The following is a 144,179-nucleotide window of genomic DNA, read 5'->3' as shown; positions in this document are numbered from 1 at the left end:
ACGTGGGCCTCCTCAACATGACCCTTTGCTTCATCAGTGCCAGCAAGATGGGCATTTGTGGGGGGCTGGTTGCAGGGAGAAGTGGGGATGGTTATTGAGTACAAAAAATTGGAAAGAATGAATAGGACCCAGTATTCAATAGCTCAACAGGGTGACTATACTCAGTAATAATTTAATTGTACATTTAAAAATAACTAAAAGGGTATAATTGGATTGCTTGTAAGACAAAAGATAAATGCTTGAGCAGATAGATACCCAATTTTCCATGACGTGATTATTACTCATTGCCTGCCTACACCAAAATATCTCATGTACCCCATAAATACATACAACTACTATGTATTCACAAAAACCTTTTCTAAAAGATGGGCATTGTACCTTAATAACGTAATTGCAGAAGTGAAATGCTGTATGCTATCACCTTTGTAGTATTCTGTTGGTTAGAAACAAGTCACAGATTCCATTCACAATAAAGGGGAAGGGATTACACAAGGGCATGATACCAGAAGATGGGAATCTTCAGGGGCCATCTTAAAGTCTGTCCACAACAGGAAGCAGAGAATGTTAGGCCTCCATACTCTAGCTTGCCTCTCTGTAAGCCTAAAAGAAATCCCCAAAACTCAAATTTTATTCCCATTTTGTCACCTGCCAGATGCATAATCATCCTTCAAAATGCAGATCATCTATTCGTTTAACCATTAAATTGTTTTTAAATTTTTGTCTCTTATCTCCACATTCCATTATTCCCTCCTCTGTTGTACCGTGGTGTTCTGTTCAAACTTCTAATAGAGATAGCACTTAACGCTTGGTATTATTATCTGTTTATGTGCCCCTTTCATACTATCAGCTTTTGAGGGCATAGCCTGTCTTATTTATTGAAATATTCACAGAATGTATGCAAATGTCTGGCACATATTATGGATTGTTCATAGGTGTTCACTGATGAACTACTATATTAAATATCTCAAGATAAGGGATAATAAGTCCCAGAAAAATGACATAGATAGTAAGTCCTATAAGCAATCAGAGGAGTGAGAAATTACATTTATTTCATATGACTCCAGAGATAGCAATTGGACTGATAGGTAAATGTTATAAGGAAAGCAAGGTTAGGCTCACTATAAGGAGGAGTATGAATAATCAAAGTATCCCAAGAGCTGATCTGTTTCCCCAAACTCACTAGAGTTTCTTATCATTACAGGCCAGTGGTCTGGGATTCCTGTATTTGTTAAAGTATGAGACCAAGGACCCCTAATATCTTTTCCTAACTTCTAATCTATGATTTCATGAAGTTATTGAGTGTTTGTTTCCATTAGGCATCTCATCTGTATTTTATTCTTGAGTTTGATATTTAAGAGGAATTCTTCTTGGAGGACATGATGAAGGAATTGGAAATAGAGTGAGCTCAGAGCTTTTTTCAACAAACCAAAACTTAGGCTGCATTCAGGTGATGGATTTACCCTGCATCATGCATCCTGTCTATTGGGATGAAGAAGAGATACCGGAATAAGAATTCTGGTTCACAGGTGGGGTAACTATGTGCTTAGGTTTGCAGTAACCATTTGGTGCAGAGAAGCAAAGAAGCAAGGAAGAGAAAGGCAAGACACCAAATATTTTGGCCTGTGTCACATGGAAGAAGACCAAAAAGAGAAAAAGAGTCTTTTCAGTGGAAAGAAAATGGAAATAATTTGATTCTAGGTAGTAAGAACCCATTAAATGTCTTTCCGTGGCAAAAGCCTAAGAGATAATGACAGTAAAGACAGCAATGAACCTTTTTCAACAAACCCCACCGGCTTCTTTTCTTGTATGACCTGTCTAAGCTTCCTGTCTCCCCAAGAGCTTTTCTCTTTGCCCACCAAGAAATCCAAACTCCTCTTCCTCTCTGTTTCCCCTCCAAAGCTATTTTTCTCTTCTTCCTCAGCCACCCAAACTTTTTCTTGACTGATCACCTAAATTGTGTTCATTTTCTCAGGGTATTTATTCCAAGTTTGATCTCTGTTGCTGGGTTCTCAAGACTGGGGCACCCAAAACACCATTGACCTTATCTGCCCCAAGTGTCTCAAGGTTTTGAGAGCAGCCCAGGGAAGAACAGAAAAGATGTCTTCTTTCAAGATTTCTCTGCATGCTGTTCTTAGTGCTTTCCACTTGTGTGAAAGTGGATGTTTGATGGAGCTGGTAGTTTTGTATTCTGTAGTATTCGTAGTGTATCTCTACCATGTCACCTCCCACAGTCCATTTTATTGCTCACTGTTTTAAAATATGCTTTGCACATAGCACAGACTCCAGTAGCATGGGATGAAATGAATTGAATGTGCTTTCATAGTAATCTGCTTTGGTGGACTCGGCAGACACTACAAAGCATTAATGAATCAATCTTTTGTTTCTACAAGAAAATAATTAGGTTACAGGTAAGTTAAAATCAGTGCCAATGTCTATGAAAGGGATATTGGGGCTATCTTTAAAAATTAAAAAGTCACTTAACATTTGACCCAAAAACTTTATTTCTAGGAATTTGTCCTATAGATTTATTCACACATGAGTAAATGAGGTAGGTTTAAGATTACTACATGGCATGCTGTTAGTAATAGCAAACCAAAAGAAACAACCTGAGGTTTAAAGAATAGGGTTCAAATTAATTATATCACAGCACATGATCACAATGAATTAAAAGGCAGCCCTTCAGAGAAATGAGGCAGATATTTCCATACTGATATGAAACTCTATACAATATATGTTAAGAAAAGTAAGGTGCAAAAGGGTATGTATATGCTCTGTTCATAGCTACCATTTCACAACATTTGTGTGAAAATATATATTCATGTATACATTTGTGCGTATATACATATATAAGTAATTTAAATACCATAAAATTTCAAGGAAAATCAGCGCAAGGCTTTATCCATAGCTACCATTATCTAAATATTTGTTACACTGGGTGCAGTGGCATTAGCTTCTGAAATCCAAGCCTAAACTTGAAGATGGCTGGAAACAATCCAGTCTCTGTTAGCTAAGCATGTAATGAAATAGCTAGCCTGCACCTGTGGGAACAAAAACAGTAGGGTTTTGCCTCACTTACATCAGTAGACCAAGAGGACATTAACTTTCTTCTCTAAGCAGGTACCTCTAAATCAATTTAATTCAGTACTTAGAGTCCTAACAGGCCAGGAGCCCTTCAGATTTCCTCATGTTTATTCCTCTTTCTTTTAAAGTTCTGAATCTAAATACTTCTTTTCAGGCCCTGCTCAAGCTTTCCCCCACAAAACATCTCAACTGTGAGAGCCCCTAGTAATGGCACCCTTTCCTGGCCCTATAGAGGTTTTGGCCCAGGTCTTTTCTGGGTACTTGACATATTAGTTATATTATCTTCATGTACATGTTCTGAATTCCTAAGTAGACCATGAACACCTGCAGAGCAATGTCACTCATTGGAGGCAGACAGATGTGGATTCAAATCAACTAGCTGGAAACCACATGTTACTATGTAACCTTACACTAAAGCTCTCTAAGCCTCATCTATAAAATAAAAATGATAAAACCTACTTTAGGGTTTTGATGTGATGATTAAATCAAGCAACACATGAGAAACTGCCTGTCCCAGCATCTGATACATGTGAGTATCAGAGGGGAGTCATGTTGCCCCCAAGGCTCTAACAAAGTAATTTGTAGAAAGGAAGTCATTGGTGCATATTTATTTATTATAACATGGGTTTTTTTTAAAAGAAAAGAAACCAAACATAAACATAATTTTCAAATATAAACAGTGCAGTAGTCAAATATCGTGCAGGGCAGAATTTTATATTAATATCCCTTCCATCCGTTCTATATGACAGAATTGTTTTCAGTAAAACTGGAAAAAGAAATGATGAATAATGGCCAGAAAAGAAAAGCAGATGGAGAAATTTTCTTTAACTTCAAATATATAATCATTTTGGAGCAAATAATAATAAATTAAACATTTCAGTAAAATAAAGGAAAATAAAACATTGATCCTTTTTAACCATGTTAATAGTTTTTATACAAAGGAAAATACCTATATATTGGTCTATGGCAGAAATAAATAACATTACATTTTCTCTTTTTAAGTGTTAACTTAGAAAATTTTATAATGACTTCATCAAATTTGACCTTCGCATTTTCACATTCAATGAACAGTCTAGCTGGATTTACCTACCAATCTATCTTGAAAGAAAACAATATGTTATAATAATTTTAATTTGGAAGTTTCTTTCACATGAGGCAACAGACATACATTTAAACATGAGGATAATTTTGGCAGACTCATAAAAATTGGATTCAACAAGAAATTTTGGAAATTGTAATATCCTTATATCTTTGTCTTTAGGAACAATTCTAAGGGCTTTCAAAGGTCTCCCAAAAAATTTCTACTAAAATGCTATCTTCACCAGAAATATTTGTCAGAAATTTCTATAATTTAGTAAAAACTTCCTGGTTTTCATCTTATACATGAATCTGAGAAAAATGACTGAATAACAGTAAATATTAGCTTTTTGTGGTTTTTTTAATCCATTGCTTTAAAATGGGTATCCAGTGCTTGGTATTCAGACACTGACTTTTGCTTTCTTCTAGCAATGAAATACCAACCTTTTCATTGTTTCTCTTGGCATTCTTTGAACTTTTATTCTTTTTTAAATGTAAATATCCAAGTTTCTTACATTTTGTTGTTGTAGAGCCTTCTCTACAATATCTATGCACAGATCTTCAAGGAATAATTTTAAAGCTTTGTGTTTCACTGTATATTATTCAAGTCTAATTGTGGCTATTTGCAAACATTTTTATATCTGATTAACCTCATCTAAAAATTTTATGCCATTAAAAAAATTCAAAAAATATTACTTACATCTATCATTGTTTGTTCTGAATCCACTGTTTAAATGAAGAAATATGTAAGTGGTAGAGTTGGTTGTCCAGAAAATTCAAACAATTATCGTCTGTTATGAGCTTACTTTAAAAACAAATGCGTATAGTTTAATTCCATGAGTCAGAGGCTAACAGTATAACTGGAAATTCTCCAAATTAACTTCCATGTAGTAGTATGCAAAGCTATTAAAGGATTAGTAATGTAAATGTACTAATTAGAAACTTATGTAAGTGTTACTCAACAGGTGACAAAATATTCTAAATTTAGATTACGATGATGGCTACACAACTCTGTGGATATACTACAAATCGTTTAATTGTATACTTTATATAGATCAATTTTATGGTATGTGAATTAAGGTTAAAAAAAAACTTAAGAGAAACTGCAGTGATTATTTAGAACTTAAATCAGTAATATATTTTGGGGCATAGGAGTATCTCATCACTGGCATTCTGTCGAATTACTGAAAGATTTATACTATTCTTAAATTCCCTACAATAAGCCCGCTATGGTCTGCACCCAGGGCGAACAGCACCTGTATCCTTACAACTTTGGCACACCGCTGGATCGATTAGTGTATTCATAACTCTATGTAACATAATTACTATTAAATTCTACTCCATTAGGCTTAAACTCAGGGCAAGGATCCAAATATATGCCGTGTCTGTTATGACTGCCCAAATGCTAACCCACAGTAATCCAGGGGATTGTGGAATCCAGCACTAAATGACATATTCAGGAATGACCTTGCAGTATCCCTGCTTCTGATACTGAATTTTCTGTCTTGCGGTTTCTTATCTGTTTCTGTCTCTCTCCCTGTCACTCTTTCTCTCCTTCTTCCTTTCCCCTCTTCAGCGTTCTGTGTTAGAAATATCTGAAAATTATTCTGAGAGGCTTAATGTTCTTAAACCTGCCAGTTAACTGCGACTTTTTAACACCAGCTGAATAAGGTGATCTTTCTTTGCTAAGGTGCGAAGGTTACAGCAGCTGTGTAGCTAAAACACCTATATTTATACTAGTTCCACCTCCTTTTCCTGCAAAGGCAGGAGAAATGTTAATCCACATACCAAAAGTTTGCTTTGTTTTGAGGTGGGCCGAATGTTAATGTTAAGACATGACTCTGTTTTTCCCATTCCCTGCCAGGGTCGTGGGCTGGGGAGAGTTCAGAAATTAAAAACAGAGCAATCACTTGTGTAAGCACACCCTTTATGGGATGTTTCTGTCAAAACCCAGAAATTGTGGCTCTCCTTTCCATTTCTCATCAGTTGCCCTCTCCCCACTCCCTATTCCAAACAGCACAGTTCTCCTTATAGCAAGCAAAAGGGCCTCACCCGAAGTCTTAAGCCTTTTCTCCCAGTCAAATATGCTTTCTGTCCACTGTTTCCCAGGAAGCTGTATTATTTTTATTTTTATTTTTATTTATTTATTTTTTTTTTTGAGAGATGGAGTCTCACACTGTCACCCCGGCAGGAATGCACTGGTGCCTCCCAGTTCAAGCGATTCTCCTGCCTCAGCCTCCCGAGTAGCTGGGATTACAGGCGCATGCCACAATGCCTGGCTAATTTTTTGTATTTTTAGTAGAGATGGGGTTTCACTGTGTTGGCCAGGCTGGTCTAGAATGCCTGACCTCATGATCCACCCACCTTGGCCTCCCAAAGTGTTGGGATTACAGGCCTGAGCCACCGAGCCCGGCCGGAAGCTGTATTCACTGTGTGTTGACACTCTCATTTTCTTTGTTTGTTTTTTTTAAATTTTATTTTAAGTCCTGAGATACATGTGCAAGATGTGCAGGTTTGTTACATAGGTAAACGTGTGCCATGGTGGTTTACTGCACCTATCGACCCTCTCATTTTCAATCTCTTCTCACTTTTTCCATTTCCTGATCTCCTGATAGAGTATGTCCCTCTTCCCTAGGACACCAATGGATGCAGCCCTTGGGCAAATAAAAGCCCAGGAGACAGGAACACAACATGGACAGGCTCACCAAGTTGAAGGTTACTCATCTGTTCTCCATACAATAAAGGAATAAGCAATGTTTCTTGGCCTGACTATCTAGGGCTTACCAGGGTAGACAGTGAATGCCAAATCCCACCCTCTGAGAGATCAACGATCCTCAAAATAGGATTTGGGTGTGTGTAGGAGGGGAGGGTGTGTGCGTGTGTGTGTGTGTGTGTGTGTGTGTGTGTGTGTGTGTGTAGGGAGCATATATATATTGAAAAAGCATATAATAGTGCAGTGGAAGGCAGTACAGTGCCCTGGCTAATAGCATGGCCATTAGTGTGGTCACTGACAGGCTATGGGATCTCATAACATTATTTTTTCTCTTTAAACTTCAGTTTCTGTATATGTAAAATGAGGCTAATAAAATATCTCCTTCATTGAAAGACAGACTTTTTTTTTTTTTTTTTTGGTATTTCAATGTTTATGTATTGTCTTCATTTTCTGTTGCTATTTCAATGTTTATGTATTGTCTTCATTTTCTGTTGCTTTTAACAGAAAACCTCAAATGAAGTAATTTATAAAGACAAGGAATTTATTTCTTACAATTATGGAGCCTGGGAAGTCCCAGGTTGAGAGGCCACATCTGGTGAGAGCCTTCTTGTTGGTGGGGACACTCTGAAAACTCCCAAGAGAGTGTAGTATATCACGTGGTAAGAAGGCTGAGACTGCTAAGATGCTCAGGCCCTCTTCTTATAAAGTCACCAGTCTCACTCCCATGATAACCCATTTAATCCATGAATGAATCAATCCATTCATGAAGGAAAAGCCCTCATGATCCAATCATTTCTTAAAGCCCAACTTCTCAATACTGCCCCATTGGGGATCAAATTTCAACATGAGTTTTGGAGGGGACAAATATTCAAACCATAGCAATGAAATTGGAATTATCTTACAATCTGAGCTGTTTTATATTATTTGTATACTAGTGTGATGGCTAATATTAAGTGTCAACTTGATTTGATAGAAGGATGCAAAGTATAGTTTCTGGGTGTGTCTGTGAAGGTGTTGCCAGAGGAGATTAACATTTGAGTCAGTGGACTGGGAGAGGAAGATCCACCCTCAATGTGGGTGGGCACCATCCAATCTGCTGCCAGTGCGACTAGGAAAAGCAGGTGGAAGAAGGTGGAATACACTGTCTTGCTGAGTCTTCCAGCAGTCATCTTTCTCCCGTGCTGGATGCTTTCTGCCTTTGAACATCAGTCTCCAGGTTCTTCGGCCTTTGAACTCTTGTACTTACACCACTGGTTTGCCCGGGGCTCTCCAGTCTTCAGCCACAGATTGAAGGCTGCACTGTTGGTTTCCCTACTTTTGAGGCTTTGGGACTCAAACTGAGCCACTTCTGGCTTCCTTGCTCCTCAGCTTGCCGATGGCTTATCATGGAACTTCACCTTGTGATGGTGTGAGTCAATTCTCCTTAATAAACTCTCTTTTATATATACATATATCCTATCAGTTCTGTCCTTCTGGAGAACTCTAATACTACTAGTAACTACCTGCTAGGGTTTTTTGAGGCTTCCAGGTGATAGTGCCTGTAAAATGAACTTCACTGTTACAGATTCTCCAGTGACAGATGTTTTCTCTTCAAGAAAGTAAGAGAAATATGTTAGAATCTGTGAGAAGATGAAATTTTATTTATATTACTAGGCCATTGGTTTGTGTATGTGTGTGTATTTCTTTTGCCCACAAATCTTCAACTTGGGCGGAGCTCAGCTGAGATCGCTGACCTCTGCTCCAAGAGGTAACAGCCTGGGAAGCTTGAGTGGGACTGGAGGATCTGCTTCCAAGAAGGCTTACCCATGTGCTGGGTGTGGTGTTTTCTACATGTTTAAATTGTAATATTTATTTTATTGAGGTATAGTTTATATACCATAAGTCCACCAACTTAAAATGTGCATTTCAATGATTTTTTAGTAAATTTATCCAGTACAACCATTACCACCATCCAGTTCTGAAACATCTATACCACCCCAAAAAGTTATTTTGTGCTTTTTTGTAGTTAATCCCCACTTTTATTCCCAAGCCTAGGCAAACACTGATCTGCTTTATTTGGGTCTTTATAAATTTGCCTTTGTTGGACATTTCATATAAATGAAATCATACAATATGTAGGTCTTTTGCATATGGCTTTTTTTTTCACTTGGTGTAATGTTTTTGATGTTCATCCATGTTTTAGCATGTGTCAGTAATTTGTCCCTTTTATGGCTTAATAATATCCCATTGTGTAGATATACCACATTAGATTTATCTATTCACCAGTTAATTGACATTTGGGTTATGTTCAATTTTTATCTATTGATAAAATAATCTGCTATGAATATTCATGTACATAGTATTTGAAATTAGAAATATGTTTTATTTCTCATCGATAGATTCCTAAGTGTGAAATTGCTGAGTCATATGGTTACGTTTTGGTTTAGCTTTTGTATATGTGTGTTTTGTTTCTTTTTGAGACAAGGTACTTGGTATGTGGCTCAGACTGGTCTCAAATTCCTGGCCTCAAGCGATCCTTCTGCCTCAGCCTCCCAAGTAGCTGTGATTACAGGAGCACAACACCACACCCAGCTTATGTTTAACTTTTAAAGAAGCTGCCAAAGTGTTTTTCCAAAGTCGTTGTACTTACATTTTGTATTCCCACCAGCAGTGGATAAGGGTTCCAGTTTTTCCACATCCTCTCCAACATTTGTTTGTCTTTTTAATAAGACATTTTTTAAAATTGTGACAAAAAAGCACATAACAAAATATACCACCTAAACCATTTGTAAGTGCACAGCTCAGTTGTGGTAAGTATAGTCATATTGTTATGCAACCAGTCTCCAGAACTTTTTCATCTTGCAAAACTGAAACTCTATACTGATTAAACAACTCCCCATGCGTGACCCTTAGACCCTGGAAACCACCATTGTACTTTCTGTTTCTGTGAATTTGACTACTCCAGAAACCTCATATAAGTGGAATAATACAGAATAAGTCATTTTGTGGCCAGTTTATTTCACTTAGCGTAATGTCCTCAAAGTTCATCCACGGTGCATCCTGTGTCAGAATTTCCTTCCTGTTTAAGGCTAAAGACATAAATTTTTAAAGGATAGGGAATGCTGTATTTATCATCCTTAGGGTTAAGCAAAGTCTCTCACTCCTGGCTGCAGGGGAATGGGAAAGTAATGGGAAGGAAGGAGAAGGATTTGGGAGAAAGTTTCCAAAAAACAGAAAGGCATACAGGAAGGAATTAGGAATACACATTGTATCCCTAGGGTGAGCCCAAACTTCCTTTGTCAGTAAAGTGTAAATATCTTTCTGCCTTTTCACAAGATTGTATTATATAGTATATATAAAGGTCTTCCTAGGCCAACTGGCTTTTGGAGTCCCCATCACTCTTAATTGATTACAAAGTTGGCTTTGCATTTAGTCCCTGTAATTAGATTCTGTTAGGCATTGCAGAAAAGTGCAACCAACCATGATTCTGAGCATCTGGAAATAGGTTTGTTTGTTAAAGAGCTGTGTCATGTAGACTTGTTTAACAATGTTTATAGCATTAACATGTTTATTACTGTTTAATCTCAGGAGTAAAATTACAAGCATCAGTCTCAGTAAATGACAATATATTTTTCTGGATTACTTAAAAAATTAAGAGAGTGAGGTGCTCATTTATTGCTCTAAAGAATAGTCTTGCCAGGAGCTGTGGCTCATGCCTGTAATCCCAGCACTTTGGAAGGCCGAGGCAGGCGGATCACGAGGTCAGAAGATCAAGACCATCCTGGCTAACATGGTGAAACCTCATCTCTACTAAAAATACAAAAAATTAGCCAGGTATTGTGGCATGCGCCTGTAGTCCCAGCTACTTGGGAGGCTGAGGCAGGAGAATTGCTTGAACCTGGTAGGCGGAGCTCGCAGTGAGCTGAGATCATGCCACTGCACTCCAGCCTGGGCTATAGAGCGATACTTTATCTCAAAAAAAAAAAAAAAAAAGAAAAAAAGAAAAAGAAAAAAAAGAATAATCTTTACTTTTAGATGGCAATATCAGCTGCAAAATGTGCAATTGTTATAATATAGTACAAAAATGATCAGAGCAATACAGTCGAAAGACTCCATCCAGAATATTTATATCATAGCCTAAAATGACAATTCATATCAGAGAAGAAAGGAACAAAATTTCTAAAAATGCTTGTGGAGGGTCACAAGATAGGAGAAAGCTGTTTTGTTGTTGTTGTTCGTTTGTTTGTTTTGTTTTGTTTGAGATGAAGTCTCGCTCTGTCACCCAGGCTGGAGTGCAATGGCACACCCTCACTCTCGGCTCACAGTAACCTCTGTCTCCCGGGTTCAAGTGATTCTCCCACCTCAGCCTCTGGAGTACCTGGATCTGCAGGCACGCGCCACCACGCCCAGCTCATATTTTGTATTTTTAGTAAAGATGGTGTTTCACCATATTGGCCATATTGAACTCCTGACCTCAAGTGATCTGCCCGCCTCAGCCTCCCAAAGTGCTGGGATTACAGGTGTGTGCCACCTCGCCTGGCCAGAGAAAACTGTTAAATGGAATTGTAAAAAAGAAAAAAAAAAAAGATCTGAGAAGAAGGAACCCTGCAAAAGAGTAGAACACATCTACTATGGGAATAAAATTCTCTCTACATGTAACTTTCTGCTCTAGGATTATGACTGCCTTAATCTTTTTTATATCAAAACTTTGAACTGAGTTTATTAGGGATATTTTCCCATGAAACATTTTTCATTTTAGATAATAAATCATGGGATAAAACTGCTATGTTTTCATCATTTTAAAAAATTTTATATAAATTAAATAATAGACCTTCCTTTCTTCCTTCCTTTCTTCCTCCCTCACTCTCTTTTCCTTTCCCTCCCTCCCTTCCTTCCTTCCTTCTTCCTTCCTTCCTTCTTTCCTTTTTTCTTTCTTTCTTTTTTTTATTTTTTGACAGAATCTTGCTCTGTCACCCAGGCTGGAGTGCAGTGGCATGATTTAGGCTCACTGCAACCTCTACCTCCTGGGTTCAAGTAATTCTCGTGCCTCAACCTCCCAAGTAACTGGGATTACAGGCATGCACCACCACACTTGGCTAATATATATATATGTGTGTGTGTAGAGATAGGGTTTTGCCATGTTGCCCAGGCTGATCTTGATTTCCTGGCCTCAAGAGATCTGCCCACCTCGGACCCCCAAAGTGCTGGGATTACAGGTCAGACTTCCCATATAATTTATCAAAACATGTTTTTTTCTTTGTGTTAACAAAGGCCATGGGTGAAATCAGTGATTTCCAAACTTTTTTTTCAAGTGTTGGAAGCCATTCTTTCAATAATTTCTAATGTGGAATTCAAGAACAATAATAGCTACCATTTTTCTGAACAAGCTCCATGTTTCCCATACTGTGCTAAGTGCATTACACATTACCCTCTGTTTGCATTGATCATACATGGTAGGTGCTATTAAACTAATTTTTATATGAGAAAGCTTACCCAAGTCCGTTCAGATAGTTTAGAAAAACAGACACATACTGAACTGCTCCAATTACAGCTAGGGATGAGAGGGAATGGGCCACATCCACATTTCTGCCCTCACCATCGCCTTGTTCCAGCTCCCGCAACCCGTTCCTAACTTCCGGGGTCTTTGTTGAAATCCCCCTCTGCCTCAGAGTGGCCCATCAAAAGCCTTTCCACTGGGCACTTTGCTGAAGAATGGGGGATGCAGTTGCCCTGTTTAAGAAGGGATCTAGCCAGGGCCCCTCAGAACGTTATGAAAATAAACTATGACTAAGTAAAACCACAGAGGGATTTTTTTCTCATACTTCATCAATCAAAAAAAGAAACAAAAAATGTTTAAACACTCTTCTGCTTGCTGTTTGGTGCTCAAAATTGGTTTTATTGTTAATGAAGAAAAATAGGCTACAGAATGGACAGGATCAGTGTTGAAAGAAATGCAGGTCTTAGAAAGATACACATAACAGAAGCAGCCTTGAAGGAAGCACAGGTCACTCCTGAGAAGTTCATGGTTGGCTCCACCGCTGTTGAGGCTGTCTGCTCTTTGCCCTTCCCAAATGGTGGTTCTAATCTAATTTCAGAGACTCATTTCAACACTGGGTTCCAACCCTGTGGAGATTCATGGGGGACAAGGAAGTTCATGTATCAACCACAGGTCCCACCCTGGGAATGGTCCCCCTGAAATCTTATGGCCTGTAGCAGGACAGAATTGGGGATGTGGGGGACAGATAATGCCAAAACCTGTGAGACAACAATCTAGACAGCTGTTCAGAAAATATATCACAATTAAGAATGCTTGTCCTACATGTGTTCCAAACACCCGTTCTGAGCCATTCATTCCCAGCTCTCCTGATTGGGCTCTACCTCCTGAGGATTCTGGTTTTACAATTGGTGGGACTACCTAACCACAAAAGGAAAAGGCCCTGTTGTATATGAAGACCTCAGTGGCCTGTAAGCTCAGAACTGCCCCCAGCACAAATGAGAGCTCTCATCACCCCCAAATAAAGCACCCACAGGTCAAAAAAGGCGGGGACATTCGATGGGGTGGCCCTCCCTAGAAACCACTCTAGCGGACAGCACAGCCTCAAAGGCACAAGGAGAAGACAAAAAAGAGCGCTTCCCCTATTTGCAAAGACAAACACTTCTTCATTGAGTGGAGGAGACGCAAAATTGGCAACTGGCCGGCAGTCCCCAGCAGTACCTGAGAAATGAGGTCACCTTTGTTCCAGAGAGGGCAGACTGGTCGTGGCATCCCCTGCAGCGGAGCCAGGCTGCACTATATGGACTATAGCCCCGGGACTCCTGGTAGATGTCCTGCTCCACTATGTCACCTCCACCAGGAATGCCTGAATCTTTTCACCAAACCCTTCATTTCACTCTACTCTCTTTGAAATTTCTGACTAAATCCGTGTGTCAACTCCTTCCTTCGACGTCTTCATAAATTGCCCGATTGCCGACTGTTGCTTTGACTCTTCCTCCAGATCTACCTTGGTCAGCAGCACGCCCAGGGAGCTCTTCATCCGCCTCTTCGACTTGGCCAGTGATCCCCTCCAAAGACTTCTCCAAATCTGCCCCTCTCCTTAATTCATCCTCTTTCTCTGGACCATCCCCGCTCTCCCCGCATCATGACTCGGTAACCTCTCTGTATTCCGTGCGCTGACAACGCCTACAGCCTGCTCGATATCCTGCAGAGACTTCTTAAATCTGAGCTTCTGAAGGCTGCGGGACCCTGTGGCCTCTTCCACAAGCTGGGTCGGGTGTGGGAGAACTGGGTTGCTGCAGCTGTGCTGGGGGTGACAGGAAGCCCAGGCTTCGTATTGCTGTGGGTGACGGTCACATGGAGCCCGGCTCCTGTGGCATCCTCGCTCCTTCCCTGGCTGCCTGGAGCGCGGGAGCTGGCGGGGCAGGTGACGAGTCAGCCACGGCTAACCGAGGCTGGGAGGAGTCGAACAGGCCTGGGCGGGGTCTCCCCAGACGCGGTCCTGGTCTGGCCGTTGGATGAACTGCTTGAGCCGGCGCTCCCTGTGCCTCCAGCCAATCGGGATTTCTAAAAAGTAACTCAGGCTATCCTGAGGTACAGCCAGGGTGGAGAATTTCTACTTTACAGATGCTGGGGTTGGGGGATTTTGAGATCGTCTTTCCTTTCTTACTTGGTGGGATGCAAAGACGGAAACAGCATTCCTGAGTTGGAAGCTACATACAGATAGGGCTGTCCTCATAAAGAATCCGCAAGAAAGAGAGTGACGGTGATGAGGCCTGAGGGTTCAAATCCCAATGAGGACAGAACTGACTTTAACAAAAGTTTTATTGAGATATAATTACATACCTTAAAGTTTAATAAGTGTACAAGTCAATGGTTTTAAGTGTGTTTAAAGAATTCTGCAATCGTCATCATAATCTAATTTTTGAGCAATTTTATCATCCCCCAAAGAAACCTTGTACTCATGAGCAATCAGTCATTCATTCTCCCCCAGACCTCCCTGCCCCCAGCCCTTAGCAAATACAAATTTACTTATCAGCTCTATAGGTTTGCCTGTTCTGGATGTTTTATACAAGTGAGATCATACAATATGTAATCTTTTGTGACTGGCTGCTTTCACTTAGCATAATGGTTTGGGCTTTGTTTTGTTTTGTTTTTGGAGTCAGTGTGGCTATGTTGCTCAGCAATCCTCCTGCCTCAGTCTCTGGAGTAACTGGACTAGGAGCATGTGCCACTTCTCCCAGCAGCAATTTTTAGGTTTTTAGGTTCATCCATGTTGTAGCACAGCAGTCTCCAACCTTTTCACCACAGGTACCAGTTTCGTGGAAGACAATTTTTCCACGGATGATGGGGTGGTGGTTTCAGGATGACTCAAGTGCATTACATTTATTGGGCACTTTATTTCTATTATTATTACATTGGACTATATAATGAAATAATTATACAACTCACCACATTGTAGAATCAGCGGGAGCCTTGAGCTCATTTGCCTGCTACTAGATGACCCTATCTGGGGGTGATAGGAAACACTGACAGATCATCAGGCATTAGATTCTCATAAAAAGCATGCAACCAAGATCCCTCAGATGTACAGTTCACACTAGGGCTCATGCTCATGTGAGAATCTACTGCCGTGGCAGATCTGACAGGAAGCAGAGCTCAGATGGTAATGAGAGCCATGGGGAGTGACTGTGAATACAGATGAACATTCACTCACTTGCCTGCCACTCACCTCCTGCTGTGTGTCCCAGTTCCTAACAGGCCATAGACTGGTTGGGGATCCCTGTTGTAGCATATTTCAGTACTTTATGCCTTTTATTGCTGAATAATATTCAATAGTTTAGATATACCATGTTTTGTTTTTCCATTCACCAGTTGATGGACATTTGGGTTGTTTCCACTATTTGGTTATTATGAATAATGTTGCTAGGAATATTCATGTACAAGCATTTGCGTGGATATATATTCTCATTTCTCTTGGGTGGATACCTAGAAGTAGAACTGCTAGGTCTTATGGAAACTTTATTTTTAACATTTTGAGGAACTGCCAAACTGTTTTCCAAAGTTACTACACCATTTTTCATTCTCACCAACAATGTATGAGGGATCCAATGCCTCCACATCCTTTCCAACACTTGCTATTGTCTATCTTTTTGAGTATAGCCATCCAATGAGTGTGAAGTTTTATCTCATTGATTTGCATTTCTTTATTGACTAATGATGAGCATGTTTTCATGTGCTTATCATCCATCTGTATATCTTCTCTGAAGAAATATCTATTTGAATTTATTGCCTATTTTTAAATTGGGTTATTTATCTTTATTTTATTGAGTTATAAGAGATCTTTACATATTCTAGATAGAAGTCCCTTATCAGATATGTGATTTGCAAATGTTTTCTACAAGTTTGTGGGTTATCTTTTTCCTTCCTTCCCTTCCTTCTTCCCTTCTCTTTCTTCCCTTCTCTTTCTTTCTCTCTTTCTTTCTCTTTCTTTCTTTCTTTCTTTCTCTCTTTCTCTCTTTCCCTCTCTCCTTCCTTCCTTCCTTCCTTTCTCTTTCTTTCTTTCTTTCTTTCTTTCTTTCTTTCTTTCTTTCCTTCCTTCCTTCCTTCCTTCCTTCCTTCCTTCCTTCCTTCCTTCCTTCCTTCCTTCCTTCCTTCCTTCTTTCTTTCTTTCTTTCTTTCTTTCTTTCTTTCTTTCTTTCTTTCTTTCTTTCTTTCTTTCTTTCTTTCTTTCTTTGTCTCACTCTGTCACCCAGGCTGGAGTACAGTGGCACAATCATGGCTCACTGCATCCTTGATCTCCCAAGTTCAAGCAATCCTCCCACCTCAGCCTCCTGAGTAGATAGCTGAGACTACAGGCACACACTGCCATACCTGGCTGTTTTTAAATTTTTAGTAGAGACAAGGTCTTGCTATGTTGCCCAGGCTTGTCTTGAACTCCTCAGCTCAAGCAATCCTCCTGCCTAGGCCTCCCAAAGTGTTGGGATTATAGGCATAAGCCACTACATTTGGTCCTTTTCACTTTCTTGATGAGAACCAGTCTTTAATAGTTTTGTTGTATGTTTATTCTAAATAATTCTTATAAATTTGTCATGCCGCTGTAGTTCATTATATATGTTGATGTTCTCAGTTTCCTTGTTGTTACTTATATTAATTGCCTTCTAAAGAGTCTCAAAGTAAAGGTGTCTGTGAATTTAGAGAAAGGATGTGAGAAGAAGAAATAGGAAACCTGTTATAGGTTTCCAAGAGGGTCCAGGAGAAAAATGGGGGAACCTGGGGTCTTGGTGTTGGGGGAGAAGCAGACAATGGAGATGCAGAGCCAATACTAGGCATAGGGTGAGGAAAGGGATATTCATAATCTTAGGTAGGGTCAACACTAGTCATAATCCCTACCTCTCTTGTGCAATTGGCCTGTATTTTTTGGCTAGTACTACATGCTCAATATAACACCTTTTATTCCATCAACTCTGATGAAATGAGAGATGATTTAGGGGTTTCCAAAATATCTGTGGTTTCTCAGATACGTGCTTGCAAATGTAATGTGCTGTCTCTAATAAAATCATGAAGATTGAGACAGAAAATCAAGAAAATTAAACATAAATATTCCTACAGGTAGCAACCATGATTAGAAGGGTAAAAGATAGGACTTAATAGAGAGTTTAAAGCACTGGAAGACAAGGAGGAAAGGAAAAATAACATTATTAAGTACTTATTCTGAACTCATTGCTTTATATAGTCTGCTTTTTTCATCCTCTACTCCACTTTATAAAATTGGTATTATTGCCATCATATTATTTAAGAAAAAATTAAGAACTGGAGTGGTTAAGAAACTTGCCCAAAGACATACAGCTAACTAGCAGTAGAATCAGGATACAAATCTATGTTTTTATTCCAAGATTATACTCTTTCCACTGCATTAAATTAGCTATTAAAAAACAGGATTATTTTCATTAAGTTGTCTAATTTTGTTGTATGTTGCCTTAACTGCTAACTCTGTGTGGTAAGCAGTCAATTTGTAGGCACTCTTATTTACTCTGCTTCACTTCTGTCACAAGACTCACTTCTGCTCTTCCTTCCTCCTGCGTAGGCTACAATTTCCTTCTCTAAAGAGGATCCTTTCTGTACCCTGGATCAATGATTCTCAAAATGTAATATGCATATGAGTCACCTGGAGATCTTTTAAAAATGCAAATTCTGATTTGGTAGTTCTGAGGTAGAGCCTGAGATTCTACAATTCTAACAATTTCACAAGTGATGCCACTCCGTGGACCATACTTTGAGTATCAAGGGCTTATGCCTTTCCCTTAACACTTGCATTGACTTTTCCTTTCCCTCTGTGGTGGCCAGCCTCCAAGATGGCCCCTCAGTGAGTCCCACATCCTGGTGCCCACATCTTTGTGTAGTTTCCTTCCACATTGGGTAAAGTTGACAGTGTGTGACTTCCAAGACATTGTGACTTCCAACTTGCTCTTTCCTTGGAAGAAGGAATAAGGGGGAAGTCAATTGTCATATTGTGAGGACACACAAACAGCCCTATGAAAAAGTCCAGATGGCCAGAAACAAAGGCCATTCTGCTGTCCATGTAAGCGAAGTGTTTTAGAAGTGGATCCTCTATCTCTAAACAAGACTTCAGATGACTGTAACCCTGGCCGACATTTTGACTGCAACTTTATGAAAGACCAGAAGACAGAACCACCCAGCTAAGATGCTCCCAAATTCCGGACCCACAGAAACTATGTGAGATGATAAATGTTGATTGTTGATTTAAGCTGCTATGGGTTGGGGTAATTGACTTTGAAGTAAAAATAATAGACCCACTAACTCTTTCACATCTACCTTCAAGCATGCAGAGATCATATTTGGAAAAATCACAGGCCCTCTTTTAGTTCCTATCTCATGCCCCTTCCTCACCAGCATTTTCCAAAGTGTGATAACACTGCTTGACTCCATTTAATTTACCCGTTTATCCTTCACAATGTCTTCTTTACCCATCACCCTTCTGAAACACTATCCTTGATGGTAGCACCTCACTAATTCTGATATCATTTTCCTGTTCCTTATTCCCTTAGATCCCTGTTGCAAAATACATCTTTTTGAAGCTATTTTCCTACCTAAAGCTCTCACTTTTCTTGGCTCCCACTACACAGAACACTCTTGGTGTTCCACTTACTTTCCCACCCATGACCCATCTTTTTCCTCACAGGTCTTCACTGTCGCTACTCTCCGAAGCCCATTTTCTAGTGTCTTCTCTTTTCTCTGTCTTCCCCTTACCTCTTTGGGAAGCAATTTGTATCTTACGGTTTCAAAATCATTCTCTCACATGATTGATCTCAAATCCATATTCTCAGCCCCATATCTCTACCTACCATTAGGGAAGTTCCACTGGAATACCACATACATTTCATATATGTGTATGTCTTAAGCTCAGTTTACCATTCTCCCCTCCAAAAGCTTATCAATGTTAACACCTTTAATCCAATCAACCACACATAAATTTCGAGTTAATATTTACTCTTCTATTTTTCTATTTTTGTATGTAATTGCAACCAAGTTCCATGCTTCCCCCCGCCAAAAGGTTATTCTTTGGGTTTCTAGTGCTGTCGACCTTGTACAGGCAGGCCCTTATTATCTTGGTCCTAAATACTGCAATAGCTATTGAACTTATTTCCCTTTCTCAATTCTCTACTCATTCTATGTCCCTCTACTAGACTAATTGTCTATTTAATGCATCACTGTCACAATAATACTCTCCTGATACACAACCTCTTGTTGCATTTAAGCTCAATTTCATGTTTCTAAGACTAACAGTCAATGTCTTTCACTATCTGATCTCAACCATTGGACTTAGTTGTATTTCCTCACTAGTCTCCAACAGGAACTTTGGCCTCCATGTGGAGCATTTCATACTTAATGTCCATTCCACATGCATTTCCTTATGATAGGAAGTTCTTTACCTATTCTTTTGCTTATCCAAATGCGTCCTGCATTCAAGTTCTATTGTCTCTACAAGGCTTCCCTTACTCTCCATCCATGGCAATGCCCTTTTGAACATCTTTAACCCTTATCCTCTGTACCATTTGTTTTGCTTTAAGGGAATTTTCCTGAAATTTGTTGTTGCTGTTGTCTGCATGAATGAACGAATGAATGAATGAATGAATATCTTGCATTGCTACTTATTTGTTTTATGCATTTATCTTCTTACCATGAAGATTTTAAGTTTATGGAAGGTAGGAGCAAATATAATCTTTCCTTTGCATATATTTTACCACCTAGTGCAGTATAATATCCCAAACAGAGATAATTCAGAGGGCAAGGATTATTTATTTACAGTGTGGCCTGATGCCTAGAAATCTGCATTTTTAACAAGCCTTGTACCCTCCTCCCCACCCCATAGGATTTTGATGTACTGCTTGTGAGTAGGGATCTTGTCTATTTTCTTTATCATGTGTCTTCAGTGCCTGGCATATAGTAAGCATTAAGTAATATTTTTGAATGAGTTATGCAGTTGACCACAAGCTATGTTTTGAAACTACACCCTGGGAGAAAGAGGAGGAGATTAAATAACACGCTGAACTACTAGATGTTGCACATGTATTTGCATGTTGCAAAAATGTGTGTGAAATGTTTTGAAAAGTTTAAAGCAATTTTTTTTTTTTTTTGAGATGGAGTATCACTCTGTCACCCAGACTGGAGTGGAATGGCTCCATCTCGGCTCAGTGAAACCTCTGCCTCCCAGTTTCTAGCGATTCTCCTGCCTCAGCCTCCCAAGTAGCTGGGATTACAGGCATGTGCCAACACATCTGGCTAATTTTTGAATTTTTAGTAGGGAAGGGGTTTCACCATGTTGACCAGGCTGATCTCGAACTCCTGACCTCAGGTGATCCACCGGTCTCGGCCTCCAAAAGTGCTGGAATTACAGGTGTGAGCCACCACACCCAGCCTGTTTAAAGCAATCTTAAAGTGTAAACTATTAATGCAAGATGCCAAAGTAGATTTTTTTTATAAGTGTTAATTTCTTTTTTGTTGGGGGGTAAACTGCCCTAGGAAAGACAAAAATAATCTTGTAAGCTTACTTTTTAGGTTTCTTTCTATTTATAAAGGAGAGAAAAAAAAATCACCTTTTTTTGTGTGTGTGCAAATCATAGACCTTTGAGTTAGAAGGGCACCAAAAGTTTCAGCTCTATTCACCTTTAAACAAATACAACATTTATTGCCTTAGTTATGGGTGAGGAAATTGAGGCTTAGAAGGATTTGAAGATTTGCCCAAGGTGGAGATTCTCAAAAGTGTCCTCAGATACCTGCATCATAACTTCCTGGGAAGTTTGTTCTAAAGTTTAGACTCAGAGCTTCACCCAAAACTTACTGCTAAATTAAATCCTTTAAAGGAAATCTGCATTTTTAGGAGCTCCTCTTATGCCTTCCAGTGTAGTACTTCTCAAACCCTAATGTTCATCTGAATCACCTAGGAATCTTATTAAACTGCAAAGCCTGATGTAGCATGTCTAGAGTGGGGCCCAAGATTCTTTGTTTGTTTGTTTGTTTTTTTTTTTTCAACTTTTATTTTAGATTTAGAGGGTACATATGCAAGTTTGTTACCTGGGTATGCTGTGTGATGGGGAGATTCGTGGTATGAGTGATTTTATCACCCGGGTACTGAAAATAGTACCCAAAAGTTTTTCAACCCTTGCCCCCTCCCTCCCCTCTCTAGTAGTCCACAGTGTCTATTTATTGCCATCTTTATGTCCCTGAGTGATAGAGTTTGACTGTGTCCCTATCCAAATCTCATCTTGAATTGAATCTCCCATAGTTCCCATTGTTGTGGGAGGGACCTGGTGGGAGATAACAGAATCATGGCAGTGGTTTCCCCCATACTGTTCTTCTGGTAGTGAATAAGTTTCGTGAGATCTGATTTTATTTTTCTTTTTTCTTTCTTTTTACATGGAGTCTCACTCTGTCGCCAGGCTGGAGTGCAGTGGCATAATCTCAGCTCACTACAACCTCTGCCTCTGGGGTTCAAGCAATTCTCCTGCCTCAGCCTCCCAAGTAGCGGGGACTACAGGCACGTGCACCACCACCCTGGCTAATTTTTATAGTTTTAGTAAAGACGGGGTTTCACCATGTTGGCCAGGCTGGTGTCAAACTCCTGACCTCAGGTGATGCCCCTGCTTTGGTCTCCCAAAGTTCTGGGATTATAGGCATGAGCCACTATGTCTAGCCTAGATCTGATGATTTTGTAAGGAGAAACCCTTTTTTGTTTGGTTCTCATTTCTTTCTTTGCCTGCCGCCATCCATGTAAGGTGTGACTTGCTCCTCCTTGCCTTCTGCCACAATTGTGAGGCTTCCCCAGCCACGTGGAACTGTCCAATTAAACCCCTTTCTTTTGTAAATTGCCCAGTCTCGGCTATGTCTTTATCAGCAGCATGAAAACGGACTAATACAATGCATATCTGATGTTTAGCTCCCACTTATAAGTAAGAATATGTGGTATTTCATTTTCTGTTCCTGCATTAATTCACTTAGGATAATGGCCTCCAGCTGTATCTATGTTGCTGCAAAGGATATTATTTCATTCTTTTTTATGGCTGCATAGTATTCCACAGTGTATGCCCCATTTTCTTTATCCAATCCACCATTAATGAGCACCTAGGTTGACTCCATGTCTTTGCTATTGTGAATAGTACTGATGAACATGTGAGAACATATATCTTTTTGGTGGAATAATTTGTTTTCAGTTGCATATATAACCAGTAATGGGATTGCTGGGTCAAATGGTAGTTTTGTTGTAAGTTCTTTGAGAAATCTCCAAACTGTTTTCCACGATGGCTGAACTAATTTACATTCCCACTAACAGCATATAAATGTTACCTTTTCTCCTCAGCGTCACCAACATCTGTTGATGTTTTCACTTTTTTTTTTTTTCCTTTTTGAGACAGAGTCTTACTCTGTCGCCCAGGCTGGAGAGCAGTGACTCCAACTCAGCTCACTGCAACCTCCGCCTCCCGGGATTAAGCGGTTCTCCTGCCTCAGTCTCCTGAGTAGCTGGGATTACAGGCGCCCACCACCATGCCCAGGTAATTTTTGTATTTTTAGTAGAGATGGGATTTCACCATGTTGGCCAGTCTGGTCTCGAACTCCCAACCTCAGGTAATCTGCCCGCCTCAGCCTCCCAAAGCCCTAGGATTACAGGCGTGAGCCACTGTGCCCGGCCAAGAAGCCAAGTTTTAATGGGTACACAAGTGCCCAGGAATTGGAGAGTGGGGAGTGTGCGTTGACTATTAGTCAGAGACTGTCAATGGAAGGGAAGGAGTCAACGATGGGAGTGAGAGCTCTGAACTCGGTGTTCGAAGCGGGTAATTTATGGGAGGGGCATACCTATGAGCAGACGATGCACTCAGACACGGAAGATCTGTGCATTGGACAGAAGAGACACCTTTTTCCTCTGCAGTAAGAACCAAGGAGGTAAGTAAGGGGTCTGATAGATATGAGTTTGTGCATGTGTGCTGGGTGAGTAATTGAGATAATTCATATATTTGAGAAAAGACAGTGAAATATTTAAAGGTAAATATAATAAAACCAGCTGTGGCACCTATTGGATAAGGAATTACTAACTGATGATTTAGAAATTCCTTTATGTGCGTTAGGAGCTCATTTGTTATCCCCATTTTACAGATGCGCAGCCCCAGGTTCAGTAACTTGCTCTAAATGAGACTGTAGAGACTAACTCCAGCACCCGGCAGCTCTCACCTTAAGCTGCCTGGCTAAGGTCAGCAGCAAGTAACCTGGCAGCGTCTGGGGGCCTGCGGCCGAGGACAGGGCTGGAACTACACTTCCCAGTATGCCAGGCGGGGCGGGGCGCGGCGGGGAGGGCGCAGGCTCCTTCCCAGAAGCAAAAGCGGAAACAAAAGAGTCTCGCCGGCCTCCCCGCCCGCACACTCGCGCACACTCGCGCTCGGGCGCAGACGGAGCAGGGACCGGCGCCCGGAGCGAGCCAGGGAGCGGCGAACCGGGGACCCACCGCGCGGAGCCAGCTGAGCTGCCAGCGAGCCCAACTCGCGAAGACTCACGCCCCCGAGCCCCGCAGCCGACCCCTGCCGGCCGGTGTCCCCACCGCGATCCCTGATCCATGGCGCTGAAGCGGATTCAGAAAGTGAGTGCCGGGGCCGGGCCTGGGGCTGCGGGGCAGCAGGGCAGCGGCGCCTGCCCACGCTGACTCGGCCAGTGGTCCCGAGAGATATGCAGGGAAAGCACGGGATGGAAGGGTGGGCCGGGGTGCGGGCAGGGAGCTGGAGGCTCGGGCCCGGCCAGCGGGCACCGGACAGGTTAGGTGGGAGCGGGGGCAGATCCCAGGCGGCCGGGGGAGCTTGAAGGCTGGGGGCCCGTGGCGCGCTCGCGCCGGGGCCGCTCCCGGAGCCCCAGGGTAGAGAGCCTCCTCCGCGTCCAGACCGCCCCGAAATCTGTGCTTCACGGTCACGGCTGGGTTTTGCCCTCCATGAGGCTAGTTTTGACCCCTGTCATGCTGTGTTTTCTCCAGGCTGTTTCTTAAGCCTGTCTCTTTTATGTTCTTGCTTACCCGGGCTCCCCGGGAGGGCACGGAAGGTGGGGTGGGCCTGCAGCCTTTCTCCGCGGAGCTGTCGGGTTGGTTCTTTCTCCTCTGCGGTTGGCTCTTGCTCAGTTGCCCGAATGGGCTGGAAAGCCCATTTGCGGCCAAGAAGCCAAGAGAAGGCTCCTGCCCCTTCTATTTTGGTGCCTCTGCTGCTGCCACTTCAGGTCACATAGCTGTAGCGAAAACATAGTTGCTGATACACAACAAGATGACCTCCTGGCTGTGATTCACGGTGAGTCAAGCCAAACAGGTTTTTTTTGCCCCTCATGGTAAACTTAGATGTAAAGTTCGAGACACAACATAAACTGTCGCAAATAGATTGTTTTGATGCTTTGACACATGGGTATAAAATGAGGAAGAAATATGTATCTTCATCCAACAACTGTTCACCCATCTCAACCCTGTGTGTGGAATTGTCTTTTTTTCACAGTATTTATTGCCACCATTTCAGAAGCGAACATCCTTCAGAATTGATATTCGGGCATTTCTTTCTGTTCATTTTTATTTCTTGTTGGTCTGTGTACTGACCCAAGTTTTAGGTTTTACAGTTACAGTTCACACTGGGAACATTGAGAATGTGTTTGTTAAATAGGGAGTGCTTTTCACTAAGTTAAGCAACAATGGTCAGTGTATTTTGTAGTTGTTTCAGAAGAAATTAATGCCCACATTTTTATCTACTTTTTTGACCAGTAGTCCATTATAGCAATAGTAAATGTTAGAGCAGTGATAGTGACGTACACATTGTATTCTGACTAGCCACTAGTGGCATCTTTAGGTACAGAGGACAGCAACTTTTAGAGCCTGCCAGTTTTTTATTTTCAAATTCTAAATCTGTTGATCACCTGTTATTTTTTGTCCCATTTAAAGGTCGTCTCATTGTAAAACATACAGTTAACAATCAGCATCAGCATTTATTAAGTTATAATGTTTTCTTGTTTGAAGATAGTTCAGTTACACGTTGTTTTATATAAATATCCTAATTTTGAAGCCTCAGTCGGCCTCTTTACCATAACTTGCATACTTATTAATGACGACGTAATATTGGTTCACATTTGGATCAGAAAATGCACATCTTCCAAGGAAGTTTTCAAATTCTATTTCCTTCTTTCCTAGTTGTGAGAATTTTTCACATGATTTTGCACATACAAGAGCTTTTTAAATTATCACTGTGTTTTTTTAAGAGATGGGGATCTCAGTATGTTGCCCATGCTGGTCTTGAACTCCTGTCCTCCAGAGAGTCTGGGATTACAGGCACAAGTCACCATACCCAACTATAACAATAGCGTTTAAATGCTGTGCAATTTGTCCACAGTAAGTGGATATTCAAAGAAATATGAACATTGTTTGTAAATACCATACTTGGCAGTTCTCGTCAATCACCATGCTGAACTGGTGTATTTGATTTGTATTTATAATGTGTGTGTCCAAATCTTTTCTTTTTAGTATTTATTGGTTATTAGTTTATAGAGTTGTTCAGAAAAAAAAAATTACTTACATGGAATTGATATCAAACATGTGACAAATCGATATTTTGGAGAAGAAATTGGGATCATATACCATCACATCTCTGTGCGTTCATCTTTGGCTTCCCTTTCTGATATCAGGCAAGTTAACTTACACAAGTCTTTCCATTAATCACACATTCAGACCGTTTCCTCAAACCTTAGGGGTGATTATTTTGATTGATTCCCTATTTTTCCTCCTCCTTTATCTACCTCCTTGATTAGAAGCCAATTCTAGGTCAGTTGTGCCGCCTGCCATATGAACAGTTATACCATCTTCTTCTTTGATGTCATCAGTATAGACATTCTTATTTGAATCTTTCATGTTCCAACAAATGAAGATGTATACTAACTTTTGGCCTTTCTTCCTAAGCTCCTATTGAAGTGTTACTATAGTTTTCCTGTACCTAAAGTTGCAGACTGTAGAGCTGTGTGGAACCTCAGATAAGTCTGCCGTAGTGTACTAGAGGGTACCAGCACGGGAACAGCTTCTAGGGTAGTGTCTTAGAATCACCTGAGGGACGTTTTCAGACTGTCGTCACTTCTATAAATGGAGAGGTGTTGAATCCCTCAGATGGGTTGGGGTGGAAAGAAGACTGAGAACCACTGATGTTCTGGCCTGTCCTTATTCAAGGAGGGATCCAGAGGCCTGGAATAGAGGAGTGCATTGTCCTAGGATAATCTTTTTTTGTTTGTTTGTTTGAGATGGAGTCTCGCTTTGTTTCCCAGACTGGAGTGCAGTGGCGTGCTCTCGGCTCACTGCAACCTCTGCCTCCTGGGTTCAAGCAATTCTCCTGCCTCAGCCTCCTGAGTAGCTGGGACTATACAGGCACACGCTGCCAGGCCTGGCTAATTTTTTGTATTTTAGTAGAGATGGGGTTTCACTGTGTTGCCCAGGCTGGTCTCGAACTCCTGAGCTTAGGCAGTCCACCTGCCTCGGCCTCCCAAGGTGCTAGGATTACAGGTGTGAGCCGTCACACCCGGCCAATAATCTCTTAATTGGCTTGGCATATTTGAGAACGTTAAGAAGTTCATGATTTCACATTTCTTCACTATGAAAAAGAATAAAGATGATTGGATTAAAACTGTATGTGAAGACAGAGCATGGAGATATCAATGCTTAAAATACATTTTTATACTAGAATATACTAAATGTACTAGAATATACTAAATGATTTAATGCTCTGATTTAGTGTGCCAGTTTTGCATTCCAGCTCATACATTTACGCACCCATGCCCTATTTTTAAATACAGTGAAAGATGTTATCACAGTCACCTAAATCATTAAAAGAAAAAAGTTTGAACAAAGTCTAAGGAAAGATACCTAAAACATGTCTGAAAAAAGAGGACAGTTTTTCAGCTAAGTATCTGTTTTCTAGAATTAATTTCTAAGTTGTTTCTTCTATCAATACTGTTTTCATTCTTTGATACACTTTTTTGGGAGGGATTGTTTTTTAAATTACAGATGTTAATATCCCAATACTGAATGTTTTGAAAACTAAAGGGGGAAAAAAGGAAATCCTAAAACAGTCATTATCATCATCATAGATCTTATTTGATAAAGAATTTGAAGTAATGAACATCATACTAGCATTATGTGATGTGATGTGATAAGTTTGTTTCCATTTTTGTCTGTCTTTTGAAAAGTGAGGCAATAGAGTTTTGTTTTACAAATATAGCAACCCAGAGAACTATTCCTTGGTGTGTAGTTCTGCCCCCCAAATGGAACATTAGTTGTTTTTGTTTTTTAATAATCAGTGTAATCTGAAACATATGTAGAGACATATAGATTAAAATCGAATTTGATTAATGTTTTGAGCTGCTGAATTTTTTTTTGATTTGTAAAATTTTATGTTAAACTGTTTATGTTAGTCTAGAAAACCTTAACCCAGCCCTCTATGGATGGAGCATCAAATGGAAGAAGAAGGTCTGAGGTTTTTTTGTTTTGTTTTTTGTTTTTAGACAGGATCTCACTTTGTCACCCAGGGTGGAATGCAGTGGCACAATCTCGGTTTTCTGTAACCTCCACCTCCGAGGCTCAAGTGATCCTCCCACCTCAGCCTCCTGAGTAGCTGGGACTACAGGCCTATACCACCATGCCCAGCCAATTTTTGTAGTTTTGGTAGAGACAGGGTTTCACCATGTTGGCCAGGCTAGTCTCGAACTCCTGACCTCAGGTGATCCGCCCACCTCAGCCTCCCAAAGTGCTGGAATTACAGCCACCTCACGCAGCCAAAGGTCTGGTTTTTATTCCTGGCTGTGTGGCTTACTAGCTTCGTATAATGAGGTTAGTACATAGTTTCCCATACATTTCCATACAATGGATATGTATGGATATCCATACATATGAGGCTACTGATCTCAAAAACCACGGTGTATATAATGGTTACTCTGCCTTATAAGTACTTGACATATATTAATTGACTTAATTCTTAGTATGCCCAAGAGGTGGAAAGAGTGTTATTTCCATTTTACAGATGATGACACTAAGGCAGGGAAATATTGAGTAGTTTACTCATGATCGTGTTATCTAAGTGACATTGCTGCAAGTCCAAAACAAACAGTTGACTTCAATTCCATATTCTTTTTTTTTTTTTTTTTTTTTTTTAGTTCTAGAATCTTGTATTTAATACCTTCTCATGCCCAGTTAACACAAAAATAGTTGCAGTTACATATCGCTAATGAAAGCCACCAAACTGCCTATCTGAAGGGAGAGTCTAGGATCTTTCTCTTCCACCTCTGTCCTTAGGAGAGAATGATAGTTTTTGGATATTGAAGAGAGCATTCACTGAGCTTACTGAACTCATCAGATATTCTATAAAGCTTTCTGTCTAATGTAGCCACTAGCCACATGGAAACAAATTGGCTATGAAAATTTAGTTTTCAACCTTGAGCTTTATGAACTCTAAATATAGATCAAATATTGCTGATGAAAATTTAGTATCTAAATTGAGATGTGCTGAAGTGTAAAATATATCCTGGAATTTGAAGACCTAGTATAAAAGTCTAAATAATTGTTACTAAATGAGATATTTATAAACAGATATTTTTATACTGATTACATTTTGAAATGATGACATTTTGGATAAGCCACCTAGTCAGGCTAAGACTCATTTTCTTTCTCTGTAAAATGAAGGAGTAAATGATATCAGAGTAGATGGTGAAACCCCCTTGTAGACTTACTTGCCTTATTCTGTCTTTGCGTTCAGGTTCTAGCAAGAGGAGGGCAGAACATTTTCCTCCTTGTTCAGGCAGAGCAAATTTGTGGACTTTTAAAGAGGGTAACATTGTTTCTTAAATCACTTTCCGTAATTTAATGTCAGTAATCTATTTATAGAAGAGAACAGCCACATTCCATAAGAAAGTTTTGTATGACTTTACCTTTTATTTTGCTTTTAAGCTTGGCTGCAATATTATTACTGAACCTGTGACACTTCACTTAAAATGTCAAGTCCTTTAGTGGAGAGGGTGTTATTTCCTTTTCTTAATCTTTTTATACGTCAATGATTGTGCCCCCTAGGCTAGCAAATAAAATCTGTCAATAAACTGACTGAACAATGCTATCCAATAGAAATACAATGTGAGCCACATTTTAATTTTAAATTTTCTAGTAGCCACATTCTAAAAAAGGGAAATAGAAGCAAGCAAAAGTAAATTTAATACATCTTATGTAATTCCATATTCTTAACCACTTCAGTACATAGCTTCTCTTATCCACGTGAACTCATATCTATTATATTTAAACTGGAAGACACAGAGTCAAATGGGTTTATGGGATATAAGTGCTTTGCAAACTGGAATGTTCTATACAAATGTAAAGTGGTGTTATAATTAAGACCTTGGCATATTTAATCACTTTCACTGACACATTGCTCAAATGTATTGATTGTGCTGTGTAAATCTCTGCTCCAAAGTAATGCATGCTGAGATCGTTTAATGTTGTAAATCAGTAATATAACTTTGGTCATCTTTATTTCATCACTTTGAATTTCTCTCCTCCAAAAGGATTTTGAAACATTGGTTGTAGTTCATAAATGCTCTGTCAAAAGTATCATTGCATTGTGAAGTTTTTATTTGAGATAACTGTTTTTGAATTGATAGAGTCATTTAGTTCCTATAGTGGTTTTGAGTAGTAAACTGTTCATATTACGAGATTAAATCCAAGACTCCAGTTCTTTCTAGAAAGAATGATATAACTTAAAGAAGCATAGTATTTATGCGTTTTGGGATAAATGGTTTTCCTTGAGATGAGAGGGACATAGTGTTTTTTCTCTAATAAGCCACTATGTAAATGTTTCTTTTAAATCTTTGTAATTAAGCTCAGTCTTTCTTTTGCCCTGATACGGTATTTTTCTTTCTTCATCACAATAAAGGTGTAAAAAAATGAGGTAACCTATGACAGTTAAAAAGTTCTGAGATTTTTTCTCTGTGGAAATGAATAGCCTAGAACTAAATAAGACTGTTTATGCCTATTTTAAGAAGCCGGGCGCATATGAAAACCAAACCTAGCAGGATGTGGGATTGGCTCCAGGAAAGCAGAATAGCGTCCTTACTCACTTTAGTTCCCTGAAATACGCATAGAAAACATATGGGCCCTTTATTTTCATTTAATGAGTGCTACTAATAGAAATGATAAACCTAATATTTAGCCATAAAACTAAGTTAATGGTCGTCTACTAATGTAATAGCCCCCGCCTTTTTACTAGTGAATAAACTAATTACATTGAATTAACAACAGGAATTGAGATACTTATCCTCTCTCCTCTCCTGTGAAATGCTGGAATAAATGATACTAGAATATATAATATGACCCACATTTGCAGAGTTTGGAGATTGGAGGGGTGGGTCCTCAGGCTACCTTAGCACATATGTCTGAAGGCAGGACAGGTTTTATTTCTGGCCCATCTTGGTCTTGATGATCTCTGAGAAGCTAAAGTGTTTCTGTGCTTAGTTTGGTTCTGAGATGAATCTGTGAAGGTTCAGTTTCACACGTTAGACAATAGCAGGCTGTTGTGTTCCAGGAGTTGCCCTTAGTATGGGGAGGAAGCTGCTATCTAGAAGCATACAGTCTAGTGCTGTCCATTCCACCATCATGTTCTGCATCCTCTTGTCTTGCCTCTTTCTGGATTTATTTCTCACTGCCCTCTATTCATATGGTCCCGTTTGTATGGCTCATCTCCTTTAGTGACACCACAATGCTTATTTCGATTCCTGGTCTTTTTTTAGACTTAAGAAACCTCTCCAATGGGGGTGAGCTGAGGAGCTGGTTCCTTCACCTTAAGCTTCCTCAAATAATAATCTGATTGTTCTCATTGTAGGTGGCCACTCTCCTTATGTGAGCAGGGTTTGGGAGTAGTATGGTTGGATTGCTCTAGAGAAAACTAAGTGGACCTAATGAATGGTCTGGGCTCGTTGTTCTTCTCTTAAACCAGAAAATCTCCGGCTTGTGTTTTTACTTCTCCCAAATTTTGCTGTATTTTGTTTTCACTTAAAGATAATTTCTAATTTTCCTTTTTATCTCTTCTTTGACCCTTGGATTATTTAGAAGTACATTATTTATTTGCCATATGTTTGGGGATTTTACAGATAGCTTTCTGTTACTGATTTCTAATTCCGTTATGGTCAGAGAACAAATTCCATTATTATATGACTCCTTTTAAATTGTGGGGACTTGTTTTTCCCCCCCCCACCCCCTCCGAGACAGAGTTTGCTCTTGTCGCCCAGGCTAGAGTACAGTGGCGCAATCTCAGCTCACTGCAACCTCCGCCTCCTGGGTTCAAGTGATTCTCCTGCCTCAGCCTCCCAAGTAGCTGGGATTACAGGCACCCACTACCACGTCCAACTAACTTTTTGTATTTTTAGTAAAGGCTAGATTTCACCATGTTGATCAGGCTGGTCTTGAACTTCTGACCTCAGGTGTTCGGCCTGCCTTGGCCTCCCAAGTAGGGACTTGTTTTATGACCCAGCCTTTCAGGTGCTCAATAGCACTTTTGAATGAATGATGTTTAATAGTTTGTAGACTTCATTTTGGTATTTTCTGGTTGGTATCTATTGATGGTAGATTATTTCTAAGAAATGGATGCCAAACTAAGGTATACACCTTCTCAGCATCTTTTTTTTTTCTCTTTTATGAGTTTCCAAACAGTTTAGTGAATAATAAACATCCACTTTTTAAAATGGAATGGAAAATATTAGTGCTTTGCATATAGTAAGGGTGGTGTTTCATGAAACTTTTGTTTTGGTTGTGTATGTGTGTCCCTGTGTGTGTGTGTGTGTACTAGGTTGTAATGTAAAATCTTTTTCGCATTATGAATTGCTGTAAGGAAAGCTGGAAAATCACTGTTCCATAACATAAGATCCTTAGGTAAAATTAACATCAAAAATACATGCCATACAAACATATATATACATGCATACATATATAGGGAGAGCAAATGAATACATATACACATACACAGAGACACACAAATATATTGATACATATATACACATAATGTAAACTGTTCTAGCCTTGGAAACATTTCCATTTGATACAGACTGTATGCATTGTTTCCTTCTACAAGTAGCAACATTTTAGTGACTGATGTACAACCATAATATTCAAGAATAATACTGGATGATACTAATACAGAGTAGAGAATTTATTATGAAACACTTTAAGTGCCCACTATATGCCAGTTACGAACTATAGAGCTGTAAGAAGCAATATGTAATAACAAATATTTGGTAGGTATTGGTAGGCATGTTCATGTTTTACATGCGTTTTAACAAATAGGCAGCTAGGTTTTCTTTTTTTTCTTCCACCTTTTTTTGGTTACTGTAAAGTAAATAGTAAGTTTTGATAATGGAGCACTCAGAATGCTCCATTTGCATATTTTATGTCAAAATTCTATGTAAGTTGTGTATACTTTCCTATCAAGTTTTTCTTGTCTCTCAGAGTGTCTTTAAACACAACTCTCCTGAAAGCTTATGAAGTAGTATTCATTTCTAACCTTTTATATGATATAAGCTCCTGAGAAAATATAAGAATTCCTTCTCATTCCTTCACTCATCACACTTTGTTTCTCTGGTGCATAGCTAAAAATGTGCAAATGGCCTTAATACAGTACTGGAGCATTGTTTGCTTCAGTGTTGGTTGAAAATAATGTGCTGTAGCCGTTATAGTGTTGAGTATTGAACTGGGGTGGGAAGAGTGCTGGAGTAGAAGTCAGATGGTCTGAACCTTCGTCCTAGTTTGGCTTTGTGACCTTGGCCAAGAGACTCATAGTCTTTATATTCTTCACCTGGAAATTTAATGGATTGAACTTGGTGCTTTATATCATCCCTTCTGAATCATAATTTTAGGCAAACCTAAATAATGTTATTTGCTGTTTTTGTTTTGTTTTGTTTTGTTTTGCAGCAAACAGTAGTGATCACAAAAACAAACACTGAGCTTTGGCACTGTGCTCTGCAGCTATATTAGACTTGACTTAAAATTCCATTTACTTTGAAATATCAGATTTGAAATAAATGTTGACATCTCTTAATGTATAATATAAGGTCAATAAATCTTATTCTCTAAAGAGCAATTATTTATGATGCAAATAAAATGTATTTCTATTATTGCACTGGTAACATAATGTGCTTCTCTAATTCAATTTAGCTTCTCTGTATGTCATGGATAGCTTTTGTACTTAAAAGAGTGTTTTATCCACATATTTAGACAACTGCCATACACAGCTGCACAACTGCCTTATAGGTAATAGTTTTTTTTTTTTTTTTTGAGGTGAAGTCTTGCACTGTCGCCCAGGCTGGAGTGCAGTGGCATGATCTTGGCTCACTGCAATCTCCACCTCCTGGGTTTAAGGGATTCTCATGCCTCAGCCTCCTGAGTAGCTGGGACTACAGGTGTGCACTACCATGCCTGGCTAATTTTTGTATTTTTAGTGGAGACAGGATTTTGCCATGTTGTTCAGGCTGGTCTCGAACTCCTGACCTCAAGTAATCCACCCACCTTAGCCTCCCAAAGTGCTGGGATTACAGGTGAGACCCTGGTGCCCAGCCTGTGTAATAGATTTTTAAGATTCAGTGCTGGGCACGGTGGCTCACACCTGTAATCCCAGCACTTTGAGAGACCTAGGCAGAAGAAACACTTGAGCCCAGGAGTTTGAGACCACCCTGGGCAACATAGTGAGATCCCATTTATAAAAAAAGAAAAATTTAAAAAATAGCTCAGTGTGGTGGCACGTGCCTGTAGTCTCAGCTACTTAGGAGGCTGAGGTGGGAGGATCACTTGAGCCCAGGAATTCAAGGTTACAGTTGATTGTAACCTTGTTACAATCTGTGATTGTGCTGCTGCACTTCAGCTTGTACGACAGCAACACCCTGTCTCAAAAGATTCAAGTTAATGCATTTATGGAACACCTTCTGATATAAGGCATATACTAAATGCAGTAAGGAGATGCTAGTTATATAGAAAAACAGCTATCACCATTATCTAAGAAATTTAGAATTAATAAGCGTAAGAAAAATCCTGTGACAACTAGATGGATTTAGGAAAGTACCAAACAGAAAATACAATGTATTTAAACAGGAAGGGAGTCAAAGATGGGAGAGGCCAAATTTATTTGGGAAAATCAGGAAAGACTGTGGAGAAGATGGAATTTGATATAGGTTGGGAAGAGTGGATAGCATTTTGAAAGACTTAGGGGAGCCAGGCTCGTAGAGGAAGCTACAGAAATGACACTAGAATATGCTTGGCTTATTTGGGAAGGAGTAGATAATCCTGCTTTTTGGGAATCATTCAGAAACAGTAGACCATAAAGCTTCATATTGTAGACAACCTTGAAGGCCCGTGCTGAGAAATACATACTTAATGCAGAAGATTGGGGAAGCCACTGAAGGTTTTTGAGTAATAGGAACTAATGCTTTTTTTTTTTAGATGGAGTCTCACTCTGTCACCCAGACTGGAGTGCAGTGGTATGATCTTTGCTCATGGCAACCTCTGCCTCCCAGGTTCAAACAATTTTCCTTCCTCAGCCTCCCCAGTAACTGGGACTACAGGCGTGCACCACCACACCCGGCTAATTTTTGTGTTTTTTAGTAGAGACTGGGTTTCACCATGTTGGCCAGGCTGGTCTGGAACCCCTGACCTCAAATGATCCACCCACCTCAGCCTCCCAAAGTGCTGGGATTACAGGTGTGAGTCACCACACCAGCTGGAATGAACGGTCTTAATCATAGTGCATCCTTGCCCTCATCAAACTCAAGATTGTTTACTGTTTGTCATTATAATTTTGATTAATGTCATGAAAAGGGATGCACAGAGTATTCTAGGAATATAGCAGGGACCCATTGAAGGGTTCAGGGAAAACCTCCTGAAGGCAGTAATGTTTAAGATGAGACATGAAAGTAAAAGTAAAGTAGATAAAATGAATGACTGAGGGAGAGAGTGTGTTTTGGGGAAGGGAGGTGATTAAGTATCTTCTGCCTAAAAGGAAGCCATGTTTGCAACTAGAGGCAAGATAGCATTTGGAGGAATTAAAAGTCATGGCTGATGCAGAGAGCACTGGGGAAAAGTATTGCAGATATGAGGCTAGAGAGAATTCAGATCTTGGAAGGTCTGGTAAGTCGTTTTAAGGACTTAGTCTTACTTGAAGGTGAATGGAAAACATCGAAGAGGTTTCACATGGCTCTTCAAGAAGATGATTTTGGCAGCAGTGTATAGGTAGAGAAATAGGAGGCTAGTAGGTAAGTTACGATATTGCACTTAAGTGAGATCCAAAGAGGGTCTAAGCTACGATGTCAGCAGAGGACGTTGAAAAGAGGGGTATATGACAAAAATTACAGGGTGTTTTTACCACCTGGCCCTTTTGAGTTGGTGTGATCCATCTATGCCTACACCTTCTTGACCTTTCGAGTCAAGTATCACAGGCTCCCTGGTCTAGGCAATCTCTTCAGATTCCTCTTCTGTTATCCAGTCTGGTCCCAGATATTAATATTGTCTGCCTGGCTGGAACCTTTGGGTTCTTATCCTAAACTACCTCTCCTCTGGCTCATATCAGACTCTTCTGCACGTTAGACCTCAGCTGTCCTATTTGATGGGCCTTCTGGGACCCTTTCAGAGGGAAGGATCTAGACAGAAGGAGAATCTGAACAATTTGGTACTTTTCAAATTGTGAGGGAGTGGGTTGTGAAGAGAGGAGTTAGATGGTAACTCCAAGGTTTAAGAGTTTGAATTACTGAAACGAATCAATGCATTTTTACTGTAAGACTTCATAAAACAGATTCAAATACAGCTTTTACTCGGCTACTTTGGATTTGTCTAAAATAGATTTTTATTTATATAATTCCTCTGATGGAAATATTATATGTAGAGAGTGTGGTCAAGAGTCTACCATCTAAATAGGAAGCCATGTTTGAAAGTAGAGGCAAGATAGCATTTTGGGAAATTGAGTCATTATGCCTGGTACAGAGAAAACTGGGGGAAAGTGGTTGAGATGTGAGGCACTGAGTAAATAATGTCTGTAATTCTGACCTCAAGCTTTTATTCTAAATTACACTCTTCCCCCCCGCCCTCCGCCCCCCAAGATGGAGTTTTGCTCTTTTTGCCCAGGCTGGAGTGCAATGGCACGATCTCGGCTCCCTGCAACCAACCTCTGCCTCCTGGGCAGAGTAGTCTCTCAAGTAGCTGGGATTACAGATACGCACCATCAAACCTGGCTAATTTTTTATATTTTTAGTAGAGGTGAGGTTTCACCATGTTGGCCAGGCTGGTCTCAAACTCCTGACCTCAGGTGGTCTGCCTGCCTTAGCCTCCCAAAGTGCTGGGATTATAGGCATGAGCCACCATGCCCGGCCCTAAATTGCACTCTTTATAGTTCACTTTCAATATATATGACTGATGAGACAAAGTCACATATTATTGCTTTCTTCATCTTCCTTTTTTGTGGCATTTGGCTGCATTATTATTTTTAAATAAACAGTTTTTGCCAGAGAAACTTGATCCAAGGAGACAGCAAAGCAGATAGGACCAGTTTGTTGAAGTGAATTTGGTTCCTATAACTTAGTTAATTGGATGTTGTCAGCGTTTTGAAGTCTTCGGGAAGAATCTACATGGTTTAAAATCCAGATGTACTTTAATTCAGAGGCTTAAAGATGTTCTGTATTTGGAGACGTTTCTGATGATCATTTGACATCTTTCTATTGAAATAGCTCTAGTCAACTGGATAAGGAGATCAGGGCCTGAACTGTAAGCCCATGAAATGTTTATTTACAGACAAACCAAATATAGCTCATATATCCTTTTAGAGGCAACATGAAAAATGCAGTCCAGTAAGAATCACTGTCTTGTTTTAGGAATTTTGAGGTAAAGATGGTTGTGTCATGTTAATTAATTGCCGGTTGAGCCAGGAGTTTTGAAATAATGCTTTCATAGGCTTTGGATTTAGTAATTTAAATTTTGGGCTATAAATCAGTCCCTTGCATGGACTGTTTAATGTCTTTTACTCACACCCAGTGGGGTATGTATTATATCTATTATGGAGATTTAGATCTTCTGACTGTTGAATCTAGAAAACAACAAAGCATTTTCAGTCTGGTCAGCATAATTTTTTAGGAAATATTTACTGCATTGTGTCATATTAAGTTTTATGGTAAATAAGGCAGTTCTCACTTGTTTGCTTTTATTCCCCTCTGTTCAGATTGGCCAGTTACCCTTCTGGGAGCCAGGAGATTAATGCAGGCCCCTTCTCTTACATTCCGTTCTTTGTTTCCTTTTATTTGTTTACTTTGTTTGAATTAGGCTGCCTCATCTACTTTTAGATTTTAAGTCCCCTAGAGGCAGGGATTGTGTCTAGGTTGGTTTTATGGAGAACACTCGGCATATTGTGGGGGTGTTATAAACATGCCATCTGTGGCAATTTAAAATTCAGTTTCAGACCTCTCAGTACTTTTCTTTGTGTCTAGTTGTTTATAGAAATCTGAACTAGAATAGAGGTGCTTAGCCATGTAAGACTATATAAATCCATTAAATACACATTTTTGTGGCTTTGTTATAAGTGCTTTTATAGTTCTGGTCATGATATAAAGACACTGTCCTTTAATCTACTGATCATTAATATCTTATATTTTTATTTTAAAATTTAGATACTCCTAGCTGGTTTTTTTATTTGAATATTAATCACATTCGAATGGAAAATTGCTTCATTGGCACAGACTACTTTTTTCTGGAACATACTTTCACCAGTTTGATGATATGTATTGCTTGATCTGTTTAGGTATAGAGTTGACTTGTTCTAAGCTTATTTTTGTCTCAAAGGGGAAGAAGGAAATAGAATCAACAATGCATTTCAATTTTAGATTAAAAGTCACTGGAAATGAAACCGAAATACCCACACAAAATATATGTATACTCACACAGTGTTCTTCTATAATGAGTTCTTTTCATATACAGATTTGTAAGTAGTCTCATTATTTGATAGCCATCTTTTCCATTATATGAATTCTATATATCCTTGCTCGTCTTTTTTGTTATCATTATGTTATTCATTGTGGCAAAATACATTTTAAAAGTTATAATGTAAACTTTTTGTTTCAGTTATACAGACATAAACTATACAGCTTGACCAATTTTTACAAAGTGAACAAACCTGTGAAACCAGCACCCAGCTCAAGAAATAGTATTACAGGGACCCTAGAAACCCTTTCTTCTCCCTTCTTTTTTTTTTTTTTTTTTTTTTTTTGAGACGGAGTCTTGCTCTGTCACCCAGGCTGGAGTGCAGTGGCCGGATCTCAGCTCACTGCAAGCTCCTCCTCTCGGGTTCACACCATTCTCCTGCCTCAGCCTCCCGAGTAGCTGGGACTACAGGCACCCGCCACTTCACCCGGCTAGTTTTTTGTATTTTTTAGTAGAGACGGGGTTTCACCGTATTAGCCAGGATGGTCTCGATCTCCTGACCTCATGATCCGCCCGTCTCGGCCTCCCAAAGTGCTGGGATTACAGGCTTGAGCCACCGCGCCCGGCCTCTTCTCCCTTCTTAGCTTTACCTCTGTCCTCAAGGTAAATCACTATTCTAATCTCTATCACTGTACATTACTGTAGCCTGTTTTTGAACATTATTTAAGGGGAATCATACAGTATGTATCTTTTTGTCTCTGGTTGCTTTTGCTCACCATATTTGTAAGGTTCATCTATATTGTTGCCTGGAGCTGTAGTTCATTCTTATTGCATGAATATGCTTCGAGTTGTTCGTTCTACTTTGGTGGACATTGGGTTGCTTCTGGTTCGTTCTACTGTTGATGGACATTGAGTTGCTTCTGGTTTGGGGCTATTACAAATAATGGCATGCATATTCACTTTTCTGTTGGGTATATACCTAGCAGTAGAAATGCTAGGTCGTAGAGTATTTCTATGTTTACCAGTAGTGGTTACTATCAGTTTTCCTCTTCCACCAGGAGTTCCAGAGTTCCAGTTGTTTCAAATCTTTGCCAACACTTGTACTCTCTTCTATTTCATTTAAATCATTTTGTTGGATATGTAGTGGCATAGCATTTTGGTTTAAATTTGCATATCCTTAATGACTAATGAAGCTGAACCCCTTCTGATATATATATGTATTGGTCATTTGGATAGCTTCTTTTGTAAAGTGCCTGTTTAAGCTGCTTTTTAGAAAGTTGATCTGTAGGATCTGTATCTTTTACGTATTCTGGATGAGACTTTGGTCAGATATATGTAATATTGCAAATATTTTCTCCCACTTGGTGGCTCGTCTCTTCACACTTTTTAATGTGTCTTTTGGTGAACAGATGTTCTTAATTTTAATCAAGTCCAACTTTTTCATTTTTTTCTTTTATTGTTAGTACTCTGTGTCCTGTTAAAAAATCTCTGCCTTTATGGGGTTTTAAAAATCTTTATTATTTTACTTTTCACACTTAAACCTATAGTCTATTTAGGATTGATTTTTGTATAGTCATGCATTGTGTAATGACAGGGATAATTTCTGAGAAATGCATCGTTAGGCAGTTTTGTCATTGTGCAAACATCATCGAGTGTACTTTCACAAACCTAGATGGTACAGCCTACTATACACCTAGGCTATATAGTATAGTCTGATCCTCCTAGGCTAGAAACCTATACAGCATGTGACTGTGCTGATACTATAGGCAGTTGTAACACAGTGGGAAATATTTGTACATTTAAATATAGCTACTCATTAAAAAGGTACAGTAAAAATATAGTATAAAAGAGAAAAAAATGGTATACCTGTATAGGGCACTTACCATGAATGGAGTTTGCAAGACTGGAAGTTGTTCTGGGTAAGTCAGCGAGTGAGTGGTGAGTGAATGTGAAGGCCTTGGGCATTACTGTACACTGCTGTAGACTTTATAAACACTGTACATACACTTAGTGTATACATATTTATGTGAAAAATATTTTTCTTCAATAATAAACTTAGCTTACTGTAACTCAGTTTATAAACTTTAATTTTTTTTTAACTTTTGGACTCTTTCTTGATAGTACTTAGCTTAAAACACAAAACACATTATGTAGTGATATAAAAATATTTCCTTTTTTATATCCTTGTTCTGTAAGCTTCTATTTTTATTCTTTTCACATTTTTTTACTTTTTAAGCTTTTTTGTTAAAAACTAAGATACAAACACACACATTAGCCTAGGCTTACACAGGGTCAGGATACTCATTATCACTATCTTCCAGCTCTACACCTCGCCATTTTGTCCCACTGGAAGGTCTTCAGGTACAGCATGGAATTGTTGTCCCCTCTGATAACAGTCCCTTCTTCTGGAATATCTACTGAAGAACCTGCCTGAGGCTATTTTGCAGTTCTTTTTTTATAAGTAGAAAGAGTACACATCAACGTAATGATTAAAAGTATAATGTAGTAAATACATGAACCAGTAACATAGTTGTGGATTATCACTGTCAATTATTATGCACCATACACAGTTGTATGTGCTATACTTTTATAGGACTGGTAACACAGTAGATTTGTTTACACCAGCATCACTAAAGCATATGAGGAAGACATTGCAGTGCGATGTTAGGATGGCTACAAGGTCATTAGGTGATAGGAATTTTTCATCTCCATTATAATTTTATGTGACCACTATATATGCAATCAGTTGCTTGAGACGTTATGTGGCACTTAACTGTATATTATTTGAGGTAGGGGGATCAAGGTTGTGATTTCCTCATATGGATACCTAATTGACCCAGCACCATCTATTGAACAAAACCTTTCCCTCTACTAGAAATGTCATTATTTTCGCTTTTTAATTTTTGAGTTCTGGGTTTGACATTGGTTTTTTTTTCTTTTTATTTCCATTTTCAACACATTGTCACAGTAGCTAAAGGTAAAATAAGTACTCTTGGTCCCATTCAGATGCCAAACACCAAAACTTTTGCTTCTACATCAAAAGTACTATTTGTTTGCCTGAGACGGTGATAATATGCTAAGTTAGGTTTAAAGGATATGTTCATTTCCTATGTGCAACTTTCTGTATTAAGGCTTTGCAGAGCTCCCAGGGAGCAACACTCACTTTGGGGCCTGTGTGAATGGTGTCCTTTATTGTCGGTGGCACACGGTCTGTGTGGCAAGATGATAGCAGCCCTGAGTCCTACTTGTAATAACTGGAATATTAAAAAAACAATCATGGGTGTGGCGATATGCACCTGGAATCCCAACCATTTGCGGAGGGTAGGGCGGGAGGATTGCTTGAGTGTAGGAGTTTGAGTCCAGCCTGGCAGCATAAGGAGACCCCCATCTCTTAAACCGAAAAAAAAAAAAAAATCACTAACTTTTTCTATGCCCCCAGCAATCTACCATTTCACAAATAAGGGTACAAAAGTGTACCCCAAGTTTAAAGAGAAGGATAGGAAGTAAACTGTGAGGCAATCCTTGTGACTTTTCAGAATTTACCACTTCTTATCACCTTACTTTGTAATGTTTTATATATCAGTTTCTGTTTTTGACTTAGAAGGTAGTTTACATCAGTTATTTTTACTAGTTCCTTACTAGATCACTCTTCTGTCCTAGGATAAACTTTCTTTCCAGGGTCCCCTAGAGTATTCTAAACTTTAGTGACACATTCAGAAGGGGACCCCTGAGGCTTATAACTACTCTTACATGTGTTTCCTTGGAGGTACAACTTCTGTAGCTACTTTTAAGCTTCTAAGAACCTAGAGGACCTCTTTCCTATATCTTTTAAGCTACATCTTGTAAAAATATTTTTTCCACAAATGAGTAAGTTCTCCTTTAATTTCATGCCCCAGTTTAATCATCAACAATGTTCCTGAGCAGTGATTTGTGAGGATTTTTATTAGCATCATAATCTGATACTATTGCATTAAATCTTTAATGCCTTGGAAGGGTATAGTTGGGATGAAAGTATAAAATCTGAATAATGCCTGTTAGGAAGGATGTAGAAATACTTAATAAATTTCTATATTTAGCACATCTGGTTAAGTGAACCATGGAATAAACAAACAAACGAAATTTCTGGCCATGCTACAGACTGCAGCCCTGTCTGTGGGCAGCTCTGTCACGAAGGATTGCCAGTGGTTAGAAGACGACTTACTTTGAGATGAGGTCAGCTCAGCACAAACCCCTAACTCCCTTGGAAAGCAACCCAAAGCTGTGTCCTGAAAGTCGGTCAATACCATCCTAAATAAACAATAAGGAATGTTTAGAGCTTTGAGATCTTCTAAACCAGAGAAATGGAAACAAAAATTTAACAGGAATTTTGTGTGGCTTTGGATACTTTGCTAGAATATATAATACGTTCTATAAATTGAAAATACTTATGATAATGGCATAATATCTTAATAATTAATATTTTGATATTCATTTTTGTGTTTCACATGTTATTTAAAAGTTAACCATAGTGTTTTCAAGTGACCTGCACTATTGTAATACCTGTTATACTCTTTACCATATGCAATCTGCATGTCTATATAAAAGAATAATTTATTTGGATTCGATTATCAGATCTAATCACTTGCATTTGTAAAATATTGAAATTTGAGATATTCATGTTCTACTGATGACATTTTTCTTTAAATTTTATTGCTGATTCAAATAATACCAAACACCTTATGTGAAAGGCATTGTGCTAAGTATCATGGAGGGATCCATAAATAAAGTGCATAAAATTCTTAGTTTTAAAAAACATTCCGGTAGATGGGGGAAAGTTAGCATTTATTAAGCATCTATTATACATGTAGGGTATTAAGCTAGGTGCTTTACCTATGTATTTTTATACATAGGTATGAAATTTTAATTCTCAGTACAGTTCTTAAAGGTAACCAGAGATGTCCCCATATTACATATGACACACTTGAGACTCAAAGAAGTTAAGCAAATTGCCCAAGGTCACACAGCTAGTAATTGGACTTTGAAAAGATAGCATTAAGGAAAGCAGGTAAAATTTGAGCATGGGAGATGGAAGGAAGGTTATTTTAGAAGAAGGAAAATTATAAGGGCCAGAAAACTTAACTGTGTCTAGGAAACAGCCAGGTAGTCAGGTTGTACCTGCAGTTCTTTAAACTTTTTGGTCTCAGGACCCCTTTAATTTTTTTTTTTTTTTTTGGTTGTCACAGAACAAATTAACCTTTAATATTATTAAGTATTGTAGAATCCAAAGAATTTTTTATTTCTGTGGGTTTATATGTATTATTATTTACCATATGAGAGATTAGAACATTTTAAATATTTGGCCGGGCGCAGTGGCTCACACCTATAATCCCAGCACTTTGGGAGGCTGAGGCGGGAGTTCGAGACCAGCTTGGCCAATATATAGTGAAACCCCGTCTCTACTAAAAGATAACAAAAATTAGCTGGGTGTGATGGTGCATGCCTGTAGTCCCAGCTACTTGGGAAACTGAGACAGGAGAATCACTTGAACCTGGGAGGCAGAGGTTGCAGTGAGCTGAGACTGCACCACCGTACTCCAGCCTGGGCGTGGAGTAAGAGCAAGACTCTGTCTCTCAATTAAATAAATAAATATATATATAATAGAAAATAAAACATTTTAAATATTTAATAAATAATTTAAGAATAACAAACCCACTGCATTAACATAAATAACATTTTTATGAAAAATAACTATATTTTCCAAACATAAAAGTAGAGTGGCATTGTTTTGTGTTTTCATATGTCGTTATAGTCAAGCTTACCGATGACAGCTGGATTCTCACATATGCTTATGCATTAATCTGTTAAAATACCACATGTCATTAAGCCTCTGGAAAACTCTACTGTATACTCATGAGATATTGAGAATGAAAAGACAGATAACATCTGAGTTTTATTATTAAATTAATTTTGATCTCATAGACTTCCTGAAAGTGTTTTAGAAAACCCAAGGGGGTTCTTTGGAGAATCACTGAGCAAGTTTGTAAAGGGGAACCCAAAAGAGATTGTAGGTTTGGGACTAGATAATGAAAAGATGTTCACTGAGGGAATTTGGTCTTTACTAAGCAATGGGGAGCCACTGAAGTAAAGTAGAAGAGTGAAATAAAAAGAGCTGTGCTTTTAGAAGATTTTTTTTATTGCAAGTAATGCCTAGAGTATTGGAAGCAGTTACAATTGAACTGTAATTGATGTTCGAGGTAACTGTGGTAAGCAACGTAATGGGTTTTGAGGAAGAATAAATAAATAAATATATATATATATATAGTACATCTGATTAAAAACGAAGGACAGACAAAGAGGGAAGTCAAAACAGATTTTGAGCCTCATGACTGGTTGGCTTATGTCCCATTAACAGGCATGGGGAGTACAGGAAAATAATTAAGCTTGGGAAAGAGAGTAGGGAATTAAGTTTTGGATTGTATATAAGAAGTTTTACTTCTAACATTTTGAAATAATTTTGTCTTACAAAAAGTTGTGAAAATAATAAGGTTCATATATATCCTTAGCCTAATTTCCCCTAATACAACTTACATAACCACTGTGCAGTTACCAAAACAAGGAAAGCAACCTTGGTATCATGCTGTTAACTACACACATAATTCAAATCTCACCAGTTTTTTTTTTCACTAATGCCTTTTTCCTGTTACAGAATCAATCTGGGATCTCACACTGGATTTAATTGCTGGGTCTTCTTAGTAACTATCCTCCTATCTGTGACTGTACCTCAATCTTTCTTTCATTGTCTTATGAAGCATTTTTAATGAAAAGAGAAGATGCTTAATATATATGTAGAGGAAAAAAATGCCATTTTATCTTTTTTTATATTTATGTATTTATTTATTACCTCCATTCTCTCAGAGTGTGGGGTATTTTATCTTTTAAAACGCCTGAGAACCTGAATGAAAATCTTTATTTTTCTTTAAAAAGTTACAAAAGTATTATAAAAAATTAAATGGTGTAGAATACATAAAGAAGTAACAACCCAGTCATATCTCCCAGAGATAACTCCATTAACAGTTTGTTGTGTATCCTTTTATTTATTGATTTTTGCATCTAGAGTTTATATATATGAGATCATAATGGGCATACTGTCCTGTAACTTGTGTTTTTCATTTAATCACTATATTCACTTAACATGTTTCAATGTCAACATATGTAGATCTGTTTCACTTTTAAATGGCTACTCAGCATTTCATAATATGGCTGTATCATTTCATGAAGCCATTCTTATTGATGGACCTTTAGGTTATTTCAGTTTTTCTTTTTTTTTTTTTTTTTTTTTTTGAGACGGAGTCTCACGCTGTTGCCCGGGCTGGAGTGCAGTGGCGCGATCTCGGCTCACTGCAAGCTCCGCCTCCCAGGTTCCCGCCATTCTCCTGCCTCAGCCTCCTGAGTAGCTGGGACTACAGGCGCCCGCCACCGCGCCCGGCTAATTTTTTGTATTTTTAGTAGAGACGGGGTTTCACTGTGGTCTCGATCTCCTGACCTTGTGATCCACCCGTCTCGGCCTCCCAAAGTGCTGGGATTACAGGCTTGAGCCACCGCGCCCGGCCTATTTCAGTTTTTCATACTTATACAGGCTGCTGCAGTAAATATCCTTATATATGTATCTTTAGCTACCTGGGCAGTAATTTCTATGAGGTGAAATTGCTGGGTCAGAGACCATATGCATTTTCTACTTTTGCAGTTATTACCAAATTTCCCTCCAGAACACTGTGTCAGCTTACCCTCCCTCCAACAGTGAGTGACATACTTATTTCCCAACAAAGCTGTGAATGGATGTATTGTAATTGACAATGGTTTGGTCCAGGTATGGTCTTGTGGGTGCTTAACTATACATTGCTCTCTCTATTTTTTCCTACAAATCATTGCTTTGCTTTTGTAATACACATATGTAAATAAAATACTTAATGAAAATATTGAATGCTTTTTAAATCCTTCGTCTTTGAGATCTTTTAATCCAGCATATGATAAAGACAAAAGCATGGCCATGAAGAGTTCTTGGCAGGAGGCCTGGGAGGCTTACGAAATCGTTATTGGGAGGCTATTTATAGGGTTCATCTTAGATTTCTAGGTAGTGGTGGAATAGGAAGAAATGTTCAAGAAATGTGACTCTGGGGTATATAAATTGTTCTCAAGAGGAACTTCTATTAGAGTGAAGAATGTGGAATTAAGCCCTGGCTCTTGTGAGGTTCCTATGGTCTTGAGCAAGTTGTCTAATTCAGTGTTAATTCTTATATGGTGAGTAGGGGAGAAGGGCAAGGAATTAGAGTACTAATCCTAACATATCCTTTTGGAATAATATAAAAATCATTAAATTATCTTTAATACCCCATATGTAGCAGTGGTGCTAAAACTAGATAGATAACTAAGAATGGCAGTTATAGCAGAGAAAGTGTAAATCAGACAGTAAGGCATTTCCAGAAAAACTTATCAAAAGAAAGAATTCAACAAATAAAAGTGATCCTTGATTTTGTCTGTCATCTAAAAGTACACTGGCTGCTGCATAGACTAAGCAAAAAGAGTGGGGTTTTCATTTGTCTAGTTGTAGTTTCTGTTTGTTTTATATTTTCACCTCATTAACACATCTCAAAATTTTCCAACATATCTTCATTTATCTTTTTTCAAATTTAAGGTCTGTATTTTTGTGGGCCAGAGTGAGAATGTGTTGTACCTTTTGTTTTCTGTAGGTCATTCTATCTGCACATATGCATCCTAGTTTCAGTTACGTGTTTCCGAAAAAATAACAGGACATATTTCCAGACACATGGATTGACAAAGAGATAGAATATTAGGAATCTAGACCCTCCTAAAAAGTCTAGGTTATGTAAGTCTCCTCCCCAAAGCATTACTGTAATTATTTATAACAAATAATGATCCATGTCAATATTAAGGATGTTTGATACACTATCAGCTGCCTCTTTCCTATGTGGATGAGCTGTAATGAAGTGACAGTTTAAGAACTCGGCCTTTTCAGGTGTGTATTAGATTTTCTCTCTCTTCCTTAGCCCTAACTTCTAACAGAGGAGGTAGAATTAGTACATCAAAAATAATAATAATAACAAGAACAAGATAATCTTTGTTTTTATATATAATACAATATTTTAAAGGGTTTTGAAGAACAGCCTGACATGTGAAATTTGAATATGGTTCAAGCCTGTTCCAACTAAAATAAGGTTTTGATTTTTCTTGTTAATGAAGAAAATCAATATGTATTTGTGCATATGTATGCTTTATTCACATACACATTATCTCTGTCAAATATATACATGCAAGTCATTAACAGTTTTTTAAAACTACAGAGACTGTCATTTTCTGATTAACTAGTTTTCTAGTTAAAATGAGGGCAAAGAAGCCCCATTTACACTAGTGTTTAGAAAATTCAACATGATGAATAATTACAGAGGCAATTTCCTAAAGCCCAAATTAGAAAACTGTTATAAGGCACAGCCCTTCTAAAATGGGGCTGTGATTTGGGAACTGTTCCTCCCTCAGTCATTTAAACTATTTTAATAATTGTATTCTGCTCCTAGAGAATTGGAAGGTTGTCAGTTCCCTTTATTTGAATGCTTACTATGTGCCAGAGACTGTGCTGTACACTTGACACGTATCACTTCACTTGGTTGTCATAGAAACTATGGATGGAGGTAGTGCCACTTGAAAACTGAGCTTTGGAGAGGAAAAAAAGATTTTTCCCAAGATTTTGTGTGAAGTGAGTGGTGGCACCCAGACTTGAACTTCAAAGCCTTGCTGCTTTTAACCAGTATAGTTAAGTCAAAGTCTGAAATCCATTTCCTTATTGCTTTTTCTTTTTCTTTTCTTTTCTTTTTCTTCTTTTTTTTTTTTTTTTTTAAGGAGGTCTTGCTCTGTCACCCAGGCTGGAGTGCAGAGGCCCGATCATAGTTTACTGCAACCTCGAACTCCTGGGTTCAAGCAACCCTCCCGCCTCAGCCCCCCAAATAGCTGAAATTACAGGCATGAGTCAGCCTGGTCAGTGCCTTATTACTTAACTCTAACATTGACCAAAGAAGCAGCTAACCCTGTTAGTTAATTCTTATTAGGAAGAGAAACACCGTACCAGCTATTAAAAAAAAAACCAGCAAAACAAAAATGAAAGTACCAAGGTATACTGGAAAAGAACATAGAGCTTGGAAGGAGACCTGAGTTTGTACTTGGCTCAGTTACTCAGCTCATGTATCACTTTCTTAGGAAGGCCTTTCCCTGTCACGCCCTGCTTCTTGTTTGTCTCTATTAGAGCACTGAACTCATTGCCATAATTACCCTATTGCAGTGATTCTAAGGTGCACGTCTTTCACATTTTAACATTTCTAAAGTGTGGATGCATTTTATCATTGACAGTGTTTTAAAATAAATTGGCAGCATTTTTTCTTAATTATTGGTACTTAAAATAAGGATGTGATGTACAGCTGATGACATCTTAGATTTGATTAAGTGCATATTTATTTTTGTGTGTTCCCACAAAAATGTCATATCATTCTCATGGTTTTAAATATCTGGTATATGCAATGATTCTCCAATTTCTAGCTTTTTTTAAGGTCCACCCCTGTATGTTGAACCACATGGTTTCTTCATATCACAGGGATTACAGATTCAACATATCTACTCTCCAAATCAGTTTGTCTTCTGTTCTCCATCTCAGTGAATGGCATCCATATTCGTACATTTGTGGAACTAAAATGTGAGATAATCGCCTACCTGGGTTTGAATCCCAGTTCCACCCTATGGTAATTACTCAAGCATGCAGTGAAGTATGTCACCTTAACTCTTCACTTGTAAAATGGGGAACATAATAACACCTATCTCTGAGGATTGTTAGAATGACTGAGACATTGAATAAATGTTAGCTGTCCCTAATCTTCGTCATACATATCTATGACTTCTCTCCTTCCTCTGCACATGTAATTCATCAACTCCTGTGATAGATAGGCCCTTTGGAATATCTCATATCTACCACTTCTTTCTTGTTGCCACTTCTCCAATCTAAGCCCCCATTTTTCTTGCCTATGTAGCAACTAATCTTGTAGCTTCTCCTCTTTCCCCTGTCTAATCCAGTCAGAACCGTCCATTAAATCAGAGCATGCCACTTCTTAAGACCTCCCTCACCCCCCACCCGATGCATTTGGTATAAAACACCACATCGTTAATGTGGTCTATATGGTACTGTATTTCCTGCCTGGCTTCTGCCTACCTTTCCAGCCTCATCCTCTGCCACTCTGCCTCCCAGTATCACCCTTTTCCTCCAAAAGTAACTCCTACTCATCCTTTAGATTTCAGCTTAAATGTCACTTCCTCAGAGATTGTTATTGATCTTCCAAACTAAATTAAGTCTTCAGTTATAGTCCTTTATATTGAATGTATACCTTTCTTATTTGGGATGATCAGTTTTTTCCAAACTGTGGCTAAAGAAGTGAAGTAACTTCCACAAGGTCAAAGGGTGAGATATGTTAGAACTGGAATTATATCTGTTAGAGAAAAAGAAAAAAAAAATCCAAAAAAGAGAAAAGAAGAAAAATCAAAAGAACTGAGATTACAACCCAGGGGTGGGGCGAACTCTAAAGCTGTGTCTTTTCTGTGATCTTTGCTGCCTTGAGGGCAGGAAAGAGGGTATGAGTCAATGTTCTGAGTTTCAAAACATGGCCTGACTGCTGCTCATTTATTTCCCATTTCAAGTTGTCCTTAAATGAGCTGGGTGCAGTGGCTCATGCCTGTAATTCAATACTTTGGGAGGCTGAGGCAGGTGGATCACTTGAGCCCAGGAGTTGGAGACCAACCTGGTCAACATGGCAAGACCCCATCTCTACAAATAAAATTAGCTGGGTGTGCTGACGCATGCCTGTAGTGCCAGCTACTTGGGGTGGGGGTAGGGGTGGGGGCCCGAGGTGGGAGGATCGCTTGGGCCCAGGAGGTTGAGGCTGCAGTGAGCTCTTGTGCCACGGCACTGCATCCTGGGCGACAAAGTGAGATCCTGTCTCAAAAAGAAAAAAAAAAGGTGTCCTGAAGTATTATTCTTTCTGAGCCTTCTTGCTCCCTCAATAGATTGTAACCTGTTAAAGTAGTACCTGTGTTCTGATATATTATCAACCTAGCACTTACATAAATTACCTTGCATACAGTAGGTACTCATTAAATAGTTTTTCTCTTAGGGATGTTAAAGAAAAACAGTATTCTATTCCATTTAATCTTTTCAAGGTTTGAAGCTGTCTTACATACCTTATTCTTTCTACCAGTCAATGACAAAGTAAAATTTATGTTTTTATATTTTGAATAGAACCGCTTTAAATGTTTTTAAAGCTAAGCTAATAGTTTGTATCTTAATGGATCATTACCCTTGTTTCATTGGGAAAAGAAGGAATTAACCTTACATATTTTTGCTTTCCTTCAGGAATTAAGTGATCTACAGCGCGATCCACCTGCTCACTGTTCAGCTGGACCTGTGGGAGATGACTGTAAGCTTTGCTCTATTTCTGGGATTATGCTACCATTGAAAATATAGGTTTGGACATTTGTTAATGACTCCAAAACTCCTTTGTTTGTTTCAGTGTTCCACTGGCAAGCCACTATTATGGGGCCTGTAAGTATGATTCATATCTATGAAATTAACCCCCTCAGCCATACTTCATTCTTGCCATTTCACCTTTGATCAGATGTTTGTGACGAAGGTTGAATATTGTACTTTGAATCACCTAGGAAGCAAAATATTATTAAGGATTTACAATGATTTTCTAAAGCATTGGTGGCAAATATTTCCTGGATCACTATTATGTTTTCCTTTGTGGAATCCTAGATCATTGCACATAATGGATTGCCACAGCTCGAAACCAGGCTGTGTGTTTATCTTTTTTTTTTTAAGTCACTGAGACTTAGTTGTAATTAAGCATAATCGTTCTCACATCTGCAGTTTTGGTACATTAGAAATTAGATTAATGAAGCCAATAATTGAATTCCTACAAGTAACAAGTGTCAGTTTGCCATAGGTCTCATCACTATTCTTTTTTGTGAAAGAGAATAAATAAAATATTACAATGGGTCTGTCTTTGCCACCTTATAAATTTGCTGCTTTTAATTTTGTTGCATTGTCCTAAACACAGAATTATCTACTGTTTGATAATTGGCTACTCTCAGTAGTTATTACTTTTGTTAAAATTATTTCTTTCAGTACTTTAGAGGCAGTTTTAAGACTTCAAACAGGCTTTTTCCTTCTATGAGCAAAAATCTGATTGCATAAGAATGAGCACTGGCAGCTCAAATCTACTTTCTGGGTGAGAGTACATTAGTAACATATTTTCATGAACACCATTCTCTTCTCCCTCCCCTGAAAGAGCTTTATCTAGTGAGTTAAAGAGTTTTTAATCATATGGCCTTGTGTTTAACTTTAAAAAACACCGAAACTACTGAATTTCAAAGCGGGACTCTGGGCAGTTGTCTCAAATTATTGTTTTATTAAGTTTGTTTTTTAAAAAGGTAAAATACAATGTATTTATATAACAACTTTCAATAAGAATCCATGTATTTCTGTTTGTTTTTAATTAGTTACTAAGAACCTTCAAAATACTCTCATTTAAAGGCCCACCCTTACCTTTTGAATTATGGCCTTTCACAAATATTTTTTAGGTGAATCACATGTAACGAATGGTTATAATTATGTTATTCATAACTCCCTTACTTTGGTAATGTAAATATTTACTCTACAGTACACTGGACCATATCTATCATTGTAATTTATCTTCGTTTTCTATATTTCTTACAATTTTTGAGAAACTAGAATTAAACATATATAGTAAGAATTATTATACAGTAAAATCCTATAGCATATATGTGGAAACTTAAGGAAGTAATGAGTCTTGGTGTTATTACCAGAATGCTGATATAACATGATATATTTAATGAAATATGAAAGAATAAAATAGAATTTTAGGTATATTTTGCTAGCATTTTTCTTTTTTTACCTTTTTTTTTGTTTGTAATGTTATATTTTCTAATGGCCATAAAGAAACATGATCAAATCTAAATTTCTCTAGTAAAGTTGATTCCCAATTTGATAGTAGCATGAATATATAATTTTGTTTTGGACTTTTTGGGTTTCTCTACATTATTTTATAAATAATTACTACACGAAGATTTGGCAGATAAATTGTGTAGCAGGGTCCTTAGCATTTTCTTTTCATGACAGCCTCTTCCGTTCATCTCCATTCTTGGTCATTAAGTGAACATCAGAACTTAAGTTTTACTAGCTTCAAGCCTTTTTCAAAAAAATACTGCTTACAGCTGCAGACAATGATCTTTTCCCGCGGCAGTCTTGTATGTACACTGATCTTTAACAACTTGTACTCATAACCAGATTTGTTTGGACAAGTCACACCACTGTGTGTGTCCTGTTTTTGTTTTGTTTTAAATTTTATGATGTCGGCCTAATTGTTGGAAAATCCTCCTTCGTACCTGCAAAGAGAAACCTGTTCTCAAGGTAAATGATTTGAACTTATGACAAAATGGTTGCATTTTTTTCAAACTGGTAATATTTAATGAAATTATTTTAAACATGATGGCATTTTTTTCAAACTGATAATATTTGGGGGAAATAACTGTCGTTACAAATAAATACAGTAATCAAATGCTGATGCAAATCTTTTGTAATTTCAGCCTGATAGCGCATATCAAGGTGGAGTCTTCTTTCTCACTGTACATTTCCCGACAGATTATCCTTTTAAACCACCAAAGGTATTTTTATTTTTATGATTGATGTGACTCCCATGTAAGGGATTTTACTCTTTTATCTAGAGCTCATTTTGTATGTCAAAGACTGTGGGGGAGATTAGCATTTTCTGTTTTATAAAAACTACTGAATCTAAAATCTGATTTCTTATTGAAATACTTTATTAAGTCTATAAAACAAAAGTCAGTATCTGTCATGCTATAAATTTAATTCCTTGCTTTTCTTTCTCTTCTTATTGGATACGTGTAGTTTGGGAAATTTTTATGATTAAGAGTCAGACTTTTCATGGGATTATCTTTCCAAAGTTGATCCTTCTTTCTCGTTTTTTTTTTTTTTTTTTTTTTTTAAGTATTCAATAAACATTCACTGAGTACCTACCATGTTCTTCTACACCAAGGAATCCAAAAGTAAATATGAAACAGTCCCTTAATTTAGTATGGTAGGAGAGAGAAACACATGTTAAATTTAGATTTGCTCTAAAGAGGAAGCAAATGATAGGGATTTCAGGGAGGGGAAAAATGAGCAGATTCTGTCACTCAGGAAATAATTATTTTAAATAGTTAAAAGCAGATTAACATTGTATTTATGAAATGATATGACAACGCTTGTGGAAAATTAGGGTTCTTGATGGATTTCTTAGCTGAGACCCCTCAACTTTGCCCTGAAACAGCGCCAGCACCCTGTTTTTACATCCAAGTGTTACTTCTAGGTATCACCAATAATCAAATCAAGAAAAGGATTACTTCTGTGTATGATGAAAGCCATGGTTAATTACTTTAGATGCTACTCAACCAGTCATACCAGCTACTAGAGACTTATTTATTACACTGTCCAAAATACTTTTCAGTTCCTTGGAGGGAGAAAGAAGGAAGCTGACTTATTTGTGTTCACATTCTCACTAGCTAGAACTATGTGTAGCACAAAGTAGATAATTATTTGATTTGTGCCGAAGACTTTTCTCCTCTAGCGTTATGTAAACTTGAACATATTTTACCCTAGAGCAAATTGGTTCTGTTTTATTCATAGTTGATTCAAAGGTGATTGTCATATTTTGTTGTTTTGTTTTATGTTTAGATCGCTTTCACAACAAAAATTTACCATCCAAACATAAACAGTAATGGAAGTATTTGTCTCGATATTCTGAGGTCACAATGGTCACCAGCTCTGACTGTATCAAAAGGTAATTTCATCGATCAGATTTAAAACAATTGATAACAGTAAGACAGGAAAAATACAACAGAATTACCTATGGACTAAAGTTTTAAAACAACAATCAACTGTGCTTTCTCCTGTTTTGATTTTGTTTTGCTCTCTCCGCTCTTATGTTACTCTGGCTTTTGGCAGTTAGCTTTGGTTGAGGGGAGTGTAGACATTTTATCCTTTTAGCTTGGGTGTTATCTTTTAAAAAAGAGACAGTGCCCAGGCACTGTGGCTCATGCCTGTTACTCTAACACTTTGGAAGGCTGAAGTAGGAGGATTGCTTGAGCCCAAGAGTTCAGGACTGACCTGGGCAACATAGGAGACCCTGTCTCTGCAAAAAAAGAGAGAGAATAAGAGATAGTAAAAGGAAGATTTTGGGACTAGTTGTCCCATTCATTAAATGGAAATGTTGACAGTAATAAAGCTTTACAGCTGTTTTACTTCATCCAAGAAAAAAATAACAGATTTGATTGATAAATGATTTAAAATGGAAGACATTTCACACTAGGATAATGCAATACATATAGCATGTTAGTCTAAACTTTGCATAATCAGGAGTGTCATTATAGTGACTGACACAAGATCTGTGCTGATTCTCAACTTTTACAGGTGTATAGGTGTTCTTTGCTGGATTATCAGGTGTATACATAGGCCATCTGAAGCCATTTTATTTCATTAGCCAATACTACTTACTGTGCTAGCACTCTTAATTTATATATTGTTTCTCTAAAAGAAGAGAACCTGACAGTTGGAAAATATTGTTTAGGTTAGAAGCAGCCGCACTGAAGTAACCATCAAGTTTTCCGTTTTTATAAAATTGAAGAAAATGTTTCCCTTGAAGGGATTTATGGAAGCAATCTGTACTCATTTTTTATTTTTAATAATTGCTACTTGAATATACAACATGTTTTTAAAAGTAATAAGGTTTATAGGAAGCAGGATCCACAGCCATAGCTCTTTCAAATATTGGATAAATAATGGCTCTTTCAGTTCCATTATTTATGAATGGTAGTTTTTCTGACCTCAGATGCTCATCTACAGTATTCATATAGATTCTCATATTTTAAGAATCTTTCAGTTACACAGTGTAACTGTCATGCATTAGATATATGAAAAATTCTGTGTTGAAGGGTAATTCAAGTTCAAATGCTGTTTCCTGGAATGGTGTCACAAAATGAATCTCACTTGGCATAAACCGCTAAGTCCTTATACATATAAAAGAAATGGCAAACTGCCAGATACTGAGTACTTATATTCTGACATTGGTAGCTTTTAATAAAGAATCAGTAGTGTTAGATTCTGGAAACCATCCTGTGAGAAATGAAACAGCCTCAGTTTCTTATAAGTAAAAATGGGGATTCTTATAGTGTTACCATATACGGTTGCTATGTACCTAGTACATAGTAGGCACTTACGTGAATGTTAACTGTTACCCTTTTCCTTACCTTAAAGGATAGACATTGTTTGTGTGCATGATAGTGAAATTGGGGCAAATGGCTCCTGGCAGTAGGGGTGAGCAGAGGAGGAACTTCCTTCTTGCTTACTTTTTTATAAGATAGATCATACCTTGCTCGTTTGTTTGTATATTTTTTACTTTTCTATATATATATTTTAAAATTTTTAATTTGTTTATCTTAAAAGATTTTTTTTTAAATTAAATATAGACAGAGTCTTGCTGTGTTGCCCAGCCTGGTCTCAAACTCCTGGCCTCAAGTGATCCTCCTGCCTTGGTCTCCTAAAGTGCTGGTATTATAGGTGTGAGCCACATTGCCCAGCTTATTATTATTATTATTTTTTTTTTTTTTTTGAGATGGGGTTGCTGTGTTGCCCGGGCTGGTCTCGAATTCCTAAGCTCAAGGATCCTTCCGCCTCAGCCTCCCAAGTAGTTGGCATTATAGACACATGCCACCATGCCTGGAGCTTTTCCATATTTTAAACGTCTTCTTTTGCTTTTTATCATGAGGTTAGTCTGGAAGCATTCTGGGGCTGTAAGTTAGCCCTGAAAATCTACCCTGTTGGTTTAATATACAAGGCTTTAAGTTTCATTGGGCAGATAGAAGATAAGAAAGATGAATAAAATATTAATTTTTTCTTTAGTTCATAACACCCCCCCTTTGCCTGTCATTGTAAGAGTCAACTCTGCTCTATAAATCCACCTTTAGACTTGAAAGAGTAGGAAAATAGAAAGGAAACGCAGTGGGGTGGGGGCAAGTGGAATGGGAGGTTGGTCCAGAGGGTTCCATGAACCTCCTCAGATCTGAGTAGTGGCATGCAATTGAAGCAGACAGTTGAGGAACCAGAGTCCTTATTCCCTCTTATTTCAGATACTTAGATTGTGTGTGTGTGTGTGTGTGTGTGTGTGTGTGTGTGTGTGTGTGTGTGTGTGTTTTAGTGTAGTTATTTGCATTAGGATTTTGACATACTGGAGTAACAACTCCTTTTTCAATTTTCATTTCTATTTTAAAATATGCAAGCTATGTAAAGATAGCTGTTCACATTATTTTTAAATGCATGCAATACGAATAAAGTACATGAAGTAAAGATTCATTGAAAAAAATTTTACAAATTTTTCTTCTTTGTAGACAGACTATAGCTTTAAGCCAATATAAAAAGGTATATGAGCACTGTATCCAAAATGGTTTGTACTGTTAACTGTAATTTGATTGTTCTGTAGAGAACTCTCAAGTTTAAAGGTTGCCAATAGCTACTTTGGAAGCTCACATTTTTTTAAATAAATGGATACTCAGATAGAATTTAAAACTTCAAAAGCTAAAATAATTTTGTATTTTATGCATCGTACGGTAATTTTATAACTTTAAAAATTAAAGATCAATTGCTGTCAACCAAAGTAGAATAAAATGTAATTTGATGTGTTATTTTTTTCGTAAGTACAGTATCTATATTCACTGAAATTATTTTCACATATGTAATTTGTATGAATTAGGAGGGTTATTGTCTAATATGATGTTCTCTTTTAAATCTAGTTTTATTGTCCATATGTTCTCTACTTTGTGATCCTAATCCAGATGACCCCTTAGTACCAGATATTGCACAAATCTATAAATCAGACAAAGAAAAGTAAGTGTTTACTTATCTTAGTTTCTGTATGGATACATTCCTATATAGTATGCTAAAACATGAATATTATCAATATGTTTTGAGTAAATTTAATTATGGTCATTATGTGTATATTGTTTATCTTTTTCCAATGGAGTAAACCTTTCTTTTAGAACTCTGTTAGACCTTTTATGATAAATCTTGTTCCTTCCCACTTACTGTTCAATAGTATATACTCTGTATTTGAAAAATAGGTATTTATATTCTAGGTGGTAAATTAAAAATGAAAGAATTTAATCATTGGAAAGTATTAAATATGTATTATCTTCTCCAAGGAAGAGGAGTTCTCTCTATGGCCATCCAAACTGACCTAATTCTCAAACTGCTTCATCTTGCTAGTACTGTAGGTTTATTTGCAATTTGTAGATAATGCTCCTTTAGGATTGGCTTTTGTAAATTTCTGTCAGAAGCCGGTTTCTGTATTTTGATTTTTGTATAGTTGGATACATTTTCATGTAGGTTGCAGAGAAATCCATGAGTTAAAAAATTATTTTTCCTGTTTTATTTCTGTGTGAACCTAAGTCACATTGACCCAATAATTGATATATGTGTGATTATTGCAATTAAGTATAAGAAGGTAGAATATATAGTTTTATATAGATAGATGCTTCTGAAATATTTTGTATGTTTTTACTATATCCTTTTTGTATATTTACAGATACAACAGACATGCAAGAGAATGGACTCAGAAATATGCAATGTAAAATCAAAAACATTTTCATATATACCAGAGTACTGTAAAATCTAGGTTTTTTTCAACATTAGCAGTAAATTGAGCACTGTTTACTGTTTCATTGTACCATGAAACCATTTGATTTTTACCCATTTTAAATGTGTTTCTGAAGCAAGACAAAACAAACTTCCAAAAATACCCTTAAGACTGTGATGAGAGCATTTATCATTTTGTATGCATTGAGAAAGACATTTATTATGGTTTTTAAGACACTTGGACATCTGCATCTTCAGCTTACAAGATCTACAATGCAGCTGAGAAGCAACCAAATTATTTTTTGCTGAAACTAGATGTTTTTACATGAGAAATACTGTATGTGTTGTCTAAGATGTCAGTTTTATAAATCTGTATTCAGATTTCATTCTTTGTTAGCTCACTTTATAATTTGTATTTTTTTACTGTATAGACTAAATATATTCTATTTACATGTATGTCGACTCATTACTTTTTTCCTGTGAACAGTATTGAAAAACCCCAATGGCTGATAATTAAGTGAATTAACTGTGTCTCCCTTGTCTTAGGATATTCTGTAGATTGATTGCAGATTTCTTAAATCTGAAATGATCTTTACACTGTAATTCTCAGCATACTGATTATGGAGAAACACTTGTTTTGATTTTGTTATACTTGACTTAACTTTATTGCAATGTGAATTAATTGCACTGCTAAGTAGGAAGATGTGTAACTTTTATTTGTTGCTATTCACATTTGAATTTTTTCCTGTATAGGCAATATTATATTGACACCTTTTACAGATCTTACTGTAGCTTTTTCCATATAAATAAAATGCTTTTTCTACTATTTGTCTTGATTACTTAAAAAAATAAAAATATAAGTAAGGATCAAAACTCTAAAATTTTGCATGAAAATTACTTCCAAATTGTGAAAATCAGATCTATTTTGTTTGCCATTAGTCACCATTAGTTATATAAATTTTATTGTTTTAGGTTAGTATCTCTTTACCAAATTGTCAGTCTGTAAGATGATATATGTTGATCCCTTGCTGTAGAGGAGAATTTAGAGTAATTTGGGGTTTGTCTTGGATTATATCTAAATGATTATTTGTTAAAAGTACTGAAATGAGTATAAGGCAGTATCACCCATCCTAAAGGAAGGTCTTTATAGACCTGCACAGTCACTAGATTAATTCATTAAAATGCCCCCACCCCGATGTAACTGACGTTACATTTCTTAACATTTTAAAATCTAGAATTTATAAAATGGAATTTAATGCCATCAAAATTTGAAAAACTTTTTTTTTTAACTATAGAAGTTACAAAGGAAGTTCTAAAATTATGCCTCCCTCTGTTTTTATAAGTTGCCATCGAAAAGTGATTTAAATAAGCAGGTTATCTTTATAGATTTTAAAGAAAACTAGAACGTCTTAATGTTTTAACTTGGGGAAAAAATACATCTTTTTAATGTTTAGCATGCTTGTTAACCTTGAGTGAGTGTCATTTTTAAGAACAGTTGTAGCCCTTCTGATTATTGCAGTAGCTGTAGAAGTGTGTAAGAATATGTGATGGGTGTAGTCATTAGCAAAGCATTTAAATCACTTGAGTATTTTGTCATGGTTAATTATTACTAAAGCACAAAATAACCTATTGTTAGAAAATATGTGTTTTTATAAATGAATGTAAAATAATTAAATGAATTGTGAAATGGATGTTTAAGAAAATATAGGCTTAAAAAGTAAATCTATAAAATGATGTCTTAAAACAGCCATATCATGAAAAATTATACTTAGCTATATTATTATAAGCTACATTTGCCCTGAATTTGAACACTCAACATCATCAGATTTAAGTATTTAGTATATTTTGATAAAGGGTTTTGTTTCTTCAGTATCTTCATTTTAAACAACAACATAAAAAAACAACTTTCATTTGTGTGGCATTTATTTTTGGAAGTGTCTTCTTTTTTTTCTTTATTAAAGGTTTTGAAACTTGCCTAACTCGTTTGCCTTTGCTTACATCTGGATTATACTAGATTTGAGGAGTAAGCAGAAGTTCTCATAATTAGCTAAAAACCCTGAGTTCCATAGTGGCGTCATGATCAGTCAGGTCACCATTTTGGGTATATTGTTTTTGCTTAACTCTAACAAGGAGAACATTGGTTACCTATTAAAACTATAGATTAAAAGCCAGGGCCTTTTTGTGGATTAAGCATTAATTTAAGGACTTCTTGGACTGAGAGGAATGGGTAGTCTTTTGGGGATTTAGGATCCCACCTCTTGAAGTTGCATAGTTGAAAACCATGTTCAAATTGGATTCTGAACACTTATAACTGCCATTTACAGCAGTTACCCACATCAGTGATATGGGTTGTAAGAGCAGCCTCACCACCATCCTCCAACTATCTCAAAAGCATATGATTCCTGAAGCACAAGCTTTACATATATGCCTCTGTCAACCATATTTAATTATTAATTTTTGCATTATTTACCTGTTTAACTCCTCTTAAAACTCTGATAGGGAAAATTAAAAATTATAAATGAACTACATATCAAGGACAACTCTAAGAGTTAATACTCAAAAGTTACTTTTCATAAAAAAATAAAAATAATACATTGTAGTTTTAAATTTTTCTTATCACTGTGATCTATCTAATGATTCAGTCATTGACGTTTGTCAACATCCTGCTCTCCCACAGTTCTGTATTTTTCAAATGGAGAGATTAAGGAAATTAATTTTCCTCCCAAATTAAAAGAGATTATTGGTCATGAGACTATATCATGTCTGTTTACTGGTAGTCATTTTGAACTGCACAAAAGCCCAGCCCACTTGATAATGCTTTAAAATTTGAGTTCTGCAGTAGAATCATCAGTCCTGTTACTCTATCTTCCTAGGACCAGCCATGAAAAATGTGATCAGTGCTTTAGCCATGGCCATAAAAACGGAGCCTCATTGTATTCAAACTGTTGAAAGTACTGTTTATCTTTGTTTCAGTCTTTTAAGTGATTATTAATACAATAAAAAATCTGATTAAAAATTAGTTTCATCACTTTTCAGCTGTAAAGTAGGGCTTTCACATTTTTTTTTTTAAAGCAGAGGCTTAATCACAATTTAATAGCTGTAAAATGTAATGCAGATTATTTATGAAAGGTCTTATATCCTATAATGCTTCTCTTGCATCGTTCTGATGGCAGTGTTGCACAAATAGGGCAGCAGGTAGCATCTCATCTAATTTCACTTATAAAAGTTCCTACGTGTAGATAGATAACTAGTCATTTCTGTTCTCTCTTTTTGAACTGAGTAATGTGTCTGCAAGCTCTTCTTAAACTGTGTAATTAGTACGTTTTCCCTAGCTTTTTTCAGTAGTGGTGATAACTGAAAATTTGTAGACAGCTGATAGTGTCCTGGTGACAGCCTAATAGATGTTATATCCTTATTTGTATTTTGTTACATTTACATTTCTGCTCCCATTATCCTATTATATATAAGGATGTGGCTTTAAATTGTAAATGAACTGAACTAATAGAAAATTTACCTGAGAGTATTAGTATTGGGGGGTATTTTGTGTAATAAGAAACATTTCTCTAAAAACTTGGCTAGCACTCTCTTAGGTCCTACTGTTGTCAAGGGAGAGATGTGCCTTTCTTCTGTCATGAGGAGGTTGCTTTTATTATACTGGCATATGCTGAAGGTCTGAACTCTGCTTTCCTCATAGAATTTACTTCTCAGGAAAAACTGTTAAGATCTCTTGAGTGCAAAAGATCACTATGGGTTGCATATGAAATATTTCAGTATAAACTCAATATACATATTGAGGGAAGTTGTGACACCACTTGTGTTAGCACTTTTGGTACACTTGTTTTGGCAGTCCCACACATTCAGCGTGTCAATAGAAGAATGCACAGGACTCAACATATCATCATGCTCAACAGTTAAGATTTATTACAGCCACCTGGCAAGGATACACAGTGGGGGAAGTAAGGGGGAAAGACAGACCAGGCAGTCTGGAGGAATCCATGTGCAGGCTCCCTGTGTGCTCCCTGCAGGGGCCACAAGAGTAAAGCCTTCCTCTAGTAGTAGCATGGGCATAGTGTTTCTGCCTAAGGAAGCCAGTGTGAAACTCAAAGTCCAGGGTTTTTATTGGGGGCTAATCACGTACGCATCCTTTGTTTTCCAGAATTCTAGTCTCCTAGAAGGAAAGCAGGTGTTCACCATAAATCACATTGTTTATTTAAGAAGTCTAGTCAGGCTAGCACAGCAAGCACATCTTATCACTCAGGGATGGTTTCAGAAGCCAGGTTTCTAGATGTCAGCCAAGGGCAAATCTTGTAAACAGGCCATTCTAAAGATCAGGCCTGTATAATTTGTTGAAAAAACTATTCTTTCCCTTTGAATGGCCTTAGTACCCTTGTTGAAAACCAACTGACTATAGAGGTTTATTTCTGGACTCTCAGTTCCATTCCATCAGTCACTATGCCTTGCCCCAGTACGACACTGTTTTGATTACTGTAACTTTGTAGTAGCTTTTGAAATGGGGAAGGGTGTGCCCTCCAACTCTGTTCTTTTACAGTACTGTTTTGACTATTCAGGCCCCTCGTAATTCCATATATATTTTAGGGTCAGATTTGCCATTTGTCCTGAGATTTAATTGGGATTTATTGAATCTGCAGAGCAATTTTGGTAAAGTTGACTTTTTTTGTTCTGGTTATCTACTGCTGAACAATAAACCACCCCAAGCTAAGTAGTATAAAAGAACAACCATTTCTTTATGCACATGGATTCTGTTGGGTCAGGAATTGGGATGAGGCACAGGAGGGATGGCCTGTCTACTCCACGGTACTTGGGGGCTTAGCTCAGGATGACTCAGATGACTTGAGGCTGGAAGCATTTGGAGGTTTCTCCACTCATACATTGGCACCAGGACAGGTATATTCTAGGTCACTTATTAAGAGCCTTTCTAAGTGGTTTGATCTTTGCACAACATGGCTGCCCACTTCCAAGAGGGAGCAGTTGGAGGTAAGTGTTCCAAGAGAATGAGGAGTAAGCTGCCTTTTTAAGTGATCTAGCCTTTGAAGTCAGACAGTGTGTAGTCCATTGGACGAAACAGTCACAAACTCAAATTCAAGGAAAGTGGACATAGACCCTTACTTTTCCTTGGAAAACAATTTGGGGTCACTAATATGTCTTATTGACTAGTCATTCCAATGTATGTGAATCACTCAATGTACTTAGGTGGTCTTTAATTTCTAATTGTCTAATTGTTTTTATAGGCTAATTGTTTTAATTGTTTTGTAATTCTCTGTATAGAGGTCTTGCACATTTTTCACTGGATTCATTTCTATGTATCAAGTTTTTAAAACCTATTATAAAATTATTTTTCAGTTCATATCATATTTATATTCTTTATAGAAAAGCAATTTATAATATTCAACTTATATCCTGCAACGTTGCTAAATTTCCTTTGAAGTTTGTACAATTCTGAAGTTTTCTATACTTACAATCATGTCATCTGCAGATAGAGATGATTTTATTCAAATCTATATGCCACATTTCTTTTTTTTCCTTTTGTTGCCTTAGCCTGAGCTCCAATATCATGCTGAATAGAAATAGTAATAGCAAGCATCCTTTCTTGATTTCCAAGGGAAAACTCTTATATGTCAATTGTTGGGGTCCGTGTGTTTCCTAAACAAAGGAATGAACACACAAGACAACACAAGACAAGACAAACATGGCGGCCACCTCGAATGGTGCGCTCTGCTTTATTTTATACAGTCGTTTGTGGAATGTTGCCAAGTCATAAGACACATTGTTGTTTTTCTGACCTTTCCCTGACTTTCTGGATTTTCAAGATGTTTACACATAAACAAGCCCCCAGGGTCTGCTGTTTGCAGCTGGCTCCTTTGTCCTCCCTGTTTACAGGGAAGGATGGCCTTGCTTCGTTTGTAAGAGCAGGACTTATCAGAACGTCTTACTTGGGAGCACGTAGTCCTCTACATCAATATTAACAATGGTGTGTGTTTCATAGCAAGGAAGTTTTCTATTCCTAGTTCTTAAAGCATTTTTGTTACTACTGAGTTACAAGTTGAATTTAATGCTTTTACTTCATTTATCAAGATTATTGTGATGTTTATCCTTTTCTTTGATTAATGTAGTGTGATGAATTACACAAATTGATGTTCACATGTTAAATTATCCTTACATTTCTGGATAGAAACCCACTTTGAGATGTATTTGTTTTCCTTACAAACCACTAGATTCTATTTGCAATTTTTTTTTTTAGGATTTTTGCAACTGTGTTCATGAGAGAAATTGGTCCATAATTTCCTTTAGTGAATATCTTTGTCAAGTTTCATACCTCAAGTTATGCTGGGCTCATAAAAAGAGTGAAGAAACGTTTCCTTTGTTCTCTGAAAGAGTTTGTATAAGATTTGTGTATTTTTGGCCGGGCGTGGTGGCTCACGCCTGTAATCCCAGCACTTTGGGAGACCGAGGCGGGCAGATCACGAGGTCAGGAGATCAAGACCATCCTGGCTAACATGGTGAAACCCCATCTCTACTGAAAATACAAAAAATCAGCAGGGCGAGATGGCAGACACCTGTAGTCCCAGCTACTCGGGAGGCTGAGGCAGGAGAATGGCGTGAACCTGGGAGGCGGAGCTTGCAGGGAGCCAAGATCACGCCACTGCACTCCAGCCTGGGCGACAGAGCAAGACTCTGTCTCAAAAAAAAAAAAAAAAAAGGTTTGTGTATTTTTTCCTTAAATATTTTGAAGAATATTCTGAAGGCATATTGTCTAGAGTTTTTTTGTTGTGGTGGTGGTTATGGGAAGATTTTAATAATAAATTATGTTTTCTTTATATATGGACTAGATATGTTTTTTGTTACTTGGTTTTGTGTTTTTCAAGGAATTTGTGCATTTTATCTAAATCGTTGATCTATTTGGCATAGAGTTGTTCATGATATCCTCGTCTCTTTGAAGGTAATATGTATCTGTAGTCATACATATCTCCTCACAGTTTTTTTCCTTGGTGAGTCTTGCTAGAAGACTATCAACTTTATTAATCTTTCAGAGAATCAGTATTTTATTTTTTAAATTTTCTTTTGTACATTTATTTTCTGTTTCACTGATTTATATTATTTATTTATATTGTCTTTAGTTTTTTATTTTGATTCATTTTTTGTAGCTTCTTGAGATTGAAACATAATTTTTAAAAACCTTCCTTCTTTTCTGATATATGTATTTAAAACTATGTTTCCCCCTAAGTACCACTTTAGCTGCATCCTGCAAGTTTTGAAATATTGTATCTACATTGCCATTCAGGTAAAAATATTTTCTAATTCTTGTTTTGATTTTTTTATTCACTTATGAGTTATATATAAGGATGTATTGTTTTATTTCCAGGCAATTAGGCTTTTTTTTTTTTTAAGTTAAATTTTTGCTATTGATTTCTAGCTTAATTTCTCCGTGGCCAGAAAACATAATATGAATAGTTTCAATTCTTTGAAATCTGCTGAAGCTTGCTTCATGGCCCAGCATATGGAAATTATGATAAATGTATCATATGCATTTGAAAAGAATATGAATTTTTATTATTAGATTCAGTGTTTATATGTGCTAATTAGATCAAGTTTGTTAATTGTGTTTATAATTTTTATTTGCTTGTTCTCACAGCCATTAAGGGAGATATGTTAAAAGGTTTCCCATTATGATTGTGAAATTGTCTGTTTTATTTTTGCCTTATGTATTTTGAAATCATATTCTTGGATACTATCTCTTATACACACACATACAATTGTGATATCACATTAAGAAATGTCTCTATCTGTATTAATGCTTTTGCCTTAAACTCCACTTTATCTAATATTAGTATGGTTTCTTTTGGCTAGTATTTGCAGTGTATATCTTTTTCTATTCTTTAATTTTTGACCTTTCTGTGTCCCTTTATAAATGTGTGTCTCCAGTACTCATTTCAAAGTTGGGTTCTATTTAATTTGGTTTTTATCCAATCTGACCATTTTAGTATTTCAATTAGAGAATTTCATTCTTTTGCATTTAAAGGAATTACTGATATAGTTGGGTTTATACCAACTATGTTCCCAGTTTTGTTTTGTTTTTTTCTTCTTAACCATGTTTTATTTTTTTCCCCTTTCTTTTTGCCTTCTTTTGGGTTATTCAGTTTTTATAACAGTATCATTTTCTTTCCCTCTGATAACTTGTTAGACATTCTTTGTGCATGTGATTACTCTAAATTAAAAGATCTATCTCTGATTATAGTTTAATATAAATTATTACTTGTACCATTTTCCCTATAATGTGAAAACCTTAGACCACCAGGATTCCATTGTCTCTTTCCTACCTTTTCCTTTATTATTATTGTCATGTATTTTAATTTGATATATATGGTAAATTCCACAAGACACTGATGTTTTGTATGTCAGTATCATTATACCTACCTCCGATTTTACTTTTTCCAGTATTCATTGCTTTCCTGTTCTGGGATCATTTACCTTTTAACTAAAGAACTCCCTTTAGAATTTAGTTTAGTGTACGTCTTCTGGTGAAAAATACTCTGCTTGGTTTTGAAAATGTTTTTATTTTGCCTTCATTTTTACAGGGTATTTTTACTGGGAATAGAATTCTAGATGGGTATTTTCTTTCAGCAATTTAAAGATGTCATTCCATTGTGTTCTGGATTCCATAATTTATTGAGAGGTCAGCTATTATTAGTCTTTTTTTTTTCTTTTTTTCTTGAGACGGAGTCTTGCTCTGTTACCTAGGCTAGAGTGTAGTAGTGTGATCTGGGCTCACTGCAACCTCCACCTCCTGGATTCAAGCGATTCTCCTGCCTCAGCCTCCTGAGTAGCTGTGATTACAGGTACCTGCCATCACACCCTGCTAATTTTTGTATTTTTAATAGAGAAGGGGTTTCACCATATTGGCCAGGCTGATCTCAAGCTCCTGACCTCAAGTGATCCTTGGCCTTGGCCTCCCAAAGTTCTGGGATTACAGGTGTGAGCCACTGCACCTGGCCTTATTAGTTTTATTACTTTTTAAAAAGTAATATGCCTATTTTCTCTGACTGCTTTTAAGATTATCTTATTTTTGTCAGTTTTACAATGGTGTTACAAGGTGTAGTTTTCTTTGTCTTTATCCTGCTTGAGGTTCACAGAGCTTCTTGAATCTGTGGGTTGATATATTTTCATCAGTTCTAGAAAATCTCAGCCATTATTTTATGGAATATTGCTTCTGTCCCATTCTATTTCTCCCCTTTAGGACCCCAGTATAAAAAATATATATTTGATCTTTTGACTGCATCCAACATGTTTTCAAACCTATTTTCTGTGTTTTCCTTTTTTTTCCCTCTTTGTCCTTCTGTGCATCAGTTTTGTATTGACCTTTTTTCCAGCCTTAATCCTATCTCCTGCTGTTTTCAATATGCTTTTAAACCCATCAACTCCATTTCAGACATTGTGGTTAATTCCAGGTTTATTTTTCAGTTCTAAGTTACCATTTGATTTTTTAAACATACTTTAGTTTTTTGGATGAGTTCCTAAATTGTTTTATTTTTTCCATATTTTTCTCTAGTTTTTGAAGTTCTTAATCACAGTTATTTAAAAGTCTTTGCTAACTCTAGTATCTGAGTTACCTGTGGGTCTGCTTTTATTGAATGCCAGACATTGTGCAAAAAAACTGTGAAGACTCATGATGTTTTCTTCCACCAAAGAGGTTACATCATGTGCTCTGCTAGTCAAATAGTGTGAAGATGACCACCTTAATGCAGTCAGGGCCTTTGCTTAGTTGAGGCTGGCTTGCAGTTTTATTTAGACCCAAACTATGTCTAGTTTATCTTTGTTCATAGTGCATAACCCTCTTCGACTGTCTTTGTTTCTCAGCACAGACAGGCTATAGGAAATTCCACCTTGCTTTTCAGTATTTTTGATTCACAGTTTAGGCCTATTGCTCCTGGGAGACTCAGACTTTGGCAAACATCTTGAGCAAGAAACCCGCTGTCTCTAAAGCCCTTCAAATATGTAATTATGTTACATTTGCTATATGCAACCACCAAACTTCTACTGGTTCTTCTGTCATGAAGAGTAATAAGGGATCAAGCTTGAATCCTCAGCCTTTAGCCACATCCAAATCAATAAGTGCTGCAGGAAGAAAAGAAGTTGTAAATCATTGGTGTTAGTTTAGTTCACAACTTCAGTGTTTTTGCTCCTAGGCTGTTCTTTGGGGTCTCTTTCCTCTGTCAGGCTGTTGTCTTCTCAATACTAAGAGAAGAAAATTACACTATGTTTTTTCAGAAATTTAGCTCTTTAGCCTGCTGCCCAACAAAATGAAAACTTTGGCTCTTACTTGAGGGGGAAACTAGTTGCATATTGTGTTGGGGTCCGCGTGTTTCCTAAACAAAGGAATGAACACACAAGACAACACAAGACAAGACAAACATGGCGGCCACCTCGAATGGCGCGCTCCGCTTTATTTTATACAGTCGTTGCGTTTGCGGAATGTTGCCAAGTCACAAGACACATTGTTGTTTTTCTGACCTTTCCCTGACTTTCTGGATTTTCAAGATGTTTACATATAAACACGCCCCCAACGCCCTGCAAACAGGCCCCCAACGCCCTGCTTCGTTTGCAAGAGCAGGACTTACGGGGAACGCCCTGCTTCGTTTGCAAGAGCAGGACTTACGGGGAACGCCCTGCTTCGTTTGCAAGAGGAGGACTTTTGGGGAACGCCCTGCTGCGTTTGCAGAGCAGGACTTACCGGGAACACCCTGTTTGCGAGCACGTAGTCCTCTACAATGTTGAGGTCCCTTAAGTCTCTGGTTTTGTCACTCCAGCTCTGTGCAACCACAAATAACTCTGTCTTTCAGCAGTGCTCCTCTGCCTGCACAGAGCCGAAATTCTCAGCCTCTAACCTGTACTCCAGGGGAAAAATGACCACAGATACTCAGCTCACTTCTGAAAGTCTCATGACTTCTGCAGCATTCTCATACTTTCTCAATTATAAGTTTATTTTATCCAGCTCTTCTGATTCTCAGTGGAATTTCTCAAAGCAGAAATCTCTTCATTTTTTGATGGTACTACCACAACATCCTATCTTTTCCCTGCCCTCAAGTCCATCATCCACAGAAGTGTGAAAGTATTCTCTCTAACCCCAAGTCTGATCTTGAGGGTTATCAGCTTTAAAAATTTTAAATAGTTCCCCACAGCCTCAGCAGTGGTTTTGCAGAGGGACCTATGGAAAAAAGAAGGGAGATGCTAATGGTTTAGCCTTTGGACCCTAACTTTAACTTGGACCCATTTTAACTTCAAACAGTGAAGCTCATTTCTATCTGATATGTATATCAGGACCCTTTGAGTTCTCAGGTTCTTTCCCCTTGTTTCTTTTCTTTTTTTTTTTTTTTTTTTTTTTGAGACGGAGTCTCGCTCTGTCACCCAGGCTGGAGTGCAGTGGCCTGATCTCAGCTCACTGCAAGCTCCGCCTCCCGGGTTCACGCCATTCTCCGGCCTCAGCCTCCCAAGTAGCTGGGACTACAGGCGCCTGCCACCTCGCCCGGCTAGTTTTTTTTGTATTTCTTAATAGAGACGGGGTTTCACCGTGTTAGCCAGGATGGTCTCGATCTCCTGACCTCGTGATCCGCCCGTCTCGGCCTCCCAAAGTGCTGGGATTACAGGCTTGAGCCACCGCGCCCGGCCTCCCCTTGTTTCAATCATGAACCAACAGAGTAAAGTATCAAGTCCTCAAGACTCTTGTGGTTTTAACTTGCATCTCCAGTCTCATCTGCCATTCCCGACTCCCACCAAACTGCCTGCAGCTCTCATTGGATCCCAGTCTCTCCCCACTTCCAGTATAGAATGGTGCTTCTCATTCTCAGATTTTGGTCAAATTGTTCATTCTGCTTAAAATGCCCTCTTTCCCTATCCTTTAAATCTCTGATTTTTATGTCACTCCTTTTCTTAGCTGTTGAGGAAATGATAGTTCTCATCAGTGTTACCATGATTCCCAGTGTGCATCTTTATACTTGCTGGGGTCTACAGTGTCTGGTACACAAGTACTTAAATATTTGTTCACTAAACGAATGAATGAACTAGGCTTTGGAAGATACTTAGGGTTCTAATTGGCATATTTAAGTGGGGAAGGCATTAATGAAAACAGGAGAATCCAAACAAAGGTAATAAAGTAGAAATAAGTGAGAATGGCATTGGTAGTCTGTGTGCAATGAATGAGAGAAAAGATTAGGTGGAGAACATAGATCTGTTGGATATGAAATCTTGGTTTGATAGCAAATAAGAAGTGTGCAAGTTTGTAAACAGCCAATGATATAATGAAAGCATTTGCTTGGGGATATTAACTTAGCAGAGTATGCAATTGGAATTGGAATAGTCTATCAAGGTAGAATCCTTAAAGTCATTCTTGTGTTCTATGTACTTAACCAGTCAATGGAATCTTGCCCATTATACTTAGGCCTTTGGAGTATGAGCCATGGCACCATGTTACTTCAGAATCTCAGACCCTCTTTCCTGGATTAAAGCAATAGTCTCCTCACACCCATCATTCTCTGTGCTCCTACTAAAGGGATTTTTATAAAAACAAGTTAATTGTGCCTGTAACCTGCCTAAAAAGTTGTTTGGCTATATTTTGCTAACAAACTTAACAAATTATACATAGTCCTTTACAACCCAACCCCACTCAACCTTAAAGAGGTTTGTTTCATACCACTCCTTTTCACATATATTTTGTTTTCATATGCACACCATGCCCTCATAAATATCTGTGACTTGCACATACTGTTTTCCTTTTCTGGAAGGCATCTCAACCTTTCCCCACTTGAAAAAATAGTTCAAATGTCATCTACTCTATGAAGCCATCCCCGACTTTACCAGGTAAATTTAAATGGATGATCAGGCCTTAATCATATTTGTATGTATTATTTATTTATTTTATGGAGACGGGGGTCTTACTGTGTTGCCTAGGCTAGTCTCAAACCCCTGGGCTCAAGTGATCCCTCCGTGAGCCACTGCGCCCAACCATATGTATTTTTAGAACTTAGCACAGTGTCTGGCACAGTATTGGCCTCTCCTAGGAATTGAGTTTTTAAAAAATTGTTACCAAAAGATTAATATTACTATTGTGTTTTACAAGAAGACTAAGATATATAATATATATAAATTAAAAAATGGGTACCACCCACGCACTCCTGTAATACTCAGATACAATCACTATTAAACCAAATTTTGTGTACTATTTCGCAGTCATTTATGCATGCACACTCATGCATATGTGTATGTGTAGTCCTTTAAATTCAAGCCTATGTTTTTGGGTGACTGAATACTAATTAAGAGAAAGGGTCTCACTATGTTGCCCAAGCTAGATTCAAACTTCTGGGCTCAAGCAATCCTCCTGCTTCAGCCTCCCAAGTAACTGGGACTACAGGCATGTGCCACTGCCCTGGCTTAAGATATTATTTTAATAAGCCACTCAGTTAAATAAGAAAGTATTTATGGGGACTGGAAAGAAATAATAGAATGTGAGCAGGTGTTTGAGAAAACTACAGCTTCATAACTGATTTGCCTATCCTGTAGCTACATAGAGTCATATAACTTCAAAGCTGCAAACTGTGGATTCAGAGGTGGCAATTTTTGTTAACATGCTAACAAGGGAAGATATCCTTCCTCTTATTTATATATCTGAATACCAGTTTTCATAGCTGTACAGTAGAAATCATAGCACCTTAGAGGATTTATGAAAGGATTAGTGATAATGTATGTAAAATACTTGGCATGTAGTTGAGCAATAAATTATAATTATTACCATTTGTATTGATCAGGTACTTTACCATGACATGAGGGCAGACACATTAGGTTATATTGTCTTATTAATGGTATTATTCCTTCAATACAATCATTCTGGATTTCTTCCGATCTTTAAGTCAGCTTTCAGTAATATGAAGTCAGCTTTCAGTAACATCCAGTAATATGAATTGGGGTATTATACATTTGCATAAAATTATAGCTGTTCTTTTTGCTTGTCCTACCTCCTGCTGACTCACAGAATCAGCTTTAAAATAGACAAGCTATATTTATTTTTTGTAATGCTGCTACAGCAATGGCTTTAAATAATTCTGATATGCCCTTAACAATTAATGCAGACTTTGTTCTAATTGAGAAATAATTTACAGATAATAATAATTTTGGGTAGCTGGGAACTATTAACATGCAACAGATCTTTCTTCTAATTTCTCTATTTCTCTTTCCCTTCTTTTTGTATATTGATTTTAAAGGCTGACTCCAGTGGCATGAAAACAGACTCTGTGTCAATAAAAATGGTTTGAAAGAAAAAATTATACAAGTAGTTTTCCATACATAATTTATTAAAACTTTGCTTCACAGAAAAAATAAGCTAGGAGAGATTCACGGTGTAAAATGTTTTCTCATTTCTTTCTTTTTTTTTTTTTTTTTTTTTTGAGATGGAGTCTCGCTCTGTTGCCCAGGCTGGAGTGCAGTGGCCAGATCTCAGCTCACTGCAAGCTCCACCCCCGGGTTCACGCCATTCTCCTGCCTCAGCCTCCCGAGTAGCTGGGACCACAGGCGCCGCCACCTTGCCCGGCTAGTTTTTTGTATTTTTTAGTAGAGACGGGGTTTCACTGTGTTAGCCAGGATGGTCTCAATCTCCTGACCTCGTGATCCGCCTGTCTCGGCCTCCCAAAGTGCTGGGATTACAGGCTTGAGCCACCGCGCCCGGCCATGTTTTCTCATTTCTACAATGCACTGTTATACTTTTATTCTTTTTGTGTCTTTATGCTTTGTTCCCCCAATCACAGTGGAAGCTCTTTGGGGCAGGATCAATGTCTTATCCTTTTTGTGTCCCTTTCAAGTGCTTATCACAGTGCTATGTAATTGCTTATGAGGAAATTGTCTTTAAATGTGGTGTTCATAGTATGATCTTATTTCCAGAGATATTTTACTTACAAGTTCAGAATCACATCTATTTATCCTGCTAAAACCTATTAGGTAATTGCTCCTGTTGTAGCTAAATTATTTATCTATTATAATTACAAAAGCAAGACTGCTTTCTCTTAGCAATATTTTTTCTTCATTTGAGTGATCTGTGTGCATCTAACTGCATTATTCAGCAGCGAATTATCCAGGTTTCCGGTTGCTCCTGCTGTTTCTTGACACTACCTGCTACTTTACCAATATGCAAGTCTCAATGAACCATAATCATTACTTTCATGGATGTATATATTTCAGAATTTTACATGGTTTCCATCTCCATACACTGGCAAATGACACTTCTAACAGGTAGTTGTTCTCTATGGGGCGAAATTTATATATAAATAATTTGTGCAGATGGTAATCTTTTCACACTATTCATCTCTCTCTATGTATCTATATGTCTGTCATCCATCTATCTATCTATCTATCTATCTATCTATCTATCTATCTATCTATCTATCTGTCTATCTATCTATCTATCTGTCTATCAGTTCATTCATCCATCCGTCTGTCTCTTCATCCATCTATCATGCTTAGTGTACTGTGCTAGCTACAATGGGGATAAAAGAAGGCATAAGATTTAGTCTTTTCCTAATATAACTTACCATCTATTGAGGAAAAAAATATGTATACATAGAGAAAAAGATCAGAAGCCAGAGTGGTACATGATGTCACAAGTAAATGATATGAACACACTATAGATGATCCAATAAAAATATATTGGGCTGGAATGATGTGGCATGTTCACTGAGTCTGAGTGATCTGATACAAACGGAAAGCACAGGACAATGAATTGCAATTTTTACCTACACAACTTACTGTTGGAACCTTATGAGTTGGGCTTTCTGAACTTCATTTTTCTCATCTGGAAATTGGGAATAATGATCATGACAATACCTTCTCAACCTTTTTTTTTTTTTTTGATTTGTGAATCATACAATCAAATAAAGTTATTTTAAAAGGTCTGAAAATATTAAAGTGCAATCCAACTTCAGGGTGTGTTGTTTTAATTTTTCATCAACTACCACAATGTTTCTGCTCAAATATTACTAATTTAAGAAATACTAAAAGTTCAATAGAAAGAGAAGTGCAATGCTGATTATGTAATATGTGTGTTTGCATGTTAATAGGGAAAGAAAAATTTGTCACTAGCATGAAATCTGCCAATGGTGGGAGTATTTACACCATAAAACTCAGCAAACACTACAAATTGGGGCTTTGTTTTATGGAGAGCTATTTACCAGCATATTACTGGCCTGAACAAAAGCAACAGCAATGGGACTGGAGAGAAGGGAATACATAGTAGAGGGATGAATGAGGTAGAATCAGCAATACTCATCATCAGTTGGTTAATGGTGGGTGCAGTGTCAATGGGGAGATTCTAAAATGATTTATCAAGTTACTGGCTCGGATGATTAAAGAGGAAAACTTGTGCCTCTTACCAAGAAAAGGACTTCAAGAGGGGGGAAAGATAGTGAATTTTGTTCAGGGAATGTTGAAATTGAAGTACTTGTGGGACATGATGGTGAAAATGTACAGAAGACAGTGGTTATATGGATATAGAACTCAAAGGAGAGGACTGGATTCAATATGGCAATCATGAGGCTACAACTAATAACTGAAGTCAAGGGATTAGATGAACTTTACAACAAAGGGACCGTGGGAAAGACTGCAGTAAGTCTTCATGTTTTATAAAGTAATTATAAACCATGTCTTTTTGTTAAATGACAGTTTTAGTGGATAAAGTTATGTTTCTTTGCAAATTCTGCTTTTAGAAGTAAAATTATCACTGCAATGTAAGTGAGTTTTAAGGAAGACTGGTATGTGATGAAAAATGTTACGGATTTGATTTTTGAGGTCTTTACAGCAAGATTTATACAAATGAAAGTTGCAAACAACAAAAAGTTTGTTTAATATCCAAAAGAAGTTTATGTCAAACATTTGAAAGAACAAAAATATTCTAGAACAAAGAGGGAAACAAGTTATTTTAGAAATCAACTTAAATATAACTTCTATCTTAGCCCCGTGTTGTAATTATTTACTACTTTGTCTCACCGTTTGGCGCTGGGGGCGGGGGTAGGCTGGGGCACAACACTGTGTCTTTTATCTATGTTTAGGGCGTTGTACATAGTATATACTCAGGAAGAAAACCTGTTTATTCCATGCCAGAATGGGAGGTTTGAACAGATGACCTGGAAGGTCCCTTTCAACCCTGAGAGTCTATAAAAGGGAAGTGGTTATTACCGCTTAAAAGAAGTAGGCTTAGTCCTACTTTCAGAGAGCCAATGTTTTCATAGTTACAGAAAGGTAATAGACTGTCAGCTCAACATGACACTGGTAAGAATTTTCTAACGATTATGACTATACAACAGAAGAAAGGCTGTCTCGGAAGGTGGTTAGCGCTGAAACAACTGGTGTTTAAGGGCTGGAAGGACCCTTAGATATCTTTAGGTCTTTCCTAATCTTTTTCATGCCATTGCCTATATAGAAAATGGTATAACACAAATAAAAAAATTGTACAGCAATTTTTGACACATCAATGTCTCAGGCATACTTGTCACAAGTTCTCAGGGCTTTGGTTGGGAAAACTCTGATTTCGTCTAACATCCTCGTTTGCAGAGGGGGAAACTGAATCTTAACGAGGGAATGCAATATTCCCAAGTCGTTAATGTTAATACTGGAACGAGAATTGAGACTAGAGACTGTGGACAACTAGTCAGTTTCCTCCGCTCAAATTAAGCAGGCTGGAGGCCAGACTGGAAGACTGCAGTAGATGGCAGAATAAACAGTCTAAAACTATATTGCTTTAAATGTGGTCCCAAGACCACAGACATTAGAACTTGTCAGACTCTGGGGAACTCGCTAAAATGCAGATTAATGGGCCCCACACAGACACAGAATTAAGCTCTGCGGTAAAGGCTTGGAATCTGCAGTTTTAAGTTTGCGAATCCCCTCCTCTCCCGGTACTATTTCTGAACTCCGAGCTCCCAGCCCTGGCTTGAAACTGAGACGCTGCGCTTGTCGCACAGCACCTGCCGATCGGACCTCGGGGTCCTGGATGCAGGACTGTCTGTTACGTACAGCCTTTGTGGCCGTCACGGGCGGACACCGGCCAACGCCGGGTCGGGGTGCGTCCGCCGCGGTCCCTCCATCACCTTCCTGGCCGGGCAGAGGAACCCACTGCTCCGGGCCGTCGGGGCCAGAGGCGGCTCAGCAGCGCCCCCTCGAGGCCAGAGCCCTCCGCAGGCTAGCGGGTTGCGGTTTCCCTTCATCTCCGCGGCGCCTCTTCCTCCCACGCAGTGCCGCCCACCGGGGACGCTCTCCCGCGCCTGCGTCAATTCCGCCCTGCCCCGCCCCCATCTACCGACCGGATGTTAACAGATTTCCCATAGTGCCTCACTAGTGGCGGGCATGATAAGAAACACCGGAGGGTCGCACGCGGGTTCCAGTTGTGATTGCTGGGGTTTTTCTGTAGTGTCAGGAGGTTCTCCGATATTGGGGCCGGGTCACTGCCTCATCCGCTGGAGCGATGGCGTTTCTCCGGAGCATGTGGGGCGTGCTGAATGCGCTGGGAAGGTCCGGAGCGGAGCTGTGCAGCGGCTGTGGGAGTCGACTGCGCTCCCCCTTCAGGTAGGCCCGCTCGCCTGTGCCCTAGGGGGCGGCAGGGCCCAGGACGTCCCGGGGCTGGAATGTAGACCCCATCCTTCACTGTCTGCCCCTCCTAGGAGTTCAGAGCCACCCTGGTTCTTTGATTCACACCTCGACCTTGCCAAGGGGACTGTGGCTTTGAGACCAGGCCTTGACTCCCTTAATACCCCGTACCTTGTTTCTTGCTACCCTCCGCTCGCTCCTCCCACCCCTCACTGTAGCTTTGGATCCATTGCGCCGCCTCTGCGAATTCGCGCGGAGTGTCTGGCCACCATCTAGGCATTGAGGAGGCGGGGCCCAGGAGCTGGAGTATAGACGCTTTCCTCCACTCTCTGCCCTTCCTAGGAGGTAAGGGCTTTGAGACTTCCGTCCTGCAGTCGCTCCCCTCCGTTTAGGACAGGGTTTTAATAATTCTCTAGCATTCTTGTTGAAGGCGTTGGAGACATAGGAGTATCTTGATGACATCTCTTATTTGGGATCTATGCTCATAATATACATGTGCATATTGACAGTTAAACATCTGATACTGGTTATTTTCTTTTCATATGTAGTTTTGTGTATTTACCGAAGTGGTTTTCATCTGTCTTGGCAAGTTGTCCAAAGAAACCTGTAAGTTCTTACCTTCGATTTTCTAAACAACAACTACCCATATATAGAGCTCAGAACCCAGGTAAGGTGTTTGGGGGCTTGTACCCTTTTCTCATGTAATAAAAATGCCATTAAGCAGTTAAATAGCAATGTTGAATTGCAGTACTAAAGCATTCAGTGACTGCAGGAACAATCATTTGATGTCTGTAAAATAGGAAGTTCTATTTTATACCAAATGAACATACTTTCAATATAAGTGAGAACTAATAAACGGTATTTTAAAAATATCGTGTAGTGTAGAAAGCACCCTAGGAAGACGATAAAAAAGCTGAATTTCGGGCCTGGTTGCCTTTGGTCTAGAGGACCACTGATGAATTATTTTCTCTTGCTTAGCTCCTCCTTTTTCTGCCTCAGGGAATTGTTAATAACGTTGCAGCTTCTGTGGAAGCATCCATAAACTGTAAAGTTCTATGCAAATTACTGCTGCTTTCAGGAGCTTTCAAGATAAGAAAACATAAACGTTTCCATCATAGGAGTTCAGAGCCACTCTGGTTCTTTGATTCAGACCTCAACCTTGCCAAGGGGATGGTGGGTTGTAAAGGATAAATCCTTTCTTGTCTTGGGTTCCTGAAAAAAAAACATTTCCAGGTAGGATGTTTGTTGATGCCCTAGAAAGCCTGTAGGGCTGTTATTTTAGGTTATAGTGTAAAGGTAATAGCTATTTTTTTTCCTTATGATTTCTAAAGCATCACAGGGCAGTTGTGAAAATCTAACGAACTATAATAAAAAATGCTCACATTAGGCTGGGTGAGGTGGTTCACACCTGTAATCCCAGCACTTTGGGAGGTCAAGGTGGGTGGATTGCTTGAGCCCAGGAGTTCGAGACCAGCCTGGGAAACATGGAAATCCTGTCTCTACCAAAATTACAAAAAATGAGGTGGGCGTCGGGGCACAGTGCCTGTAGTCACAGCTACTTGGGAAGCTGTGGTGAGAGGATCACTGGATCCCAGGAACTTGAGGCTGCAGTGAGCCATGATTGCTCCACTGCACTCCAGCCTGGGTGACAGAACGAGACCCTTTCTCAAAAAAGAAAAAAAAAAGCAGCTCACATTATAGGTAAGGAGTTAGTTTCAGAGACATGCTTAAATACCCACATCTTTTAAATGTAAGAGTTAGTACTAACAGGTATTTTAAAAAATCAATTAATTGCACGCCATCATTCCGGTTAAGATGAAGAAGAAAGTGGAGAATAACAGATTGAATTTCGAATAGTTTGTTTCCAAATGATATTTCTGTTACTGAAATACGAGGCAATGTTATGAATTGAGAATGTATTTTGTTGTTAGCTTTTATAAGTTTAATAAGTCCTCAAAGACTTGAAAAAGTATTTTGCTTGAAATATGGAAGTAAAAAACTTGAAGCAATTAATCATCCAGCTTCTTAAACTAGTAATCAGCCTGGTGCAGTGGCTCACGCCTGTAATCCCAGCACTTTGGGAGACTGAGGCAGGTGGATTGCTTGAGCTCAGAAGTTTGAGGCTAGCCTGGGCAACATAGCGAAAACCCGTCTCTACAAAAAATACTAAAATTAGCTGGACATGATGGCGCCTACCTGTCGTCCCAGCTACTTGGGAGGCTGAGGCAGGAGAATCACTTGAGCACAGGAGGCAGAGGTTGAATTGAGCCTAGATTGTGCCACTGCACTCCAGCCTGGGTGACGGACCCTGTCTCAAAAAAAAAAAAAAAAAAACACCTAGTAATCAAACTGTTGACTGTTTCTGGTGGTATATGATATACTCCTTAGTTGTTAGATAACAGACTTTTAATAATGTTGGATAAATTACTTACATTTAAATTAGTTGGATACAGGAAAGTTAAATCATTTTATTAAGTTATGTGTGGTATGGATTGTGCTTTCCTGGATATCTTTAGAAATTATCCTGAGATGTAAAATTGTGGCATCTTTTTTCATTTTATTTCATTCCATAGATGCAAAAACTACAGAACTAGTTAGAAGAATTGCCAAGCATTGGAGGGAACTTCCTGATTCAGAGAAAAAAGTAAGCACATAAGTTTTCAACATGGCTGACCAGTTATTCTGCAGTTAGGAACTATTGTCATGTTCTTTAAAGGACCAGATGGATCAGACTTTTTAAAAAATAATCTGTTATCTACAAAGAAACTTTATATCTTCTCATCTGCATAGTGAGAATATGGATGTATGGGGTGAAGGTGAAGAAGTGTCAGCAGTTTGAAAATGGAGGCTGATTACTATACTCTCACCTTGATTAGTATGTATAAGGAAAATGTATGTTTTAATCCATATACATCCTCATCCTAGAGCACATTTCCACCTGGTGATAAAATCTCTCTATCTGAAGTCATGCAGTTGCCTTTCCCTGGCATGTGCTGTGTTGAATTTGCCAGCAATAGTTTGACTTGATTTGGGTTTTTTATTTATAGATATATCGAGATGCTTATAAGGCGGAGTGGGAGGTATACAAAGAAAAAATAAGCAAATTTAAAGAACAGCTAACTCCAGATGAGATTACATCTTTGGAAAAAGAAATCCTGGACAAGCGTTTAAAAAGGAAAGCTGTGACAAAAAGAAAAGTGAGTATCATTGAAATACTTTTTTCTTATGGTAAAGAATTGAGATTTATATAACTATGAATATAGGTAGTTTTCTCTTAATAATAATAGGCAGATACAATATGGTAGAATGTCATCAGGTATTCTTCAGTTAGGCAGAAGTGGGATAGTTCTCTTCTGAAAAGTGAGCTAGCCACTAGGACCACTTGTCATTGAGTCTGTTTGGAAATCCTTGTTGCTACTTTCAGATGTATCCACATTTAAGGTGTACAGTTAGTAGAACAGTAATGAAAACTACAGGAACAGAGTTATGAAACAGTCAAACCAGGAGTAGCAAGAATCTTTGCTTCTGAGTCTTCTCTAGAATAACGTATTGATTTGAATTATTCTATAGATTATGGTGAGTTTGATATGGAATATTGCTGAGTAGACTGCATTAATTCATTAACACATCAGGAAAATGCCAATTTTATCTAATCAATTAAGTGCCTTTAGAATGGAATTCTTTTTTTTTTTCTTCAAAGAAGTAATTATTAAAAACCTCACATGGTTCAAAATTTGTAGTTCCCAGCTTAATGTATTAATTTACATAAATGTCATTGTTTGAAAGTTACACATTTTTTTCGTGGAGCCAGTATTAGTTGTGAGGTGGTCAGTTTGCTAGTCGTGTACCTGCACTATTACAAAATGATCATCAGAGTTAAAACTATTTCTTTGAAAGACTAGATTACACCCTTGAATGTGAGACGCCAAAACATCTTTCCCTGACCCTAATGTTTTAAGCTGTCCTAGCACTAGGGTTGAGGACCCGCCCAGTTTTGAGACCATGGTACTGCTACTTTAGGGTGGCTGATCTGATCAGTAAAAGGAAGCCAGAAAGATACTAAGAGTGAAAAATAGAGTGTCTACATAAGGATGCTGTTTGGAAGAGCGATTACTAAAGTATATCCTCCCTCTTTCATTCTCCCTTCCTCCTTAATGCGCCCAGCCCACTGTGCTAAGAGTAGAGAGGACCAGAAACGAGAACTGGACGTTTATAAAGTTTCCCTTGTCATTCTCTCTTTCTTTTGTAGTTGTTCTTGACTCCCAGTACCAGCTAGTTCAGAGATCAAGTGAGAAGTGTGAGGACTAGGAAGTTACAAGTAAAACCCTCAGGAGAGAAATCCCTAGTGGTAGCTCTAGAAACAAAGAGGGAAATAGTTAAGTTTCAAAGTGCTTGGAGTCTATAGTAGTTTCAGTACTTAGTGACTGAGAGATTCGGAGAGAAGAAACTAAATCAGAGGAGTCCTACTTATAGTTATGAATAAAAGTTGAATTTGTTACTGATTATAGCCAAATTGCTATTAAGAGCCACAGAATTTTATAAATTACAGGTACTACTTACCATCCAAATTCAGAAACTTCAGTATGATAATGCAGTATCACTCCCTGAACTCAGAAATTAAACTGATAGTAAGGGATACTTGTATTCTTTTCCATAGTTTCTTCTCTTTTGGTAACTAGTAAAACCAATTTAACACAACGATGGAGCTTTAAAGGTGGAAACATTCAGAGAATGGAATGAGATGAAAGATTATTAAACAAATAGTCCATTGTTCTTGGGTCGTGGTGGAAGCATGCAGTGATTTGGTCAAGGGGACGGTGGTGTCTTGCAAGGATGCGCTTGAGATTGTTTTATCTTGTAAAAAGGTTTTGTACATATATATTCAGTTATATATTTCACGGAGACTATGAAAATATTAGGTAAAGGAAATGGTTTTGTATGGAAAATAACTGGTGAAATCTAATATAATTTTCAAAATAGTGCTGTCAAAACAATTCTGACCACAAGATGTAATAATCACACTATATAAGAATCATAACATTCACTTTAAGGAATAATCTGTAATGCATAGTAGTGAATAAAGTTTCTGTAGGTAAAATTAAGTCTCATGGAGATTAACACTATTTCCGACCCTCCAATTTTTTTTAATTCAGGAGTTAATACAGCTTGGAAAACCAAAAAGACCTCGTTCAGCTTATAACGTTTATGTAGCTGAAAGATTCCAAGAAGCTAAGGGTGAATCACCGCAGGTAAAGCTGAAATACATTTTTGTTTAATTTAAAAAATACTTCGACAGGAAAAGTCTAGAGTGCCGTATGTCAGGTAGTGAAGAAAAGTAGTGGATATCCAGACAGTAAACTCTTTTGATAAGGCCCTCTTTTAAGAAAAATGTTTTTTCTTACCACATACAATCCATTTGGGTATGTAGTTGCCAACACATACATACATACATTGCCAACTTTTTAAATATAAATACTTAACATTTTTTTAAATATGTAGGGATGTTAAAGTTCTTCTGGAGGCTTTTCTGCTTCAGCAGTTCTTAACTGTTTTAGAATCACTAGAAAGAATGAGAGTAGAGCTGCAATATTTTCTATGAGGAATTGATTGTAACCTGTTGCGTCATTTATATCTTTTAATAAAATTTTGGTTATGCCCATAGGGATGTGTTATGCTTATGAATGTCATCATATCAGTGTGTCAAAGAAAACAGAAAGCTTGTCAATCCCTGCTGTGGCTTAGTCTTTCCTGTTTTTTTGCTGCTTAGAAGCTCCAAATGGGCAGTTGCTTTTTTTCTTGAATCATATGACATGGTAAGAGAAATGGATGTTTAGATCCTTAACCCATGTTAATCTAAGATGAAATTTTTGGCATTCTGCCTTCGGGATTATTATATCTGTAGTTCACTTTACAAATTCTGTTTCTGTATCCCTAAATAACATTTTATATTGTTGCTTCTTGATTTTTTTTTCAACTTAAATCATTGTTTATCTTACGCTTTAAGCATTACCTACCACCATTTAAAGTATACATTTAACTGTCATCCTACGGTTCTCATGTTTCCATTCCTCTACCTCCCAATATGGTTAAAATTTTGGTTAGCTCGGTATTGTGTGTTTGTATTAGGTTGGTGCAAAAGTAATTGTGGTCTTTGCCATTAAAAGTAATGGCAAACACAGCAGTTACTTTTGTACCAAGCTAATAGTATTATGATTATGATTATGCAGGCTTATTCACAGCTGAGCTATGTCATATGCTATGGTTATTTTTTCTTTCTTACGAAACTTATTTTCCCTGAAGTTGCTTATGTCTTTGTTCAGTTAGATTTGTGTTTTTTTTTTCTTTGTACTTACCAATAGTTCACCCTCAAACTTCTCAGTATTCACCAGCTTTTAGTAAATTTAGGATGTATTTTTCTTTCAGTTTAATTCTGAAAACTGGGGTTTGTTCCAGTGTGACTGTTGCCTTCTAATCCCAGTATACAGCTAACATCTTGAGATCTCCTTCATTATCCTTGTGGTGCTTCTTTTGCTTCTGTTGTTTACTTTTTTGGTTTTCTCTGATTCTTGTGTAGCATCTTTCCCGGTAAGGGTGCATGGGAAATTAAGTTTCTGAGTTTTGCATGTCTGAAAATGTCTGTATCCTCACATTCACTTGTTAGACTGGGCATAGAATTCTAGTTTGGAAAACATATTCCTTCCAAATGTAAAAATTCCTTTTCTTCTACCTTTTTGTACTGCTTTTGAGAAATTTAAAACTTGTTTTGATTATTCATCCTTTGAATGTGATCAGGTGCTTTTTTCCCTCCCCTTTAGAACTCCTGCTACTTGTATATGCATCTTCTGAGCTGGTCCTCTAATTTTCTTATTTTTTCCGTACTGTTTTCCTTTAGCTTTCTTTCCTTTTTTGTTTTTTCTCCCCCTGAACTGCTGGATACATTTTAACTTAATCTGTCTGCTATTAGCATAGTGCCATTTCCTTCAACTGTACCTGTACCTGGTTTTCACAGAGTGACACTAATTTACTCTCTAGAGAGGATAAATGTCCTACAATTTGCCATGGTAGAAATTTAACCTCTTTTTTTTTTTTTTTTTTGAGACAGGCAGCCTGTTACACAGGCTGGAGTGCAGTGGCACTATTTCAGCTCACTGCAGCCTCCGCCTTCCGGGCTCAAGCAATTTTCCCACCTCAACCTCTTGAGTAGCTAGGTCTACAGTCATGTGCTACCAAGCCTGGCTAATTTTTTGGGTATTTTGTAGAGACGAGGTATCACCACCATATTACTTCAGGCTGGTCTCGAACTCCTGAGCTCAGGTGATCCACCCACCTCAGCCCCTCAAAGTTCTGGGATTACAGTTGTGAACCACTATGCCCGACCCAACCTCTCTCTATTTTTTTTGAGTCAGAGTCTCACTCTGTGGCCCAGGCTGGAGTGCAGTGGCATGATCTTGGCTCACTGCAACGTGCGCCTCCCGGGTTCAAGCGATTCTCCTGCCTCAGCCTCCCTAGTAGCTGGGACTATAGGCGCGCACCACCACACCTGGCTAATTTTTTGTATTTTTAGTAGAGATGGGGTTTCACCATATTGGCTAGGCTGGTCTCGAACTCCTGACCTCATGATCCGCCCGCCTCGGCCTCCCAAAGTGCTGGGATTACAGGTGTGAGCCACCGCACCCGGCCCTAATCTCTTTTTTAAACAGTCTTTCAGCCAATCTTGTGTTTAACCTTAGCTTCACCTGTTTTATACCTATCTGGTGCTGCCAATTCCTGAGATACTTGGGAATTCTGTATTGTAAATCAGTTGCTTTTAGGTTTTCTCCACTGTCCGTTTAACAATTAGCTTTCTTTTGTCAGTTAAGTCAGTTACCACTAATGCATCTGCTTTTTCGCTTCCAGAATTTTGTGTTGACAGTGCCCTCTTCTGTTATCTTCGTTCATGTGGGTTTATGCCTTAAAAGGTTTCTTTGTTTAATGGGATTTTAGGGAGAGCAAAAATAAACATCTTTGGCTGGGCACGGTGGCTCATGCCTGTAATGCTGACAATTTGGGAAGCTGAGGTGGGAGGGTTGCTTGATTCCAGGAGTTCAAGACCAGCCCGGGGCAACATGGTAAGACCCTATCTTTATAAAAAAGGTTTTTAAAAAATTAACCAGGCATGGTGGTACACACCTGTGGTCCCAGCTACTCCAGAAATTGAGACAGGAGGATCACTTGAGCCCAGGAGGTCAATGCTGCAGTGGGCTGTGATCATACTACTGCATTCCTGCCTGAGTGACAGACCTTGTTTCAAAAAAAAACGACAACAAAAAAATTCTATCCCTTTAATTTTATAAATGAAGAGCCAAGCCCAAGGGAGGTAAAATAACCTTTTCCAGGTCATATAATTAAGTTCAGCTAAGTAGACTTACTGGACTTGTGTTGTATTGTTTTTATTACTGTATCTAAACACTGAAGCACAGATTTTCAAATAAAACCTAAAGCTACAGGGAAGGAATAAAAACAGACTTTGAGGTTAGTTTATGTCAACATATAGATTATACCTGAATATTAATATTTCTGAATCAAAAATGTATACCTTCATTCAATTCATTTTTAGAAATTGTAACAGTTTGATAGTTTTTGTTTAGAGAGAAAAGATGTTAAGAATTGATGAGGCCTTGCCTGTAATTCTTGGTATCTGAGTTTTTGTTGTTGGAATGAATAATAAAGGTCACTGTAGTCCCCATATCTACCTTAACTTAAACATATATTGTTTTACAGGAAAAGCTGAAGACTGTAAAGGAAAACTGGAAAAATCTGTCTGATTCTGAAAAGGAAGTGAGTATTATGGTTGTTAGTCTCAAGTGTCTAGTTAGGATATCTGTGAGAGAATGTATTAGGGCAAGGCTTGATTCATGTGAAGACAACCTTATATTTCTAATAATACAGGTATTCTAAAATTATTTTCATATTCTCAGAACCAGTTTGACATTTTTCTCTTGGTACTTTTTGTCTGCAAATAAAATTGGTATTTGAAACCACAGCACTCATAAGCCTGAGTGTCCACTGTATTTAGTGGCAGTCATACCCTGCTCTTGCCCCCTTCCTGCACCTCAAGATCTGAACTTGTAACAATTTCATTCAAAGAGATAACAGTCTATCTCTTAACATTTTCCTCATCTAACTTTTATCTCATGAAAATATTTCTTCTCCAGTCTGCCTTTATACATGTAGAATGGTAATGTAATTTCTAAAGTATATACAGAACCTTTCCAGAAATTAATTGCGATTTTAAATAATCATTTTATCTCAAAAAATAAGTAAGTCATTTTAACAGTTATGCTTTTTCTCAGTTATATATTCAGCATGCTAAAGAGGACGAAATTCGTTATCATAATGAAATGAAGTCTTGGGAAGAACACATGATTGAAATTGGACGAAAGGATGTTCTACGTCGCACAATAAAGCAACGACAAAAATATGGTGCTGAGGAGTATTACAAGTAGAAGATTGAGATGTGTTCACAATGGATAGGCACAGGAAACCAGTTAGGTCTCAATGCCTGAAGCTATTGTAAAATTAGAAAGGATAAAGTTGGTAAACCTTTTATATTCAGTGTCTTTTTCTTCAGCTCATGGACTTCTGCCAGTGTAATACTTGCTTTGGAAAACCCAGGTAAAGGTTCATGCAAAATTTGTTTTGTGTTTAGGAACTACTGAGAATCAGAGTAATCCATGCAAATGTGAATCATTTTACCTTTGACAAAGGTAAATCAGACTATAAAGTTTTTTTTTAATACAGGATGATGACTATGGAAAGAGTATTCTTGTTTCCTTATATTATGGAGGCAGGAGTTTCCTTTTCAAAATTGTTACAAATTGTAGAAAAGAAAACACAACGTTCTGTGATATAATTGTGCATTTTTCAAAAAGCAGGCAAAACTCATCTTGGTAAATTACAGTTCCTAGGTATAATTCATATTATATTCAGAGTTGACGGTTGTACACCTAAGTGATTGCTGGTTTCAGTCGCAACTTTGTATAAAAGGGACTGAGAAATTTATAAACCTTTTTCTTTTTTTTTGTTTTTTTTGTTTTTTTGAGATGGAGTCTCGCTCTGTCGCCCAGGCTGGAGTGCAGTGGCGCGATCTCGGCTCACTGCAAGCTCCGCCTCCTGGGTTTACGCCATTCTCCTGCCTCAGCCTCCTGAGTAGCTGGGACTACAGGCGCCCGCCACCGCGCCCGGCTAATTTTTTGTATTTTTAGTAGAGATGGGGTTTCACCGTGGTCTCGATCTCCTGACCTTGTGATCCGCCCGCCTCGGCCTCCCAAAGTGCTGGGATTACAGGCGTGAGCTACCGCGCCCGGCCTATAAACCTTTTTCTTAACTGTCTTTTTTCTAAAGTAAAAACTAAGAAATTATGTACCAGATTTATGCATATTATTTTGTTGCATAGAATAAAATTTTTAATCTTTAATTGTACGTTTCCTAAATATATTTTAAGACGAAACATTTGTTTTACAGCTTTTTCCTTTTTTTAAGTAAGGAATTTTATTTTTTTCTGAATTATTTTCTCTCATGTGAGTATATTGATCCAGAAAGAAAACTTGTATTATATATGTTTTAAAATGAGAAATCTAAAAAACGAAGTCTCCAAAGTCTCTGGAATTTGAAACACTTTGCATAATGTATAAAAGCCTGTTTAAGAGACAGCCAACTATGGCCTGTGGGTCAAATCCAGCCAGCTGCCTGCTTTGTATGACCTGTGAGCTAGGAATTGTGTTTATAATTTTAAATGTTTTTTTAAAAGACTTTTATGATACATGAAAATTAACATGAATCTTTAGTGTTCATAAATAAAGTTTATTGTAACACAAGATCATTCTTTTACTTGTCTATGGCTGCTTCTCTGTTACAGTGGCAGAGTAGCTGCCACAGAAACTATAGCCCACAAAGCTTGATATTTACCATCTGTCCATTTATGGAAAAAATTTACCAACCCATGGTCTATAGTATAGTGTGATATGACCACTTTTCCAATGTACTGAAGTGTTGGGATAGTTTTTTCAACTGTTTTCAGATGTTCTTGTTTTAGAATCATTGTCACCTGTAAGAGGAAAAAGGTCATCACTAGATAAGCTAAACAAATTGTTGCTTCTTGGTGTTAGCAAGGAAAATAATCTAGTTTCAAATTACATTGCAGTATAATGAAAAAGATCCATATACTGTGGAATGATACTCTTTTAAAATTATTTATGGCTTAGTAAAAATGTACCTTTTCCAGTTAGCACATATCACAAAAATCTCACTGTAGTTGAAAGCGATCCTTCTTTAGCATTTGTTTATCCTTTTAGGAAAGTCAAGCAAAGGTTTTCACCGCCTGTTTGAGCAGAATAATTCTCATCAGTTCACAGGTGTAGGATAACTCAATTTACATGCACTTTATATGTTATGCAAAATATTTAGAAATTGTAGATTCTAGATCTCCAGAAAGACTTTTGAAGACTTTGATGTCACAAAAAGATGACTTGTTATATGCTGAGCTTGACATAGGTAGGAATGGAAGAGAAAATAGCTTATGAGGAAAGATGAGGCTTTAAATATATAAAGTTGGATATTTTAAAATAACTTTTCCCTGTGGGTGCTTCTCACTCTCGGTGCAGACAGGACAGTGTCAGCCATTGGTGAAATAGATAGGATAGGTTTGAGGCCAGAGCAGTCTGGGAGTAGGGGGAAAGAGAAGGAGGTGTGCTAGTGTCTATCACAGGCTTTCTCAATTTGGTTTTCAGGAGAAAATTCAGCCCTAAGTCCCTGTGTCATCTAGAATGGTACTAATTATGTACAGTCTTTAGGAGAATGGAGAAAATCGTAACTTAAATCATCGACTCAATTCCGTTCTCTTCAGATGAGCTCAGAGAGCACATAGGAGTGTTTGTAATGAGTAGAATGTAATGATTGAGATAGAGGAATGAGTTACATCTCAGGACAAATGCAGCATGAAAAACATCTTTGTAGTTACCCTGCAGGGAAATTTCCTCTGAGTTCTTTTAACATGAACTACCCGTATTATTTTATACTTAACATTCATATCATAACTTCCCAAATATATTGGGAAGTTCAGTGTTAAGTATGTTTCTCAAGTACTTACACAACTTAATGTAGGGGGGAAAGGTGTAAACAGTGAAAAAAGAGCAAAACTATTTTATGGTAATTTTATGGTAATATCAAATTGTATTTGGTTCTCTGTTTCTAAAATAATGTAATTTTAAATATTTTAAATAATAGGATAACCTGGTTTCCAAGCCTTTTTTTCCCCCCGACATCCAGAATACATACTGGATCCAAGCCTTTCTTAAACTTCAGTACATGTGGAAGACTGGCATGCCATATACCAAATACCATTCAGCTGTAACAGTATACACAGATTTTCTCTTATAAAGAATAAGAACATCATAACCAATGACCATTCATGTAAAGTCTTATTATTGTGTGTGTGTATGTGTTAGAGTCTCACTATGTTGCTCAGGCTGGAGGGCATGGTGTGATCTTGGCTCACTGCAGCCTTGACCTCTTGGGCTCAAGTGATCCTTCCAAGTAGTTGGGACTACAGTAGTTGCACACCACCATGCCTGGCTAATTTTTGTATTTTTTTGTCCAGATGAGATCTTGCTGTGTTGCCCAGGCTGGTCTCAAACTCCTGGCATCAAGCAATTCTCCTTCCTTGGCCTCCTAAAGTGCTGAGATTATAGGCGTGAGCCACCATGCTTGGTCATAAAGCCTTACTATATTTTTTGGAGACACAGTCTTGTTCTGTCCAAGCTGGAATGCAGTGACGTGATCATGGCTCACTGTAGCCTTGAACTCCCAGGCTCAAGGGATCTTCCCATCTCAGCCTCTTGAGTAGCTGGGATTATAGGTGCAAACCATCACAGCTTACTATTAGTTTTTAGACTTTTCTTAATTTGATCCAACAAAGTAGTTGCTGTAGGACCTGAGTGTTAGAAGGAAAGATGCTGAAGAAATGAAATCAAGCAGGGTGTATACTGTTGTGAATAGTCATACAGTAGTTTTTATACTTTTGTTCTTTGGAATACCAATATTAGGTTTTATGAAAGTAATTTGATGAGGGAAGAGAGGGTTGTGTATTTATTTTACTTTCTGATGTTTGTTTAAATAATACTGTGTACATATTCAGCTTGCTATAATTCTGTAATCATGCTATTGTATTTGGCTAACTCCTTTTTTGGAAATGTCTCTTTTTTTGGACAAGGCATATGTTAGTTTTTACTAATTGCTCTGAATGTGTATATTTAGATTTCTGAATTGAAAAAAAAAGTAGCATACAATAAGTAGATTTAAAGTAATTAGAACACTTTATTGATTTTTCTGATGTTTTCTGTACCTAAAATTTATCACCACCAGCTTGTGCTAAAACAGCAAGAAGTTTTTATATTGCGAGTGACAGTACCCATTATTTCTCTTAATTTTACTAACATTTACTATAAGAATATTCTCTCCCTCTTTTCTCCACTCACAGCCACTCTCCTTCCTCTTAATCACATCAAGCTATCACAGACAAATCTGAAAATGTTACAAGCACAGCCTATGTTGTATGTTTTGAAATTTTAAAACAGTAATGTTCTTTTTAAAATTGAACTTCTGCAAAGAATAAGAAAATGAATACATTTATTACTTTAAATTTGTAAAGCTTTCCAAAGTAAAACCATACAAAGCTAGTGTCAGTCTTTCTCATCATTCACAAACAAAGAACTTTTGTTAATTGATTAAGTCACTTATTATATTTGATATGAAATACATAAAACATACAACCATTCTCTAATACATTTCAGAATGTTTCACTGGTTAAGGAGCCAGTAAATAAAGTTGACTCTAAACAAGAATTTTAAATAAACTGAACATTTTTTAATCACTGAGCATCATTTATATATTGGTTTCTGATTTACATATGTGATATCAAAAGAAAATCTCTGACTATTCTTTTTTGCTTGTATTAATTTAAAGTTTATCTTATTTCATTTCCCCTTTCCCACAAATCAGATATACAGTGGGGGAAAGGGGAAAGGACTACATGGTTTTGACACAGTGACCTTTTATTATATAGGTTACCAACTGCTAGCCTTCATATTTTTAGAAAGGGCTGATTTGATTAGACCCATCTATGAGGTTCTGTTTTTTCTTACTAGAAATTTCATGCATTAAATGTTGGGTAGGATTAAGTGATGAGACGACGGGTCCAAATTTATTAATCATTGAGAAGTGTTGAAGTATTACCAACCATCTTACTCATTTCTCTATTTCTTCCCCTCAGTCACCAGTCAGAACAGGTCATCAGTAGTTGTGTAACTAAGATGAAGAGGAACTTTGGTGTCAGTGGATACTTAGTGATGCCAGTAGTTTTTCCAAGCTTGAATTTATACTGTGACTATCAGGCAATATTTAGATGGGGGTAATGGAGAATTTTTAAAATAAAGGAATTTTCTCTTTATGTTGACATAAGTAACATCTGATGCTATAGAAGCTTAGTATTCAAATATTAATTGGACTGAAATAGTTCAGAATATTTTCCCAAAATGATTCCTACCACTCAGTTTTTACTTTTGCAAAGCTTCTACTTACCATTTGTAGTAATCTGAATGACAATAAAGTGGTGAAAAAAAGATTTGAAAATAGTGAAACCGCCTTCTTCCAGACATCATTCAGGTGACTAAAATGCAAAACCAAGTACAGTAGACAAATAATAGCGACACTAGAAAACAAGAAATAACTACCGTCAATAGAGCAGCAGTTTCTAGGCATTTTTGGAAGACAGGAGGGACATAGGGATTGATAGGTGTTCGTTGGTGTCAGTGTGAGCAAACCACATAAGATGAGTGAAGCAGAAATGGAGAGGTCTCACTAATTCTGAGTAGTGAAGGCTAGTAACAAAGATTAACCCTAAGGTGAGTGGAGGTGGGTATGTGTGGTGGCTGCTTCCTGTACTCAGGAGGCTGAGATGGGAGGATCACTTGACCCAGGAGTTCAAGTCAAGCCTGGGCAACATGGCAGGACACTATCTTTAATTAAAAAAAAAAAAAAAAAAAGCCCTTAAGGTGGTTGGAGAGAAATTACAGGATGCATGGGGCAGGAGAGGGGTATGTATGAGTAGACATGAGGTTTCTTTTTCCCCGGTGAATATTTTACTCAAACTGAGTAAAGTAGAGTGATATGCTACTGCAGGATAGGTTTATTTTTCAAGCCAGGTGCTGTGATTCTCAACTATGGCTGAGTAGAATCAACCCTCAATGCATGCAGATACCTGGGCCAGAATCTGGAGGGTGGAACTGGCCATTTTAAAAAGTTCTTTAGGTTAAATAATATGGAGCTAGTGTTGGTGGGAGTGGTGCTATAACTTGGAGCTTCCTAACTTCCTAAGCTGGCAGTAGTGGCTGAAAATGAGTGAATCACGTATATGGCAATCTTACACTTGTTGTTGTATGTCTTTGTTATAGCCATTATAGTGGGTGTGAAGAATCTCTTGATTTTGATGTGTTTACATTCTGACTAATGATGTTGAGCATTTTTTTATGTGCTTTTTGGCCATTTGTATGTCTTTGGAAAAACATCTATTCCAGTTCTTTGCCCATTTTGAAATGGGTTATCTCATTTATTATAGAGTTTCAGGAGTTCTGTATATATAATAGACATAAGGCCACTATAAAATAAATTAATTACAAATATTTTCTCCCATTCCAGGAGTAGTTTTTTCACTTTATTGGTGGTATCAGTTGCAGCACAACAATTTTAATTTTGATGGGGTCCAGTTTATCTATTTCATTTTGTTGCTTGTGCTTTTGGTGTCATATCCAAGAGACCATTGCAAAGTAGAAGATTATGAAGATTTACCCCCAAAATTTTCTTGTTTTATGGTTTCAGCTCTTACACGTAGGTCTATCCATTTTGAGTTAATTTTTGTATATGATGTCTAGCTTCATTCTTTTACCTGTGAATATCTGTTTTCCTAGCACTATTTGTTGAAAAGATTATTTTTTCTCTGTTGAATTGTCTTGACACCCTTGTGAAAAATCAATTGACCACAGATCTATGAGTTTATATCTGTAGTCTCAATTCTATTACATTGCTTTATATGTCATCTTTATGCCAGTACCACACTGTCTTGACTACTGTAATTTGTTCTAAGTTGTAAGATAGGAAATATGAGATCTCCAACTTTGATTTTTTGGAAGATTGTTCTAACTATTCTGGATCTCTTTCATATTCATATGAATTTTAGGATCAGCTTGTCAATTTCTGTAAAGAAACCAGCTGGGTTTTGATAGGGATATGTTGGATCTGTAGTTAAAATTGGTGCTTTTGTATATTAGCTTCCAGTATTCTGTGTCATCAATGCCATCTTCATATTAACTTGCATATGGCAGATTATAAATTTGTTCTCTGTATAATTTTGGAGCATGATTGTGGGCCAGCCTGCCAGTGAGAGTGGCTACTGTGCAGCTGATAGTCTTCTGTATTTGTGGAAAGGCAGGAGAAACAGCATGTTCAATTGCCTCATGTTGGGATGGAGAGAATTTGGTTGACTCAAGAGATATTTAAGAGATTGAATCTACAGGACTTGTTAATTGATGAAGTGTGAGAGAGAAGGTAGAGAAAGAAAAGATTATGCTTAAGTTTCTTTGGACAGCCAAGATGGGGAAAGTTGAAGAAGGAGCTGAATTCCTTCAACTTGATCATTTCTCTGCCTAGACCTATAGATTTCTGGTCTCTCTAGGTTATTGTATCCAGGGCTCCAGAGGCAGAACAAGGCCAGGATTTAGGATGCAGGCATGCATACAAAAATATGTTAAAGCTGGAAGGGTTGATAGAGTTACTACATTAGGCATAGCCAAGGCTTTATTTGTATGGAGACAAACATAAGAACTCTGAATGCATCCAAAGAAATCAGAGCTTGTATCTAAGGACATCAATGCTACTAGGGACAGAAAGGTGAGACATCAGTACTGTAAGTGACAACAGACAACTTGAGATGTCAGTGTAGGCAGAAATTAGGCTGGGGTCTCCAGAATCAGATGTTCAACTGACAGCAAGCGTGAAGGACGACTTTGTCAGGGCGAACTGGGATCAGTTTCCAGAACCAGGAGAGTTTCTAGAATAAAATAACATCATCTACCTGGAGTCTGAAGTTCATCCAAACTAGTGTTTCTCAAAGAAGTTTTAAGAATCATTTGTAAAACATGTAAAATGGAAATTCCTGGATCTCTCAGCAGGTCAATAAGAAGTTCAAGTGATCCTGCCACAAATGGAATATTGATCGTAATTTAAGAAACATTGATGAAACTATCAAAAAGACCAATTTCATGATGAATCAGCAAGCTACTAGGACGTATGTCCTCTGTTGACATCTAGGACAAATCTTAAAGTATAAATAGAGATTGGAGTTATCTACCAGGAGTGGAGCTGTTACCAGAAAGGGGATCTTGATCCAGACCCCGATAGAGGCTTGGATCTTGCACAGGAAAGAATTCAAGATGAGTTGCAAAGTGCAGTGAGAAGAGATAGTTTATTGAAAGCCACTCCATTCCAGAATAGGGCATCCTCAGAAAACAAGCCCAGGAATGCACCGTCTTTAAGTTTTTCTTATATAGGGGTTTTCTCTATGTAAAGACTAAGGTGTGCATACAGGTGGATAGCATGACAAAATTTAGTACTTTATTGATTTAAAGAAATCCATCCTCGGCCAGGTGCGGTGGCTCACGCCTGTAATCCCAGGGCTTTGGGAGGCCTAGATGGGCAGATCATTTGAAGCCAGGAGTTCAAGACCAGCCTGGCCAACATGGCGAAACCCCATCTCTACTACAAAACACAAAAATTAGCCAGGCATGGTGGCACACACCTGTAATTCCAGCTACTCAAGAGGTTGAGGCAGGAGGATCGTTTGAACCTGGGAGGCGGAGGTTGCAGTGAGCCAAGATCATGCCACTGCACTCCAGCTTGGGTGACAGAGCAAGACTCCATCTCAGATAGATAAATAAATAAATAAATAAATAAATAAATAAATAAATCTACGCTTGATATCTTAGTGTGTAAGTGCATCAAAGCATAGCTATAATTCTTGGAAGCATATATTGTTATGAGTATTGGGACATCTGGACTTTCTGCTGTAGGAGTTTGTTCTTACAGGTGTCTTTAAGCTGTTTTCTTAGCTGTGAACATCTTAGGACCATGGGTCATGACTGGGAAGTTTAAGATGGAGTTGATTTTAAAATGGTGTCACTCTGGCTCTTCTAGGCTTCTGCTTCCCTAATACAGTCACACTAGATAGATCTTTGGCCAGTCATGCCCCGTCATCCTCTAAATGAGGATTTCTTGACCTGGTTGGCGGGGAGGGAGGGCAGAGCAGTTTGCCTCAGAACATTTGGCATTATTCTGAGAAATACATGATTGTTATCACTGGGGAGGGTGCCACTGGCATCTAGTGGGTAGAGGACAAGGATGCTGCAGAGTCATCCCCATAGCAAAGAATTGTCCAGTCCCAAACATCAGTCTTGCTGCTGTTGAGAAAACCTGCTTTGTATCCTGAAGTGATATAGGATCTTGTGATAAAGAGAAGAGTAATTGCTTGCCACATTCAAGAGACAAGGCTAAGGTAGTTCTAACTCTTTTTTGGGGGGGGTTGCTACAATTAGCAATATCCACAGCACTACCAAAAGAAATACTAAACTTTTTGGAAAGAGAAGGATTAGGGAGAAGTGTGTGCAATGAGACAGGAAAGCCCCAGGAACTCCCCTGAAGTCTTTTCCATGAAGACTGATCCATGACCACAACTGTGTGCATGGTATTAGAAATCCCTGTGGAGAGTGACCAGTAAAGAGAGCTTGTGTTTGTGTAACAGTTTAGTTCAAAAAGCACTTGTATATTGCTTAGCTGCTTCTTTGCCTTGGGAAGTAACCAGGATTACTGGTTTCCTGTGGCTGTTGTAACAAATAACCAGAAATTTGGTGACTTCAAACCACATAAATTTATAATTCTGAAGGGCAGAAATAATCCTGGCTCATGCGTGTAATCCTAGCACTTTGGGGGGCTGAGGCAAGAGGATCACTTGAGCCAGGGGTTTGAGACCCACCTGGGCAACATAGTGAGACCTCATCTCTAGTAAAAAATTAGCTAGTCAAGGTGGTGGTGCACACCTGTATTCCTAGCTACTTGGGAGGCTGAGGTGGGAGGCTCGCTTGTGCCAGGGAGTTTGAGGCTGCAGTAAGCCGAGACTGCACCACTGCCCTCCAGCCTGGACAACAGAGCTAGACCTTGTCTTCAAAAAGTTAAAAACAGTAATTTTAAAAGGCTAGACATCAAAAATCAAGGTGTCAACAGAACCACAATCCTTGCAGAGGCTGTAGGAGAGAATCTGTTCTTCCAGTTTTGGGTGCTGTCAGTACTCTGACTTGTAGTGGCTGCAGCTCCCTCTGCTCCATTTTCATATCTCCTCTATGTGTCCCCAAACTCCCTCTGCCTTTCTTTCCCAAGGAATACATGTGATTTCATTTAGGGTCCTCCCAGATAATCAGGAAAAACCCTTCATCTCAAGAAACCTAATCACATCTTTTGCCATACAATAATACTCATGGGCTGCAAGGATTAGGGTACAGGCATTTCCTTCTTGGGCCTACCATTCACCCCACTATACAAAACAACCATGACACCCATCTTATAGATTATTTACTAGGTCACATGGCTAATTAATTGCGGAATTTAGCATTGAGCTCAAATCCTGGTTTCATCTTTCATCACTATAGGGTGTATCATAACAAGAAACAAAGATGAGAAAAAAAAACAGGTAAGGCACAAAAAGAGAATAGAGGAGAAATAGGGATGTGGAAAACAAAATTAAGTTGCAGACTTGAGATTTTGGACAGCAAGCAGAAAAACATATTGCTGTGAAAAAGGTCAACAGGTGAGCCCAGGGACAATTGCCAGTTAATTTTTCTTTGTCACCATACCTCCTAGTGGCTTAGTGCTCTAGGCCTGGAACTGTCTACAGTTGAAATAATTCCACTTACTTACAATAATTGCTACAGTGCCTTGCAAATATTGTTTCATTATTGGAAGGCACCATAGTTATTGGGCCCGCTCACCATTTTTTTTTAAGCTTAAGTTCTATAAGGCCTTGTTGATTTGGTATTTTTGTAAACCTTGCAAATAGTTAAACCTTGCCAGATGACTAACACTCCCAGGTAAATGGTAAACAATGTGGCTCTCATTTTTCCTACTCCTTGTCCGACATTGTCTTGTTGAGAGAGACCACTGTCTTTACGCCAGCTCCTCACAACCTTGCTGCACATTAGAATTGCCTGGGGAGTTTGTTTATTTCTTAATTTATTTTGAGACAGACTCTTGCTCTGTTGCTCAGGCTGGAGCTCAGTGGCACAAAGAAGGCTGATTGAAGCCTCAACTTCCTCGGCTCAGGAGATCCTCCCACCTCAGCCTCCCATATAGTTGGGACCACAGGTGCATTCCATCACGCCTAGCTAATTTTTTAAATTTTTTGTAGAGATGGGGTCTTGCTATGTTGCCCAGGCTGGTCTCAAACTTCTGGGCTCAAGCAATCCTCCCATCTTGGCCTTCCAAAATGCTGGGATTACGGTCATGAACCACTGAGCCCGGCCTCACCAAAGGAACTTTGAAAAAACATAATATTCTTGCCCAGCTCAGACAATTAAAGAGCCAGAGAGTGGGGCCTGAGAAAAGGGGTCCTCAAATGTTTTTACTTGTATTGTTTTTATTTTCAAATTCATATTTTAAAATGGGCATATAAAATTTCGTGTTTAAAGAGATAAAGGATTAAAATTCTAACATATTGTAAATACTGACTTAAAAAGATAAAAGTCACCCCACTTTTGAAATGTGTATAATAGGTTCTAAATACCATAGTTAACACACTTCTTATCATTGGGATATTTCCCATCTTTCTATTCCACACTTTCCATAGAATTTTATCCTACTAATATATTTTCATGCTGAGATGTCTTTTATTTATTACCTTATCATATAACTCTTCTGGCACAAGAATACCTATATAAATTTGGATTTAACTTTTAAGATTTCCTGTGTCTCGTATGTTTATTGCGGCACTATTCACAATAGCAAGGACTTGGAATGAACCCAAATGCCCATCAGTGACAGACTGGATTAGGAAAATGTGGCACATATACACCATGGAATACTCTGCAGCCATAAAAAAGGATGAGTTCGTGTCCTTTGTAGGGACATGGATGAAGCTGGAAACCATCATTCTTAGAAAACTATCGCAAGGACAGAAAACCAAACACCGCAAGTTCTCACTCATAGGTGGGAATTGAACAATGAAAACACTTGGACACAGGAAAGGGAACATCACACACCGGGGCCTGTCAAGGGGTGGGGGGAGTAGGGAAGGATAGTTTTAGGAGATATACCTAATGTAAATGACGAGTTAATGGGTGCAGCACACCAACATGACACATGTATACATATGTAACAAACCTGCACATTGTGTACATGTACCCTAGAACTTTAAGAATAAAAAATAAAAAAATAATAAAAAGATTTCCTGTGCCCTTAGACTCTAAGTATTTAACACTTCTGGATAGTGTGATCATTGTAATTGCTACTGAATGCACTTGATAAAAGCAACATTAACATATTATAATTTGGTGGGGGGGGCGTGGAAAAAACAAGTTTCTGCCTGTGAAAGAATAAACTAAATAAGATGTATTTATATGATGGAATGCTCAGCAAAAAAAAGTCAGGAACTACTTATATATACATTAGCATGAATAAATTTCAAAACTGTTGTGCTAAAAGAAGCCAGACATAAAAGAGTATATACTATAGGATTCCATTTATATTAAAATATTAGAAAATGCAAACCAATGATTAGTGGCCAAAAGCAGACTGGGACTGGTGTAGATGGAGTGATAGACTGCAAAGCCTTGTGAGGAAACTCTTAGGGATGATGAGGATGTTCTGTAACTTGAGTGTGGTGGTGAGTTCACAGTATAATCATTTATCAAAATTCATTGATTTGTACAGTTTGAATGAATATGGCCTATTGTACATAAATTACACTTAAAGTTATATGTTTTAGGTTTTTATAAATATTAAATAGAAAGTGAAATTGTATTGGAAATATGCAGAAGAATAAATCTCTACTCAAAGCAGTAGAAGTCTGTCACTCATTCCTGAACCAAGGCTATTATCGCAGCTAATAGATTGACTCCCTATCTTCGAGTCTGACCTTAGTTTCTAGTATTCTACCCCTAACTTCCTTCCTCACCTCTGCTATTTCTCACAGACACCAGATCATGTACCCACTTCTGAGCCTTTACTCTGGCTTTTCTCTCTTCCTGCAATTCTCTTTCCCCAGAGACCTGTAAGTGTCTCTCCCTTATTTTTAAGTCTTTTCTCAAATGTCATCTTTTCAAAGAGGACCACTCTAAACATCTTTTGATATGGCGACATGTATCTCCATGTCCACACTCCCATCTCTTTTGCCTGGCTCTTTATTCTGTAGACCTCAATACTTTTAAATACTATATAATTTGCTCATTATGTTTATTAGGTATTGCTATTAGGAATTGTATACTCCAGGAGGGCAGAAATCTTTGCTTTGTTCTCTGTCGTACTCCTGTACCTAAAATTCTGCCTGGCATATACTCAGCACTCAGTAAACATTGAATTTAAAAAATAAAGGAAAGTAGACTTAAAACTGAAGACTTTTCATGTTAGTGTATATGTGGATCAATAAGATGTCTTGTTATACATTTTCAGCCCTTCTAGGGACTCCTATGAGAGCTGTCTAAAACAAAAACAAAAAATCTTGACTTCAAAGAGGCTGAACCAGCAAGTTATAAACACTATAGGATTCCAGAGCACTCATAATTGTCTTTTGATGAACTAACTTCAGTGTTAACACAGAGCCTTGAATGTGAAGCAGGGTTTTGTAAGGCTGAGCACTTGTTCTTCCTTCCAATGAGAACACCATCCTCAGGAGGAGAAGTAAATTTGATGAAAATTAAATTTAGGATGATCGCACAGATGTGTTGAGTTGCCCAGCTGGAAATATAGTACCATTGCCTGGGGGAAGACACTTCTTATAGCTTCTAAATAGATGGTTCTTCAAATGAAGTGAAAGAGTAGACCGAATGTGAAGCAACATAGGAAACTGTAGCAGGGGGGTCAAGGGGTAGTCTGTTAACCTTCCTTTTGCCACAGGGCTTCTATCACATTTCACCTCCTTCCTTGGACAGTACGAGATCTTTATGCTTTCAGTCACATCACTGAAACCTAGCTTGTCAGTGCCCTTATCACTTCCAAATCAGAGGAATGTTCACCTTTGATACAAAAGTGTCATAGCTTAGGTAGATTTGTTGGGTTTGGATTTAGCACCCAAAATGGCAGTAGGAAGTCAAACTGGGTTAGAAGAAACTGGTCAGTTATGAGTTTATGGTCAGCATTCAAAGGGACTACTGAACTCTGAACTAGATCAAGTAGATAACAATTTCTAGATGGTCCAATCCAATGGCTCAATGAGGGATGAAGTAGAGGTGAAACGTGCAGGTTTCAGAGAGAATGCAAGCAACAGGCAATACTCAGAGACAAGTTGTAGCAACGGTAATGCCTCACTAAGCCAGGCAGTGACAAGGGTAGACAAACACCCAAGAGAGGGTTAAAGGCAAGTTAAAGGCATGGCAAGATGTCAAGAAAGGGCCCCAGTCCCAGCAGGGCTGTCTGGACAATATGCAGTTGCTGGGACCAACATGGAGTGGTAAGATACATTGGATAAACTCTTCTGAGAGCCCTAAGAAAGCCATGGAGCATTTAGATTTTGAGATTTCTTACTCTTCAATTTAGGGGAGTATGGAGAGATTTCAATTCAAGATGAATTTCTATTGGGGTCAGAAGTCCAAGTCTGGAAAACAATATTGACAGTCAATGTGGCATAGTAATAGTAGCACCTGCCTTACAGTCAGTCCTGTTTTGAAGATCAGATTAGTTAATATTTATCAAGCATGTAGAACAATACTATACATAGAAAGCACTAAATAACAGGAAACCTGTGTCTTAGAACAAAATTTTGTGAAATTGCCATCCTAAATTCTTATTCATCTGGTATGTAACAAAGGTTACAGTGTACTTTCCTGAATAGAATACAAATCTAGGAAATTCAGTGAGTAATCAGAACTTTTTTTATTGTAAACAAAACTACAAATATTGGTAGATTTGAAAAGTATGACAGAACTGATGAAAAATGATAAATATCAACATAGAAAAAATTATAAATGTTTTATGTGTATTTGCATTTCTATTTTATCTGAATCTAAAAATAACAAAAATAACATCTAAAAATAAAAATAGTAGACTGAGTAAGGTAGGTCACACCTGTAATCCCAGCACTTTGAGAGGCCGAGGCAGGAGGATTGCTTGAGGTCAGGAGTTCAAGACCAGCCTGGGAAATATAGTGAGACACAGGCTCTACAAGAAAATTAGGAAAAAAAATAGCCAGGTATGGCAGCACCTGCCTCTAGTCCCAGCTACTCAGGAGGGTAAAGTGGGAGAATCTCTTGAGCCCGGGAGGTTGAAGCTGCAATGAACTATGGTCACACCAATGCACTCCAACCTGGGTGACAGAGACCTAGTCACCTATTAATAAAAATAAATAATAATCATTTAAAAATAAAAAGTAAATAGAGAATATAGAAATGGCAAAAGACAACTATTACTGAACACGACTATATGAAAAAATAATTGACAAAACAATGAAGTTATAATACTCACACATTGTGCACCTGTGCATTAACTATGGTGTATATAATACATAGAATTGTATGAAATTCTATGAATGATCATTGAAGGGTATAGCTATGTCAAGTTGCTCTCCGAGAAGAAAGGTGTCATTATTTAAGTAGAAGTAGGATAAAACACCCTTAAGGCATCAACTGGGCAACAAATTGTTTTGTGTTCATAAATTCATCTTTCTATCTGAATAAACCTGGGTGACCAGAAATTACCTCTGTTGTGGTTTTATTATAAGGATTAGAAAATGATATTGATATCCTCATGCTGAAAAGAACTAAAATATAAATATCTGCAGAAGGGACTCTTGCTTCCATAAGCAAATTTGCAGTAGCCACATTTCAGGGCCCTTCGAACTTGATGTTGAAGCCAAATCACCTAGCTGGATTTTCCTCTCACAGATCCGGGAGCAGACTCAGTGAGGAGGCTTTAGTTAACCTCAGGTGCTCGTTCTGTGGTCATTATAGCATGGTTTCTCAGAGATGGGATCTGCCGAATCAGAATCACCTGGTGTGCTCATTAAAAAGAAACACCAGTTCCAGAGCCCAACCCCAGACCTACTGAGTCACAATCTCTAAAGACAGATGTCTTAAATCTTCATTTTCAGCAACCAACCCAGATGATTCTCATGTTCACTAAAATTTAAAATCTACTACACTAGAGTACATATATATGCTTCTTCCTCAGCTAAGGCTGCCCAGTTCAGGTACAGCGTGGCATCCAATAGACTGAGACTGAAGGCATGAGAGGCTGATGGCAAGTTGGATTAAACTGCACACCTTTCATCCAGCAAATATTCTTTCTACGCCCTCTTCTTACATTATTAACCTCGAATGGTAATATAAAAACATATATTTTTTGTTTGTTTGTTTTGCTTTTTGGTGGGTGTTACTGTTGTTTTATATATCGGGACATAGGGAGCTTGTATTTTTTTTAAGACTGTGTTGTATTCCATTGTATGGCTATACCATGACTTTTTAAAACAGATTTCTAAACATTTGGTATTACAGAAAATGGTGCAACAAATAATCTTTTTTTAATTTCTTTTTAAAATTTTTAAATTTTTTATTTTTATTATACTTTAAGTTCTAGGATACATGTGCAGAACATGCAGGTTTTTTACATAGGTCTATATGTGACATGGTGGTTTGCTGCACCCATCAACCCGTCATCTAGGTTTTAAGTCCCGCAGGCATTAGGTACTTGCTCTCCCTTCCGTTCCCCCATCCCCCGACAGGCCCTGGTGTGTGATGTTCCCCTCCTTGTGCCTGTGTGTTCTCATTGTTCAACTCCCATTTATGAGTGAGAACATGCGGTGTTTGGTTTTCTGTTCCTGTGTTTACTGAGAATGATGGTTTCCAGCTTCATCCATGTCCCTGCAAAGGACATGAACTCATTCTTTTTTATGGCTGCACAGTATTCCATGGAGTATATGTGCCACATTTTCTTTATTCAGTCTATAATTGATGGGCATTTGGGTTGGTTCCAAGTCTTTGCTATTGTGAATAGTGCCACAATAAACATGCATCTGCATGTGTCTTTATAGTATAATGATTTGTAATCCTCTGGGTATATAACCAGTAATGAGATTGCGGCGTCAAATGGTATTTCTGGTTCTAAATCCTTGAGGAATTGCCACACTGTCTTCCACAATGGTTGAACTAATTTACACTCCCACCAACAGTGTAAAAGCATTCCTATTTCTCCACATCCTCTCCAGCACCTGTTGTTTCTTGACTTTTTAATGATCGCCATTCTAACTGGAATGAGAAGGTATCTCATTATGGTTTTGATTTGCATTTTTCTAATGACCAGTGATGATGAGCTTTTTTTCATTTGTCTGTTCATCACATAAATGTCTTGTTTTGAGAAGTGTGTGTTCATATGCTTCGCCCACTTTTTGATGGGGTTGTTTTTTTCTTGTAAACTTGTCTAAGTTCTTTGTAGATTCTGGATATTAGCCCTTTGTCAGATGGGTAGATTGTAAAAATTTTCTCCCATTCTGTAGATTGCCTGTTCACTCTGATGGTAGTTTCTTTTGCTGTGCAAAAGCTCTTTAGTTTAATTAGATCCCATTTGCCAATTTTGGCTTTTGTTGCCATTGCTTTTGGTGTTTTAGTCATGAAGTCCTTGCCCATGCCTATGTCCTGAATGGTATTGCCTAGGTTTTCTTCTAGGGCAAATAATCTTATACATGTCATTTTGCACCTGTATGAACACACCTGTAAGATAAATTTCTTAAAGTGGAATGCTAGATTAGAGGCATATGAATCTGCATTTTTTAATCCATTGTGCCACATTGCCCTCCACAATATGTGTATAGTACATAATTTTTAAATGACTACATATTATTCTATGGCAGTAATTGCTGTAATTTGTTTAGTTTATCTCTCATTTCTGAACACTGCAATCATTTCTCTAACCCACATTTATTTAGCTCTCAAAGCTATGCTCTTTTATTGTACAATGACTAAACTACTCAACATGAGAGATTTGGGAGGATCTTTGTAGTCAGCTTATTATTCTTTTCATTACCACAACAACAGCACTACAAATTCTTTTCTAAATGTTTCTCCATCTATGATCTCACTTTTGTGGCTAGACCTCACCTCTAGCCCCTGGGAATTTCTTCTGTGAACCCAGCAGGATGACATCCCTTAAGTCAAATTCCAAAGCCTTAAAGTAGCTCAGCAGATCAGGGCCCCCTAATGATTGATTACACACAGCTCTGACCCCACACTTAGCCCCAAGCTTGTTGTTTTCTGCAGCCTTTCATCCCTGCATTTTGAAGATGAGTCCATCTCTTCCCCAGTGGGAAAGCAAACAGTGGAGAGGGAGAGTGTGATGCACGTCCCCCAGGCCTTGCAGAGGGGAGCATGCTCTCATCTCTGCCTTGCCTTGTTTGCACATACCTTTCCCTAGTACTAGAAGATGGAAGAGAAAAGTGGGAATTGAAACAGCTCTGGCACCTGGAAACTGCAGGTTGATCTGTACAGGCACAATAAAGTAGTTTTTGCTGAGCATCTCCAGCTTTTATTTTAGTTACTACTCTAGCCTCAAACCTGAATGGTTTGATACTGTTTGCCAAAGAGTTTGCAAATATTTAGAGGTTCTCAGAGATGGTGGTCTTGGGGTGGAGACGATTCTCAGAAAAGAGTGCTGCAATTCCAGCCATGATGGCCTTTGCTCATTAACCTACTTGGCTTCTCTAGCATGAATCCCTTTAGAAATCAGAATGAGATTGAGGGGCTATCAGAAATTACTAGGCCCAGAGACCCATGAATATTTAAATCCTGCCAAAGAATAAATAGCAAAGGAAGGCATATACTGAAGGAAGGTTAGCAAAGGGAAACGAACTAACACAATATGTGCTTTTGACTTCCAACCCCAATAGAGACAACTCACATAAATTTGTCTGCAGTGAAACCTCTTCTAACCCACCTTCCTCCATCCAAAGATCCCAAGCCACAGTTCCAATTGGCCACAAAATGACCATGGGGGATAAAAGGGGAATAGAAAGATGTGACTGTGACTTAAACTTCTATGAACACAGACCCTGGACCTTACCACTTCAGCAGCTTGGAAGGAAGAGGAGAGAACCACACTCCTGTGGATGTCACATTGAGGGCAAGTCTGTTGCAAGCAGAGGGAAAGGTAAGCACACTGAGGCAGGAGCATGCTTGGCATGTCCAAGGGTCATCTCCTGATTCTTGGCTTTTATTTACTGTTTAATCTGTAACTCTGACAAGTGGTCTGTATCTCAACTGACAGCTAGAGATGTGATATTTTTAAACATTGTGACTTTCATTCCTCGACTGTACTGGGCAATATTATATTCAGAAACAGAAACTTTGTTGACATAAACTTATTCCCTACTGGCACATAACATTCTGAAAATCAGTGATGTCACTCTTTTCCTAATCAACATTTATGATGGTTTTATGGTTGGGGGGGGACCTTGTAAAGATAGATTATAAAGAGAAGTGATATGAATAATACTGGCAATAAATTAAACACTTTTATTGGAAGACTTCACTTGGATTCATAGTTTGTACAAATGATTCATAATTTATCATGTGCTTTCTGATCATTCCATGAACCACGAGGAATGCTTAAAACTGCCCCCACTCTGATTGTGGAAGAAAAGATAAGCTATACCTAGAGGTCTAAGTTAATAGCACCTCAGTAAAACTTGATCTGTGTGTCAGTTCACCTAATCATTTGGAAGTAGTTTCAGTTTGGTGGATTTTTCCTGGTTTCCATGAGGTTCAGACATCTAGAGCTATTTATCCCAGGAAACTACAGCTAGATGCATTCTCTTATCAGGCTGTTTTCACATTTCTCAAAAGTAGTTCATTCCACAAACATCAGAGGGCAGCATTTGATAGGGATTCCAAAAGCACAGAAAACCTTGTTCGCGTCAGACCTGCTTGCATGCTCCACTGGCTATGCTTTTCTCTCTCCTCTTTCCTGGTTACATTTCTGTTTTCAAGCCAGGAAATGCCTTCACCTGTGGCTTTCCAGAACCCACTGCCCCCTACTTCCTCCTGGGACATGGTGAGCTGGCTGAGGTACATGGTAGACTAGTGCTCAGCCTCCCTTCTCCCTAATTCTTGGATGCTTTCCTGTACTACACAGGCTGGAAAGCCAAAAATTCCACGTCCTGATTTTCTTATAGTTAAGGTTCCAGATGTGGGAGCCTCAGACCACGATGCAGATCTGACAAAATCTCAGCCAACCCAACAGGGAGCTCCAGAGCAAAGATTGCTTGTTAAAGAAACCCACAGAAATGACCAGGCCCTAGTGTCCTTACTGTGCTCAGTCACTGGCGGGGGGTTACCTTGGAAGAATGCAGATTCGGCTTGAAAGTGAAGGCAGAGCATGAGTTCATTAACAACTGACGCTGCCAGCAAGTTCTTCCTTCAAGAGAGTTATGAGCAGTAAACCTCCATGGTTGCCACAATCCACCCTTGTGCTGTGTGGCTTCATGTCACCGTATACATTTGCAGAGCAGCTTCTTTGGGGTCCCAGTGAGCCTCTCTTCCTAAGGGGAAACTGAGAAGAGGGAGCTTAGGGGCTCCAATTGGCATTCACTATCCCCACCTTCCCTACCCAATGTCCATTCTAAATTCCCTGCTTCCTCAGCTACCACCTCCATGGCTTACCTACTGAGTTGACTCTTACTCCCATTCCTGAGAGGTCTGAACCCCTGATAATCACACTTTTCTTAGATCAGGATGGCTGCACTTGTCCATTCACAGTCACATCTGGATAAGGGAGTAACAGGAAGTGCCCCCACAGATCACCTGAGTTCTGTACATATTCCTCTCATTGTATAAGAAAGAGGTGTCAGCCTCACCTTTTCCTGCTGGTCAGGGCCAATGACACCTTTCAGGACAATGACTCCTGTTCTTGCCTGCTTGTCCTGAATATAAAGAGCCAAAGTACCCAGAGGGCAGCCGAGGCTGGTAGTTTAATGGAAATCTTGCTGTGTTCCTTGGCAAGGGTGTGTCCCCTTTTGGAACCAGGACCTCTAATCCTGCAGAGCCCAGAGTTATAGAGACAAAAAGAAAAATCCCCTAGTGGGTCATTGCAAATTATGTTAAGTAGGGCCACTCCTGCTTCTATACCTTGGTTGCTACTGGAGACCCAGCACTATATGGAGGTGTCTGATTCAGTATGCGTACTTCATCCTATGGGATGCCTATGAGTTAGTGTTTCAGTTGTGCCTTTTGCAGAGTGTTGGCTGTGAGTTAGTGTTTCAGCTGCTCCTTTTCAGCACATCATTTCATTACTCTAATAGGCTGGCAGCTTCTGGATGGGGCACTATGTGATATGACCATCAGGTCTCCTGGTTATGGCTGTCACTCTCATACCTCCTTCTCTCCCATACCTTCATTGGGTTCTCTGATCAGATGCTGTATTGTCCAGGATTCTATGACTATGGGATCAGGCGTTCCACAGCCAGACCCTCCAAATCTCATCAAAATCCCATGCAGCTATCTTCTCCTGTGATGCAGTAACAGAGAGACCCAGTTAATTAATTTTATTTATGTAGATCCTGTAAAAATACAACTGAAGAGTGCAATTGGTGCAAAGATAGAAACAAATCTACACATACTAGTCACCTAATTTATGACAAAAATGACACTGCTGTGCAGTGAGTGGTAATAGATGATCATGTTAATACATGGTGCTGGTTGGGTGGTGGTGCGGCCCACACCTGTAATTCCAGTATTGTTGGGGGTGAAGGTGGGAGTATCACTTGAGGCCAGGAGTTTCAGATCAGCCCAGGGAACAAAGTGAGACCCTATGTCTACCAAAAAATGTTTAAAAATTAGATGGACGCGGTGGCACACAACTGTAGTACCAGCTACTTGAGGCTGAAGTGAGCTATGATCATGCCATTGCACTCCAGCCTGGGAAACAGAGTGAAACCTTGTCCCTAAAAAATAAATGAATACATACATACATACATACATACATACATACATACATACATAAAAATAAATGATGCTGGGCTGGGAGCTGTGACTCACGCCTGTAATTCCAGCACTTTGGGAAGCCGAGGCAAGTGGATCACCTGAGGTCAGGAGTTCAAGACCAGCCTGACCAACATGGCGAAACCTCATCTCTACTGAAAATACAAAAATTAGCTGGGCGTGATGGCAGACACCTGTAATCCCAGATACTTGGGAGGCTGAGGCAGGAAAATTGCTTGAACCTGGCAGAGGTTGCAGTGAGCCAAGATCGCACCATTGCACTCCAGAGCCTGGGCAATAGAGTGAGACTCTATCTCAAAAAAAACAAACAAACAACAACAACAACAACAAAAAAAACAAGATGCTGGTCAACTGGATATCCATATGGAAAAAATGTGTCTTGATCTTGAGCCTTCCTTACACTATACTAAAAAAACAAATCCAGCTGGATTGTTGATCTAAATGTGAATGGTAAGACAATAAAGCTTTAGGAGAAAACAGAAAATTTCTGATACCTTGGAGCAGGCAAAGATTTCTTAAAGAGACAACAAAGTACTTACCAAAAAGGAATATACTTATGGGTTGGAGTTTAATAAAATTGAGAACTTATGTTTATCAAACAAACAAAACACATGGAATGTGAAAAGGCAAGCCAGGTCTAGGAGAAAATATTTGCAATGGCACCTGCTTAGCAAAGGACTCTTACCCATTTATGTAAAATTCTCTTATTTTCTTACAAAAAAAAGAGACAACCCAATAAAAAGAGCAATAGGCAAGACTTTAACAGGTGCTTTACCAAAGAGGATATCATTCATTTCATTCGTTTCTGTTTATTTTCTTTTTTTTTTTTTTGAGACTGAGTCTCGCTGTGTCACCCAGGCTGGAGTGCAGTGGCGCGATCTCGGCTTACTGCAAGCTCTGCCTCCCAGGTTCACACCATTCTCCTGCCTCAGCCTCCGAGTAGCTGGGACTACAGGCGCCCGCCACCATGCCCGGCTAGTTTTTTGTATTTTTAGTAGAGACGGGGTTTCACCATGTTAGCCAGGATGGTCTCGATCTCCTGACCTCGTGATCCACCCTCCTCGGCCTCCCAAAGTGCTGGGATTACAGGCTTGAGCCACCGCGCCCGGCCTATTTTCTTTCTTTTTCTTTTTATAATTTATTATTTTTTTAAATTATACTTTAAGTTCTAGGGTTCATGTGCACAACGTGCAGGTTTGTTACATATGTACACATGTGTCATGTTGGTGTGCTGCACCCGTTAATTCGTCATTTACATTAGGTATATCTCCTAATGCTATCGCTCCCCACTCCCTCCACCACACGACAGGCCCTGGTGTGTGATGTTCCCCACCCTGTGTCCAAGTGTTCTCATTGTTCAATTCCCATTTATGAGTCAGAACATGTGGTGTTTGGTTTTTTTGTCCTTGTGACAGTTTGCTCAGAATGATGATTTCTAGTTTCATCGATGTCCCTACAAAGGACATAAACCCACCTTTTTTTATGGCTGCATAGTATTCCATGGTGTATATGTGCCACATTTTCTTAATCCAGTCTGTCATTGATAGACATTTGGATTGGTTGCAAGTCCTTGCTATTGTGAATAGTGCTGCAGTAAACATAAGTGTGCATGTGTCTTTATAGCAGCATGATTTATAATCCTTTGGGTATATGCCCAGTAATGGGATGGCTGGGTCAAATGCTATTTCTAGTTCTAGATCCTTGAGGAATCATCACACTGTCTTCCACAATGGTTGAACTAGTTTACAGTCCCACCAACAGTGTAATAGTGTTCCTATTTCTCCACATCGTCTCCAGCACCTGTTTCCTGACCTTTTTAATGATCGCCATTCTAACTGGTGTGAGATGGTATCTCATTGTAGTTTTGTTTTGCATTTCTCTGATGGTCAGTGATGATGAGCATTTTTTTCATGTGTCTGTTGGCTGCATAAATGTCTTCTTTTGAGAAGTGTCTGTTCATATCCTTCACCCACTTTTTGATGGAGTTGTTTGATTTTTTTCTTGTAAATTTGCCTAAGTTCTTTGTAGATTCTGGATATAAGCCCTTTGTCAGATGGGTAGATGGTAAAAATTTTCTTCCATTCTGTAGGTTGCCTGTTCACTCTGATGGTAGTTTCTTTTGCTGTGCAAAAGCTCTTTAGTTTAATTAGATCCCATTTGTCAATTTTGGCTTTTGTTGCCATTGCTTTTGGTGTTTTAGCCATGAAGTCCTTGCCCATGCCTATGTCCTGAATGGTATTGTCTAGGTTTTCTTCTAGGGTTTTTATGGTTTTAGGTCTAACATTTAAGTATTTAATCCATCTTAATTAATTTTTGTATAAGGTGTAAGGAAGGGATCCAGTTTCAGCTTTCTACATATGGCTAGCCAGTTTTCCAAGCACCATTCATTGAATAGGAAATCCTTTCCCCATTTCTTGTTTTTGTCAGGTTTGTCAAAGATAAGATGGTTGTAGATGTGTGGTATTATTTCTGAGGGCTCTGTTCTGTTTCATTGGTCTATATCTCTGTTTTGGTACCAGTACCATGGTGTTTTGGTTACGGTAGCCTTGTAGTATAGTTTGAAGTCAGGTAGCTTGATGCCTCCAGCATTGTTCTTTTGGCTTAGAATTGTCTTGGCAATGTGGGCTCTTTTTGGGTCCATATGAACTTTAGTTTTTTCCAATTCTGTGAAGAAAATCATTGGTAGCTTGATGGGGATGGCATTGAATCTATAAATTGGGCAGTATGGCCATTTTCATGATATTGATTCTTCCTATCCATGAGGATGGAATGTTCTTCCATTTGTTTGTGTCCTCTTTTATTTTGTTGAGCAGTGGTTTGTAGTTCTCCTTGAAGAGGTCTTTCGCATCCCTTGTAAGATGGATTCCTAGGTATTTTATTCTCTTTGAAGCAATCGTGAATGGGAGTTCACTCATGATTTGGCTCTCTGTTTGTCTGTTATTCGTGTATAGGAATGTTTGTGATTTTTGCACATTGATTTTGTATCCTGAGACTTTGCTGAAGTTGCTTATCAGCTTAAGGAGCTTTTGGGCTGAGATGATGGAGTTTTCTAGATATACAATCATGTCATCTACAAACAGGGACAGTTTGACTTCCTCTTTTCCTAATTGAATGCCCTTCATTTCTTTCTCCTGCCTGATTGCGTTGGCCAGAACTTCCAACACTATGTTGAATAGGAGTGGTGAGAGAGGGCATCCCTATCTTGTACCAGTTTTCAAAGGGAATGCTTCCATTGCCCATTCAGTATGATATCGGCTGTGGGTTTGTCATAAATAGCTCTTACGATTTTGAGATATGTCTCATCAATACCTAGCTTATTGAGAGCTTTTAGCATGAAGAGCTGTTGAATTTTGTCAAAGGCCTTTTCTGCATCTATTGAGATAATCATGTGGTTTTTGTCTTTGGTTCTGTTTATATGATGGATTATGCTTATTGATTTGCGTATGTTGAACCATCCCAGGGATGAAGCCAACTTGATCATGGTGGATAAGCTTTTTGATGTGCTGCTGGATTTGGTTTCCCAGTATTTTACTGAGAATTTTTGCATTGATGTTCATCAGGGGTATTGTTCTAAAATTCTCTTTCTCTTGTTGTATCTCTGTCAGGCTTTGGTATCAGGATGATGTTGGCCTCATAAAATGAGTTAGGGAGGATTCCCTCTTTTTCTATTGATTGGAATAACTTCGGAAGGAATGGTACCAGTTCCTCTTTCTACCTCTGGTAGAATTTGGCTGTGAATACATCTGGTCCTGGATTTTTTTTGGTTGGTAGGCTATTAATTATTGCCTCAATTTCAGAGCCTGCTATTGGTCTATTCAGGGATTCAACTTCTTCCTGGCTTAGTCTTGGGAGGGTGTATGTGTCCTGGAATTTATCCATTTTTTCTAGATTTTGTAGTTTATTTGCATAGAGTTGTTTATAGTATTCTCTGATAATAGTTTGTATTTCTGCGGGATTGGTGGTGATAATCCCCTTTATCATTTTTTATTGCACCTATTGGATTCTTCTTTCTTTTCTTCTTTATTAATCTTGCTAGTGGTCTATGAATTTTGTTGATATTTTCAAAAAACCAGCTCCTGGATTCATTGATTTTTTGAAGGGTTTTTTTGTGTCTCTATCTCATTCAGCTCTGCTCTGAACTTAGTTATTTCTTGCCTTCTGCTAGCTTTTGAATGTGTTTTCTCTTGCTTCTCTAGTTCTTTTAATTGTGATGTTAGGGTGTCAGTTTTAGATCTTTCCTGCTTTCTCTTGTGGGCATTTAGTGCTATAAATTTCGCTCTACACACTGCTTTAAACGTGTCCCAGAGATTCTGGTATGTTGTGTCTTTTTTCTCATTGGTTTCAAAGAACATCTTTATTTCTGTCTTCATTTCGTTATGTACCCAGTAGTCATTCAGGAGCAAGTTGTTCAGTTTCCATGTAGTTGAGCAGTTTTGAGTGAGTTTCTTAATCCTGAGTTCTAGTTTGATTGCACTGTGATCTGAGAGACAGTTTGTTATAATTTCTGTTCTTTTACATTTGCTGAGGAGTGCTTTATTTCCAACTCTGTGGTCAATTTTGTAATAAGTGTGATGTGGTGCTGAGAAGAATGTATATTCTGTTGATTTGGGGTGGAGAGTTCTTTAGATGTCTATTAGCTGCACCAAGCTCTGCTTGGTGCAGAGCTGAGTTCAATTCCTGGATACCCTTGTTAACTTTCTGTCTCGTTGATCTGTCTAATGTTGACAGTAGGGTGTTAAAGTCTTCCATTATTGTGTGGGAGTCTAAGTCTCTTTGTAGGTCTCTAAGGACTTGCTTTATGAATCTGGGTGTTCCTGTATTGGGTGCATGTATATTTAGGATAGTTAGCTCTTCTTGTTGAATTGATCCCTTTACCATTATGTAATGGTCTTCTTTGTCTCTTTTGATCTTGTTGATTTAAAGTCTGTTTTATCAGAGACTAGGATTGCAACCCCTGCTTTTTTTTTTTGTTAGTTTTCCCTTTGCTTGGTAGATCTTCCTCCATCCCTTTATTTTGAGCCTATGTATGTCTCTGCATGTGAGATGGTTCTCCTGAATACAGCAGACTGATGGGTCTTGACTCTTTATCCAGTTTGCCATTCTGTGGCTTTTAATCAGAGCATTTAGTCCATTTACATTTAAGGTTAATATTGTTATGTGTGTATTTGATCCTGTCATTATGATGTTAGCTGGTTATTTTGCTCGTTAGTTGATGCAGTTTCTTCCTAGCATTGATGGTCCTTACAATTTGGCATGTTTTTGCAGTGGCTGGTACTGTTTGTTCCTTTCCATGTTTATTGCTTCCTTCAGGAGCACTTGTAAGGCAGGCCTGGTGGTGACAAAATCTCTCAGCATTTGCTTGTCTGTAAAGGATTTTATTTCCCTTCACTTATGAAGCTTAGTTTGGGTGGATATGAAATTCTGGGTTGAAAATTCTTTTCTTTAAGAATGTTGAATATTGACCCCCACTCTCTTCTGGCTTGTAGAGTTTCTGCTGAGAGATCTGCTGTTAGTCTGATGGGCTTCCCCTTGTGGGTAACCCGACCTTTCTTTCTGGCTGCCCTTAACATTTTTTCCTTCATTTCAACATTGGTGAATCTGAAAATTATATGTCTTGGAGTTCCTCTTCTCGAGGAGTATCTTTGTGGTGTTCTCTGTATTTCCTGAATTTGAATGTTAACCTGCCTCGCTAAGTTGGGGAAGTTCTCCTGGATAATATCCTGCAGAGTGTTTTCCAACTTGGTTCCATTCTCTCCGTCACTTTCAGGTACACCAATCAGACATAGATTTGGTCTTTTCACACACTCCCATATTTCTTGGAGGCTTTGTTTGCTTCTTTTTACTCTTTTTTCTGTAAACTTCTCTTTTCGCTTCATTTCATTCATTTGATCTTCAATCACTGATACCGTTTCTTCCACTTGATCAAATTTGTTACTGAAGCTTGTGCATGCGTCACATAGTTCTCGTGCCATGGTTTTCAGCTCCATCAGGTCATTTAAGGACTTCTCTACACTGTTTATTCTAGTTAGCCATTCATCTAATCTTTTTCAAGATTTTTAGCTTCCTTGCAATGGGTTTGAACATGCTCCTTTAGCTCGGAGAAGTTTGATCGTCTGAAGCCTTCTCTCAGGTATTGTGGAGATTACGTTATATTAGTACACAGATATCTTCCTCATTCTTTCAAAAATCACTTTACATTCCATTGTGTGGTTGTATTGCAGTTTATTCACTAAGTCACCTATTGATGCATATTTGGACTGTTTCCAATATTTTGTGACTGTGAGTAAGGCCACAGTGAAAACCCTTGGATGCATGTTGTTTCATATTGGTGGAGATATATCTTCTAAATACTTTCTTAGTAGTGGAGTTCCTGGATTGAAAAGTAAATGCAATTGTTTAGATATTGCTAGGTTACTCTTCATAGGAACCAAGCACTATTTTGTACTCTCTCCAGTAGTGTACAAAAGTGCCTGTTTCTCCACAGCCCCACTAACAGAGTTTATTCTCAAACTTAGGTTTTTTTTAGTCTGATAGGTGAGAAATGGTAATTGCATTGTGATTTTATTTGCTTTTCTCTTATCACAAGAAAGATTAACTATCTGTTCATATGTTTGAGGGTCATTTAATATCTTTTTCTATAAACAGCCTATTCTTGTATTTTGCCCATTTTTCTATTAGAGTTTAAAAAAATTTTTTTTTCCTCTCCTTTTAAGAACTCTTTATATTTTAGGGAGGTAAGCCCTCTATACTCTAAGTTGCTAGTATTTTTCTACTAATTAAGCATTTGTATTTTCACTTTACTTAGGAGATTTTTGTGATGCAAATGTATTTTTTTTTTAAAAAATAACCTCTTTTGGGAGGCTGAGGTAGGAAAATCACTGGAGGCCAGGAGTTCACAACCAGCCTGGGCAACATTGTGAGGATTCGTTTTTACAAAAAAAAAAAAAAAAAATAGTAATAGAGAAAAAAGAAAGAAAGAGAGAGAGAGACAGACAGACAGACAGACAGACAGACAGAAAGAAAGAAAGAAAGAAAGAAAGAAAGAAAGAAAGAAAGAAAGAAAGAAAGAAAGAAAGGTGGGAGGGAGGGAGGGAGGGAGGAAGGGAGGGAAGGAGGAAGGAAGGAAGGAAGGAAGGAAGGAAGGAAGGAAGGAAGGAAGGAAGGAAAAAATTAGCCAGGTGTGGTGGTATGCACCTGTAGTTCAAACTACTCAAGAGGCCAAGGTGGGAGAATTGCTTCATCCCAGGAGTCTGAGGCTGGAGTGAGTCATTATTGCACCACTGCAGTGTAGTCTGGGTGACAGAGAAAACCTCTGTCTCAAAAGAATTTTTAATGTAAAAAATTTCTCAAGTGTATTAGTCTGTTTTCACACTACTGATAAAGACATATCCAAGACTGGGACATAAAAGAGGTTTAATTGGACTTGCAGTTCCACATGACTGGGGAGGCCTCAGAATCATGACTGGAGGTGAAAGACACTTCTTACATGATGGTGGCAAGAGAAAATGAGGAAGAAGCAAAAGTGGAAACCCCTGATAAACCCATCAGACCTTGTGAGACTTATTCACTGTCATTAGAATAGCACTGGAAAGACTGGCTCCCATGATTCAATTACCTCCCCCTGGATCCCTATCACAACACGTGGGAATTCTGGGAGATAAAATTCAAGTTGATATTTGGGTGGGGAAACAGCCAAACCATATCATTCTGCCCCTGGCCCCTCCAAATATCATGTCCTCCCATTTCAAAACCAATCATGCCTTCCCAACAGTCCCCAAAGTCTTAACTCATTTCAGCATTAACCCAAAAGTTCACAGTCCAAAGTCTCACCTGAGACAAGGCAAATCACTTCTGCCTATCAGCCTGTAAAATCAAAAGCAAGCTAGTTACTTCCTAGATATAATGGGGGTACAGGTATTGGGTAAGTACAGCCATTCCAAATGGGAGAAATTAGCCAAAACAAAGATGTTACAGGACCCAGGCAAGTCCAAAATCCAGCAGAGCAGTCAAATTTTAAAGCTCCAAAATGATTTCCTTTGTCTCCAGGTCTCACATACAGATCACACTGATGCAAGAGATGGGTTCCCATGGTCTTGGGCAGCTCCGCCCCTGTGGCCTTACAGAATACAGCATCCCTCCTGGCAGCTTTCCCGGACTGGTGTTGAGTGTCTGTGGCTTTTCCAGGTGCATGGTGCAAGACCATTCCGGGGTCTGGAGGACAGTGGCCCTCTTCTCACAGCTCCACTAGGCAGTGCCCCAGTAGGGACTCTGTGTGGGGGCTCTGACCCCACATTTCCCTTCCACACTGTCCTAGCAGAGGTTCTCCAGGAGGGCCCCACCTCTGCAGCAAACTTTTACCTGGGCGGGGCGTTTCCATAAATCTTCTGAAATCTAGGCGAAGGTTCCCAAACCTCAATTCTTGATTTCTGTGCACCCACAGGCTCAACACCATGTGGAAGCTGCCAAGACTTGGGGCTTCCACCCTCTGAAGCCACAGCCTGAGTTGTACATTGGCCCCTTTCAGCCATGGCTGCAGTGGCTGGGACACAGGGCACCAAGTTCCTAGACTGCAAACAGCACGAGGACCCTGGACCCGGCCCACAAAACCACTTTTTCTTCCTGGGCCTCTGGGCCTGTGATGGGAGGAACTGCTGTGAAGCTCTCTGAAACGGCCTGGAGACATTTTCCCTATGGTCTTGTGGATTAACATTGGGCTCCTTGCTACTTACGCAAATTTCTACAGCTGGCTTGAATTTCTCCCCAGAAAATGGGTTTTCCTTTTCTATTGCGTAGTCAGGCTGCAAATTTTCTGAACTTTTATGCTGAATGCCTTTAACAGTACCCAAGTCACATCTTGAATTCTTTGCTGCTTAGAAATTTCTTCTGCCAGGTACACTAAATCATCTCTCTCAAGTTAAAAGTTCCACAAATCTCTTGGGGAGGGGCAAAATGCTGCCAGTGTCTTTGCTAATACATAACAAGAGTCACCTTTGCTCCAGTTCTCAGCAAGTTCCTCATGTCCCTCTGAGACCACCTCAGCCTTGACCTTATTGTTCATATCATTATCAGCATTTTGGTTAAAGCCATTCAACAAGTCTCTAGGGAGTTCCAAACTTTCCCACGTTTTCCTGTCTTCTTCTGAGCCCTCCAAACTATCCAACCTCTGCCTGTTATCCAGTTCCAAAGTTGCTTCCACATTTCGGGTACCTTTTCAGCAGTGCCCCACTCTACTGGTACCAATTTACTGTATCAATTTGTTCTCTCACTGCTGATAAAGACATTCCTGAGACTGGGACAAAAAGGATATTTAACTGAACTTATAGTTCCACATGACTGGGGAGGCCTCAGAATCATGACAGGAGACAAAAGGCACTTCTTACATGGCAGCGGCAAGAGAAAATGAAGAAGAAGCAAAAGTGGAAATCCCTGATAAACCCATCAGATCTCGTGAGACTTATTCACTATCATGATAATAGCATGGGGAAGACAGGCCTCCATGATTCAGTTACCTCCCCCTGGGTCCCTCCCACAACACGTGGGAATTCTGGGAGACACAATTCAAGTTGAGATTTTGGGTGGGAACACAGCCAAACCGTATCATCAAGTTTTTATTGTTTCCAGACTTTGAGTCATGAATTGAAAGGCCTTCCCTATTCCTGGGTTATAAAAGAATTTACCTGTATTTCCTTCTAGTACTTGTATGGTTTCTTTTTTTGGCATGTAGTTATATGAATTGGAGTTTATACTGATACACAGTATGAGGTATGGATCCAGTTTTATCTTGTCTTCAAATAGTTATCCATTTATCCCAACATCATGTATTAAAAAGTCAATTTTTCCCACCCTCACCTCACAAACTTAGTGATTTCAGAAGTCACCTGTAGTATGTATTAAATGTGTATATGTGTTTGAGCCTATTTAAATTTTTTTTCTTTGACATACTGATTTCATTTCATTTGAATATATATCCAGTAGTGGGATTGCTGGATCATATGACAGTTTTATTTTTAATTTTTTTAAAGACCCTCCACACTGTTTTCTATAATGGCTGTATTAATTTATATTCTCACCAACAATGTACAAGAGTTCCCTTTTCTCTACATTCTTGCTAGTACTTGTTATCTTTTGTCTTTTTGATAGCAGCTATTCTAACAGTTGCAAAGTGATAGCTCATTGTGGTTTAATTTGCATTTCCCTGACTAGTGATATTAATCATTTTTTCTTTTTCTTTTTTATTATTATTATAATTTAAGTTCTAGGGTACATGTGCATAACATGCAGGTTTGTTACATATGTATACAGTTGCCATGTTGATGTGCTGCACCTATTAACTCATCATTTACATTAGGTATGTCTCCTAATGCTATCCCTCCCCACTTCCCCCACCCCATAACAGGCTCCGGTGTGTGATGTTCCCTACCCTGTGTCCAAGTGTTCCTATTGTTCAATTCCCACCTATGAGTGAGAACATGTGGTGTTTGGTTTTTTTGTCCTTGTGATAGTTTGCTCAGAATGATGGTTTCCAGCTTCATCCATGTTCCTACAAAGGACGTGAACTCACCCTTTTTCATGGCTGCATAGTATTCCATGGTATATATGTGCCACATTTTCTTAATCCAGTCTATCATTGATGGACATTTGGGTTGGTTCCAGGTCTTTGCTATTGTGAATAGTGCTGCAATAAACATATGCGTTCATGTGTCTTTATAGCAGCCGGATTTATAATCCTTTGGGTATATGCCCAGTAATGGGATGGCTGGGTCAAATGCTATTTCTAGTTCTAGATCCTTGAGGAATCACCACACTGTCTTCCACAATGGTTGAACTAGTTTACAGTCCCACTAATAGTGTAAAAGTGTTCCTATTTCTCCACATCCTCTCCAGCACCTGTTGTTTCCTGACTTTTTAATGATCGCCATTCTAACTGGTGTGAGATAGTATCTCATTGTGGTTTTGATTTGCATTTCTCTGATGGCCAGTGATGATGAGCATTTTTTCATGTGTCTGTTGGTTGCATAAATGTCTTCTTTTGAGAAGTGTCCGTTCATATCCTTTATCCACTTTTTGATGGGGTTGTTTGATTTTTTCTTGTAAATTTGTTTAAGTTCTTTGTAGATTCTGGATATAAGCCCTTTGTCAGATGGGTAGATGGTAAAAATTTTCTCCCATTCTGTAGATTGCCTGTTCACTCTGATGGTGGTTCTATTCTGTTCAGAAAATTCTGTTCTATTGGTCTGTCTGTCCAATCGTGAACTACTATTATGCTAATTTAATTATAGAAACTTTACAGTATGTTTTCATATCTGATATAGCTATGTGCCCCTCCCCACCACTGCTCTTGTCTTTCTTGTCTCTTGGCTGTTCTTGCCTGTCCTTTTACCTATGTGACTTTATTTTTTTAATTGTATAAATTTATGGAATATAAGTACAATTTTATTACATGCATAGTGGTGAAGTTAGGGCTTTTAGGATATCCATCACCCAAATAATGTACTTTGTACCCATTAAGTGATTTCCAATTATCCATCCCCTTCCACCCCTTCACTCTTCTGAGTCTTCATTGTCTATCATTACCCTCTCTACTTACATATACACCTTTTCTGGCACTCATTTATAAGTGAGAACATGAAATATTTGTATTTCTGTGTCTGGCTTGTTTCATTTATGATAATGCCCTCCTGTTCCATCCAAGTTGCTGCAAAAGACATGATTTCATATTTTTATGGCTGAATAGTACTTCATTATGTATATATACCACATTTTCTTAATCCAGTCACCTGCTGATGGAAACTTAGGTTGCTTCCACATCTTTGCTATTGTGAATAGTTGATAAACATACATGTGCAAGTATCTTTTTGATATATTGATTTCTTTTTCTTTGGCCAGATACTCAGTGATCAGATTGCTGGATCAAATGGTAATTCTATTTTTAGTTCTTTGAGAAATCTCCCTACTGTTTTCTGTAGAGATTGTACTAATTTACCTTCCCCTCAACAGTGTATAAGCATTCCCTTTTTCTCCACACCCTCTCCCAGATCTTTTATCTTTTTAATAATAGCTTCTGATTGGGTTAAGATGATATCTCATTGTGGTTTAAATTTGCATTTCTCTGATGATTAGTGATGTCAATCATTTTTTTTCATATACCTGTTGGTCATTTGTATGTCTTCTTTTGAAAAAATGTCTATTTATGTCCTTTGCTCACTTTTTAATGACAGTATTTGTTTGTTTTTTCCTGTTGAGTTTTTTGAGTTCCTTGTATATTCTGGATATTAGTTGCCTGTAGGATAGTTTCCAAGTATTTCTCTCATTCTGCAGATTATTTGTTCACTCTGTTGATTATTTCTTTTGCTGTTCAGAAGTGTTTTCGTTTAGTTAAGTCCCATTTGCCTGTTTTTATTGCCTGTGCTTTTGAGGTCTTAGTCACAAATTCTTGCCTAGACCTATATCTAGAAGAATTTTCCCTAGGTTTTCTTCTAATAGTTTTTATAGGTTTGGGTCTTATGTTTAAGTCTTTAATCTATCTTGAGTTGATTTTGTTATATCCATGTGACTTTAGAATAATCTTGTCTTCTTTATGAAAAATCTTGTTAGCATTTTTGTTGGAATCACAATAAATAAATAAATAGGTTAACTTTGGAAGAACTAACATCTTTATGATAATGGATTTCCTTATCCAAGAATATAGTGTGTGTCCCAATTATTCAAGCATAACTTTGTGTCTTTCTGAAATGTTTTGAATTTTTCCTCATATAGATTTTGTATGTTTCATGTTCAATTGTCTTCCTAGGTATTTTATGGTTTTTTGGTTGTTGGCTTTTTGTTTTGAAATAGGGTCTTGCTCAGTTGCCTAGGTTGGAGTGCAGTGGCATGAACATGGCTCACTGCAGCCTTGATCTCTTGGGCTCAAACAATCCTTCTGCCTCAGACTTCTGGGCAGCTGGGACTACAGGTATGTGCCACACTTGGCTAATTTTTTTTTTCCATAAAGATGGGGTTTTTCTCCGTTGAGCAGGCTGGTCTAGAACTCCTAGCCTTAAGTGACCCTTCTGCCTTGCTCTCCCAAAGTGCTGAGATTACAGGTGTGAGCTACTGCATCTGGCCTGTTGTTTTTTAAATGGGATCTTCTCTTTCATGATACATTCTAAGTGGTTTACATTTACATTTGTGGATAGGAAAGCTATTGATTATTTCATTCAATATTAAATTTACATTTTTTTATTTTACTGAATTCTTTTTTATTGGTTATGTGTAATTTTTCATGAATGTATAGTATTGCATTATATAAAAATACTATAAGTTAATTAACCACACTCTTGATATTGAACATTTAGTTGTATGTGTGTGGGAGGTTGGTATGTTTTATATTTTTCCACTATTAATACAAAGGTGTTTACATTCTAGTAGCTAAATATTTTTTGTTTCTTTCATCATTTCCTTATAATAAGTTCCTGGAAGTGAATTTGCTGCTTCATTGGATGTCAAAACTGGAAAGCTTTAAGAAATATGTTTTGACAAATTGCCCTGGAGAGAGCTTGTACCCATTTATTCTCTAACAAGTTATGTCTGAGAAGGAACAGAGTTTAATTTTACTGGGCCAAGCAAAACATCAAGCTCATTAAAGGCCTAGGGCAATGACTTTCAAATTATTTAGCCACAGACTTTCTGTTTACAAGGAAGTTTGTGTATTATATTGAGTTATATGAAATTGACATTTTTGCAGGTAATATGGTTGAATATCAGCAGTTTCCTATGGTTCAACCTAACAGAAGCCTAACAGGTACAGAAAAAAAAAAAAAAAGCACAGCTGTTCTGACTGATGATGGAGTAGGGGTATTCAGAAGACCTCAGAGAAGGGCGTAAGAGCAGCTCTCTAGGCACAAAGCCCTAGGTGGGAAGGCAGGTGTGGGATCTGGGAACCCTCAGGGCCTGAGTTAGGGTGAGTGTGTGAGCAAGGGTGGTGGACAGTGTGAGGGCCCTGACTGCCTGTTGGATAGGAGCTGGCAGAGAGGACAAGAACATCAACATCTGGCAAGGGAACAGGTGCTTTGGACATTTGCCTTTAACAGCAAGTCTGACTTTGCCTTTTGTGGGATTGCAATGTTTGAGAAGCAGTATCAAGTTCCTACAGTGTCTTTGTGATGTGTGGAAAGATGTGAGTTCAATCCCAGATCAAGTATTTATTAACAAAGTGACTTAGGGCAAGTTTTTAAGCTTTTCTATGAGTTAGTGTTCTTTCCTGTAAACTGTGAATAAGAATTCCTGCCGTATCAGTTTGTTGTTAAAATACGATCCTATGGTTGGGTGTGGTGGCTCACGCCTGTAATCCCAGCACTTTGGGAGGCTGAGGCGGGGGGATCACAGGGTCAGGAGTCCATACCAGCCTGGCCAATATGGTGAAACGTCATCTCTACTAAAAATGCAAAAATTAGCCCGGCGTGGTGGTGGGCGCCTCTAATCCCAGCTACTTGGGAGGCTGAGGCAGGAGAATGTCTTGAACCTGGGAAGCTGAAGTTGCAGTGAGCCGAGATCATGCCACTGCACTCCAGCCTGGGCAACACAGTGAGGCTCCATCTCAAAAAAAAAAAATGATACTACAAGGTACCTTAGATACTTAATGTATTACATAGCACACAATAGATTCTCAAAAATGTTAGTTGTAATAATAATTTTATTAATCACATTCATTTCTTTTGTTCTCATCAAGGTTCAAAAAGACATCCAAATGTGTGTTAATTTACAGAGTTTATCTTAGGGATTCCACCTCCCTAACATGTCTGTGAACCAAGGAATACAATAGCAGTAATAATTCCTCTCATTTTATAGAAAAGAAACTAAAGCAGCTTATTATTTAGCTCCATGAGGACCATTAAGCACTGGGACTCATTTTTATTCTCAAAGACTTCCAGGTGAAAAAGACCTGGAAATCATCCGTTAGTTCAGGTTGAGTCGTATTTCTGATTCACATCTGCAACACTCTTGGTGAGACACAAGCAAGCCTAAAGATGGATAGCAAAATCCACAATACCCATGCTATCACGCCTCTTTCAAGGTCTCATGTAAATATTATTAATTTTTTTAACTTGTCCAAGTTCACAAAGCTAACTCTTTTTTAATGATATTTATTTTACTGCTGAACCCTGATGGGCCTCAGAATCCTTTTCAACAAACTCTGGAAGCAGCTAATACTAAACAATTTGATCTGTCACATTGAGTTGAAATCTATGTGCTGTTCTGACCCAGCCTCTAGCTGAGAGCTAGCAAAAAGTTGGGAATGCATTTCTACTTGCAAGAGCTAGTTTCATCTCTGGAAAAACATGCCGTCTCATTTCACTTATGAATTCCCCCAAAATATATGCATAAATGCTTAATAAAGATTTTTATAATGAATGAATGAATAAATAAATAAAAGAGTTACAGAAGTCTTTCATAATTTGCCTCAGATCTCCTGGAAAATGTGTTGGTTCATCAAACATTTATTGAGAACCTATTATGTTAAGTACTACTTATGTGAGGTGATCAGGAAAGTCTGCAATGATACGACTTTTTAAATTACGGTGAAATATACGTAACATAAAATTGACCAGTTTAACCATTTGAAAGGTACAGTTCAGTGGCATTAAGTTCAGTCTCACTGTTGTGCAACCATCATCCACATCCATCTCCAGAACTTATTCACGGTCATAAACTGAAACTCTGAACTCATTAAACCAAAATCATCCACTATCCCATCCCCCCATCCCCTGGTAACCACTGTTCTACTTTCTGTCTCTATGAATTTGACTACTCTAAGAACCTCATCAGTGAAATCATTCAATATTTATCCTTTTGTTTCTGGCTTATTTTACTCAGGATAATGTCTTCAAAGTTCACCCATCTTGTAGCACATATGAGAAGATGACTTTTAAAAAAGTTTTTAATTAAAATTTAATGTAAAAAGTGAAAAGTGCATAACTTGTTCACAACCTGAACACATCAGGGTAAGTAGAGTAAGAAATGGAAGGTTACTAGAAGGGCAGAAGACTTCCCCATACTCCACTCCTAACACTCGAGAATAATCTCTATCCTGACTTCTGACAGCACAGATTAATTTTGCCTAGTTTTTAAACTTTATGTAAATTAAAGTATACAGTTTTTATCTTTTTCTATTTGCTTTCTTTTGCTCAATATAATGTTTGTGCTATTCATCCATATTGTTGTGTGTAGTTATATTTCTTTCATTCTCATTGCTATATAGTATTTTATCATGTGAATATACCACAATTTGTATATCATTATATTGTTAATGGAGACTCAGGTAGTTTCTGTTTTTTTTGTTAATATAAATAGTCTTGTATGGCTAGGCATAGTGGCTCACGCTTGTAATATCAGCACTTTGGGATAGGTGGGTGGTTCACTTGAGGCCAGGAGCTTGAGACCAGCCTGGGCAACATAGGGAGACCCTGTATCTACAAAAAATTAAAAAATTGCCCAGGTAGGCCAGGTACAGTGGCTCATGCCTGTAATCGCAGCACTTTGGGAGGCTGAGGTGGGCGGATCATGAGGTCAAGAGATCAAGACCATCCTGGCCAACATGGTGAAACCCTGTCTCTACTAAAAAGACAAAAATTAGCTGGGGATGGTGGTGGGCGCCTGTAGTCCCAGCTACTCAGGAGGCTGAGGCAGGAGAATCTCTTGAACCCTGGAGGCGGAGGTTGCAGTGAGCCAAGATTGCCCCACTGCACTCCAGCCTGGCGACAAAGTGAGACTCCATCTCAAAAAAAAAAAAAAATTATCCAATTGTGGTGGTGCACAGCTATAGTCCTAACTACTTGGGAGACTGAAACAGGAGGATTGCTTGAGCCCAGGAGTTTGAGATTGCAGTAAGCTATGATTGTGCCACTGCACTCCAGCCTGGGCAACATAGCAAGACCCTGTCTCTATAAATAAATAAATAAATAAACAGTACTGCTATGAACATTCCTGTACATGACTTTTGGTGAACATCTGAATGGATTTCTATCATATATATTATACATTACGTATATGCTACATGACTATATCATATAAATATATTGTATATATGCATATATATATATTCAGAATTAAAAACACTGGGTCACAGAGTATGCCTATATTAAGCTTTAGTAGCTTTTCAACATGGTTTACCTTTTAGGAAGGGTCATTTAAGCTGTGGCCTGAAAAACAAAATGGAATGGAAGTTGCATTGAGATTTCCACACTAACATCTCCCTACTGCTATGACGAAAATGTGACCTTTTATAGAGTAGTTAGAGTCAAATGGGAGAAGTCCCTTGCCTCTTTTTTGCTGTGGTCTCCCAGTACACTTTAGTGCGAGGAGCCTCTGTCATTTTGGTCAGACCCAGGGAGTCGAGAAATGACGACTGATGACTCAGCCTCCTCAGCTCGGCTTCCCAGAGCTCCACTCACCACATCAGTGAGCCTGGCACGCAGGGGGAGACATAAACACAACCATGGTGTTGATATCAATCCTAGCAGAGTTGTCACAAGCCAAGGCCTGGGAAGAGGAGGAAAGAATCAGGATAAAAACTTCAGGGGAAAAAAGACCAAGTGAGAGAGCTGAAAGTCATGACTAAAGAATTGTGTAAGTAACAGGGGCAAATGACAACAAAAGGCCTCTACTGCTAAAATAATCAGTGGTACCTGTTTCAGATCCCCAGGCATCTCTGTTTTTGGGAGGTCTTAGGACGCAGGGCTTTGCCAGTTGTGTGGCCTGGGGTGACAGCCAACTGATGGAAGCTGGAATTCAGGACTTTCTTCTCAACAGAAGTTAAAGAAGGCAAAAAAATAAAATAAAATAAATAAATAAAAATAATAATAATAAAAAACCCAAACAAAAAATCTGGCCACAAGTAATATCTATCAGTGCTGTGTGGGTGTGAGAGCCTGCCCCTTTGTCTTAATAGAGAATATAAACATACCTGAGGAGGAGCCCCAAAGACCTGGTAGGAATGGGTCATTTTGAGAAAAAGTTTCCAATGGGAAAGATAAAAATCTAGTTGTTTTGCCCTTCAATGTTTTAGAGTTTCCTCAGAGTATAGAGAACTCGTAGTGTGCTTCTCCTTAAGGTACTGCTCGTAGAGTCCCGTCTTTTAAAGAAAAGGAACAGAGTGAAAAATGACTGATGCATCAAAGTGAGGTTTCCTTTTCCAAACATATGTCCATAAGTGACTGATCTGGGGGCCCTTCAGAATTGCATGCTGTGTCTTTAACCCATTTCCTGTTTAGAAAAAAAATGTGGCTCACTGCCAGCACAGTGTTCTTGGGGCAAATGGGAGGTGGCTTTAGGTAGCCAGACAGGTATGCAGCAAACTACCTTTCATAACCATGCCTCAGGCCAGAAGGAATTGGGTCTTATGCCAAAAATCTCTTTTGATTATCTTTGTTTAGTACGTACAAAAATTGAGACTTAAAAAGTATTTCAGGGCCATCATTTTAAATTTCAGTGAAATGTTCATGTTATTGATTAGAGTTGCATCTGTAAAAAGTATTGAAGATTGAAGTGTGTATCTATTCTGTAACAGTTGCATATGTGTGTATTCTAACAGAATTTCTTGTATGAAATAACTGCCTCTCATTTATTTGTTTCTCTTGAGTTCTCAAGGAAAATACAAGTTAAATTAGCTAAGACAATTCTGATTAGTTTGGTTCCACTTACCTGCAATATTGATTTCTCTCTATATATAGATAAAAGAAGTCAATTTAAACATGTTGACCCATGTGGTCCAGTTTATATGACATTCAAATAAACACAACTTTGAACACCAAGACTAATCGGAAAGTAATTCAAATATTAACAGGGACTCTTGAAGAATGTCCAAGGAATATCTAGCAGACATCCTAACAATTATTTCTGCATCTTTCTTTCTGTTGCCCACCACTCTGAAGTTTTTTTTCAAAGACTTGCTCAGCTCACAAAATCTTATTCTCATCCCTGCATTGCACTCAGGGTTCCGGTCTTTTTCCTCCCTGTCTCCCAACAAGCACAAAAATAAATAAATTTGTCTCTTTATAAGATTGAAAAAAAAAATCCCAGGCTGTATCTTATCTTCCAGTTCTCAGATCTTTCTATCCAATGGCCTGATTAGCTTCACAGAAGTACTGGAGACAAGCTCGCGGTCACAGAGAGGGAAGACTGTGAACCCTTATACATTCATGCTTATGGTCCCAGTTGCACAATAATTTTAAATACAATTCCTACAACAGGCTGTTTCCCAGTCACTAAATGACAAAACTTTCTTTGCAATAAGAGGCAAGGCCAATAGTGACCAAAATTCACATTTTTGAAGACTGGAGAAAGGGATGAGGGAAGAGTTGAAATGTGGTATAAAACGAGAAACATCTTTGAGCAGAGGCGGCATTCTGCCTTAGACCCACCTCTTCCCCTCCTCTCATGATATCACACATGCTGATGCTTTTCCCTAGAAGCCCTATTTCTTGAAATCTGCGATCATAACCCAACAAATCATTCCCTTGAAAGTTCGCTTACTTTTTGATGGTTATTTGATATGAAGAAGACATTGAAAAGAGAGCAGAACTTCAAAGTTGAATTTGGCCATTTCCATGCTAGTTCATATTGGTGCCTGAGAGTGTCCTCATTAGGATCTCATTTCTCCGTTAAAGTCAAACAGTATCTGATCTCTGCCCATCCAAGGGCTGGTATGGGCGTAACGCCAGCATTTAATGCTGGAACCTAAAGCTGGGACAGGTAAAGTGCTTCACCTGCAGCATCCAAAAATCAGAGCAGGCAGAGAGGAAGTCTAGGAGTATACAGAGTAAAAACATATAAATAATATGATTTGATAAGATACAAACACAATAAAAAGTTAGAAAAGAAAAATCCTAAATACACATTAAATGTATACATGCTGACGAGATTGACAGATAAGAGGGTTTTCATAGTGTGGTGGAACAAAAGAAGTATTTCCTTAGAGAATAGTATATTAAGAAAATGTCCAGGTCACCAGTATTTGTTCAGAAAGAGCTAGTTTGAAAGCCCCTGGTTATCTTAGGATTAAACTGCCTAGCCCTTAGGGAAGGAGACAAAGGCCTGTTCATTTATTCATTAACTCACAATATATTAAAATTGTACTTACTATATACCAAGCACAGTATTAGGCACTAGAAATAGGGTATGGAATATGACCAACATGTTGCTTATCCTCTGGGAGCTTACAGTATACAGGGAAGACAGACTTTGGAAAGGTTATTACTTATTCAGACAATGAAAGTGTGCAAAGAGAGTGATGATGGAGAAGTGCATGGTGCTGTTGAAGGCATTATAGAAGAATATGACCAAAAAAGAGGACAGGGTCGCTTTCTTATCAGTGAACATCAGTTGAGCAATTCAGGTGCCACTGCTACCACCTCTGGGCATGGGCTTTCTCCCTTGCCTGGAGAGAATACATTAACATCAGATTAAGCAAAGAGCTCATAAAATGCATGATGGCACACTGACCAATCAAAACATACCAAGCATTCTTTTCCAGAGGATTGGGAAAGAGATTCAGTTTGAAATAATTATCTGGCAATAGGTTCAATGTGAAAAAAATAAACATTAAGCCATAATTATTTTTCAACAGAACTGGAGACTTATTCATCCTACTTTCTGAAATTGTATATCTATTTCATAGCACTGGAAGCTCAATACTATGTTTTATGTTCTGGAGGTAAAAACACGATGTCTGTTTTATTTCACAACATGAATTGAAAGCGTTTGTGGGACAGGATGTTGTTTTGGTTCAATAGGTTGTTCAAGGTTCCTTAGGAGTTTTATCCAGTAACTGCTTTCAGCTTTAAGAAATTAATGTTTCCATTTGGTTTTCAGATCCAAAGACTGTGTAAGCAGATTTTTCTGTTTTTGATGCCTCATCCAATTGCTAGTGTGGTTTAAGGTAATCAATCATATAACTGAGTTAAAGAACTCTGGCTAAGAGTTTTTACACAAATAAAACTTGCATAGGTTTGAGTGGGAATGGTGCTTGTTCAAGGACTGCAGGAATAGGTTGTACTCAAACCTCAGAAATGTTCCAGATTTGCAGGTCATGCTCTGGTTGGGAAGGCCGTACCTTATGATTCAGGTAAGATACTGGCAGGGCTCATGCTAGAAAAATGAGAATACCTGATGGGAACAACAAAGTTACTGATTCTCTTGGCTGCCCAGCAAGTCTCTACCTGTCCCTCATGAATCTTTCTGCCAAATTCCAGAAGGAAAAACTGTCTTTCTCTGGGATTTCCAGGGAAGATGGAGGTTCCTTTCCAGCCTTCATTTCATCACAAATTTACTAGTCATATACTGTGGCAGTCATCTAACAGCACAAAGACTGTTTAATTTAAGATTTGAGATAATTTAAGATTATAATCCCAAAGAGCTCACTGTCTAATAAAGGAAAATTAGCATAAATAAAATACTTGCAATGTAGTAAAAGTACAATGCTGGGAACATTCAAGTTATATTTTCAACCAGGAGACAATGCAATTAGCAGTACCGGGATTTAAGAGAGAGAGAGAAGGGTGGCGGAGAATACTGCATAGAAGTAAACAACAAAGTGGGGAAGGGAAGGAAACCCTTCCCCAGGGTTTGTATTTAGGAATACAATGAAATTAGTCAAGGTGGTCACAGCCTATCTTCTTTCAGGACACTTTTCCCCTTCATGGGTCTATCATGCCTATCTTCCAGTGGTCAATACTTTCCTGCTGCCCTCTAGAGGCCCAGAGTTCACCACTCTGGAGTCCTATCTACCTTGGTCTGTCCTTACTCGGCCCAGTATTGTCACCTGCTCTGATCTTTCCCCCAAATTTTATGCTGACTCACTGTATTAGTTTCCTTTTGTTGCAGTAACAATTACCATAAATATAGGGCTTAAAACAGCACAATTTTATTATCTTATTGTTTTGAAGGTCAGAAGTCTGAAATTATATCACTGGGATAAAAACCACGGTGTCGACACAGCTGCATTCCTTTCTGGAAACTCAAGGGGAATCTGTTTTCTTATCTTTTCTAGCTCCTAGAGGCTGCCCACATTCTTTGGCTTGTGGCCCCCTCCCATCTTCAAAGCCAGTGATAACCACTCAAGTCCTTCTCACATTGTGTCCCCTTTGCTTCTGCCATCACATTTTACCCTGACTCTTACACTCCCACTTCCTCTTTCACCAAGCATCCTGCGATGACATTGGGCCCAGTTGGATAATCCTGGATATTCTCTCTCTTTTACAGTCAGCTCATTAATAACCTCAATTTCATCTGCAACCTTAATTCTCTCTTGCCATGTAATGTAATATAGTCACAGGTTCTGGGGATTTGAATGTGGTCATCTTTGGGGGTGATTGTTATTCTGTCTACTTCACCCACCTTCAATTCTACTATCAATCAAAATTTACTTTTATGTTCTTCAATGACTCCTCATTAGCTGAAAAGTGGACCTAATAATTTAACCCAAACAGAAGGTGTTAAAGGGAAATATGTAGGACTTGTCCCTACTTATTCTCCTGTCCCTGTTTACATATCATGAGTCAAGCGTGGTTCTCTTCTATCTGAATCCAAATGAGACTTCAGAATCCTTTTTCACATCCTGGCAACCACTTCCTTATGACCCTCTGTGATCTCTATATCTTGCCCACCCTACTCTCCTCCTTGAGCAACTACTGATCTTCTTTTTGTCTCTATAGATTAGTTTGGATTTCCCAGAGTTTTATGTTAGTAGAATCATATAGTGTGTACTCTCACCCAAACTTCTTTCGTTCAGTATAAGTAGTTTATGATTTGCCCATGTGTCATTCAATAGTTCATTCATTTTGGATCAGTATTGTGAATCAATATTCCATTGTATGGATATACCACAATTTGTTTATATAGTCACCTTTTGATGAACGTTGTTTTACATTTTGGCTATTAAATATAAAGCTGCTATTAAAATTCAGGTATAAGTCTTTGAAAGGACATAAATTTCCATTTCTCTTGAGTAAATACTTAGGAATTAAATAGCTGGATATATGATATGTTATATGTTTAACTTCTTAAGAAACTGTCAAAATATTTTCCAAAGTGGTTGTACCATTTTACATTCTCCCTACCAGTGAATACAAATTCCAGTTTTTCTACATCCTCACCAATACTTAGTAAGGTCAATCTTTTTAATTTTAACTATTCTGATAGGTATGTATACAGTGATACCTCACTGTGGTTTTAATATGCATTTCTCTAATGGTTAATGCTGTTGAGCTTTTCATGTGCCATTTGTATATCTTCTCAGGTGAAGTACCTGATTAAATCTTTTGCCTAATTTTTAATTGGAAAGTTTGTTCTCTTATTGTTGAGTTTTATATATTCTTTATATATTCCAGATACAAGTTTGTTATTAGATATAGGCTTTGCAAAGGTTTTCTCCTAGTCTGTGGCTTGCCTTTTAATTTTTGTTCTTTCATTTCATTTTCATTCTTTCATTTATAAAACAGTGTTATTCAAAGAGCAAAATGTTTTCATTTTGATGAAGTCCAATTTACCAGTTTGTTCTTTTGTGAATTGTCTTTTTGGTGTCATACCTAAGAAATCTTTGCCTTACCAAGGTCATCATAAGTATTTCATATCTTCATTAAACTTATAATGGTTAACACTTCTAAATTTCAGCTTCTGACACTTTGTTGCTAGTATATAGATGTCATGCTGTTAAATTCCTCTCCATCATGTCCAGAGGCACACAATGCCTGGCTATCCCACTCTTAGTGACGTTAAGATTAACCAGTGAGTTTAGATAGTGTCAACATGATCTATTCATTAAAAACTTTCTCCATCAACCTTTCACTTAATATTTTTGGACCACTCAAATTGCCTACATAAGTTATTTCATTAGAGGTTCCAAGCTGTTAAGTTTTTGATTCTGTTATTCTTCTTGCATTTACTAGCTGTGATTCATTTATGAAGAAATTTTCCTGGTCCCCTATTTTATTAGCCTGAAATGTAGCATGTGGAAAAAGAAGTATAAATACTTGATTCTCTTTTTTAATTTATTATTTTTATAATACATATTTAATGCTCTAGAAACTAATAAAATGCATCAATAATGTTTTATTTTTGGAATATCTTAATGAACACATGAATTTGTATTTAGTTGATGTATTTCAATTCATCGGAGCCATTATTTTTTGGATGCTTGAATTGTCCATCTTTGGCCAGTACGAGCCCTTTCTTATTGGTCTTTTTTCAGTATGACTCTAGTAGCCATTCATAACTTTCTTGCTTTCAGGAAAGACAATATGTCCCAGATTCATCCTGTACATTTCCTATTCTAGATGTGAAATGGCTATTTCTATAAGGTGCTCTGGCTCTCTTTCTGGAGAAATGGTATGAAGTGATCACAATCTAGATGCTAGAGACACTAACTACTCTTATACTGTGATTGTTTCTTTTAATGGGGTGTGTGTTCATAATCAGAACTTAGTTTTAATTCTGTCAAGTTTAATGATTTTTTATTAATGATTAATCCTGTTTTGTGTCTTGTTTAAGGATATTTCCTTACTTGGAAGTTACAAAAATGTTCTCCCATATGATGTTCTGAAAGGGTTGTATATTTTGCCTTTCCTATTTAAGGCTGTGAACTAACTGGAACTGATTTTGTTATATGGTTAGGGTTCCAGTGTCATTTTCCCCCAAAATAATGCTCAACTTTTCTATAATTATTTATTGAACGGTCCACCTATTTCTGACTTCTCTGCAGTACTATCCCTGTAATAAATCAAATATCTTTATGTGTGTAGGTTGGTTTCTGGAGTATACATATTTTATTCTATTGGTCTATTTGCCTATCCTTGTATGAGTACCTCATTCTTTTAAGTTCTATAGCCTTTAATAAGCCTTAGTATGCAGTAGAGTCAATCTTCCAATTATAATTGTGTCTTGGCTATGCTTGGCTCTTTGTATTTTTATATATGTTAGAATTGGATTGTCAATTTTCCTCCCAAAAATCCTAAGATTTTAAATAAATTACATTGACCCTAGATTAATTTGTGGGGAATTGCAATATTTATAATATTGAGTCTTCCAATCAATGTACAGTAAATCTCTATATTTGTTTAGGTCTCCTTTAATTTTCTTTGTTATAATTTTACGGTTTTTGCCATACAAATCTTATAAACCTTAAATTACAGTTAATTCTAGTTATGTAATATGTTTGATATTATAATAAATGGCATAATCTTTTCAATTTTATTTTCTAAATGTTGCTTATATATAGAAATAACAAATTAGAAATTGATTTTTTTATTTAGTAGCCTTCTAAACTGAATTATTTACTCAAATAATTCATCTCTGAATTATTTTGTATTTTTAATAAATGTAATCATATCACCTGCAAATAATGCTATTTATATTTTGCATTTGATTTTTATATAACTTTTTTTTACCTTTACTGTTTTGTCTAGAATCCCTAAGGCAATGTTGACTAAAATTGGGATAGTAATGCCTTTTTTTTGTTCCTTGTATCATAGAGAAAACTTTATGTCTCCCCATTAAGAACTGTTTGCTTGTGAAGTTTAAATTTTTATTTTTATTATTTTTTGGACTAAAAAAGATCCTCTCAATTCCTACTTTGCTAAGCTTTTCCTTTTTAATCACAAAAGAATTCAAATTTTATCTAATGGTTTTTTTTTTTGCATCTATTGAATTTATTATATGATTTTTCTTTAACCTCTTAATATGGTAAATTACATTGATTAATTTTAAGTATTAAATCAACCTTGACTTGCTGGCATAAACCCTAATGATTAAATTAGATACCTGGCAGGGCATAGTGGCTCACGCCTCTAATTCCAGCACTTTGGGAGGCCGAGCCAGGTGGATCACTTGAGGTCAAGGGTTCAAGACCAGCTTGGACAATATGGTGAAACCATGTCTCTAATAAAACAAAAATTAGCCAGGTGTGGTAGTAGGTACCTGTAATCCCAGCTACTCAGGGAGGCTGAAGCAGGAGAATAGCTTGAACTATAAGGCAGAGGTTGTAGTGAGCCAAGATCATGCCATTGCACTCCAGCTTGGGTGACATAGTGAGACTGTCTCAAAAAAAAAAAAAAATTACATTATCATTTTGCTATATTGGTTGATTCAGGTTGCCGCTTTAGTGGGATTTTAAGAGTGAGGGAAAGTAGGTTCATGTTTTCAATCTGCCATCTTTACTTCCAAGTTAGTACTAAATAATCTTTTTGCCAGCTGATTTACTATATTGGCACCTTTACTCCGTTCTAGTATTCCTTGCCACTCTTCTCTCGCCTAAATCCTGGTACTGCTAATTGCATTGTCTTCTGGTTAAAAATGTAACATGAATATTCCAAGCATTGTTCTTTTACTACATTGCAAGTATTTTATGTATGCTAATTTTCCTTTATTAGACAGTGAGCTCCTCGGGATTATAATCTTATGTGTTTGTGCTGTTAGATGCCTGTAACAGTACATGACCAGTAAATCTGTAATGAAAGGAAGGCTGGAAAGGAACCTCCGTTTTCCCAGGATATATATTAAAAATCCCTTATTGCAACATCACTATTTGGCAGCTGCTAAGAATGACAGCTGCCAAATGGTGTACAAGAATGTGTCGAAAGGCCCCATGGGGTGTGATAAATTACACTAGTATAAATCATTCTTTTTAAACTTTCAAAGCATTTTTATAATTATCCTCTTATTTGACCCTCACAACTGAGAAATTAGTAAATTAGTAGCTTTAGCCCTGATTTATACATAAGTAAACAAGGCCCAGAGAAACTAAATATTTACCTAAGACTGTACGCTAGTGTGGGGCCAAATTTGGTCTAGAATTCAGGTTTCCAGATGTTTAAACTCAGGATCTTTTTAATAGACCAGTGGTTCTCAAACTATGGATCTTAGGGGCTGCTATTGAACAGGGATAACAGGGATGGGAGACAAGATAGAGGGTGAATGATCAGGAATCTGGGCCCCTACTCATGTTACAGTTCTGTTTTTATCTCTTCTACATGTAAGTGTTCCATATAATTTATCACTGGGAAAATAGCTCTCTTGCTGATAACAACACACAGCCACTAGTCTTTAAGCACATACTTGCTTTCTGGCACCACGTGATGTTTCAGGCTTACTTTGTACATTCCGTGTCCTGGAATTGGTTTCAGCCATTTCTCCAAGGAGTTCTGGTTTCTTTTGGTGGAAATGAGATTTAGATCCAGTATCTGGGCTCTAGGTGGGCTCGCTGCCACTGGTGCCTCATTGCTTCTAGCTCTTTACAGGGGACAGTGCTAGGAAACTGCTTTTCTAAAATAAAAAATATTAAAAGAAAGAAAAACAAAAAGATAAAAGAAAAGCCTGAGTTACTAGTAATACTTGTAATTCAAATGTATTACCACGTGATTATTTCTTATCTTCTCCCATTCCATTTTTGTATCTCCTCCTTCCATGGTGAAAACCCTGCTTCTCAAACAACACCACAAATAATATTTGTTCACTTCTATCCTGCAATGGACACAAAACAGTTTTTGAGCTACAACACCATACACCTGTTAAAAACAAAACTATTACATACAGTCAAATTTCTTTGCATTTCTTGTTATTCTTGTACTATATAATACTAAGGTTCTATAGTCAGAAAAGCCAAAAAGTCCATTTCATTTGATTTTCAAAAATATTTATAATTTTATATGCTTTATTGGTGAATGTATGTGTATATATGCATATATGTTTGTGTTTGTGTATGTGTGTGTGTATATATATATGCATGTGTGTGTATGTGTGTGTACTGAGAGAAGCCCTATTCCTGTTTCTTCAGTCTTGACTTTGATCTCAACTACTCTGTATAATCATTTTAATCTGTTATTGGTTACCTTTTTTCACTTCTTTTTTGACAATAAATGTATTTACACTTTTATTTTTTCTATTATTAAAAAGATAGCATATTCTATGCACACTCTATTATATTTTGCTTTAACACTTGAAATGTATTTAAATTTATCAATTTACAATTTTATGTTTAGTATTCTCTTTTTTGTTTAAGAATTCTTTAATAGCTCAAAAGTCACAAAAATTTTCCATTGTATTATCCTCTAAAATTTGTAAAAGTTTTGTCTCTTACAGTCAGCTTTTAATCTCTCTAGAGTCAATTTTGTGTATGATATGAGGTGGGGGGACCCATATTCCATTTTCAAAATGGGTTTCCATTTATCTCATACACTTAGTCAAACAGTTTATTCTTTACCCACGATATTCAGTGTCAGTGCAGCTCTACATCAAATTTCCACACATTCATGGATCTGCTTCTGGTCTTTCTATTCTCTTTTATTTATTATTCTGTCTATTCCTGAGAAAATCTTCTGTCTAAAACTTACAGACATATTTTTATTTTGTTAATTTCCATTTTAGGTTTGGGGTACACGTGCAGGTTTGTTATATAGATAAATTGTGTGCCATGGAGGTTAGTACACAGACTATTTCATCACCCAAGTAATAAGCCTAGTACCTAATAGGTAGTTTTTGACCCTCCCCCTCCTCCCACCCTCCACCCTCCCATCGGCTCCAGTGTTTGTTGTTCCCTTGTGTCCATATGTATTTAATGTTTAGCTCCCACTTATGAGTGAGAACATGTGGTATTTGGTTTTCTGTTCCTGTGTTCGTTCACTTAGGATAATGGCCTCCAGCTCCATCTATTTTGCTGCAAAGGACACGATCTCATTATTTTTTATGGCTGTGTAGTATTCCACAGTATATATGTACCACATTTTCTTTATCCAGTCTATCATTGATGGGCATTTAGGTTGATTTCATGTCTTTGCTATTGTGTATAGTGCTGTCATAAACATACACATGCATATGTCTTTATGGTAGAATGATTTATATTCCTTGGGGTATATACCCAATAATAGGATTGCTGGGTGAAATGGTAATTCTGTTTTAACTTCTTTCAGAAATTGCCAAACTGCTTTCCACAATGGCTGAATTAATTTACATTCCCACCAGCAGTATATAAATTCTCTCCTTTCTCCACAACCTTGTCAGCTGTCAGCATCTGTTTTTTTTTTTTTTTTCTTTTTACTTTTTAGTAATAGCCATTCTGACTGGTGTGAGATGGTATTGCATTGTGGTTTGATTTGCATTTCTCTAACAATTAATGATGTTGATATGGTTTGGCTCTGTCCCTACCTAATCTCATCTTGAATTCCCAGGTGTTGTGGAAGGGACAGATGGGAGGTAATTGAATCACGGGGGCAAGTCTTTCCCTTGCTATTCTTGTGATAGCGAGTAAGTTTCATGAGATATGATGGTTTTATAAAGATGACTTTCTCTGCACAAGCTCTCTTCTCTTGTCTGATCCCATGTGAGAAGTACCTTTCACCTTCTGCCATGATTGTGAGGCCTCCCCAGCCATGTGGAACTATAAGTCCATTAAACCTCTTTTTTTTTTTTTTTTTTTGCAAATTGCCCAGTCTCTGGTATGTCTTTATCAGCAGCCTGAAAATACTGCTGTTGAACATTTTTTCATACGCTTGTTGTCTGCATATATGTCTTCTTTTGAAAAATGTCAGGCATATTTTTTAGTTCTAGAGTTTTCATTTTAAACAACAGTAACTGTTTCTCTGCTGGAGGATTTTCTACTTTAAAAAGCAGAATTAAAATTCATTATGAACATATTTTCTTCTATGCTTCTGAGGATAGTTTTAATAAAATCCTTTCTGCTAATTCCAACATCTGGCCAGTTTCCACTGATTGATTTTCTCTGGAATATGCATCACATTATCCTATTTCTTCACATTATTCTAATTATTTATTCTATTTCTTTCTTTATAATTTTGGATTATCCTAGACATTCTAAATGATATTTTGGACTCTGAATTCTGCTATATTCTTCTGAACAGTGCTGAATTTGCTGACAATTAACTTTGCTGGATCTAACTTCTAACTCAGTCTACCTTGAAGGTGAAATCTTGTTTAACTCCTTTATCCTTAGCAGGCTGTTTAGGGTCTGCACTACACATGCATAGCTTAGGGGTCAGCCAGAGATTTGGGCAGAGTTTATATGCAGAATTTGCGACTCTCCTTTCTGGTTATCTCCTTTTCTGGATTTCTTCCCTCACTTTTAGCTGTTGTGGTGGTTCCCAAACTCTGTTATTTGATATTTCAAGCCACTAAGATTATAGAATTCTATTTGAGTTTTAGCCAACCAATGCCTACCCTCAAACAAAGATTCATTAAACAATAGATAACTCACCCAGTTCCATTTCCTTCATCCAAATGTAGGCCCTCCACTCCAGTTTCTGCCTGCTTTTAGTTGCTTTCCAGTTGTTCCAGGGAATTGGTTTTTTAAATTTTGCCTAGAATTTTTGTGGTTATATGTGGAGAGTTAGTTTGATGGGAACTACTCAATCATTACTAGGAGCAAATAACCTGATTATTGTATTTATTTAGCTTCTGATCAGTCTTATATCTTGCATGACAAACCCCTTACCTTATTTTAATTCTTCAATGTCTTAGCTACTCTTGCGTAGAAGCTGACGTCTTATCCAGTATACTTTTCTACCTCTCAGGTCCTTCTAAATGGAAGGATCTGCAAATTAGCCATACCAAAGAGAGGATATGTGGAAGAGAGGAAAGGAAGCTAAACAGCTTCCTTTCTGTGCTGTCCATGCATCCCGACTGCCAGGGATCATGACAATTTGAGGTACCACCATAATATACATATCCATGTCTGGTGTGTTTGGGGAAGGCTGTGTAAACCAAGACTGAACATTTGAGGAAAAGAAGCTTGTGGTTGGGAGAAGCAACTGGGAAGTGTGAAAATGAAGACAGAAGTGAGTTAATAGGCTACTGCAAGAATCAGGTGAGATGAGAAGCTGAGCTAAAGCAACATTAATGAGAATGTAGAAAGGGACCAGATTGGAAAGAGAATTAAAAATCGATAAACCGGCCAGGTATGGGTGCCTCATGCCTATCATCCCAGCACTTTGGGAGGCCGAGGTGAGAAGATCAGTTGAGCCCAGGAGAGTTTGAGACCAGCCTGGGCAACATAATGAAACCCTATTTCTACAAAAATAAAAAAAATAGCTGGGTGTATTGGCATGTGCCTGTAGTCCCAGCTACTTGGAAGGCCAAGGCAGGAGAATCACTTGAGCCCAGGAGGTCAAGTCTTCAGTGAGCTGTGACTGTGCCGCTGCACTTCAGTCAGGGTGACAGAGTGAGACCTTGTCACAAAAAACAACAAAATAAAAAAACAGGAAAAACTTGATAACTCCTGTGTACAGATTGAAAGAGATATTTATAAGAATAAGAAACATTTTCTCCCATCACTCAAATCACAGTAGGTGTCAACATCTTACTTTGCTGACACACGTAATAATATTATAGAAAGTCTAGAAATTAGAAAACAATTATCAAAAATTCCACTATCTTTATATAACTAAAAATGTTTTATTATCTTCCAGGCATTATTTAGAAACAAATGTATATGTTTTATAGCTACAACCACACACAAGTTTGAAGGTCTTTGATACATCATAATTTTGCATTATTTCTATCATCTCGCATGAATGAGCAATTTTCATCATGCTGATATCTGTAATTATGTCCTTTTAAATGTCTTCCATAGTATTCCATCATTTCATATACCCCAACCTTTTAAACTATTATTCAACTTGTTGGACATTTATATTATTCCAACTATAAATAATGTACCACAAACATGTTTATGTATATAGTCTTTCTCTTCTATGGGGGATATAGCTTTAGCTGTAAGATATCCATGGTAAAAAGTGGAAGCATTCAATATTGTTTTATGTATATTGATATTTAGTCACAAGAGTTCTGACATTGTAAAGTCCTAGAGTGATATGTGTGAGAATCTTCGAATTTCAGATCATTACTGAGAGAAAGGACTTTGCTTTGCAGCTCCAGGATCTAGCACCGTGGCTAGGCATATTAGACCAGTAATAGCTGTGTTTTGAATACGTAAATCAATGACTAAATGAATGATTAATTCACTTGTCTTGTGATGAGAGTTTCAACATTTTTCTTGCCATCTGGATGCAGTTTGATTTCAAGTGTCCCCTGTGATATTGGCAAGGTCTGGAGAGTCATTAAGACAAAGAGTTTGCTCCTATGAGCTGGGTTCTACGGAAGTCTGGAATATTGCCCTGAGAACACAATCTGCAACAGTATCTGTCTGAGATTTTTGGTTTTGTTTCCTCCACCACTATAAACCCAAGCATTTCCCTGGGCTCCCTTCTGAAAAAGGGAAGGTGATATTTCCTGGCTGAAGGAGACTTACTCATTACGTTTTACGTCAGTGTAGCAGGCACGCTAAGCTTGGGTCAGAATGTTTGAATGTTTTGGCTCTGTTCTCTTGTGGACTTTAGAAAACAACTAAATTCATTCTTAACTTAAACTGGATCACTGTTTTTGTTTTGTGATGATTTTTCTTGTAAAGGAAGAAAAATAATTTTGGTTCAGATCAAATTGTAAAAAAAAGTTTAAGATTTAGCCGATCAGAATCAGGCTTTTGAGATGGAGATTTTATATCAATATCATTTGTCTTTTTACTAGCAGTAATAATTACTATTTGTAGCACTCTGTGCCAGTCCCTGTTCTAGTACATTTTTTTCCATTATTTCACTTACTTTAGTCATCTCAGCAATCCTATGAAGTAGGTATTACTTTCATTTTGTAATTATCAGGAAAATGATGCTTACAGATCTTAAGTCACCTGCCCATAAGCACATATAAGTGGTAACAGTCAGAATTCAAAACTAGGTCTGTCTGATATCAATGTCTATGCTCACATATCCATTTGATTTTTAAAATTAATTAATTAATTAATTTATTATTATTATTATTTTTTGAGACAGGTTCTGACTCTGTTGCCCAGGCTGGAACACATTGGCACAGTCTTGGCTCACTGAAGGCTCACAGCAACTTCCACCTCCCGGGTTCAAGCAATTCTCCCACCTCTGCCTTCCAAGTAGCTGGGATTACAGGTGCATGCCACCCACCACGGTAGGCTAATTTTTTTTTTTTTTTTTGGTAGAGATGGGGTTTAACCGTGTTGGTCAGGCTGGTCTTGAACTCCTGACCTCAGGTGATCCGCCCACCTCAGCCTCGCAAGGTGTTGGGATTACAGGCACGAGCCACTCACACATCCATTTGAAAAGCACTTTCACATAAATTGCATTTTCTCATTCACAGTTGCAATATGGGGAAGAGGACTGTGCTTAGTCCTGCCTGGCATAGGTAAAGACAGAGATTTGCAGATTATGTATTTTGCCATCCATGGTCACACTGGAGAGAGTTATCAGAGTCAGGGCATAAATGAAAACCTTCTGGTCTTCATCCCATACCCTTTCCACTCTTCTCACGGACTCCCTAGAGATTTTCTCTCTCAATCTCTCACTTTATGTTTGAGCAAACGGAAGCCCAGAATATTGCAATGATTCATGAAGGTCATACAGCTAGTTAGCAAACTGATGCTAGAACCTGGATTTTTTTGCCTCCCGAGCTAGTGTCTTTTCTATTATGTCTATGTAGCAAACAAAACCTGATTGTTAAGGAATGTTCAACGTGAGTTACAACCCACACCAGGAAAGACGTTAATATAGGCCATCCAGTACAGAGCCCTTCACTCATCATTTTCATTTTTAACAAATATCCTCCTTCATTTGAGATACCCAGTTGATCTGCTCATCATCAAGTATGCACTGAAATGATGAGTATGAATGTGTCCTGCACTGGGGACCTGCCCCAAATTGGTCCCCCATTGCTGGTATATGGAGAGTCTCAGGAATAGCAACTCTCCTTTCCTCAGTGTAGACCTTGAAACAGCCAAAGTAAATAGAATTTTCCGCCTCAACAGCTGTATTTATTTTGGGCTGTTTCTCCACCTACAACGCCCATTTGCTGTTCTCAGAGCTTCTGAACCTGTTTATTTTCAACCTCCCAGAGGCAGCCAGCTGTTGTATTCCCGTTTCATGGCAAAAAGAAGTCAACACGTTCTTCTGGAGGGAAGGAACCCATTTTAAGATCTTAAAGGATATCACCCAAAGGAGAGTTTACCAACTGTGGATATTTCCTGAGCAAGACACTATTCCTGCTCTCAAATATCTTATTCAAGTGGCTTAACAGATGTAACTGGAGACAGAGCTTAAGCACTGAAAATTACATAATAATGTAAAAGAGCTAGGGAGCAATATGAGCTCAAGGTTTAAGTGATGTCAAGTGAATGTGACTGAACAGAGCCTCCCCATCAGTAGGCTGGATTAAGCCTATAGGAATATTCTGTTTGGGATCCAAGTTTGTTTGTGTGTATGTTTGTTTTTCAGTGAGCCAATATTTAAAAATTGAGAGACTTTACCTAAAAGTCTAGATTTATGGCTTCTTTAGAAATACCAGAAGATCTGTCAATATGTGTTTGTCCTTATTTGGGGCATCAGTGGGTTGGTGTGGTGGGTGTGTTAGATGAAACACACCCTTCTCAGTTTGCCATAAGTACTCCCTATTTTCTTCCCAGTGTTGAGGCCAACTCTTTGTTGCCTTGTACCTTCACAGTTGCAGTGCTGTTTTACTTATTCTCATTCACTTCAGTTTTGTGCTGGACCCCATGGGCATGTGAGTATTTCAACCCTTTTGGGGTCTCATTAGTGCCTTAAGGGCTGGTATGGATGTCACCCTTGTTGAATGCCCATTATAATATAATAAGCACTGTACTAGATATGCACCTCATTTACTACTCACAGAAAACCGTACCAGGCAGACATTATCATTCTCACTTTACAAATGGGAAAAATGAGACTCAGAAAGGGTTTTTGATCAGCTAGAAGTCATCCAGTTCACGAATAGCTAGGATTCAAATGCTAGCTGCCTAATTTCCTCCTTCCTAGATACTGCCTCCCAGAGAACTAGGAAGTGACAAAGTTGAGTCTTGAACTCCAGCCTAGTGAACATTCTAAAAAGTCATACTCTATCACAGGCCCAAATTTTGCTGTGTCCTAAGAGATAGCTAGCAAATACCTCATGATGAATCAAGAGGACCTAGAAGAAAAGAACCACTTCTGCTGGGAAATGACTTAATGACCAATACTAACTTCTGAAAAGAGTACACTGTAATTGTCCTTAAATTGTACATTAGACAAACCTGTCACCAAGGAGTTTGCCTGGGCTTCTGGGATAGATTGAAAATTTTGGCCATAACAGGGTATTGAACTATTAGAAAATACCATTTGGGTATTTTGATGAGAAGAATAGAATCTATGAAGATGCTAAACAAAGACCATACATTCCATATGGTTTGGGCAGATAAAGAAGTAGTAAAACCTATATTCTAAATTCTAAGCAAACCATTCCTGGGCAGTGGCCACCGGAAGCTGGACCTCAGAGCCTGAAACCTGGATGTCAAAACCCATCACTTCGCATACAGCTCATTCTAGGTAGCGAAAAATACAAAATATTTAAATGTCAGTTATTCTGTTTTATGTTTTTAAAAAGAGTTTTGGAAAGTTACACAGCTTGAATTTAAATCCAGGACTTCCATGATATGCTACCTTCCAGAAAACAGATGGTAGAGAAGGGAGGGAAAGGCATTCCAGGTAGGGGATGTCATGTTAGAAAACTTCAGATTCAGCTTGGGTAGAGAAGGGAACTAAATAGCAGAGATTACAGTCTCTAAAATTTCTATCACCATGGTACTTGATGACAGCAGCTACCTCTTTTATTACTTACCGTGTAACCTCAGATTGCAGAGAACTGACCATGCTAGCCCTCACTGAAATTCCCAAGGGACATGTCTCTAATGGCCACACTGCCCATTTTACTCTCCTTTCACCTAGCCATGGCCATTTACCCCACTTGCAAGGTCCACCCTACTCCAAGGTTTTGGATCCGTTCTTTTCCTGGTCAAGGTAAGTTGCAGGCTAATAGGTAAATCGCCTCCAGTTATAGGTTGAGTAATGTTTAACAGCAACAACAAAACCAAAAATAACAATTACTGTAACAGTAAAAATGGTAGTTACTTTTCCTGAGCTATGTCTATCCACTAAACACTTTGCTACTAAATAAAATAATTAATTAAATAATAAATAATTTATATGCTTTAC

General features: G+C 38.1%; 2 protein-coding genes across 4 annotated transcripts; both read left to right on the top strand.

Moving 5' to 3' along the window:
* The first annotated feature begins 23,764 nt into the window (after positions 1-23,764).
* On the top strand, positions 23,765-60,078 carry UBE2D1 (ubiquitin conjugating enzyme E2 D1). Its single transcript, NM_001257863.1, is given in 7 exon segments — positions 23,765-23,991; positions 50,765-50,828; positions 50,922-50,953; positions 53,020-53,097; positions 54,167-54,272; positions 57,277-57,370; positions 58,068-60,078. Coding segments are annotated over 7 exon segments (444 nt in total). The 5' UTR covers positions 23,765-23,967; the 3' UTR covers positions 58,114-60,078.
* Positions 60,079-76,478: 16,400 nt separating this feature from the next.
* On the top strand, positions 76,479-87,606 carry TFAM (transcription factor A, mitochondrial). Of its 3 annotated transcripts, none has more exons than XM_015147590.3 (7): positions 76,479-76,729; positions 77,299-77,356; positions 79,324-79,394; positions 79,798-79,947; positions 81,904-81,999; positions 85,511-85,567; positions 86,083-87,606. In XM_015147590.3, exons 1-7 carry the CDS (start codon positions 76,511-76,513, stop codon positions 86,233-86,235), a joined length of 804 nt encoding a protein of 267 aa, XP_015003076.2. In that variant the 5' UTR covers positions 76,479-76,510; the 3' UTR covers positions 86,236-87,606. The 3 variants fall into 3 exon arrangements, with proteins under 3 accessions (XP_015003076.2, XP_001097656.1, XP_077802861.1); XM_001097656.5 differs by having other exon boundaries at positions 77,299-77,417; XM_077946735.1 differs by lacking the exons at positions 77,299-77,356; positions 79,324-79,394.
* Positions 87,607-144,179: the final 56,573 nt, after the last annotated feature.

Source organism: Macaca mulatta, chromosome 9, assembly GCF_049350105.2.
Source record: "Macaca mulatta isolate MMU2019108-1 chromosome 9, T2T-MMU8v2.0, whole genome shotgun sequence".
NCBI classification, from domain to species: Eukaryota; Metazoa; Chordata; class Mammalia; order Primates; family Cercopithecidae; genus Macaca; species Macaca mulatta.
Note: the sequence above shows the minus strand (reverse complement) of the source record. Positions and strands in the feature narration are given on the sequence as shown.

What these genes read in the sequence shown, in the direction of transcription:
- TFAM (XM_015147590.3), top strand. Translation starts at nt 76,511, where the DNA reads ATGATAAGAAACACCGGAGGGTCGCACGCGGGTTCCAGTTGTGATTGC. An exon ending in CAAGTTGTCCAAAGAAACCT is followed by an intron (nt 77,357 to 79,323) that starts GTAAGTTCTTAC and finishes TTCATTCCATAG; the next exon opens with ATGCAAAAACTACAGAACTA. An exon ending in AAGCTGTGACAAAAAGAAAA is followed by an intron (nt 79,948 to 81,903) that starts GTGAGTATCATT and finishes TTTTTAATTCAG; the next exon opens with GAGTTAATACAGCTTGGAAA.